The sequence below is a fragment of the Corythoichthys intestinalis genome, chromosome 11 (assembly GCF_030265065.1).
Source record: "Corythoichthys intestinalis isolate RoL2023-P3 chromosome 11, ASM3026506v1, whole genome shotgun sequence".
In the NCBI taxonomy this organism is placed as follows: Eukaryota; Metazoa; Chordata; class Actinopteri; order Syngnathiformes; family Syngnathidae; genus Corythoichthys; species Corythoichthys intestinalis.
In genome coordinates this window covers 26,950,346-27,094,524 of record NC_080405.1, presented here as the reverse complement: position 1 = coordinate 27,094,524, position 144,179 = coordinate 26,950,346, and the positions used below count along the sequence as shown (strand labels likewise).

At 38.9% G+C, this 144,179-nt stretch overlaps 4 protein-coding genes across 8 annotated transcripts; all 4 read right to left on the bottom strand.

Moving 5' to 3' along the window:
* Window positions 1-61,745: 61,745 nt before the first annotated feature.
* On the bottom strand, window positions 61,746-79,878 carry irf2b (interferon regulatory factor 2b). The gene is made up of 9 exons (XM_057850174.1): window positions 79,668-79,878; window positions 71,379-71,473; window positions 71,118-71,217; window positions 68,846-69,022; window positions 68,703-68,749; window positions 68,186-68,294; window positions 67,120-67,269; window positions 65,530-65,567; window positions 61,746-62,284 (listed from the first exon to the last, which is right to left on the bottom strand). Exons 2-9 carry the CDS (start codon window positions 71,463-71,465, stop codon window positions 62,015-62,017), a joined length of 978 nt encoding a protein of 325 aa, XP_057706157.1. The 5' UTR covers window positions 71,466-71,473; window positions 79,668-79,878; the 3' UTR covers window positions 61,746-62,014.
* A 4,287-nt stretch (window positions 79,879-84,165) lies between these two features.
* LOC130923967 (caspase-3-like) lies at window positions 84,166-98,611 on the bottom strand. Of its 4 annotated transcripts, XM_057850170.1 has the most exons (8): window positions 98,533-98,547; window positions 98,316-98,448; window positions 93,830-93,918; window positions 93,235-93,392; window positions 86,905-87,033; window positions 86,589-86,764; window positions 85,345-85,459; window positions 84,166-85,210 (listed from the first exon to the last, which is right to left on the bottom strand). In XM_057850170.1, coding segments are annotated over exons 1-8 (1,032 nt in total). In that variant the 5' UTR covers window positions 98,535-98,547; the 3' UTR covers window positions 84,166-84,980. The 4 variants fall into 4 exon arrangements, with proteins under 4 accessions (XP_057706153.1, XP_057706155.1, XP_057706154.1 ...); XM_057850172.1 differs by lacking the exon at window positions 98,316-98,448 and having other exon boundaries at window positions 98,533-98,611; XM_057850171.1 differs by lacking the exon at window positions 98,533-98,547 and having other exon boundaries at window positions 98,316-98,508.
* Window positions 98,612-98,814: 203 nt separating this feature from the next.
* On the bottom strand, window positions 98,815-105,971 carry cenpu (centromere protein U). The gene is made up of 12 exons (XM_057850736.1): window positions 105,704-105,971; window positions 104,907-104,961; window positions 104,518-104,593; window positions 104,344-104,452; window positions 104,036-104,096; window positions 103,826-103,912; window positions 103,682-103,745; window positions 103,499-103,601; window positions 102,985-103,063; window positions 102,823-102,870; window positions 102,499-102,560; window positions 98,815-99,261 (listed from the first exon to the last, which is right to left on the bottom strand). The coding sequence occupies exons 1-12, from the start codon at window positions 105,706-105,708 to the stop codon at window positions 99,099-99,101; spliced, it is 912 nt and encodes a 303-aa protein (XP_057706719.1). The 5' UTR covers window positions 105,709-105,971; the 3' UTR covers window positions 98,815-99,098.
* Window positions 105,972-111,621: 5,650 nt separating this feature from the next.
* On the bottom strand, window positions 111,622-140,336 carry LOC130924067 (long-chain-fatty-acid--CoA ligase 1-like). Of its 2 annotated transcripts, none has more exons than XM_057850402.1 (21): window positions 140,190-140,336; window positions 132,519-132,832; window positions 132,241-132,355; window positions 132,055-132,119; window positions 131,834-131,935; window positions 129,072-129,171; window positions 117,164-117,339; window positions 116,961-116,993; window positions 116,806-116,857; window positions 116,648-116,721; window positions 116,345-116,422; window positions 115,941-116,075; window positions 115,730-115,864; window positions 115,528-115,623; window positions 115,344-115,416; window positions 115,150-115,238; window positions 114,583-114,699; window positions 114,358-114,501; window positions 114,104-114,208; window positions 112,949-113,020; window positions 111,622-112,856 (listed from the first exon to the last, which is right to left on the bottom strand). In XM_057850402.1, the coding sequence occupies exons 2-21, from the start codon at window positions 132,711-132,713 to the stop codon at window positions 112,716-112,718; spliced, it is 2,097 nt and encodes a 698-aa protein (XP_057706385.1). In that variant the 5' UTR covers window positions 132,714-132,832; window positions 140,190-140,336; the 3' UTR covers window positions 111,622-112,715. The 2 variants fall into 2 exon arrangements, with proteins under 2 accessions (XP_057706385.1, XP_057706386.1); XM_057850403.1 differs by lacking the exon at window positions 140,190-140,336 and adding an exon at window positions 136,405-136,454.
* Window positions 140,337-144,179: the final 3,843 nt, after the last annotated feature.

Below are 144,179 nucleotides of genomic sequence, written 5' to 3'. Positions count from 1 at the left end.
ATGTAAATTATATTTTAAAGACCTCTTCAAATCTCATTTGAGAGCGACAGAACACAGCTCAAGTTGCGGTGAAGAATGTGAGCAAACATGAAAACGAGAATAGATTGAAAATGAATTCCAGAAATAAACACGGAATGGAATGCTGATGAAAATGGTCAGATGAAATTATAGAAAATAAGAGGTCACAAAGAACCTAACTGGCACAAAAACCACGGGGCAGTGCTCTGACAAATGGCTTCTATTGCAGCCTACCAGCACCGTTGTGTGATACAGGCCATTTATCAACATGGGTGCTGGAATGGTCATAGCGGGGGCTTCCGACTAAGCTCATTAGATAACAGACATTAGCGATATGATCATTCATATAACTGGGATGGGTCTTTTTTTTTTTTTTTTTTTTTTTTTTTTTTACCAAATTTTGTGCTTTGCTGGTTCCTCTCTGTAAGGACCAAGACAATGATAGGATTTTCTTCGTGGTTTAGCAGATTACTATGCTATGTACTGAATGTGAATATTTATGCATATACAGTGCGGAAAATAAGTATTTGAACACCCTGTTATTTTGCAAGTTCTCCCACTTGCAAATGATGGGCGGGTTTTATAATTTTCATGGTAGCTGCTTGTCCACCGTGAGAGACAATCCAAAATAAATAATAATCCAGAAATCACAGTGTAGGATTTTTTTTAACAATTTATTTGTATCATGCTGCTGCAAATAAGTATTTTAACACCTGAGAAAATCAATGTTTAATATTTGGTGCAGTAGCCTTTGTTTACAAATACATAGGTCAAATGTCTTCTGTAACTTTTCACCAGGTTTGCACACACTGCAGCAGGGATTTTGCACCACTGCTCCACACAGATCTTCTCTAGATCAATCAGGTTTCTGGACTGTCACGGAGAAACACAGATTTGGAGGTTCCTCCAAAGTTGTTCTATTGGGCTTAGGACAAGAGATTGGCTAGGCCCTTCCAGAATCTTCATATGCTTTTTATAAGGCCAGTCCTTGGTTATTCTGGCTGTCTGCTTCGGGCCATTGTCATGTTAGAAGACCCAGTCATGACCCATTTTCAATGCTCTAACTGAGGGAAGGAGGTTATTATCCAAAATCTCACAATACATGGCCCTGGTCATCCTCTCCTTAATACAGTGCAGTCGTGCAGTCCGATGTGCAGAAAAACACCACAGAGCATGATGCTACCACCCCCATGCTTCACAGTAGGGATAGTGTTCTTGGGATGGCACTCATTTTTCTTCTTCCTCCAAACACTATGAGAGGAATTAAGACAAAAAAGGTAATTGGCCAGCTCCTCCTGTGCAGTTCTTAGCTGATTCCTCACCATTCTTGGGATCATTGAGACCCTACGAGGTAGATCTAGCATGAGCCCCAGTCCGAGGGAGATTGACAGTCATATTTAGCTTTTACCATTTTCTAATAATTGCTCCAACGGTGGATCTTACACCACCAAGCTACTTGGCAATTGCCCCGTAAATTTGTCAAGCCTTACAGAGGTCTACAATTCTGTCTCTGGTGTCCTTGGACAGCTCTTTGGGGTGTATGGTATGAACAGGTATTTATATGTCGCTAACCGCCTCAAACAGGTCAAAAAGTCCACCTCCACTCCACTTATTTAGGAGAATAAGGGGGTAGAGGTGGACTTTTTAAAGGCAACTAGCAGGTCTTTGGGGCTTACAGTTCTAGGCAATAGACAAATGTTTACATACTTATTTCCAGCAGTATTCATTCATTCATTCATTCATTTTCCATGCCGCTTTTCCTCACGAGGGTCGCGGAGGTGCTGGAGCCTATCCCAGCTAACTACGGGCAGTAGGCAGGGGACACCCTGAACTGGTTGCCAGCCAATCGCAGGGCACAAGGAGACATACAACCATTCACGCACACACTCACACCTACGGACAATTTAGAGTGTTCAATCAGCCTACCATGCATGTTTTTGGGATGTGGGAGGAAACCGGAGTTCCCGGAGGAAACCCACGCAGGCACGGGGAGAACATGCAAACTCCACACAGGAAGGCCGAAGCCCTGGATTGAACCCTTGATCTCAGAACTGTGAGGCAGACGTGCTAACCACTCAGCCACCGTGCCTCCAGCAGTATTATGCAAATAAATTGTTTTTAAAAAATCATACACTGTGATTTCTGGGTTTTTTTAGATTTTTTTTCTCACAGTAGACAAGCACCTGCCATGAAAATTTGAAACACGCCCATCATTTCTAAGTTGGAGAACTTACTTATTTTCCTCACTGTACATATTAGACGTTGGAAGTTTTCAGTTCATTTTTGTTTTTTTCGACCTACAGTATCTGTCCCTCGCTGTCAATGTCATCTTTACAAAACAACAATTTGCCACAAATGTAAAAGTAGCTGGACAAAAACTCAACAAATTCAACAAACCGCTTGACATCATTTGTTTGTTAATGACATGGAAGAACACCCTTGCTATTTTTTTTTTCCCAATTCAGTCGATTCTCATTTCCTACATCTCTAAGTCTTTTTATGTCTTCTCCATCTCTTACTAGCCTCCTTAGCGGAATCCAGGCTCTCATCCACACAACTGGCAAAAAACAGTATTGATTTAGGATGCCATTATATGCTGCTGTTTGATCAAATAACTGTGAGGAACGAGGGGAGGTGAGGTGAATTATTTTCAGGAGCCTCTTAGTTGATTGTAAAATCACCTTTCTCTCTAACAAGTACTCCAACATGGGTGAGAGTGGGTGGCTTTGAGAGCCGATAATGAGGCTCAGCATGGTGGGAAAAATGAATAGTATATGTGTAACCGGAGTAGAATGCTTTTTAGATTTTTTTTTTTTTTTTTTGTGGGCTTTTTCTCTGATAACCATTCCATTCCATTTGGTGGTATCCATATTGTTTCTCTTGTCAGAAATTTTGAACGGATAAAGTGGGGAAAATAAGTATTTAGTCAACCACTAATTGTGCAAGTTCTCCCACTTGAAAATATTAAAGAGGCCTGTAATTGTCAACATGGGTAAACCTCAACCATGAGAGACAGAATGTGGAAAAAAAAAACAGTAAATACCATTGTTTGATTTTTAAAGAATTTATTTGCAAATCTTGGTGGAAAATAAGTATTTGGTCAATACCAATAGTTCATCTCAATACTTTGTTATGTACCCTTTGTTGGCAATAACGGAGGCCAAACGTTTTTTGTAGCTCTTCACAAGCTTTTCAAACACTGTTGCTGGTATTTTGGCCCATTCCTCCATGCAGATCTCCTCTAGAGCAGTGATGTTTTGGGGCTGTCGCTGGGCAACACGGACTTTCAACTCCCTCCACAGATTTTCTATGGGGTGAGATCTGTAGACTGGCTAGGCCACTCCAGGACCTTGAAATGCTTCTTACGAAGCCACTCCTTTTTTGCCCTGGCTGTATGTTTGGGATCATTGTCATGCTGAGAGACCCAGACACGTCTCATCTTCAATGCCCTTGCTGATGGAAGGAGATTTTCACTCAAAATCTCTCGATACATGGTCCTATTCATTCTATCCCTTACACGGATCAGTCGTCCTGGTCCCTGTGCAGAAAAACAGCCCCAAAGCATGATGTTTCCACCCCCATGCTTCACAGTGGGTATGATGTTCTTCGGATGCAATTCAGTATTCTTTCTCCTCCAAACACAAGAACCTGTGTTTCTACCAAAAAGTTCTATTTTGGTTTCATCTGACCATAACACATTATCCCAGTCCTCTTCTAGATCATCCAAATGCTCTCTAGCGAACCGCAGACGGGCCTGGACGTGTACTTTCTTCAGCAGGGGGACACGTCTGGCAGTGCAGGATTTGAGTCCCTGGCAGCGCATTGTGTTACTGATTGTAGCCTTTGTTACTGTGGTCCCAGCTTTCTGCAGGTCATTCACTAGGTCCCCCCGTTTGGTTCTGGGATTTTTGCTCACTGTTCTTGTTATCATTTTGACGCCACGGGGTGAGATCTTGCATGGCGCCCCGGATCGAGGGAGATTATCAGTGGTCTTGTATGTCTTCCATTTTCTAATAATTGCTCCCACAGTTGATTTCTTTACACTAAACGTTTTACCTATTGTAGATTCAGCCTTCAGAGCCTGGTGCAGGTCTACAATTTTGTCACTGGTGTCCTTCGACAGCTCTTTGGTCTGGGCCATAGTGGAGTTTGGAGTGTGACTGACTGAGGTTGTGGACAGGTGTCTTTTATACCGATAATGAGTTAAAACAGGTGCCATTAATACAGGTAACGAGTGGAGCCTCGTTAGACCTCGTTAGAAGAAGTTAGATCTCTTTAACAGCCAGAAATCTTGCTTGTTTGTAGGTGACCAAATACTTATTTCCCAGTCTAATTTGGAAATAAATTCTTTGAAAATCAAACAATGTGGTTTTCTATGTTGTGGGTTTTTTTCCACATTCTGTCTCTCATGGTTGAGGTTTACCCATGTTGACAATTAAAGGCCTCTCTAATCTTTTCAAGTAGGAGAACTTGCACAATTGGTGGTTGACTAAATACTTATTTGCCCCACTGTATATATAATTTTGCCCCACTACACCTGCGGTCTGGGGGCCAATTACGGCCTCAGGGACAGTATTTTGTGGCCCTCGACTTGACATACAAGTTAAAAGTTAATATAGCCTGTTAGATATTGCCATGGATCTTTTTGTTTTTAAATCATTTACAGTACAAGTTTTGTAAACAGGTGGTACATATTTGGTGTCGGTTCCAGCTAAACATAAACCGCTCGATCGGGGCCAACGCTCAGTCAATCACTAAAAATATAACCGACCCTGCCGCGCTCAGAGGCAGTTTGCCACATTAGACCGCAAGCATTTGTTCAGACATTCTTGACCACTGAAATAAGACTATAAGCAATTGTTGGGTATTTTCATGCTTTCGCAACCACAACATAATATTTATGATTGCTAGGTCTGCCAGTCTTTGCCACTTTCATGGGCAAGGGGAGAAATTTGTATTGACGTTCCATATAGTTACAAGCTAACATTTGTTTTGCGGCTACTAAATAGCCTTACTCCTCTGTCTTTCTTTTGTAAGTGATTCAGTCAGATAATATCTGTTTAGTGTATGCTCTCATTTGGCTCACATTCAAACTGTTCCAGCATTAATTGGTATCAATAAATAAATGAATAAATGATAAAGTACAGAACTGGTATAATTTAGTAGTTTAGTAGTTCACCTGAAAATTTTTCACTTTCCTTAAACCTTGTGATTTTCTTTTTGTAAATACTTAACTCATTTGCTCCCAAAAACGTATAAATACGTTCTATTTTTAATTGTTTCAGTGTCCCAAAAACATATTTATACGTCTTTTACTTTTTTTTTTTCACAAGAGACATCTCTAGGTTTTGATGCGACTTCGCTCCAGAGCACAACGCTCAAAATCCATTTTAAAGCAATAAAACTGGCCACTGGAGGGCAGTAGCACATTTGGTAAGAACTCATATCGGACCATGCAAGGAAATGAATGAAGAGAAATAGTCAGTAAACGGAAGTTGGAAGAAGTAAGAAGCGTGAGAAAAATGTGGAGAACGATGTAAAATACAAGGCACGTGCCCCACACAAGTTCCCTTGGTGGATTCTGTTATGAGGTAGTGGTCACTATAAAAGAAAGATTTTTAAAAAATCTATCTTGATGAGACAGGCGGCGATGAAGGGAAAAAATTACCCCGTCTGCCGATACAGCTGCAGCCACAACAGTGTCATCTCTCAGTTCAGTAGTTTAGTTATGTGTAAATAAATTATTACTTCGCTATCAAAAGTGCTATTTGTCTTGTTGTTTCTGTTATTTTGTAGAAAGGAAACATTATTCAGATGTTTGGGATCTCACAAATGCAAAAAATAGCTGTGTTAAAGTCAAAATTATGTTTGAAATGTATGCTTTTACAAAAAGCTCAATTTCTCTGTTTTTTCATCAGAAATTGGAAAATTGCTCAAACTAAGCTATTTTCTAATGCTGATTTATAAAGAATGCAAAAAGATATGAACTAACTTTTTTCCTGCTGAAATAAGAGAGTCTAATCTTTCTTTTGGTGGGTTCCATGTTTATATAGCAATAGAACTGAATTTTCTGTGGGCCTTGCAAAATCAGTCAAAATCCAGTAAAACAGCCAGGAGCGAAGGAGGTTGCTCCGGTGAAAATGGCTGGGCGTGAATGAGTTTTTTAAAAAGTATTTGGAATATTACAGGGGCATACTGTTGATGAAAAGAATCAGGATCAGTGAAAAAAAAATCGAGATTGGCAGGTCAGGCTTTTCAAAAATCGTTGATTGACCAGAAAAATGTCATCAGTGCACCCCTTGTTCTGGCGACAGTTGTCATCAGGATTTGTTTACATCCTACACTGGCCATCAACCTAAAAACACGAGAGCGTTCCAGATTTTTTTGTGTGCTGCTTCATGAACACAGACTGAAATCATGGCACCTGTCATTGCGTCGCGCCATCAAAGGCAGTGAGAAGTGGAGGGCAAATGGTACCTCGTTAATGTGTGATGCCCCCAAAAGTGTGATCACATTTGTGTGTGAAATTTATGGGTTTGTAATGCAGAAAAGATATGTGTCCAATTTATGATGTTTGGAGTGGTCAGTGGGTGGCGCCGTTGGACTGCTGCTCAGAGGGAGGTGGCGGTGCTGTAGTCCTAATGACGCATGCGCGCAGCCATGTTCCCATTCCTGATGAGCAACGGCAAGCTGGCGTCATCGTGCGCATCTTTGATGCATTTAACCTGTATTTTTCAGGTGAGTAAATTACACCAAACATCTCAGAGTAGTTAATGAGTCTACAATTTACGTTTTGGGCCAAAAATGATTTTGTTTACGCGCATATTGACTTTATATTGAGCCATTGTCTAAGTAGAATGACGAGCTCAAAATGGCGCTCTCTTTTTCTTTGTGTAACGGTCGGTTGAACTGTGGGCATCGCATCTCCTCTGTATTTTTGTTAATAATTACACTGTTTTCGTTATGTATAATATATTTTTGTTCAAATTTGTAACAAAAATACAAATGTAAATATGTTCATACCGGTTACTGCATTAGTCTCTCATGTTTGATTGACATGTACCATAAATGCACTTTGATAGTGTTGAATGAGCCAAAACGGATTTTTGGAAAATAGTAGCAGAAGTTAGGATAATATACTTTCTTGTGTGTAAAGACTGATTGTGTTTAAAAGCATTTAAAAGAACCAACAATTGTGTTGGAAAGTATGGACTGTTTAAATTGACAGTAATAATACAGTAATGGATGTACTGAATAATATAAATGAGACAAAGCAGACAGTATTTATGTTGAATTGTGTAAATAAAGATTCCTGATGAGCAACGGCAAGCTGGCGTCATCGTGCGCATCTTTGATGCATTTAACCTGTATTTTTCAGGATTCATATAATTGTGAATGGTGCCATAATCTGGTGCCTGCAACAATTTATTGGGGGCTCGTCCGGGATCAGCGCCACCGGCTGGTTTGGAGCTGATCCATTGATCCTGAGACTTCTACCGGAAGTGACCTGAGAGGCAGGGAGCAGCAACGTTCCCTGGGATGAAGACAGCGTTTTCCAACAACATCAAGGGATGCAAGCCGCTTCACCTACTGAGAAGTGAGGTCCGCTGTGCCAGTCAGCACAACGATTGAAAAGCAAGGACTGTACGGTGTAGGACAAACCACCTAACACAGATTGAGACTGGAAGAACCTGGACTGTGAGACCAAGGGCAAGACATCGGGAGGCAGCTATGGCGGACAGTGAGAGGAAGAGTTTGGTGTGGACCATCAAAAAGAGCCTGCTCACTTTACCGGCTAATGAACTGTTCCAGATTGTACAGGCTTTGGATCAAGTGCCAGGGATGGACCAAGATCGTCTGTCTCACCTCACCGCAGAGGATGAAGAGGGCTGTTTTGACTACATCACAGACTTCATGCACAGTAAGGCGTTACTTGATTTGGAAGATGATGGAATGGCACATTTACTACAGTTGCAAGAACTGATTGAAAATTTAATTGCGGGTCAAGATCTTGCATTACAGAGGTCAGTTAGCAACAGTAAAGATGATATCAATGTTGATGCTAATGCTAATGATGATGTTGAAGCTGCTGGCAACGTAATGGCTCATGACGTTAAGCTACAAAAGTTGCTTACTAGTTATGAAGAATTGAGTAAACAAATAATGCAACATATGCCCAAACACAACACGCAAAATATCACACAACCACCATCGAAACACCAGTCTGCGCCTGTTAATGCAAATGTATCTGGCACAAGAATCAAGAGTATGAATACCACACCTTTGACTCAAGATAGCATGGTCTCATTAAGAGAACTATCGTACCTTCACCGAAGAGAATTCAAGATACAGGGAGGTCAAATTGGTGATCAGGGGTCGGATATTAGTTATAACAGTGTTTGTCGTCAGATTGAAGAGGGCTTAAGGGAACAATTTAGTGATGCTGAGGTTGTTCGAGCAGTCTTAAGAATTATCAAACCTGGGGATTTTAAAGACATGTTGATGATTAAAGAGGATTTAACTATTGATGAGCTAAAAGGTTTCCTTCACTCACATCTCGGTGAACAGAGCAATACAGAATTGTTTCAAGAATTAATGTGCACTAAACAAAAAGATAGTGAGACACCACAACAATTCTTATATCGAGTCATTGGGCTGAAACAAAAGATTTTACTTGCCTCAAAATATGCTAACACTGATGTTAGACACAATGCAAGTACAGTTCAGGATGTATTTCTCCATACTGTCTATCAAGGTCTAGGACACAAACATGATGATATCCGCAGAGAACTTAAACCGTTATTGCTAGACCACAGTGTACCTGATGAGGTTATTCTCAGACAGATGAAGAAAGTAATGAGCGATGAGAGTGAAAGACAGCGAAGGTTAGGCCCATCCACCCGACAGAGGCAAGCAAATGTACACAAGGTGGAAGTTGAAGTAGACCAATGCCCTCTTCCCGCCAAAGAAGATAACTCCCGAAAGAAACCAGATCTGATCCAACAGTTAACAGAGAAGGTCGAAAATCTCACAAGACTTGTTCAGTCCATGCAACAGTCAATGCATTCCCAAAAACCAGGACAGCAGACCCTGGTCACAGCAAACAAAACAGACAGACAAAGACCCTTGGTCTGTGCGAAGTGTGTGGAGCAAAACGTCCCTAGGTGTTCCCATTGTTTCTACTGTTGTAAAGATGGCCACCGAGCGGTGGGATGCTTGAAAAGACTGACACAACAGGGAAACGGGACCCGGTCCCTGCAGAGGGACAAACAGTGACCGGTCCCCAAACACTGTCCCAAACTGACACCAACCACAAGGGTGAGACGACAAAAGAAGAAAAGTCTGGTCCCAGAGCAGAAGACAAGGTAGTAAATCAGGTGCAAATGCACTTAGCCGTAGCATCAGACACCACCCCTGATTTACCCTACAGCAAAAGTGAATGTCTTGCCAAACTTGTGGGGAGAAGAGCTCTGACACAATGTTGTATAAATGGTTTAGCAGTTAGTGTCTTACTCGATACAGGAGCTCAAGTAAGCATGATTGACAGAGACTGGAGAAGAAAATTCCTACCGGACCTGGTTGTTAGGCCCCTCAGTGAGATAACTGAAACTGAAGAGGAATTGAAAGTGTATGCTGTAAACGGGGATGCTCTCCCATTTGACGGTTGGGTCCCGCTGGCAGTGAATCTGAAGGGGAATGAAAACCCTAACCTGTCAATTACTGTGCCTTTTCTGGTGAGTAGTGTTGTGCTTGAGAGACCATTGCTGGGTTTCAATGTGTTGGAAGCGATGATAAAAGAACAACCTGGAAGCCTAATCCAAACACTCACCGGCCTAATCTGCAACGCCATGCAGATCCCAACAGAAAAAGCAGAACTCCTGGTGAACTTCTTGCAGACTGACAAAACCCCTTCGCCATGTGGGCGCCTACGAACAGGTAGACAAGACACAGTCATTCCTGCAGGTCAGGTGGCCTGGGTCAATTGCCAAGTTCCGGTCCACATGGAACTGTCCGATCCAATGGTCCTGTTCGAACCAGACGATAACAGCATTCCACTGGCTGAACTGGACATTGGAGTAGGTCTGCTCAAGGCACAGAACCAGCGAAGACCGTTTGTAACAGTAGCTGTGGGTAACAATACAAAACACTCAATAACAATTCCAAAAAGAACGGCTCTAGGCAGTTTGCACTGTGTGGAAAAAGTGATCAGTACAGACCTGTCAGGGGTTACACACACCACAGCGACAGTCAACAGTGCTGTAATAACACCTGCTGTCACCAGTCAACATCCAAACCAACCCATTATTCCAGCACAACGTCATGAAAAATCCACCCATGATGATGCTCCAATATTGACTGGTGACGAAACAACCACACTCCAACCAGTCGTCGATCTCAGTCACCTCAGTGAGCAGCAAAAGCAAATTGTAAACAAGATGCTCTGTGAAGAGGCTGGTGCTTTCACACAAAACAGCAATGACATCGGTTGCATTCCAGGGCTTCAGATGACAATCACCCTCCAAGACAAAGTTCCAGTTCAGAAGACATATTCAGCAGTTCCAAAACCTCTCTTCAAGGAAGTGAAAGAGTACATACAGGAGCTGTTGATGAAAGGTTGGATAGTCAAGTCCAAGTCCCCGTATGCTGCGCCAGTAGTCTGTGTTAGAAAGAAGGACGGCAGCCTGCGTTTGTGCATCGACTACCGCCTCCTGAATAAAAAGACTGTCCCAGATCGTCATCCGTTGCCCAGAATCAAAGACTTGCTAGACACGCTTGGAGGTTACACTTGGTTTAGCATTTTAGACCAAGGTAAAGCTTACCATCAAGGCTTTGTTGCAGAGGAATCACGTCCTTTTACTGCCTTCACTACTCCGTGGGGTCTCTATGAGTGGGTGCGTATTCCGTTTGGACTCTCAAATGCCCCTGCTGCGTTTCAGAGGGCCATGGAGGAGATATTAGAACCTCTCAGGGACGAGTGCTGCATCCCATATCTCGACGATGTGCTCTGCTATGCAAAAACTTTTGAAGACCATGTTGAGGTCATTCGTAAAGTTCTGCAAGCCCTTCAACGTCATGGGGTGAAGTTGAGACCTGAGAAATGTGAACTATTCAAACAGGAAGTCAGATATGTAGGTCGCCTAGTGTCAGCAGAAGGAGTCAAAGTGGACCCACGAGACATTGAAGCTGTGCAAACCCTGACAAGTAAGACACCCAAAACAGTTGGTGAAGTGAGGAGAGTAACTGGATTTCTGGGTTATTTCCGGTCATACATACAAGATTTTTCCCGGATTGCCAGACCAATTTATGAGCTGCTCCAAATTCCACCAGGGCAAGCCACACTCCAGTCACATGGTAAAAAGTCCAAACGCCCGCAGTTGCCATCTAAAGAGCCCATCGTTTGGACGAGTGAACACCAACGAGCACTTGAACAACTGGTTGAACTCCTCACGAACCCACCAGTTCTAGCGTACCCTGATTTCAACCAACCTTTTATCCTACATACAGACGCTTCAGACCAGGGCCTAGGAGCTGTTCTGTATCAGCGACAAAATGGAAAACTTAGAGTCATTGGCTATGGTTCAAGAACACTATCACCAGCCGAACGCAACTACCACCTGCACAGTGGAAAACTTGAATTCCTCGCATTGAAGTGGGCTGTATGTGAGAAATTCCGCGACTACCTGTACTATGCGCCCCACTTCACGATCTATACTGACAACAACCCCTTGACCTATGTCATGAGTACAGCAAAGCTCAATGCTGTTGGTCATCGATGGGTTGGAGAGCTCGCAGACTTTCGGTTTGATGTCAAGTACAGGCCTGGGAAGTCAAATATAGACGCAGACACCTTATCTCGTCTTCCCTTGGATATGGAAAAGTATGAAAGAACTTGCACCGAGGAACTCTCAAGTGAGGTAGTGTGTACGACATGGGATGGAAGTCAGGCAGCGAAAAGAGAAGATGTGGCTTGGGTGGCGATGCTAAATACGGCTTCCTCCGATTCGAATCAACAGTTTTGGCCGCACTTGCAAACGATCAGTCATGAAGAATTAGTGCGGGCGCAAAGAAATGACCAAGCCATAAACAAGATTATTGAGTTGAAAGAGTCCAACCAAAAATTAACAAATGAAGCATGTAAAACTGTGACTGCAGCAGCCAGAAAACTACTTCACGAGTGGAGCAAGCTAGTAGTTGAAAATAACCTGCTGTATAGGAAGACTAACCATCGTCGACAACTAGTTCTCCCTGAAAAATATAGAGCACTCGCACTGAAACATCTGCACAATGAAATGGGTCATGTTGGGACAGAGAGAGTACTTCACCTTGCACGAGAGAGATTCTATTGGCCCTTCATGTCCAAAGAAATCGAAGAATATGTCACCCGAAAATGCCCATGTATAAAGTCAAAGAAACCAGTCACTCATGTCCGAGCTCCAATGGGCAGCGTCACCTCAAATTTTCCCTTAGAGCTGGTCTGCATTGACTACTTGCATCTGGAAGCAAGTAGTGGAGGTTATGAATATATTCTAGTTGTGATTGACCACTTCACTAGGTTTGCTCAAGCATACCCCACAAGGAACAAAAGTGGAAAGACCGCTGCAGAACACATGTTTAATGACTTCATTCCAAAATTTGGGTACCCGTCGAAATTACATCATGACCAAGGCCGGGAATTTGAAAATAAACTATTTCAAAGATTGCAACAATTGTCAGGAGTTGGCCACTCAAGAACATCGCCCTATCATCCTCAGAGCAACCCAGTGGAGCGTCTCAATAGAACTGTCCTCCAGATGTTGAGAACATTAACAGAAAGAGAGAAACTGCGATGGAAGGATCACCTCCCACATGTGATCCACGCGTACAATTGCACACGACATGAATCTACAGGCTACTCACCCTTTTTCCTCCTTTATGGTCGCCATCCACACCTCCCCGTTGATTTACTGTTTGGTTTACCAGAAAGAAAAGAAGCATACTCACCAAAAGGATATGCCGAGAAATGGGCTGAGAAGATGACAGAAGCCTACCGAATTGCTGCTGAAAACAGTAAAAAAAGCAAGCGCAAGGGGGAAGGTGATCTATGACAAGAAGGCAAGAGGAGTAATGCTGAAGCCAGGGGACAGGGTCCTTGTAAGAAACCTCAGTCAGCGTGGAGGCCCAGGAAAGTTAAGGTCTTACTGGGAGGATACTGTTCACGTGGTCAGGAGTCAGGTCGCTGAGAGTCCTGTGTATGTTGTGTGTCCTGAGCTGGGAGGGCAGCAAAAGACCCGAACGCTACATCGAAATCTCCTTTTGTTGGTGAATGATCTACCTCTTGAAACAATGCCATCTAAATCCAACACAGTCCCAGACAAGAACAGAAAGAACCAAAGAATAGTTCCAGACACCCGAAATCAACCAAGCATTGAACATGACACCAGCAGTGAATCTGATGATGAAGATGATAATAGTCACGTAGGATACTGGCTAAGAAGACCTGCTGAAAGAACTGTTGCCACAGAAATCCAGAACTCTGTCAGTCCAACACTGATTTCCAGTGAAAGTCAGCCTATCCCTGAGTATTTTCCAGAACCTGTCTTGTTGCCAGAAGAAAGAAGGGAGGAACCCAGGATAGATAGAGGAACGTCACTGTCTGACTCAGAGGAGGAACAACATTCTAGGGCCTCATCTAGAACCAAAGCACAACGCTCAGATCCTTCGCGAGATCCAGTTAGGTTAGAGGTCAGAAAGTCAACTCGTGATAAAAAGCCTAGAAAGTTCCTGACTTATAACTCACTGGGTGAACCGTCATGGCAAGAACGCATTGCAGTTAATTCTGTCTTAGGGAACTCGATACCATATTCACCCGTCGTTCAGACATCTCTGCACGCGTCCCCATCGCCTACGTTGATGCAATACTTCCCAACCATGCCACATTCACATTCCATTTGTCACACGCACACACCATACGTACCATACATCGTTCAACCACCCATGCCAACCTCATGTTACAATACCATCTCATGATGAGGGGAAGTAAGAAAAGTAGTTAAAAAGAAAAAAAAGTTTAAGAGTTAATACCAAGTTTGAGACGTGTGTTTTAAAAACGTCAGGAGCCATTTTTTTTATTTGTCAGGGAGTGTGTGATGCCCCCAAAAGTGTGATCACATTTGTGTGTGAAATTTATGGGTTTGTAATGCAGAAAAGATATGTGTCCAATTTATGATGTTTGGAGTGGTCAGTGGGTGGCGCCGTTGGACTGCTGCTCAGAGGGAGGTGGCGGTGCTGTAGTCCTAATGACGCATGCGCGCAGCCATGTTCCCATTCCTGATGAGCAACGGCAAGCTGGCGTCATCGTGCGCATCTTTGATGCATTTAACCTGTATTTTTCAGGTGAGTAAATTACACCAAACATCTCAGAGTAGTTAATGAGTCTACAATTTACGTTTTGGGCCAAAAATGATTTTGTTTACGCGCATATTGACTTTATATTGAGCCATTGTCTAAGTAGAATGACGAGCTCAAAATGGCGCTCTCTTTTTCTTTGTGTAACGGTCGGTTGAACTGTGGGCATCGCATCTCCTCTGTATTTTTGTTAATAATTACACTGTTTTCGTTATGTATAATATATTTGTCACACGCACACACCATACGTACCATACATCGTTCAACCACCCATGCCAACCTCATGTTACAATACCATCTCATGATGAGGGGAAGTAAGAAAAGTAGTTAAAAGGAAAAAAAAGTTTAAGAGTTAATACCAAGTTTGAGACGTGTGTTTTAAAAACGTCAGGAGCCATTTTTTTTATTTGTCAGGGAGTGTGTGATGCCCCCAAAAGTGTGATCACATTTGTGTGTGAAATTTATGGGTTTGTAATGCAGAAAAGATATGTGTCCAATTTATGATGTTTGGAGTGGTCAGTGGGTGGCGCCGTTGGACTGCTGCTCAGAGGGAGGTGGCGGTGCTGTAGTCCTAATGACGCATGCGCGCAGCCATGTTCCCATTCCTGATGAGCAACGGCAAGCTGGCGTCATCGTGCGCATCTTTGATGCATTTAACCTGTATTTTTCAGGATTCATATAATTGTGAATGGTGCCATAATCTGGTGCCTGCAACAAATGCGTTAGGTGACGTCAACAAGATCCACTGATTACACTTACCTGATTACTAGATTAAGCAACACATACTGTACAACATGTTGTGTTCATGTCAAAGTGCTTCATGATCATATGGATTCACTCTGCTGGCTCTGCAGTGGCTGTTTTTATATGTAACATAAAATAGGGAAGATGATGAACCACCACTATCCTGCACATTCAAAAAGGATCATTTCTGACTGAATAAACTATAACTCACCAAGAGGAAAAGATTATTACCTTCTCTCTTATTGTTGTCGTGTCTCCCCTTGGAAAATGCTCTTGTTGAGACAGTGACGGGATTCATTTGCATGCAAAAGCTTTTGGACACTGACCTATAACATACTTTCAGAGAGGGAAATGGAGGATTAAACGAAAGCTTGCGCAGTGGGATTTTCTTTGTTTCTAATGTTGAATTTGATCTCTGAATTAAATGAAAGCTCGCGTGTGAATTTGACAGCTCGCTGTCTAATTTGGCCAATCAGACGCTCCATGTCTTACTTACGGTCACCAAAAACACTTGTTTTATTCTACAGTTTCCGTTTCCAACAAATGACCCACCTAAAATTTCACGCCTGCAACATTAGTTTGCTCTTAGACAAGAGTTAAAAAGAACGTTTAAAACTACTTACTTTACTTACCCAAACTTCTTTCCGCAAGAACTTGGAGGGGACAAAGCATTGTGACAGTTCAAGTTGGCTTCGGGCTCAAGAAGAGAAGGAAAGTGCTGTGAGCATGCTGTTTGGAGTCCAACGGACATGAAAAACCATTTTGTCTACGACAGCACATACACTATGTATCTGCTCGGTAAATCCAGCCTGTTTTAAACCCTGGCTGTCAGATTATAACACTCTTTAGCATTCGTGACTATAAGATGACAACGTTTTGTTTGTTTAAGCCATAGAAAATTTTGCGAAGCATCTGGATTCGCCAGATTATAGCCACATAATTACACAAATTCCTCTCTGCAAAGCTTCAAAAGGATAGAATTATGGATGTCCACTCCAATCAGTGTCCAAGAGATAAAGACTGCATCTATGGTGTTTTGGTGAAGAAAGGGAACCTTGTGAGTCATGGCATTTGAATGGACACTATAATGACCAGATGAAATCAATCCATCCTTTCCAACCTAGTTGACCAAAAAACAGGACTAAACAGTTTCTAGTCAATATCCAAGGACAGCTCTGTTTACTGCTGAATGGTGCTTTCCTGGTTTTCGGGCTGTTTGCATGTGTGTAGTTCAATATAAAAGCATTTTAAATCTCAGAAACCTATATCAATCATTTTATACAACTTTTCCTCATGTGTGCTACAGTCTATCCCAGTTGACTTCAGCCTAGAGGCTGTTATATTATTACTAGTGCTTGTTATTTTTACAAGCTCTGCCATAAGAGAGCTCCTCAAATGTATGTTGTGTGCACACACAAAGGTCCCAAGGCTTCTGTCACATTCTTTAATGTACAGCAGGATTTTCCCCAGCGCTTCATAAACCTGGTGGACAATCAGGCTTCTCTGGCCCCCTGTCAGGCTAAAACAATGCTACAAAACAAAGCATAAAAAAGATACATATTATATCTATGACTGACTTGAAAGGGCAACGGCGACATCTTATGGCTGATATGCAGTGTTGTCACGGATTACTTCAAAAAGTAATTTAATTACTGATTACACCTCAAAAAAGTAATCTAGTTACTTTACTGATTACTTTATTATCAAAGTAACTAAGTTACTTTAAAAGTAACTTATCAGTTACTTTTTACCATTTTTTTTTCCTTTTGCTGCCTCAACATAAAAATAACAGAAAAATGTCATCGGGTTTAATTGAGTTTTTCACATAAGGCTTAATCTTTGAGTTACCGGGGGTTTAATTAGTTGACCACCTTTGACTCGCCCTTGCTTACCCATTCTGGAGCCCTAAAACTAACAAATAACTGACAAACTGCACAAAATTTGTTGAAATCAACTCCAACGACTAATTAACCCCCCACTGACTCCAAGATAAAGCCTAATGTAAAAAATTCTGAACTTCCCCTTTGAAATAAAGACCTAGCCGTTAAAACGCTGTTTCTAAAAGTTGTAAAGCAATAAAACAAAGAACAAAAATTAATGAAATGAACAAAAATCCTACAACGTAAAGTTTTGATAATGGGTCAAAATCATTTTTCGAACAGATCACGTGACTTGCACCTTGGAGACTATCCTTTGCTTTGCTTAGCTAAAACTACACCAGAGGAGGCAAGATGGATATTTAGAATTTCTTTAAACCTAAGCTTTCAAACGCTGCCAACAACAACTTGAACAGTTGATTGAACTCGAACAGTGTCAAGATATATATATATATATATATATATATATATATATATATATATATATATATATATATATATATATACAGGGGTGCACATAAGTGGTCCGCATGCGCGCATGCGTACTGGACATAGACAAACGCACTGGCCCTCAACGGCTTCCATACGCTTTTGCGTACCGATGGCTGACCACTGTATTTGCGGCGGACACGAGAAAATAACTTCTCAAAATGTCGAAGAGGCAGGCCACACTGAGTAATTACTTCCGTGTTCCCCCACCCCAGTCAAAAGACAGACAGACGACAGAGACGTCACCGGAGCTACCGAAAAAAAGGACTTTTGCTGAAAAGTGGCTACAGGAGGTACCATGGCTAGAAGCAAATGATGCTCGCACGGAAATGCGGTACAAAATGTGCCGTGAGAATCCCAATGTCGCCGATAAGAGCAGCGCATTTTATGAAGGGTCAAAGAATTTCAGCCATCCAAACTTTGAAAAGCACGAAAAAAACAGAGAGCATGTGGCAATTAAGCAAACTATCGATGTCAAACAGGACCCCACTCGCCTTATGGACAAGTGGCGGAATAGAGCGGAATAAAGGTAATGAACAGCGACATGCACTGACAAACGTGTTTTTGCTCGCATTTTACAAAGGTAAACATGCACGTTCAATGAGGTCTTATGAGGAGGACATCCCACTTTTAAAAAGGCTTGGAGTTAATGTGAGAGCTGCATAATGCCCTTTATTTTGAATTGGTGCTTTTTATTTCTTTACATTTCACTTCAAAGTAATGGCAATTTTGTTGTGCCAGTTGATGTTAATCAAGCATTAATTGTTAATATAATCAATTGAAGTTAATTGGCTCTAAGTAAAGCTTGTCATAAATTTATCGCATCAGGCGGGTCGGCTCTCAAGCTCAGTGAGGACCAAGTCACATCTCCAGGTCCTCCTCTGAGAACCTGGGCAAAAAAAATATGTGCACTCCTGTATACATACATATATATATATATATATATATATATATATATATATATATATATATATATATATATATATATATATATATATATATATATATATATATATATTAGGCCTGTCAAAAATAACGCGTTAACGACCATGATTAATCTGGAAATATTAACGCATTTAAAAAAAATAACGCAATTTACCGCTCACACTAAGTTTGGCCACAACTGCCCCCCGTAGTCCCACACGCTGATGTTTACATTCTCTGCGTGGCAATGCAGGACAAAATGCAGCCAGCCAGTATGAGTGAGGATGATGACCCAGGACTGCTTCATGGCAAATTCCGTTTTAAAAAGCTGCCTAATGGAAATCTGGATAAACCAGAGTTGTGTGCACATACTGCTGTGATGAACTGTCCTTCCATTGAAGCACAGAAATTCATCAACTTTTTGAAAATGAGAAGGCAACGAAGGCGGAGCAACTAGCCAGAGCTACGTTTGTTCCAATGACAGGAGACCACTGGACATCGGTAAGCAACCATAATTATCTCGGAGTAACGGCGCACTTGATCAATGATAGCTGGCGGCTGCATTAGCTGGCGTTATGTGTTGTGAAAACAGAAGAAAGACATTTCGCTGAAGCATGTGTTTGTCAGTTTCTGGATGTTGCTAAAGGGGGGGGGGGGGGGGGGATAACAGACAAAGTTACTACTATTGGAACAGATAGCGCTCGAAATATGATGGCAGCAGGCAGGAGTCTGCCATTCGAGCATTTTCCTTGTGCTGCGCACACGATACAGCTAAATTTATTTGTGTGAAATGTTCAATTTAACAGACAAGTTGTTTACACATTTTTTGAAACACTAGCTATTGTTACAGTATTGTGCTTGTCTGCTCTTTAAGTTGGCAGTTCATTTTGGGTAATATGCCAAACGGTAATTGAGTTACTGTGGCAGATGCGATGCTTGATTGAGTCTTGTTGGCCCGATGAGCAGACGAGTTGCTGTGTCCGGTGTTGTGCCGAAAAATAGCCGCCCTGCCCTGCTTATTTATAACGCCTTATTGAGCGTTTATTTTATTTATTTATTTATTTTTATTTATTTGTTTATTTTATTAGTGAGCACCCACACGTCACTCGTACAAACAGCTTTTTCTTACCAATCGATGTAAATGGATACGATTCTCTTGTACCGTGAATATGTATTATTTTACTGTACTTGAACTAATAAATGTCATACCTGTGTGATTGTCATTGGGTCATTGGTATTTTGTGTAATTTATTTATTTAAAACTGATTTTACAGTCGTAGATCCATTACTGTAATGCGTCCATGAAAACATTTGATGTTTTCACCTCAATAAAGCGTTATAAATAAGCGTTCCCATCAGGAGGGACATTTCACGCGGGGCGGCTATTTTTCGGCACAACACCTGTTGGCCGCTTGGGACTCTCTGTGAACTCTGAATTCAGCCGTAACATGCACGGCTCTTAAGTGGCTGTCACGTGACTGTGACGTAGCCGGTAACGCGCTCGGCCAACTATACACACAAGTTCCATGGGTGAATTATGTCATATAATGAAGGGTCACCACACTACATTGTTAGTCTGAGGCATTTCAATCTGTTAAAGCTCTTTGCTGTATAATACAGACAATTTATTTTTATTTTATAGTTGCTGAGTTGTTAAATAAAATTTTAAAACTCTATTTGGTTAAGTATTAATTCATCCACACATCATACATTTAATCTTAAAACAAATTTTAAGTCAATTATAGTATATTCCTAGATTTTTTTTTTCCTGAAGAGCAACTTTGAATCTTGCAACCTTTCGCCACATTTCAGGCTTCAAACATAAAGATATGAAATGTAATTTTTTTGTCAAGAATCAACAACAAGTGGGACACAATCGTGAAGTGGAACATTTATTGGATAATTTAAACTTTTTTAACAAATAAAAAACTGAAAAGTGGGGCGTGCAATATTATTCGGCCCCTTTACTTTCAGTGCAGCAAACTCACTCCAGAAGTTCAGTGAGGATCTCTGAATGATCCAATGTTGTCCTAAATGACCGATGATGATAAATAGAATCCACCTGTGTGTAATCAAGTCTCCGTATAAATGCACCTGCTCTGTGATAGTCTCAGGGTTCTGTTTAAAGTGCAGAGAGCATTATGAAAACCAAGGAACACACCAGGCAGGTCCGAGATATTGTTATGGAGAAGTTTAAAGCCGGATTTGGATACAAAAAGATTTCCCAAGCTTTAAACATCTCAAGGAGCACTGTGCAAGCCATCATATTGAAATGGAAGGAGCATCAGACCACTGCAAATCTACCAAGACCCGGCCGTCCTTCCAAACTTTCTTCTCAAACAAGGAGAAAACTGATCAGAGATGCAGCCAAGAGGCCCATGATCACTCTGGATGAACTGCAGAGATCTACAGCTGAGGTGGGAGAGTCTGTCCATAGGACAACAATCAGTCATACACTGCACAAATCTGGCCTTTATGGAAGAGTGGCAAGAAGAAAGCCGTTTCTCAAAGATATCCATAAAAAGTCTCGTTTAAAGTTTGCCACAAGCCACCTGGGAGACACACCAAACATGTGGAAGAAGGTGCTCTGGTCAAATGAAACCAAAATTTAACTTTTTGGCCACAATGCAAAACGATATGTTTCGTGTAGGGCTGTCAAAATTATCGCGTTAACGCGCGGTAATTAATTTTTTTAATTAATCACGTTAAAATATTTGACGCAATTAACGCACATGTCCCGCTCAGAAAGTATTCTGCCTTTTGGTTTTTTTTTTACAGCAAGACATTTTGTGCTGTCCAACAGCGAACTCTTGTGGTCGCTTTGCGACATGGTTTATTGTTTTCTTTCCAGTTCATTATGGCTGCACGACGTCTCGGGCTGATAATGTTGTGCTTATATGATCCTTGGACAAGATTTGTCCGTAAGTATGGTTATTGTAAAGAATGTACATATTATGTTAGTAAGCGAAATGTTATATTTTTTGTATGAGACGCTTTTTGTTTATGTTTAGTGAACCTGTATAGCGTGCTAAGCTAACGTTGTTGCTAATGCAATGCTTGTGTACTTTTTTTTTGTAGTTTTACGACGGTCTAAAGAGGACAATGGTTTGAGGCCATTTTATTAATAAATCAGATGAAAAAGGAAGAAGTCTAATTATTAAGGCGTCGTTCACTAGCTGTCTAGCTTTGGAAAAAGTAGGCGCTTCGGAGTGAGGACAGCATAGACAGATTTAAATGACAGTAGAGTGAAATGCCCACTACAGTCCTTTTGTACCGTATGTTGAATGAATATATCCATCTTGTGTCTTATCTTTCCATTCCAACAATTTATTTTACAGAATATATATATAATTTACAGAAAAAATATGGCATATTTTATAGATGGTTTGAATTGCGATTAATTGCGATTAATTAATTTTTAAGCTGTAATTAACTCGGTTAAAAATTTTAATCGTTTGACAGCCCTAGTTTCGTGTAAAAGCAACACAGCGAAAAAAAGGACTTTTGCTGAAAAGTGGCCACAGGAGGTACCATGGCTAGAAGCAAATGATGCTCGCACGAAAATGCGTTACAAAATGTTCCGTGAGAATCCCAATGTCGCCGATAAGAGCAGCGCATTTTATGAAGGGTCAGAGAATTTCAGCCATCCAAACTTTGAAAAGCACGAAAAAAAACAGAGAGCATGTGGTAATTAAGCAAACTATCGATGTCAGACAAGTGGAGGAATAGGGCGGAATAAAGGTAATGAACAGCGACATGCACTGACAAACGTGTTTTTGCTCGCATTTTACAAAGCTAAACATGCACGTTCATTGAGGTCTTATGAGGAGGACATCCCACTTTTAAATAGGTTTGGAGTTAATGTGGGAGCCGCATAATGCCCTTTATTTTGAATTGGTGCTTTTATGTTTATTTCTTTACATTTCACTTCAAAGTAATGGCAATTTTGTTGTGCCAGTTGATGTTAATCAAGCATTAATTGTTAATATAATTAATTAAAGTTAATTGGCTCTAAGTAAAGCTTGTCATAAATTTATCGCATCAGGCGGGTCGGCTCTCAAGCTCAATGAGGACCAAGTCACATCTCCAGGTCCTCCTCTGAGAACCTGGGCAAAAAAATTATGTGACACCTCAAAGGTGGATACTTTGAAGAATGTAGAAAACAAAACCTGTTTTCAGTTATTTCACTTTTTTTTGCCATTCCACATGTTTGTTCATAATTTTGATGTCTTCAGTGAGAATATATAATATTAGTGAAAATATATAAAACGCAAAATGTGTGTCCAAACTTTTGACTTTCGTTTCAGTCTTCAACATGCTTCTCCCCCCCAGTGCCACAAATGTAAAACTCCGCCTATGATTACAAACTCTTAACTATAAAATGTACATAATTACACATATTATAAAGGCTGGTTACAAACTGTAGAAGAGCTGGCTGTCTCGTTACCTGTCGGCTTTTTTTTTCACGATGCGTTGTGCTGTAATTCCAAGTGCTTCCTTGTTGAATTGGATGTCGAGTATATAGCGGTCGACAGTCTTTCTGAGCCAGCGCAGAGTTTGCAACGCACCGAGATATTTTTGTCATCTTTACTGAACGGATATGTGAAGTAATGGCAGTATCTCCAGTGAGCAAATGCAGCCGTTTGTTGTATCTCTCCGGCTCCTTTACTGTTAGCATCCTGATAGCTAGCAGGCTATGTTGTTGACCGCCGTGGCAGACGGCACGTGCACAGGCAGCATGGTATTACACGTGACACCCCCCCCCCGATGAGAAAACGTGAGATGTGATGTCGCTCCCAAACTCAAGCGCAGTATTTTCTTTTCAAATGCTCTGTACATGACTACAATATTCTTCATTCTACATACAGTATGAGGCAACAACAAAATAGTAACGCATAGGCACCGAGGAAACTAACTTTAATCAGATTACTGGCCTGGAAAAATGAACGCGTACTGCTGATATGTCAACAAACTGTTCCCTGTTCTTTGCCATTGCACTGAAATGCATTGTGTTTGTTTGTTAAGACTGTGTCTTTTTGTAAGACTGCAAGGTTGTTAAAAATGGCTTAATGACAATAATAATTTCAGAATTCCTGTCAATGTATTTTTTTTTTTTTTTTTTTTTTTTGTGCAGTACAGTGCATCTAAATGAAGGGAATAATAGATTTTGTCGTATTTACCGATTGACTGTTTGTATTACTCTAACACACTTAATATAATCAATCAGGGAATAGTATCTTTTCTCTTATTTACTGTTTGACTGTTTTTATTACTCTAACACACCCAATATAAAATAAATAGCACTTATACAATAGTTTAAGGAAAGCAAGCAGAATATAGGGCATAAGAGATACATGACGCCTTCTTATCACGGAAGCCCAACGCGTGCGTCATGCAACTGACTGAGCAAGACGCTGACGAGGCAAGACATCTACAAGCCCACGTCTGCACCACCAACTCCCACAATCAGTTCTTTCGGACAGTCCAGAACAAACGGCGGGAAATCTTGTCTTGACAAGGAACATCCGATAAGGAGGAACCCGTGACCAAAAAGTGAACTCTCAGCACTCACGTTGCGCTGACGTGGCAAAATCCACAACCCTTGTTGCCCTGACAACAGTAACTCCCAAATCCCCCCTGTCCAATCCACAAACAGACAATAATCCTAAACAACGGCCAAACACACCCTTCTTCTGCCCACAACCCGCTTCGCAAGAGCCTTCAAAAAGACTGAATGTTCAACTAATCTTTGTTATTTTTCTCGGGAACCTTTTGTTGACTTGTGATATGGTGACCCTGAATCCTCGCCTGGGTCTGTCGCTGTTTTCCTTGGTGTTTGATCGCTGTCGACCTGAATAATTTGTCAACTTGTGCTTTGAAGTTTTCTTCCAGCTTTCAAAATGGAGTCAGTACAAGGGGTTAAGACTAAGATAAACACGCATAGTTTGGCTTTTTGACCAGGTTGTTGGTGTTACAACAGCCCGGGTCGCTGGAGCTGTGGGTCCGCAGTTCAGCTGGCGTGGTTCCGGAAATCTGTCTAAAAGGTCAGATTCCTTCAGGACGAATGGACCATGCAGGTGACTGAGCAAGATTGAGGCTGACTAACAGGTGATAGGCAAGACATCTACAAGTCCACATCTCCACGTCAGTTCTTCCAGACAGTCCAGAACCAATGGCAGGACATCCTGTCCCAACACAAGGAAAACCAGAGAACGCCCGATATCCAACTGATAACACGACTGATAAGACTCCAATTGCCCCTTAGGCGCTGAGGCAGGCAAAATCTCCCACTGCGGTTGCCCCACTAACGGTGACTCAGCAACTGTGACGCATGAACTTAACAGTCCAAACTGCAATAGAAGATTATCCCAAACACACTCTTCTTTCTGCCCACGGCTCGCCCAACAAGAGCCTTCAAAAGACTGAATGTTTAACTAAGCATTGTCATTTCTCTCGGGTACCTTTTGTTGAGTTGTGATATGGTGACCTCGGATCCTCGCCTGGCTCCCTCTGTGCTGTATGATTGCGGTCGACTCCGAATAAATTGCCAACTTGTGTTTTGAAGCCTTTTTCCAGCTTTCAAAAAAGAGTTAGTTCAAGGGTTAAGTCTAAGGTGACCGCGTGGAGTTTGGGCTTTTGGCCGGGCTTTTGGAATCTTGCTGACCCAGGTTGCTGGAGCTGCACCAGCGCAGGTCAACTGGCGTGATTCTGGAAATCTGGCTAAAAGGTCAGATTCCTTCATAAATGACTGAATATCATGGAAAACGTAATGGATTTCTGTATGTAGAAGTGAAACTCATGAACAGGTCATATAAAGTCACTATGCAAAGTGCAATTTCTCATGATTATACATTTTATTTTGAAGATTATAAATCAAAATTCACCATTTCAGGAAATTCAAATATACCATAAGAAACAATCGAATATTTTAAACATAAAAAAAGATGGAGAAGAATTGGCCTTCTAAATAGTATTTTTCTTTGTGTTTAATCAGTTTGAATAACAATCTAAATTTCACTTTCACAATGCAACTTGAGTACTAAGATATATAAATATCTTCCATAATTTTCAAAGTTTTCGAGATGCACCTGTTCAGTCTTGTCTGTGACGCAACAAATACTGCTTCTTTGTGATTAAACTGAAATTAATTTGGAGTTGGGTGTGCATTAATACAAATACTGTATGATAAGATTTTGTTTTTTAAATGCACAGTGTTTTACCAAGTGAAATTCCAGCAAAAGTCGCAAAGGCTCGGTAAAGAAAACTGTATTCCCATGTTGGATAATGGCTGTGCAACTGTGTTACATGCCATCTGTGCACCAATTATCAAGTGACTAGATAGAATTCAAGTGGAGCCTCGTCACCCAAGAGGCCAAGTTTTTATGTTATGTCCTCTCAAATGATAAGATACATCATTTACTTTTGCTTAGAGATTTTAGGAGAGTAGTATTTTTAGCATGACTAGAGTAGTTTAATGTATTGAAAATATACCGTCAATTTAGAATGTATTACATCTTTGCTTTAAAAGATGCCAAGTCCAGCAGCTGTTTATTCAAGCAACTCTCTGAAAAATATTTTTTCTCACCTAACAAATAGAATATTGTATTCACTCCTTCAGTTCTTCTCCCTAATCCAAGTCACTTTCCCTTTCATTATCACTACAGCATCCTCTTTGGAACTTAAATGTCATCTTTTTCCATATCAAGGTGAAAGAAGACTCTCTGTTTTTGTTTGATTTGGGTTATTTTGTTTTTTGTTTTACAAAAAAGCCAAGTTGCTCTAGTGGTGACCAGTGTTGGGCACGTTACTTTAAAAAAGTAATTAGTTACATTACTCACTACTTCTTCCAAAAAGTAACTGAGTTAGTAACTGAATTACTCTATAATAAAAGTAACTACTTACCAGGGAAAGTAACTATTTCCGTTACTTTAAAAAGAACTTGTTGTATGTCAAAGAATTTGAAATTTTCTGAGCAGTATTCGGTTCAGTGGAGTAGAGAGGAACAGACAGGTAGTTAACTTGTTAGGTGCTTCAGCAGATTTGAATTGCTTACCACAGATGTCGACAAAAGCTTTGCCCCGGGACATAAATTACACATTACATGCAGGTTCTTTCTTTTAATTTCGACAAACTTGAAATAGTGTCTATATCTCCACCTCTTAAAGAACAATTTTTCTTCTGAATGCTCTGCCATCCCGACCCTGTGCATCTGTTTTGCGTGTGTGTGTGTTTGCCGCAAGCGCTGTTCCGGTTTGCTTGTGAAATCACCGTTTTTGATTGGCTTACCACGACACATGACTCTCGAGGGGCCACATTCAGGTAGGCTCGTTTCCCGACAATTCACGTCGCCTTCAAAGCGTCTGCCGTCCTCAAGATGGAAGCAGAATTATTGCTGGCTGACAGTGGGAGATGGGAACGAGGCTAGCATCAGGTGTAGCAAACACAGAAACGTTACCAAACTTTGGAAAGCATTGTCTAATTGAATGAGCAGGGACAAACAGCTTGGAGTCAGAAGTACGTGCGCTATTCTCGAACCTGAACGCACCCCAGGTCTTGCATGACAAATCAACAGAGCAGAGAGTCGACTCGACACGGCTGGTAATTTCTTCAATTTATTCAGAGTAAGTAACGCACCGCTTTTGACCGTCAGAAACGGTAACGGCGTTGTAACGGCGGAAAAAGTAATTAGTTAGATTACCCCGTTACTGAAAAAAATAACGCCATTACGTAACGGCGTTATTTATAACGGCGTTACGCCCAACACTGGTGGTGACACAACAGCGTGTTTTTCTCAGATTCTCTTGTTGACCAACGTGAGTGCCCTTTTTTCACTAATTGGCTGCTATTGACGGCAATAGACGTTTAATTCATTTTGACTGGGAGAGTTCTTTTTATAACTACTATAAGACATACACTGTGAATACTTGCCTATACCTGGGCTGTTAGTGAATGAGTTAATAGTACTGTTTATGTTCTCTCGTTTATTTATTTATTTTTCAAAAAGTTAAGAGTCATCACGGCTAACTTGGTTCAACACCTCCAGAGTTCAGACAGATTTTGCATACGTAACAAATAATGCAAATTGGAAATGCTGGTCTTGACCCACTACAAAGTAGGGCTGCAGCTATCAATTATTTTAGTAGTCAATTAATCAATGAATTAGTTATTTCGAATAATCGAGTAATCGGATAAGGAACATGAAAAATTAAAATACTTTTAGATGAGCCTCAAACGGTACAAAAAAATAAATAAATGAGGATCAATGTACAACAAAAGAACAATTTGCTAATGTACATAGCAAATGTCCGCTAGCTTAAATGCTATAAAATGCTAAAGTTTTTTTTTTTTTTTTACAATGCTCTTAATAAAGGGTTCAGACTCATATTCCCACAAAAAAAGACTAAATATACCTATAAACTAAATTACAAATGCATTAAAAAACATTAGCTCAAACAAAAACTTAACTTACGTTGGTCTTAACAGGGAGCAGTTGGATCCAGCCATATGAAATGAGGCAGACCAGAGGGCAGTGTATCCACCCTAATCAATAAAACTAAATGTAAACACTTTCAAAATAAACCATTACAACGCCACTTTAATTAAACGAATACACGAAGCAACAAAATTTAATTCGAATATTTTTTTTCTAATCGAATACTCGAGTTAACCGATTAATCGTTGCAGCACTACTACAAAGTAAAACCACGATTGAGAACGTGCAAAAAAAAAAGTGGAGTAAATGTAACTAAAAAAAATAAAATTTTAAAAAACGTCTTTTTTTTTTTTTTTTTTTTAAATCTAAGTACCAGAAAGCCAATGCCGCATGAACATTGGGAACTGTTTACAACAACGATCCAAGTGACAAGAGTGGTCTCTCTCCTGTCCAGGATTGAAAATAAATTTGAGGGCTTACATGACACAAAAATATCCCTTGGCACTTTTGAGGTAGTCGAGTACAAACTGGAGGGGCATCCAGAATAACAAAAGCTGTCAAGGAAGAAGTTATTTCCCTGTTTGATTCTGCCTGCAGCAAAAGGTACTATCTCTAAACTTCAGGCATACTCGAAGCGATACAGTTATCTGTCGACCAATATCTTTAGATGCATTCATCTTTTGTGCTGATTTACCAGTGCGCGTGCATGCCAATTGCTTTGGCTCTACTGAGATAACATGGTTTGGGCAGTGTTTATATTTGGAACCCAATTGTGTAAGGGAAAATAGAACGTTGAAGACCCAGAGAACAATAATTACGGAAGTAATATTTCTTTCAAGGATAATTAGTTATCAACAGTAACATAAGGTCCATGACAAAATTAGCTTTATATGGCTTTTTTTTTTTTTTTTTTTTTTTTTTTGTAAAGCTCATTCCGCACATCCACATTCGTTTTAAAGTACTACGGTAATACAAAACTGTGATTTTAAAAATATGTGTAAGGTAGGAACCTCACTAAGCACCCTGAAGTAGTTTTTCCTCATTAATCCTGCCGCTTCATTTCTCTGTTCTATGCAATCTGTCTTGTGTCAACAAAGACTATGTCTGCAATTTACTTTACTCTCATAATACGACAGATAGTCATTTTAAAATCATAATACAACTATTGTACTTATACAGTGAGGAAAGTAAGTACAGTATTTGAACACCCTGCGATTTTGCAAGTTCTCCCAATGATGGGTGGGTTTGAAATTTTTATGGTAGGTGCTTGTCCACTGCGAGAGACAATCTTAAAAAAAAGATCCACAAATAACAGTAATTTTTTTTTTTAACAATTTATTTGTATTACCGTATTGGCCCGAATATAAGACGGCCCTGATTATAACATGACCCCCTTTTTTAAGACTCAAGTTTGAAAAAAGACTTTTTGAACACCAAATTATTTTTTATACAGAAAATAATTACAGTACATCCGAAACAATTGAGTACAACAATATATTTAAGAGAAAAAGCGTCTTATTTTGCCTCATTCAAATCTTAATATCTGAACATTTAAATATGTAAACTATAGAGCAATCACATTCGTAAATGAATGGCTTCTGGTTTTTGAAATGTAAATAAACCAAATAATGGTGATAAAACAACAAAATTGCAATAACTGCATTAACCATAAAAGTGAAGTCTAACTGTAACTGTAGTCTTGAAACAAATCTGAATAAGGAAAAACATTGCAATGAAATAATGCAAACTGGTTAAATTTGAGAGTAGCTGAGATCTGTCATGATGGAACATATTACTATTACTATTAAAATTTGGGTGCCGCAGCGGTCTGTCCTTGTATCACTCCTTTTTACTTTATACATTAATAATATTTTTCTTCCTAATAAACATTGTAATGTCCACTTTTTTGCTGATGATTGTATTCTATATGCGCCCGGTTCTTCCCCAGCTCTTGCTCTGACTCAATTACAGACTGCTTTTGATTGTTCACAAATATCTCTTCATAATCACAGATTAGTTTTAAATGCTGAAAAAACTAAATACATGGTTTTCTCCACTTCTGCCATTACTGACAATGACTTACCCGGAATCAAATCCCTAAATGGTACTCAAATTACTCTCGCTGATTCATACAAATACTTAGGAATTTGGATTGACAGTAATTTATCATTCAAAACTCATATTCATCATCTAATCCGTAAATTTAAATTTAAACTTAGCTTCCTGTATAGAATCAAAGGCTGTCTGTCAACTTCTAACCATTGTATTATCTTCTTTTGTTTCTGTTCTTGATTATGGGGACATCTTGTACTGTCATGCAGCTCCATCAACTCTTCAACAGTTAAACCCGGTTTACAACAAACTACATTTCATCACCAATGACAATTTCTGCACTCATCATTGTACCTTGTATCAAAACGTTGGTTGGTCCTCACTACAGTCAAGAAGAAATATCCACATCATGTTATTCATCTATAAGGCTTTACTGTGCAAACTTCCTAACTACCTCACATCTCTCCTGTCATTCAAATCCAGTAACTACAAAACACGATCATCCAACTACTTAACCCTAAACATCCCACTCACACGCACTAATGTTGGCAGAACTGGCTTTAGCTACTATGCTCCTCTTAAATGGAACGAATTGCAATCTACTCTTAAACTACAGTCAATCATTCATCTTGGTGATTTTAAATCTCTTTTGTCTGATGTTTTTACTGATTATTGTAACTGTTTCCATTAGTGTATTTTGTGTTGTTTGATATTTGTGAATGTTTTTTGTGCTCAGGCCTCTCTTGTAAAATAGATATTAATCTCAATTAGACTGCCTGATAAAATAAAGATTAAATAAATTATTAAAATAAAAATAAAAAACATCGCTTCAATGATATCTGGCGCCATCTAGCGTCGTGAATGGGTATGACGTCTAGACCTCGAATATAAGACGATCCCCTCTTTTTCATTCTTATTTCAATGCAAAAAATACTGTCTTATACAGTGTTGTTAATTTTACTTTAAAAAAGTAATTAATTACAGTTACAAATTACTTCTCCCAAAAAGTAATTGCGTTAGTAACTCAGTTACCTGAATGTAAGAGTAATTAGTTACTTGGCAAAGTAACTAGTGATTTTTTTTTTTTTTTTCTCAAAAAAAAAAAAAAAACAGGTCACACAATGTGAAGCTTAAAGGGTTTGGAGGACAATTGGCCCTAGCCCAATTCTTTACCCTCAACTTAACTAGACAAAAGGGTATTGCGATAACTAGCTAGTAACCTTTGCTATGTGTGGAAGTCATTTAAAGTTGTGAATCAATCGTTAAAGTTGTTAAAATTTCTCCCGTTATTGCATTAGTTCCCTTCTGTCTACTTTAAACATGCGTAAGTTTTAAAACTGTTTCATCATTTAAAGATAGATTTAAGTTAAGATTTTGCCGATTTAGGAGCATTTTAGATTAAAAAAAAATTACTTAGGTTCGCTAGGAAGGATCTCTACATCAGGGCCTTCCTGAGAGGTCTACTGCTTTAAGATGGCGGCTGTTTACAAACGCATGTAGTCCTTAAAACATGTTGGCAATGCAGCAGTGTCTGTCATTTGCATCTAGTTCTATAATATGATATCTACCGTGTCATGTGGGTGTAGTTTGTCGGCTATGGCTGCAGTCAGGTATTACTGGAGCCACCTAGCATCGCGGTTGCAACGGCGTCTTCCCCACTCCTGCTCTGCTCTCGTCCCCGTGAGTCCGTTTCTCTGACTTTTTTTTATTCAACCAACTTAGTAACGCATAGTAACGCACGCCTTTCCCGCCTCAGTAACGGTAACGGCGTTGCCAAGATGAGAAAAGTAATTAATTAGATTACTCATTACTGAAAAAAATAACGCCGTTAGTAACGCCGTTATATTGTAACGCCGTTATTAACAACACTGGTCTTATATTCAGGCCAATGCAGTATATTGCTTCAAATAACTATTTGAACTCCTGTCTATTAGCTAGAATTGTGAGCCTCAAAAACCTGTTAGTCACATTTAAAAAGTTCAACGAATAAGTGGAATGGAGGTGGACATTTTGAGTCTGACTTTTTGACCTGTTTGAGATGTTTAGCTGCATATAAACACCTGTCAACCCCAGACCAAAGAGCTGTCCAAAGACACCACAGAGAACTGTAGACCTCTACAAGGATGTACAGCAGATATGTCCAAAGTTCGGCCCGGGGGCCAAATGCGGCACGTGGTCAAATTTCATCCAGCCCCCAGCCTCTGTCATTAAATCAATAACGTCTGGCCCGCACACAGACTAAATAAATTGGTCATCAGTACTACTACCAGCATATGATGTATCTTACACACTAAATTTACCCACTAAAAGGCAGCAGTACTCTAAGCAACATTCTGCCGCGGTCCTCCCCGCCAGCTGTTTGCTCGCCATTCACTCTCGTTTGCATTTGATCGCTAGTTTGATACACTCCCGCTTTTTCGGTGAGGTCTTTTGTGTTTATTCGTTATTGGATCGTTTTTGTTCACCACTGTAAATAAGAGCACTGAAGCAAGTAGGGGTAAGTCGCCATTTCCGTTCAACCCGTTTTCTCCTGTTTTGTATAGCGTAGGAAGTTAGGTTAGTGGCGGTCTTTTCTTTGTTCCTTTTACATGATCAGGGTTTAGTTAGCGGGTGGGGTTTAAGTGTAGCTCCTTTTGTTTGTTGTTTTGGCCTGGGCTTACCCTGAAGTCACGCTTCTTCGGCATTCTGTACATATTCATTGCGAGTTTGATTGTTGTGTAAACAAATTTGTGTCCACTTGTAAATTTGTGTGGCTTGTTTTATGCTACATCCTTAGCGAGCCGTCCATGGGACGTAACAGGAATCAAACTTTAACATATAAACATAAAAGGAAAGAAAATTGTTGGCCAAATTGAAAAAAAAAATGTATGTTGTATTCATTTGTATTTAGGGGCTGACAGCACAAATAAGGGGAAGTAAGGAAAACGAGATTTTTTTTTTCTTTTTTCTTTTAATTCAGGTTAGACATTTTGCATTTTAATTTCTGGGTGGAAATAAGGGTTACGTATGTTCAGCAGTTTAAAAAATGCTTTTTCCAAAAGTATATTTACTATTACTAATACTTTACATTTATCTACTTTAAAACGCAGGAGTAAAAAATTGGAAAACAATTGTGAATTTAATTTTTGTGAAAAATATCTGAGACTGTGTTTTAAATTATCGCCCAGCCCATTGAGATAACAGAAAGGTTAGATTTGCCTGTGGTCAGGGCCTCTTATGGCTTGCTTTGACCAAATATCACTCCTCTAGTGGGCCATAAGAAACACTGGATTAAAAACGAAGCTCTTATAGGACCTCTGAGAGTAAAAACAAAATAAGAACATATTGGTTTGCGCAAAGATAAACATGAATGATTGGTTATTAAAAAGTAAAATTGATGTGATATCTCATTTATGGAAAAATCAATTGCAGACAGTATTAATGCACTTGTTGTCAGATAGTTTTCTCTACAAGTCACAAAGAAACAATTATCGCATCCAGGTCAAGCAAGGTAACCACATGTGGGAACATTTAAATATTATTCATTTTAAATAATTGTATTTTAATTACAATAAAGGATCAAAAAGGCCCATACATGAAAGGAAGTTTTCTAAACCCTGTAATAAAAGATGTTATCTGTTATCGCTTCTTATTTGTTGACCTGCAAAGTTGGAGAAAACAAAAAGAAAGCAATGAACGTGGGCCTCAGAGCAATAAATTGGCTGTTGCAATATCCAATGTTTTGGTGTGTCTCACACATTCTGTTCTGTGATTTAGCACTTTCCTGTTTGCTAGTCATGAACAACAGTGGAAACGGGTATCTGATTGTTCTGTAGGTTTAATCCCCCAAAGCCATGTAGCTTAACACAGTTCTGCACCTTGCTTCAGTGCCTCCTCCAAATGTGAATAGAGCATTTTTTCCCCGTCTGATTTGTAAAGGGAAAGAACGCGGTATAATGTTGTTTAACCTATTGTAGGAGACCCACTTCAACTGTCGGGGCAGACCGCGACTATTGGCAATGACTTAAGGGACCTGTGGTCTCACCTACGCCCTGAGGAGTGCGAATTTGACTGAAGACCAACTGTATTTGGGCATATTAAATCATTTATTCAGCTTAATTTGATTATAATTTTCCTTTCCCTTTCCCGAACACCCTTACGCCTTCCCCCACATTCTCCTGGAGAGAGCCACGTAGATGGCCCTATCTCTTGCCCTTGATTCTCTTCCCAAGGTCGGTCGCACGGCCCTGCGACTCTTATTTTGTCTACAGACACGTACAAATACTGATACACTTGTGCATACACACACTAACACACACCCCCCCTCCAGTCCGCCACCGCCTTTTTCTTTCTATCACTCACCCCCACCCCCCTCTTCCAGCCATAACTGGTAGTTCTCCTTTTTTCGTACAAAAAATCTTGCACATGACCTGCGTGTCGTGTCATTTTCATGCTATGTTGTATGATATACAGTGGGGCAAATAAGTATTTAGTCAACCACCAATTGTGCAAGTTCTCCTGCTTGAAAAGATTAGAGAGGCCTATAATTGTCAACATGGGTAAACCTCAACCATGAGAGACAGAATATGGGGGAAAAAATGAAAATCACATTGTTTGATTTTTAAAGAAATTATTTCAAAATTAGAGTGGAAAATAAGTATTTGGTCACCTACAAACAAGCAACATTTCTGGCTGTCAAAGAGGTCTAACTTCTTCTAACGAGGTCTAACGAGGCTCCACTCGTTACCTGTATTAATGGCACCTGTTTTAACTCATTATCGGTATAAAGAACACCTGTCGACAATGTCAGTCAGTCACACTCCAAACTCCACCATGGCCAAGACCAAAGAGCTGTCGAAGGACACCAGAGACAAAATTGTAGACCTGCACCAGGCTGGGAAGACTGAATCTGCAATAGGTAAAACGCTTGGTGTAAAGAAATCAACTGTGGGAGCAATTATTAGAAAATGGAAGACATGCAAGACCACTGATAATCTCCCTCAATCTGGGGCTCCATGCAAGATCCCACCCCGTGGCGTCAAAACGATAACAAGAACGGTGAGCAAAAATCCCAGAACCACAAAGGGGGACCAAGTGAATGACCTACAGAGAGCTGGGACCACAGTAACAAAGGCTACTATCAGTAACACAATGCCCCGCCAGCGACTCAAATCCTGCACTGCCCCCAGTACATGTCCAGGCCGGTCTGCGGTTTGCTAGAGAGCATTTGGATGATCCAGAAGAGGACTGGAAGAATGTGTTAGGGTCAGATGAAACCAAAATAGACCTTTTTGTTTGAAACACAGGTTCTCATGTTTGGAGGAGAAAGAATACTGAATTGCATCCGAAGAACACCATACCCACTGTGAAGCATGGGGGTGGAAACATCATGCTTTGGGGCTGTTTTTCTGCAAAAGGGACCAGGACGACTGATCTGTGTAAGGGAAAGAATGAATGGGGCCATGTATCGAGAGATTTTGAGTGAAAATCTCTTTCCATCAGCAAGGGCAATGAAGATGAAACGTGGCTGGGTTTTTCAGCATGACAATGATCCCAAACACACAGCCAGGGCAACAAAGGAGTGGCTTCGTAAGAAGCATTTCAAGGTCCTGGAGTGGCCTACCCAGTCTCCAGATCTCAACCCCATAGAAAATCTGTGGAAGGAGTTGAAAGTCCGTGTTACCCAACGACAGCCCCAAAACATCCCTGCTCTAGAGGAAACTACATGGAGGAATGGGCCAAAATACCAGCAACAGTGTGTGAAAAGCTTGTGAAGAGTTACAGAAAATGTTTGGCCTCCGTTATTGCCAACAAAGGGTACATAACAAAGTATTGAGATGAACTTTTGGTATTGACCAAATAATTATTTTCCACCATGATTTGCAAATAAATTCTTTAAAAATCAAACAATGTGATTTTCTGTTTTTTTTTTCCACATTATATCTCTCGTGGTTGAGGTTTACCCATGTAGACAATTACAGTCCTCTCTAATATTTTGAAGTGGGAGAATTTGCACAATTAGTGGTTGACTAAATACTAATTTGCCCCACTGAATGTGTGTACTGTAACTTCTGTAATTGCTCTATTTGTAACTTGCTTTTGTAATTTCTGAAGAAGAGAGAAAAGTTGGCGGCGCAGAACGTCTGCAGCAGCCCGACGCTCACTCATCGAACGGAATTTCTTTGTCATCTGTTGTTATCTTGTGAGATCTGGTGTCAGTGACAAATAAATCTCGAATCTGAATCTGAATCATTTATTTCTTTGGCTGCCTCTTGGCGGCAATAGACGTCCAATAATTTTGACGGGGAGGCCTTGCAGCGATCGTTTGCTACCCCTCCCAGTCAAGATGGATTGGACGTCTATTGCCATCAATGGCAGTGAAACATAATCACTCAATGCAGCTACCACCAGTTGAAGTGGTTTGATGTCTATCTCTGTCAATGGCAGTGAATGATTTTTTTATTTTTAAATAAATAAAGAAAAATTGTGTCTATTCATAAACTGGATTAAAAAAAATACCTAGAGTAAAATTACTTAGACTGAAATCATATTTATCTAAAGTAAGATATTTTACAGTACAATTTTAGGCTAATCTACCCATCTTGGTTATAAGTGAATTTGTGGGTCTTAGTTTAAATGTGTCGACCATAGGAATTAATGAATTGATTCAAACAACAGATGTCTACGATAAGGCAGCAGAAGCTTTTGGGCAAGCAGTAAACACTTTTGGCTTACAGTGACTATCATACTCCTTCTTATTATTAAACCACATTCCGATTAAATCATAATTGGAGTCAATGACTCACGTCTGGAGTCTCTAATGACTCTCCTGGGACAGTCCTTTGGCCATGATAACATGAGCATGCTTCACACATGGCCAAAGAAAAGTATGAACATGAAGCCAAGGAATCATCAAGTTCCTTCCTAGACATGCTTTACAGCAAGGGCGTAGGTTTGGTCTCAATAATGGTAGGGACAATATAAAAGCATAAACTGCATGTACACTTTATGCTGGGGACAGGACAGAACGACCAAACAGACTGGGTGAACGGCAGTTCGGGCTACATTTCTCACCAATAAGAACCTAATTAATTGCTAGGCTAAATGATTCATGCAAAATAAATCTGTATTGACATGTACTAACTTTCAAATTGCAAATTTAACTGTATAATGTTACTGTATAATGTCTTAATCTGATCATTTTTCTTAAATCTAGTCGAACAATTTTATAGTTTTAAAGGCTAGTTAACAAATAAATGCATCAGATTCTTCCACTTACTTTTAGTATACTAGTATATAACCATTTGTTCTCATTAGGCCCATTCATCTAAAAGTCGGTCATTTTTCACCTAAATCAAGAAAAAAATGGTGGTCAAATCATCAGCCAATCAAACGTGCGTTTGAGGAAAAATATCGGCTTCCTACCCAAGTTTTGCAGTTTAGCAAGTTCACACAGTTTAATGTTATGCTAACTCTAATGCAGGTCGGCCTTTCAGTAGCAAAACTTCTGGTGCGTTTCCCACTTACACAACATTGGCATCTTTTTGCATTACTTACAGTGGCTGCTGCTGGTCGAAAAAAAAACTAATATCCTTCCTCTTTGAAGGAGGCAGCATGTTGTCGACATGTATTTCTGTCGGGGCTGTGTGAGTGTAAGCGTAGGTGTGTGTCGGGGGTGGGTCATGTCATCAGCCAATCGAACATGTGTTCGGGGGGGGGGTGGACTGGCACATTCAGCAAGTGAAAAGAGGTAAATGTAAGTCTGAACATACTGAAAATAATTCATTTGATAATGGTAGGGTCAATTTGTTACAAAATATGCGAAGAAAATCTAAATGACCTATATAACTCAACACATTATATAATGCAAATAAGGTTGCTTAAAAGTTGGTGGGGACAATTTGAGCATTCTGTAAAGTTAAGGTAGTTAAAGGTAGTGTTTTGTCCCTACCGTCCCTATGCAAACCTAGGCCCTTGCTTTACAGCCAATTTATCATCTCATCAGAGGTGGATGAAGTCACTGGACGTGGGGTGCTGAGGGTGCTAAGGGTGTTGCAGCACCCCCTGGTGTTGGCGGGAAAAAAACGTCATGGTAGATTAGTTTTGTTAAAAATAAATAAATAAAAACACAATGAAACAACAGCGTATTTAACTTTAGGGATTAAATATATATGTTGAAAAAATGTTTGTTAATAACATGGTCACCACCTGACACCTTGCTTGCTACCGGGTGACGTTGAATAAGGCGCTATTGGAACACAAAAGTTAACTGTTGACAGAGGAGGCGTTAAAATGGCGCAAAAACAATTTTTTTCCTTATAAAACTGTGAAATATTCTAAAATTCAATTTGAGGTGGAAAGTTAAGATGATTATGATGATAGTTGTATAAAAGTGCCCAGCGATGAAAAGTAAGCTGCAGATTTAGACCGTGGAGTCCAGAAAAGAAATCTATCTTTAGTTTCTTCAAATAGGTAAGACATGCTTGTATTGTAGCCATATTTGTATTTCTTGCTGCTGTTGAGCTCCCGCTGTGCAGAGAGCTGCTGGTTATTCATGTGCAATTGACCTTTTAGTTTTCAAATGTGTTTGTGTGTCATTGCAGCGTCTAGCTGTGGGGATTTGCATTATAATGCACGGGCACTTTTGTTTACAATACAAAAACTCCAACCCACACTGTAGGTAAAACAGAACATTGTCTTTGTAGTAGCCTAGTAGTAGTATGTAAACTATCCAGCATGCACGTATACTGCCATTGTGTGCGCTTTGTATGGAGAAAATTGCGCAGGCATGACAAATTTGGACCGAAACAGCTGTTTGTGGATGGGGGAACACTAAATAAAGATTCTCAGCACCCCCTGCAATGAGTGACTTATGAAGTATTCACTTTTTTTTTACTTAAGTAAAAGTACAGATACAGGTGAAAAAGAAAATACTTTAGTAAAAGTACAAGTACTGTATCTAAGAAATACCCAAGTAAAAGTACAAAAGCACCTACATTAAAATGGAAAAAACAAGCAGTAAAATTGTCTGCACTGTAAACGGAAGCTTAACAAGATCAAATCTCCAAAATTTAACTTAATGGCGGATTACAATAAATTGTTCACCTGCCGAATCTTGCTTGTACTCATGTTACTGCTTCTAGAGCTCAATTCACGATCGATTGTGCCGGCGGCATGAAACAGAAACTATTAATTCACAATGCGAAAAAAATAAAACAAACAAAAATAATGAGTAACGCAAGCGACACTTTAAAAAGTAGTGGGGTAAAAGTAAACAGTACCACTTCATATTTGTACTCAAGTTAAGTACAGATACATAAAAATGTACTTAAGTACAGTACTTTTACTTCGTTACATTCCACCGTTGCGTCTCATTACAAAAAAAAAATAATGCTAGAGCAGCATAGTTGGCAATGTTAGGTTAAAAAAAATCTCTAAATTGTCCTTACATGTGATTTAGAGTTTTCTATATTATCTGTGTCAAGAACTTTATATGCTAAGTCAACAAGGGTAGACTGAGGATCACCTACAACTCTGGGAAAAATTGCAATAAAAGTTTATATAATATAGAAGTGCATAATGGTCGTATGATGGTTATAATATTTCATTTTTAATTGTCACAGTAAGACATTTATTGTGTTATAATAATGTGTTTTTCATCTTAATTGTCTGGTAGTGTAAAAGCATTTCAAATTTTCCCCATGTCGATGAAATAAGCTATATAATATAGTATAATGCAGTTAAACTCTGCCAATAATTAACAATAATAAATATCCTTCACTGACAGTGACAAATAAAAATTTATATTATACTGTATTTGTAAAAGCAGTTTTTAACCAGTGGCTCTTATTTTAGATCCCATTGGATTTTTTAAGGTGCGTAATATGTGAAGTCTGTTTGTCGACAGAGTGGAAGAATGAGTCATTGCTGTGCCTGTTACATGCTGACTCACTTTTTTTTCCATGTCTCCCTGAACCTTGTGTGAGGTTCAGTTATAATGAAACTCAAAATCTTTTCTGATTCATTTCCTACAGGAATTAAGTACTATCTAACAAATAATGAACTGACCCGTATGATTCATAATCAGTAAACATGACTCATGATAACTGGGGAAAAAATGTATTATTGGAGGAAGTGTACAGTATATTTTGAGCCAATAGGTATGACCAGAGTGTACATTTTTCTCAGCATGCAATCAATGAGGTATTGTGTTTTTATAGGTCTTGTTCTGAGACTATGGTTTTAAACTTGATGCCTTGCAAATTCCTTTATATCAACAGTCAAGACTTCCAACGTCATTAACTTTTTCAGTGCTACGCGTTTTCCGGAAAAAAACAACCTCAGAGTGCCAGCCAATTTAAAGCATTTTTACGACAGAATATTGTCTTAAGACTATGTAAACATGGAGGAAATTATATGAAATATTTTATTTCCCTCGTTCATCAGGGAAAAATGTAAAGTTCTAACTTATTTTGTTCTTTAGTAATGACCGTTTGAAAATAAGTGATTTGATGAAATGAGACCAAAATATAGAGGAAACAAACTTTTAGTGAAAAGATATATTTTCTGCACTACAGTGACTTTGAAGCAGTTTTTTTTTTTTTGGTTTTGTTTTGTTTTGTGACAGCTCTTACATCTTATTAGTTCTTGTCTTCTATGAAACCTAAAAAGAAAAAAGAAAAGAAAGCAGAAAATGTTTTTATGGCAAAATAGCATTTTATTTGTCACAAGTGTTGTCAGTAACGAAGTAACACGTTACTGTAATCTGATTACTTTCTGTCAGTAACGAGTAATCTAACGCATTCATTTTTCCAAACAAGTAATCTGATTAAAGTTAGTTTCCTTTGTGTCTGTGCGTTACTATATTATTATTGCCTCATAATTTATGTAGAATGAAGAATATATTAGTCATGTGCGTGCATTTCAATGGAAAATGCTAGACAGGTTTCCGCTACGTGTTCATTTCCTTGGTAACCGCTGACAGTTACTTCTTGTTTTGGTCTCGAGTCTCACGAGCTAAGTGTTTTGGGACTGAGAAAGGCGTTTGCCAGGCTGCCAGTGCGGGTGCACATTCGAGTCGAGTGCAGCTACTTGTTCACATGTGCGAGGGAATGTTGATCGGTGTACGTTTATGAATGAGCATGAGTATTTTTCCTTAGTTCTGGAGGGTTCCAGCGATAGGTTGGAGCCCCTATATGTGCGGCTGTTTTGTAGATTTGCCGTTGCAACGATGGGTAGTCATCGCTCCAAGTTGGCAAGCATTCTTTACATCATATTCGTGTTGCACATTTATGGCGTGAGGTGACGTGTTCATTTAGTATCTTTGGGATGTGCTTTGCAATTCATTTGTGTTGTTGAATATTGTGCAATCAGTTTGCATTGTTTTACACTGGCACTGATATGTTTATCCTAACCCGAAATTCAGAATTTTTTAAATTAGGCTTAATCTTCGAGTTAACCTTTAATTAGTCGGTGGAGTTGATTTCAACAAATTCCATGCAGTTTGTCAGTTATTTGTTAGTTTCAGGGCTCCGGAGTGGCTAAGCTAGCGCGAGTCAACGGTGGTTGTAATCAACTCCATTGACTAATTTAACCTCCGCTAACTAGAAGATTAAGCCTTATGTGAAAGATTCCGATCTTCCCCTTTAAATTCAATTATCGGAAAGTCAATTACATGCGATGACATTTTTCCGTTGTCAGAGGCCGCAAACTGAAAAAAATTGGTAAAAAGTAACTGATATATTACTCAAAGTAATTTAGTTACTTTGATAATTAAGTCATCAGTAAAGTAACTATTTTATGAGGCGTAAACTGTAATCAGTAATTAAGTTACTTTTTCAAGTAATCTGTGACAAAACTGTCACAAGCAAGTGCAGCAATAGTATAAAATTCACTTATGACAAACTAGAAACTCTTGGCTATTTGTAGTAATGTGCGTAATATACTGTATCTTGTCATCAGACTTGTTACATGACGAAGATTATAGAAATAAGCCGGTAGCACTCTCTGCTGTTATTTCTGGACGGCTATTCTGCCAGCAGAGAGGCTCTTTCAACAAATGTCTGCCATGCCTGTCAAGTCATCACCTCTCTACATTCTTTTTTGGTTCTCCTTTTGTTCCATCATCGATTTTTTCAACATTAGTTGGTTCACTACAACAACTGCTTCTGCTCAAGCCAGAGCAGCTTGTAATTTCCAATTTTCCATAAATGGTTCATTCTCTCGCTTGCTCACTCTCGCATTTGCATTCCAATCTGTTTATGATTGCTGCCATCAAGTGGCAGGAGTTAATAAGTAAAATCCTACCTAGGGTTAAAATCAATGCAAAATGAACGAGACCTATTCACCCATTCATAAATTTAAAAAAAAAACAACAACAACAACAACACACACACACCCTCATTGGCACTCTCCAGGGCTGTTTACAAGGTGACTCACCGAGAATACGAAAAATTTCAAATTTGCATTCATATGGTTCCATCTCCATTCGAACAATGTCGCAATTCCGCATGAAAACGATGTAGTATTCGTGCCAAGCCCTAGGGGGCAGTGCAGATTTACAAGGCGAAAGCCAATGATGCACTTTGACCCCAGCAAGCTCCTCAGCCCGGAAGACAAAATACCCGCCCTCTCTTAGCAATGGCATTTTTCAACTACAGTATTCAAAATATTTAAATTAAAAATATTATAAAAACAGTGATTTAGAAACCAACGATCCACAATTTGTTGTTTTTAATGTTTGATAGCACCGCTGCGCACGCCCAATGTGACATGTGCAAGTGCTTACGTCATCGAAGCAATGGGGATTTCCATTCATATGAATGCGCTGCGACCCCCCCCGAATCGAATCATTCCACTTTGGGGGAACGATTCGGAGGGGCCGTTTACATGGTGACTCTCCGAGAATACGAAAAATTTCAAATTTGCATTTATACCGGCCCATTTCCATTCGAAGAATGTCGAAATTCCGCATGAAAACGATGTAGTATTAATGCCAGGCCCTAGGGGGCAGTGCAGATTTACAAGGCGACAGCGAATGATGCACTTTGACCCCAACAAGCTCCTCAGCCCGGAAAAAAATATGCCCGTCCACTCGAAGCAATGGCATTTTTCTTTTGTTCAAAAAGGCACAAAAATGGAAACATTTAACATATTTAATTTCAAAATATTATTAAAACAGTAAATTAAAGCCGACATTCCACCATATTTGCTGTTTTTAATGTTAAGTAGCACCGCTGCGCACGCCCAATGTGACGTGTACGAGTGCTGACGTTATCGGCGCGGTCTATCGCCGCCGGAGCTTTTGGTATTCATACAGAGCAAGCCCCCCTCAATCCCCCGCATTCGAATTCTTCCACTTTGCAGGCAGGATTCAGAATTTTGCGTCTTTGCCTTCAGTCTTCGCCAACACCATATGAACGCGAGGCCATTCCGCTACTCAGTCATTGCGTCTTCATGTCGCAGAGTCGCCATGTAAACTGCCCATCCGTTTGCATTGTAGTTGACGAGTTGTCTAACCATTGGCACCTGAGTATTTCAAAACCGTGAAGCAGCTCTGAGCGCTGAGCATTCACAGCTCTGCTGTAGAGTGTAGTTACATGATCATGATAGAAAGTGCCCACTCCACATCTTCAGATAGAGGTCTTCTCTGGTCCTAAATACAGTAAAATACTTTGAGTTTCAGTCTCCTGGAATTGAGAAAATTAGTTTATTTCATCAAGTTAAAAACTATCAGGTTACATTTAAGGTAAATGAAAAGATCCATTTTGATTGGTGGCGAATTTAGTGGGTGGTGATCACAACTAGAAAAATACATGGACTGCCCTAATTCAAAGTGCTGGCGTGTGTAGGTTCATGAAAGGTTCAGATTTGTCCCGGACAAGAAAACACAACCCAAAGTATGCAGTATTGATTCAATTTATTTTGACAATCGTGTTTTACTCTTTTCCTACCAAACTTCCTTACAGCTTCAGGATTTTGGCCAGCACAACAACACATGTGCCCGAAAGCCAGGCAAAAGAAAATAAGAAGCTAACAATTCATCCCACATTGTTCTTAAAAAGCCTATAGAAGGGAAGCAAACAAGACCAAAGACATTTCTATTGGCTTCTATACAGATGTATGGTCTTCCCATGTCACTAAAACCTATCTCACATTGACTGCACACTTCATAAACACCGAGTGGGAAATAATAAATCTCGTTCCATTAACGCGACCTGCAGTTGAAGGACAAAGAGTGCACGGACATGGCAAAGGAGTGCATTGCAGTAAATTTCAACCCTCTTGCATGGTGAGAGTTTAATATGTCTGTGTATCCTAATCTAGGCATGTTGGCATGTTGTAACTTAACCATGCTAGGCACCTCAGTGACTAGCAAGTTTTCTCAACAGTTACTCACCTACTTGAGGCAAACATACAGTACAGTGGGGCAAATAAGTATTTAGTCAACCACCAATTGTGCAAGTTCTCCTACTTGAAAAGATTAGAGAGGCCTGTAATTGTCAACATGGGTAAACCTCGACCATGAGAGACAGAATGTGGGAAAAAACAGAAAATCACATTGTTTGTTTTTTAAAGAATTTATTTCCAAATTAGAGTGGAAAATAAGTATTTGGTCGCCTACAAACAAGAAAGATTTCTGGCTGTCAAAGAGGTCTAACTTCTTCTAACGAGGTCTAACGAGGCTCCATTCGTTACCTGTATTGAAGGGAATAGGTACCGTTCTCTCACACACCATATACAGTAATTGTTTGCATTAGTCTAACACATTCATCTAACTATAGTTTATATAGACTTCACTCCGTGCCCTTGAACACAGTAAAGTGAATCACCTTATCAGCGCATATGAGGGGTAAGAGGAAAAATGGTACCGTTTCTCGTAGGCACCGTCTAACTGTTTGCATTACTCGAACACACGTAATATAATTAATCAGGGAATAGTATCATTTCTCATATTTACTGAAGGACTGCACTACTCTAACTAGGGATGGGAATTGATAGGATTTTTACGATTCCGATTCCATTATCGATATTGCTTAACGATTCGATTCTTTATCGATTCTAATTTGGGGGAAAAGAAGAACAAATGTTTTAATTGGCATCGAGCTTGTTTTATCAGAAGTCACAACCTTACAAACTCACAACAAGGTCAAAAGAAGCCCAAAGCCTCAATATTAACTGTGGCAATAAGTGGCAAATGCACAAGAATGTGTAACATTTTACTGAAACATTTTTCTAATAGAAATAAAAAATATTGGTATATATTGGCATATAGGTCGTTGGTCTGCCGTTAGCAATATGTGTTAAACTTGCAGGGGTCCCCAAACTTTTTCCAGTGAGGGCCGCATAACTTTTCCCTTCTCTGATGAGGGGCCGGGGTCGGTTTGTAACAGAAAAAGTGTGACGATTGCAGGAGTGCCTAAATGTAAAAAATTATTGTTTTTTAGAAAGCCACAATCAAATAACCCTTTCTGGATTTTTCACAGAACAAAAGTAAATAAAATAAAAATAATAATATAATATAATAATAATTAAAAATAATAACACTATTAATCAAATAGATAATAACCAAATAACCCTCTCTGAGTTCTTCACAGAAAAAGGCCAGAAAATAAATAACACTATTAGGAAAAAAAAAGAAAAAAAAAAAATGCTCTCTGGTATTGTTCAGGGGGCCGGACCAAATGTCTGCTGTTAAAGTGTATTATTTACCAGTCTATTGAAATGCATGCCTTTTAGTTTTTATCGTGCTTTCACACCCTAGTGGGGGCGCCCTTGCGCTTCCTCACGCGAAGAAGAACGCGCTCATGTGAAGAAGAGCGCGCTTACACGCGAAGAAGAAGAAATGCCGCATCCAAGCGAGTGAGCGAGTTAGTGAGAGAGGGAAGCACTGCGACGACCCTACGTTCTTTGTTAATGTTTGTAAAATATTTACAGAGGCAACGCCTGTATGTATCATCTTTTGTGTTGTTGTTGTGTGTTTCCACTCGCGATTGGACACTTAAATCCAGCTGTGTAGTTGTTTGAACGAAGTGCTAATGCTAGCGAACGCATGCTAACTGTTTTGTTATTACTGAATTAACAGCTAATCATCGCTGATTTACGTTGATGCAAACCTGTTTGTTATTGGGGACGAAATTGATTTGTTTCATTTCTATTTTCAGTTTCACTCTTCAAGTGATGCTTGAATAAAGTCAGCAAATTATACCAACGTCTTCTGTATCGTCATTTCGGAGTTTAGCTAGCTGTATAGCTGTCTCGGTGAGGACAGTGCAGTCTATTCCCTCCCGATGCAGTTATCTCCACCTTGCAATGATTGCAATTCGTTTTGTTGTAATTTTTCCTCGTGAAGTGAAGACAAACTTTCGAGTGTTTGAACCTATGTACTGTCATTTTTATGTTTACGGCTGCAATGCTCGTGCTTCGTTCTAAACCATCGTAAACTTTCATTTTCACCCTCTTTCCTGGTGAAGTGTAGCCAAACTTTGGTGCGGGTGGTTCTTGGCGCCATGCTAGTTTGATGCGTTTGGACAAGACAGTCATGCCGCAATATGCGTCTTCAGGACTCGTTAAAGGGATCGTTAAGGCTTTTTCATTGTGATGTCGAGGCCTCGAAACACTAGGAACCGGTTCCGAATTGGAATCGGATTTCGATTCCCATCCCTAACTCTAACACACCTAATGTAAAATAAATAGCACACCATAGTTTAAAGAAACAGAATAGATACACAACGCCATCTTATCACAGAAGCCCAACGTGTGCGTCACGAGCAAGATTGACGCACCAACTCTGGCAATCAGTTCTCCCGACAACGAACAAGGACAAAGACCAGCGTGCTTTGTCCTAAAACAAGTAGCGCCAGCCTGGATAACAAAGTTGATAGCGGGCGCTTGGGACGTCAAGACCAGCGTCGGTTGCTGTGGCAACCACGTCCCATCCACGCACGAACCTAAACCGGCTACAGAGGGAAGGTCCCAAAAGCAACACCCGGACACACCTTCGGCCCGGCCTCCTGCACCACAGACTTAAAAAAACACTGGACACTGAGATAACACAGATTTGCTGCTCAGAAACATTTTCTATGTAGCCTTGCTTTGTATTCAGCATTGTTCCCTCCGTCGTCTGTTTTTGCCTTGTTTTTGACCATTGCCGACGAATGAATTGTCAACCTGTTTTCGGTTGACTTCTTCAAACTTTTGAAACATGGAGTCAGTACAAAGGGTTAAAATAAGAAGACAACGCGCTGAATTTCCGCCTTCCCGGTTGGCACGCTCCCCAGTGCGGCTTGGCAGGGGGGGGGGGGGGGGGGGTCGAATTCCAACAGTATTAATGCCACCTGTTTTAACTCATTATCGGTATAAAAGTCACCGGTCCACAATGTCAGTCAGTCAGTCAGTCAGTCCCACTCCAAATTCCACTATGGCCAAGACCAAAGAGCTGTCGAAGGACACCAGAGACAAATTTGTAGATCTGCACCAGGCTGGGAAGACTGAAACTGCAATAGGTAAAACGCTTGGTGTAAAGAAATCAAATGTGGGAGTAATTATTAGAAAATGGAAGACATACAAGACCACTGATAATCTCCCTCGATCTGGGGCTCCATGCAAGATCTCACCCCGTGGCGTCAAAATGATAACAAGAACGGTGAGCAAAAATCCCAGAACCACACGGGGGGATCTAGTGAATGACCTACAGAGAGCTGGGACCACAGTAACAAAGGCTACTATCAATAACACAATGCGCCGCCAGGGACTGAAATCCTGCGCTGCCAGACGTGTCCCCCTACTGAAGAAAGTACACGTCCAGGCCCGTCTGCGGTTCGCTAGAGAGCATTTGGATGATCCAGAAGAGGACTGGGAGAATGTGTAATGGTCATGAAACCAAAATAGAACTTTTTGGTAGAAACACAGGTTCTCGTGTATGGAGGAGAAAGAATACTGAATTGCATCCGAAGAACACCATACCCACTGTGAAGCATGGGGGTGAAAACATCATGCTTTTGGGCTGTTTTTCTGCAAAGGGACCAGGACGACTGTTCTGTGTAAAAGAAAGAATGAATGGGGCCATGTATCGAGAGATTTTGAGTGAAAATATCCTTCCATCAGCAAGGGCATTGAAGATGAGACGTGGCTGTGTCTTTCAGCATGACAATGATCCCAAACACACAGCCAGGGCAACAAAGGAGTGGCTGCGTAAGAAGCATTTCAAGGTTCTGGAGTGGCCTAGCCTGTCTCCAGATCGCAACCCCATAGAAAATCTGTGGAGGGAGTTGAAAGTCCGTGTTGCCCAACGACAGCCCCAAAACATCACTGCTCTAGAGGAGATCTGCATGGAAGAATGGGCCAAAATACCAGCAACAGTATGTGAAAAGCTTGTGAAGAATTACAGAAAACATTTGGCCTCCGTTATTGCCAACAAGGGGTAAATAACAAAGTATTGAGTTGAACTTTTGGTATTGACCAAATACTTATTTTCCACCATGATTTGCAAATAAATTCTTTAAAAATCAAACAATGTGATTTTCTGTTTTTTTTTTTTCACATTCTGTTTCTCATGGTTGAGGTTTACCCATGTTGACAATTACAGGCCTCTCTAATATTTTCAAGTGGGAGAACTCGTTGACTAAATACTTATTTGCCCCACTGTATGTGCTTTAACTACTTGTGTTGATCAAATTGATCTAAATATATACAATATTGACACATGGATTGGTTTTGTTACTCAGTGATGTCATTGTCGGTTGAGCTTTTATGCACTGCCGCAATTTTATGAAAGAGGAAACTTAGCGTGTAGGTTGCTTCAAAATAAGTGCTACTGTGGGCGTCACAGTACAGAAAAGACATGTTTTGCTTACAAAGAAAAGGGCAGAGGTAGGTAGAGTAGCCAAAAATTTCACTCAAGTAAGAGTAGCGTTACTTCAAAATAATAATACTCAAGTAAAGGAAGTGGTCCGAAAAATGTATTCAACTACAAGTAAAAAAGTATTTGGTGAAAAGAATACTCAAGTAATGAGTAATATATATATTTTTTTAAACAATGGTATTTTTTTCTGAGCACCATGTTATCTGTAGGGACTGTTGTTACAATTATACTGTACAATAACCCATTACATAACCACATTAAGCCCCCAAAAAATAAATAAATAAATGAATAAAAAACATTGCCCTCTGGTGGATAAAATAGTTCCTAGTTTGAATAGTGAAGCGTTCTTTCATAATTACGATTTTGAAATTGAAAGGATCCTATTTCCAGGTTTCTGTGGTCATTCGGTGCCAAATAAAAACTGGGAGAGAGGTTAAAATCTGCGCTTTCAATTCAATTCAAATTTTTACTATGCTTTAAAGACACCACAGGTTTGAACAGGCTGGCGTGAAGATAGATGGACAAGCTTGCGTCTGATTGGTATAATGGAGTCATGTGATTACTGTTGCGACGTCTCATTGGTTAAATCGGTAGAGCTACCCCAGCATTGCACCAGGCACGTCTCTACTCTTGGCATCGCCGGCAAAAAAATAAATAAATCTAATATGTAGAATAAAGAGGGAAAATGTAATGAGTCTTGTGTAGCTCAAAGAAGCGGAGTAAGAGTGGCGTTTTTTTTTTTTTTTTTCACAAATCTACTGAAGTAAAAGTAAAAAAGTATAGTTTAGTAAAACTATTTTTAGAAGTACATTTTTCTCAAAAAGTTACTCAAATAAATGTAACGGAGTACAAGTAACGCGTTACTACCCACCTCTAGAAAAGTGTTAGTTACATGAATGTATTTTGCTAGAAGATCAACAATTTATACAGCTCAGATTTGATGAATGTACTTTTGAATCAACTGTGAAAAAATATTGTCAACTTGCACTTTTGTGTTAACTGTAGAAACAATACTGACTATGACACTTTTAACTTATTGGCTACCATTGACAGCGATAGACGTCCAATGTATTTGAACTGGGAAAGTGGCACAAATGTTCATTTACTGCCACCCTCCCAGGTCAAATGAATTGGACGTCTACTAGTAATAAACTCATTTAAATTCGCAGCAGAAGGATGATTGGATGCCACATAATTGAACGCCTCTCCTCATCAATGGCAGTGAAAACGTTAAACAAATACATATAGCATTTGATGGCAGGTGATGAATGAATTATGATGTGAAGCATCTATAGTCTCATTTAGCTCACAACAGTTTCCAGTAATGATATCAAATAACAGCCTTTCATTAACGTGACAAATAGTTGTGGGAACAGCAGGCCTGTTTTGCTCATTAAACCTCTACTGAGAAATATTAACGTTAAGGTGAATTATATCAGCCTTGTTAAAATTTGTGCTACGCTTCACCTGAGGAATTTCAATTTTGGGATATAATTATCTTTGTTTTTTTTGACAGCCAGAGGGCTTTATAACTATCAGGAAATCATCTTTTGTAAACTGTTTGGATAAGGAGACGAGTAAGGATGAGTGACCGAGTTTCAGAGAATTTTGGTAGGTTAATGAAAAATATGGCAAAACTGTTTGAGTAAAACTGGAGGCATTCAACTTTCAGTTGTTCACTGAAGGAATTCGCCCCCCCGGTCAAGCCGCATGGAAACGGCGACAGCCGAACGGAAATGGTGCTCCGCTGCTTACCGCTTCCGCAAGTCAACCAGGAGGGCCAAATTTCCGCGCATTCACCTCTTGTGTTAACCCTTTGTACTGACTCCATGTTCCAAAAGTTTGAAGAAGGCTCACTGAAAACAGGTTGACAATTTATTTGTCAACAATGGTCAAAAAAACAAGGCAAACACAGACGACGGAAGAAGAATGCTGGATCTAAAACAAGGCTACATAGAAAAGTTTCAGAGCAGCGAATCATTTGTTATCTCAGTGTCCAGTCTTTTTGAAGGCTGCTGTGGGGTGGGCCGGGCCAAGGTGTGGCTGGGTGTTGTGTCGGGATCATCGTTCTGTGGCCGGTTTTGGGCGGTTAGGTTCGTACTTGGATGGGACGTGATTGCCACAGCGACCGACGCAGGTCTTGACGTCCCAAGCGCCCGCTACCAACTTTGTTATCCTAGCTGGGCGAGACGCTACTTGTTTTAGGACAGAGCGCCCTGCTCTTTGTCTTTGGAGTGGCCGGGAGAACTGATTGCAAGAGTTGGTGCGTCAGTCTTGCTCGTGACGCACACGTTGGGTTTCTGTGATAAGATGGCGTTGTGTATCTATTCTGCTTCTTTTCATTAAACTATGGTGTGCTATTTATTTTATATTAGGTGTGTTAGAGTAGTACAGTCCTACAGTAAATATGAGAATGACACTGATTCCCTGATTAATTATATTACGCGTGTTAGAGTAATGCAAACAGTTATATGGTGTGTGCGAGAGAGGTAACTATTCCCTTCATCACAAATGTAAGTAACATCTTCTTTGTTACCTTCACCAGTAGGTGAAACCTACGGAAGGCAGAGGTTATGTATTTGGTTCAGTTTGTCTGTTTTTTGTCAATGTTTGTGTTCAAGACAACACAATAACAAACAAAGGGATCATTATCAGACTTGCAGGTATAAGCTAATTTTAAGGAGGGGCCAGGCCCCCCCTGGTGGCTGTAAAGTGCCATTGAAAGTAATTGACTTTCCTATACAGTATAAGATTTTAAAATTAGAGTTTTCCGGTAAAATATTGTCTATAAAAGTTGTAAAGCAATAAAACAAACATTAAAAATGAATTAAATGAACAAAAAAAGATATTTTATAATGGGTCAAAATTACCTTTCGAACAGATCATGTGACTAGCACCTTAGGCAGTCATTTACTTTGCTTAGCCAAAACCACCCGAGGACCGAAAAGGCAAGATGGATATATGTCATTTTTTCAAACTTAAGCTTCCAATACCGACAACTACTGAGCAAGAACTAAGGATCGAAAATATGGACCATGAAACGCTAGAGACCACCAACAAAATGGTGAGCGGAGTTTCAATTTGCCCCGCTAAAGACGCTAATTGTACAACAGAGTCACCACCGGTGTCTTGCTAATGTAGTTACCCCTGTCAAAAATTGTGCAAGAGCGCACACACACACATTAGTTATGTCGACTTAAACAATTAATTGAAGCCAGAAAAGAACCACAGTTATATATGTTGGACATAAACGTTTATTAAACTGGAGAAACTCCATACAGGACTTGAATTACAATAATAACAGTTATAGGTCATCCTATGAGTAAGACCGTGAAACATTGCCTTTTTTACGTTCGTATGTTACGTGATACAACAGAAAAAAGTTTTTTCTGTCGTATACAGAGGATACAAGGGGATTCAATTTTTGACTTGGGTAACTACATTGGCACGACACCGGCAGGCGTACCATATTCAATGGATGACGAGCTTGGTTAAACGTATAGCCTAAGCAGCCTTATTTGGAATTCCCCTCAAGAATGATGGGAAACAAAAAAACGCTCATTTTCAACTTATTATTATGAATATTCTTGTACGTTAATTATATTGCTGACACTGCATTTCGGGGTCATCAACATTTTGTGCCCCCCATGCCCCAAAAGTCAAACTGCACCTATCCTTGCAGGGTATGCTTGAATATGAAAAACAAGAGAAAATCAAAGGTCACAGAGGTCAGAAAAGGAATTTTGTGATATGATGAGAGAAGAAAAAGTGATGATATTTTGGGGCATGAGGGCAAAAACGGTGATGCTTTGAATGTGGCTACTTAGCTCCCTCAGAGTGCTCCTCAAATTGTAATTGTATTTAACCCCATATTAAATATTACAGTGGTTGGGTTGTTGTAACAATTCTGACCGTGACATGTGAGTTTCACTTTTCGTTGCCGAGACGAGACTGGAATAAAATGTTCATGGATATTCTGTCAACACACGTCAAGCCCCGGTACCATGGTGCATCACACAGGTGCAGAGACAGCAGCCGACCTTAAAAACATTTTTAACTGCAGGAGGCATTTTATTTTTTTTGTGGTTTCTCTATCTGAAAAATACTGGACAACACCACGTTGAACTTCGTTTCTTTCACTCTCTCTCTCTCTCTCTCTCTCTCTCTCTCTCTCTCTCTCTCTCTCTCTCTCTCTCTCTCTCTCTCTCTCTCTCTCTCTCTCTCTCTCTCTCTCCTACTTTCATCACTTGCTTTATCTCAGTTCCCCACCGGTGGTTGCCAAGGTAACTGACATTAATTAATATGACCATCAATTCAGTGCTTTTCTTATTACCATTTTCTTCTGTGAGCTTTTACAATTCTTTTTGGTCCATCAACCGCTTCCATGTCCAAATGGACTGTAAAACAACAACCAGGATAATGTTATTGACCTTAATGTAACAGGGAATGTTATTGCGAGCAGATGAGGATGAGTAAGGGAATCCCCACCTGTTTTATGAACCTTGATTGGAGGATCGCTGGCCATCACAATCAAAGAATAAAATAAAGCAGAACTCTCTGATTCAGAAGAAGCATAAACACCAATCTGTGTAGTATGTCTACTACAATATATCAGGCCCCTCTTCTACACACATACAAAACTGACTTCATTATCACTACTCTGCTATGTCAGCCACAGCAACCATGGTAACAAAAGAGCGGGAGACTGTTGGGATTCACAGCTACTTCACACCAACGCATCATTAATGTCATTTAAGTCTCCCCTCAGTGACACTCTGTCGTTTTCTTCCTCCCCATACCCATCTGTGCAGAGCCTAGCCAATACTCCATAAACCCAAGTCGTGTCTTACCCACTCTAGATGAGTCAGTGTACGTGGTAACTACCCACTTTTTGCTCCCTCATTAGCACATTGCCACAACATCGCTCTTCGGGAATCTCCGCCTGGGTCAAATGATGACATTTGAACATTTATCGTTCTTTGTACTTGAACCATGCACTGCTATGCAAGATAATTGGAAATAAGCAGTAGCTAATGAGGCATGGTTCTGGTGTACAGTACATGATGATGGAAGGTCATTTCTACATTCATGTGATAGCCTTGATATCCAAATTAAGGCGCATGTATTTGGATGCTAAAGTGGGCCCTACCTGACCACTACGTGCTGCTACTAGACCAGCAAAATGAGTCTAGATCTCCAAGATGTTGAATAAAGGCTTTCCAGAGAATTTACTGAAGAAGCATTAATATGTTTTGCACTGGACACGATTTCTGGATTATGGACTATCCATTGGTTATGGGAATTTCAGCAATGCACTGCCCATCCAAGGAGGCAACATGAGTCATGTACTTGAGTCACAGGAAGGCAAATCCTAACCCGACACTGCTATCTGGTGGATAGTTGAAGTGCTACAAGAAAACATTTTATTAATTATTTTTTAGCTTGGGTTTTGTTTCTAATAAAGTTAGTAGAAACTAAAACTTATAGTTGAACATTTTAATCATACCAGCTTTTTTTTTTTTTTTTTTTTTCCCAAGTACGAGTGTTATCATGTCCAATGCTCCCTGAATAATTATTTGCCCATTTCTCAAATTACTTTTTGGGGTTATACTTACCCCACTTTGACCGTTTTCAGGGCAGTCATCATACACAATTTCTGTCAACTTTTTAATTAATTATTTTTTTTTTTAGGGCTGTCAAAATTATCGCGTTAATGGGCGGTAATTATTTCTTTTGATTAATCACATTAAAATATTTGACGCAATTAACGCACATGCCCATTAAAATGACAGTGTCATGTCCATTTGTTACTTGTTTTTTTGTGTTTTGTCGCCCTCTGCTGGCGCTTGGGTGCGACTGATTTTATGTGTTTCAGCACCCATGAGCATTGTGTAATTATTGACATTAACAATGGCGAACTACTAGTTTATTTTTTTGTTTGAAAATTTTACAAATTTTATTAAAACGAAAACATTAAGAGGGGTTTTAATATAAAATTTCTATAATTTGAACTAACATTTATCTTTTAAGAACTACAAGTCTTTCTATCCATGGATCGCTTTAACAATGTTAATAATGTTAATGCCATCTTGTTGATTTATTGTTATAATAAACAAATACAGTACTTATGTACAGTATGTTGAATGTATATATCCCTCTTGTGTCTTATCTTTCCATTCCAACAATAATTTACAGAAAAATATGGCATATTTTATAGATGGTTTGCATTGCAATTAATTCCGATTAATTAATTTAAGCTGTGATTAACTCGATTAAAAATTTTAATCGTTTGACAGCCCTAATTTTTTTATTCAATCATTTTTTTCCCCCAATCATGATAGGCTGCTGTTAAGCTCCTCTTCCACCAGACTCTGCAAGTTTTCTAGAGTGAACCCTGAACAAGGCAATACTTTTTCATGGCACTGCATATGACAAAAAGTTTTTGTTTCTTATTATTCTCATAACGTTGTGAATAATTGATGGTGCGTTGAAGCATAAAAGGCACTCCTTAAAGTAAAATCCCTTTTCTTATGATCACATCTGGTGTTAGTTCAATCTGACTCAATTTCAACAGATTAGTTGCAGTTTTACATGAAGGTGAACGTTCTCAACATTGAGTCATATCTTCCTCTGAAACATATAATGCATATTACTGTTGGCTTCTCGATTATGATGTTCATCTGTAGAGTGGGGCCGGATGTATGGGGGGACCGGGGGTGGGCACGGCCCTCCCAGACGTGAGTCGTGCCCACCCAATCAAAATGTCGGGAAAATCTATTGTAACGTCGCACTGGATATAGAGAACGCACGAAGAGTTTCACCTACTTTTTTATTGCAGGATTAACGGTTACTGTTGGCCGCAAACACGCCAAACAAGCAATCACCAAAACAAGCTGTATTTCCAACCTTGTTATCCGTGTGCTTTCTCTCTCTCGCCAGACACATTCTCACAGTTGGACATCCGGGGATTAATGACGTCACCAGCCGCAACAAAGCGTCGCCATATTGAAACGGGGGCAAAACACGAGTCACAAGCAGTTGCTCTATCATGCATTGTAGTACAAACGCGTTGAACTTTTGTCTTATTTTCGGTCTTTTTTCCGTCGGAATGACTAAAAGTTGCCGTGTTGCGGGTTGTAACACAAGGAGCCGCATTTGAAGTTCGTCATTCTTCCTTGTGAGAAGAATAGGACAAGCAAATGGCTGAAAGCAATCAGTCGAGGAACAGTCAAAGAAGACTGTTCCGTGGACCATTATCGCCAGTGGGAACCTAAATCCAGGCACATTTACGTTTGCAGCCGACAATTTATTACTGGTGAGTAAACTATAATCGATTTTTTTGTGCCCCAACTAGCTGCTATGATTCAATAGACTAGGCAGTGGTTATTATTACCGTAACCGACAACTCGCAAAGCGTTATTTTTCTTTTGCCGTTACCTGCTCTGATTGGTTAATCGATATATTATTGGCCTGGTGGGAATTGGTTATTTTGCCGTGACGTGTTAATGGCTAAATAACGCTTGAAGGCGAATTACCGGTTACAGCAGAAATAATCACTCCGTATATACTACGTTTTCTTAGTTCCACATAGTACATATTCCACATAATTGATAAAGGTCAACTTACTGGGTGACTTTATGAGGCAGTTGTAGATGTTTCCGAACTCCACTGCAGGCAATTCCTTAGATTGTTTATCCAGCTATCAGCTGTGACTCGTGATAATAATGTCATGTTTAAAACGTTTTTATGGAAAAAAAAGACGCAAAACACAGCTGAAATATATGAATTTCAGACGTTTGTCTACGGATGTTTAACTGTGCGTGCCCCCATCTCAAAATGGCGACACGTTGCTATGCGAGATGATGTCATTGTGACATCACGCAGACTGCGAGAATAAGTAGATAGATGAATGGAAGAAAAAAAATAAAACAAAACATATAAACCCCAAAAAAATTAATGCAGCCTCAACGGGACACAAGCCAGTGTCCTACTTGCGCCGGTCCCAAGCCCAGAGAAATGCAGAGGGTAAAAAAAAAGCCTGCATTGGGGGTGCCCCCTCAAGATTTCTTAGTGCCCACTGTGGTGGGTAAACCTAGATCCGGGCCTGCTGTAGAGCCAGTTGTTAATATCTGAAAATATGCAAAGACTGTCAATTGTGTGTCATTTGGAAGTGGAGGCAATACAGTGTAAGCAAGACTATTTCTCGGCCATTTTACTATGACTGTTTGGGCAACTAGCCAACTAACTGTTGAAAGACCGGAAGGAAGTCGAAACTGAACAGTTAAGTTTCTTGTCACATTCATGCCGACATGCATGTTAATCTGTGAGGAAAATTTCTTGCATTTCATTGCATTTCTTCTTTGGTAACAATACTCTGGCAATCCACCAAACTTCTTTCTGTGCACAAATGCATCGTCAAAGTCTTGCAGAGTCCATACATGTACTAACTTGTGAACCTTGGTACACTACATGTACAGCTTTTCTAACAATGAAACACAATCCTAGCTTTTTTTTTTTTTAAACAGATGCAACAGAGGAAAACGTTATTCCACTTAGAAGCCATATAAAACTGGACTCTGGCCTTTATGAGTGCAGATAAACTCTTAGCATTTTACAACAGTTTGACATTGTAAAAATAAAGGAGCTGGTAAAAATACAAAAGATTTTTTTATTCAGATTTACACAGTGATTTACATTATCACCAAGACGTAGCAGTGTAAAAAAAATTGGCAAACACGGTCTGGTTTTTCTTACTTGTACTCAAGTAAAAATTGTTCTTTATGGCGAGACAAATACATAAATGCACTGGATTTTCATTTGTGTATTCATAAAGTACATTTCTTTGTATTGTAATTATTTTACAGCAGACATCCCAAGTTCATTGTTGTGCGTATTGGCTTACAGGTGGTAAAGAGCACGATTTGTCAAAATAGTCACTAAAAGCAAATGTAATCAAATGCACATTAAGCATAACAACATTGAATAGCACACACCCGTTGATAATGCAATTATCTCACTTAAAAATACTTAAAATAAGTCAATACTTTCAATGCAACAAGGAAAAAACTTAACATGTTAAGGGCTGGTGCGTTATAATGTGTTAATTTAGCCTGGTTGTACTATGTTGGCAAGTGAGCAGCCCTTTCGCAAATGGTAAAATACAAGGTTTGTCTAATTTGGTCCTTTCAATGAAAGGTGAGGTTTACAAATTAGTAAGCAAAGCATAGTAGGAAAAATCAGAAGATTTGCTGAAAATTTGACAAAGGTGTAAACAAACAAATAAAAACATTTACAGTACATAGAAGAATCACGACAATTATTGTCTGTGCTTCCAGTGTAAATTCTTTAAGGGATGGGTTCAAAGAATTTGAGCCTTCCTAACTGCCTAATTGTTGATTAGTTATTATGCGGCACAAATGCTTCAGGGGATTGCATAGCTGTGTTTTGCTTCTCTGTTGCTGTCACTACAGGCAAAGATAAATACTGTGGCTTCATATACGAAAAATGGTTTATTATTATGCATTCTACAAACCCCAATTTTGTTGCGTTTTTCATCTCCTATTATCTACTAATGAATAGCTTCAAAATGCGCCACACATTTTCAATGGGGGTGGTTCGGTCTGCTGGCAGGCACTCTGCTGCCACGTTGTTTTCACATGTGCAAAACGCGGCTTGGCATTGTCAATCATTCTAGAATGTTTTGAATATTAAATATCTTGTTATTTGTGTATTCAATTGAATATAAATGGAAAATGATTTTATTAAATCATTGTTATTTTTGATTATTTAAACTGGTTTTACAAAACATCCAAACTTCACTGAAATTGGGGTTTGTAGATACAAAGTTCTTGTCTAAGTTTAATCATTTGTAATCGGCATTTTATATTTATTTGCTCTACTCTTGTTAAGAATACACAGTTGCTATAACACTCGTGTACATTTTTCACAGCAGGCAGAAATTGACTTTTAGCTGAGCCTGTTTCTTCATCTTTTCCATATCTAGTTGAAGCCACAAGCATTTTGACGCGTGAATGTGTCAAAAATACTTAGTATTCTAACTTCAAGGAGGCATCACTGTCTCAAGATAGTCAAGTTATTTTAATGGTGTACAAAAACCTTCCCTGATTAAGGTGCATGGTTAAACACTTGAAGCCCTGAGGATCCTCTTTTTGAGGATTTGTTACAATGTTTTTGTTTATTCCTGCAATGCCATCTGCTTTCACCTGCATGTTTCATTGAAGTCTAAAGCACAGGTGGCTGACGCTACATACAGTCTCTAAGGCACACATTAAGAATACACACATAGAATATAAAGTGCTGAAGCAGCTTGCAAGCGGGCGTTCGATAAGTACATTTATCAACAACAAGACCCAAATGTGAGTGTGTCAGTTTATCTGTCTGTGCGGTGGGGGTTAATTTGCCCTGAGATAGTCAGTTATGTGATATAGGGGTTTATAAGGTTGCGTTCAGACTGCAGACATATCTGACTCCTCTTAAAATCTGATTTTTAGGGCTGACTGTTCACCTTATTTTTAGCAAGTGTCCAAATCGGATTTGGGCCTGTTCAGACTGGGCCAATTTATTGACACATCTGACAGGTTGCTGTAGCAACAAAGGCATCATCCAGCACAGAGTGATGTCACGGACAGTCAAATCCCATCTGAGCTGTTCAGACTGAGGAGCATCTTGACCATATCTGATATGAAACCAGCTCCCATAGGTGATTTAAACCCATCTCATAAACATCTGATTTCTGTGCTTTGGGACTGTTCAGACTACAAAAGAGCCAACCACTTTCAGTCTGGATGGGCTAAAAGTTTTGGCTGCCAGTCTGGAAAAGGCCTAAGACAGTGGTGAGGCAGAATTGGGAGTTGGTGGAAACTAAGATGTTGTGGATCATTTTAGGAGTGACCAGGTTGGATACGATTAATAATCAGTCCATCTGAAAGACAGCCAAAATGAGGTGTTTCAAAGGCCCGATTAAAACAGTTTGGACACGTCCTGAGGGGAGATTGTAAGCATTCTGCCAGGAGTTAGAAGAGAATGGAACTGCCAGGCAAGATATCTGGAGGCGGACTTAAGTCAAAGCTAAATGCGCTTTGTCATCTGTTATATGGCATGACTCCTTCTTGTGATTTTTTTCAAACTTTTCCATCAAGTAGAAACTTTAAAATTGCTGGGCATTAACTCTGAAAATATTGCCTGAATTTCTTTTTTCTATGGTATTTAGCTGTTTATACAATGGCAACAGGCTTCACTTTTTTCAAGTACTGTATTTTTCAGACTATAAGTCGCAATTTTTTTTTTTCATAGTTTGGCTGGTGGTGCGACTAATACTCTGGAGCGACTTATGTGTAAAACCATTAACACATTATTATATCATTTCACATGTTATTCTGGTGTTTTGGAGTGACACTGATGGTTTAGTAAACTTGCTCGCGTTTTCTTTATGTTATAATTATCTGAATAACTCTTTAATAGCTACTTTACGTTAACATACCGGCCATGTTCGCATTTCGTTGTTCATGCATCATGTAACATTATCATAATATACACTTACTCAGCATGTTGTTCTCTATTGTATTTATCTTTTAAATTGCCTTTTAAGATGACATATCTGTTCTATATGATGGATTTTATCAAGTAAATTTCCCCCAGAAATGCGACTTATACTCCGGTGCGATTTATATATGTTTTGTTCCTCTTTGTTGGGCATTTTATGGCTGGTGCGACTTATACTCAGGTGCAACTTATAGTCCGAAAAATACGGTATATCTTAAAACAGCAGAAAGTGTCACAAAACTGCATGCATTTTCTTCATGCAGTAATGTTTGCTTCTGTTCATAGAGGTCACTGAACAACTTATGTGCTTTCAACTTTAAATATTAGGACAGGCCTGTCGATAATGATTTTCCAAATTGCAGTCACATGTGGAATTAAGTTGTGCATTCTATTTAATAAGAAGAACCTTCTGATAAGTTTGTTTGGTAATTATACAGATTGCTTCTATCATGATTTGCCACGGTAGAAATGCTGCACTGAAAGGAAAACAACTGTTCGGAGTTACATTTTTTTAAATACACATATCCATACACACAATAAGAGTGGGGAAAGAAAACGTATTGCATACTAAAACCATTTCAAAACCAAAAAAAATGTAGCTTTTTAGGACAAATATTACTATGTGATTAATCAAGATGAATTAATTGAAAAGCCTCTAATTAGATTAATATTTTTTCATTGAGTCCCACCCCTAATATAGATTATTATTAATTTTTTTTTCACAAAACACACTGTACCAAATGTGGTACGAAAGTAGACTGTGGCATACCTAATGGGAAGTATGAACTAGAGAAATGAAAACATGCTGGTCAAACTGGTTTTATGCATACACTTCTGCCACGCAACTAGTTTTAAGTCACACCTGTCAATGATACTTCACTATGAAGCAACGTTTATGAAGCAGTAGTTTCAATCAAATTGAATTTAAATTTTGCCCAATAGTGTGCTGTGAGTGCACACGTTAATGTGAATCAGGTACTTTGATAGCCTATCCCAAACTGGGAGCTAAAACAGGTTTTGGCTGACTTTGAATTGTGCCAATGATTGAGTAAACTATTGTTAACTACTGATTTTTTTTTAATCATCAACATGTTAATATCAAATAAGTGCTATAAGGAATAATTTCTTTAAAATGGATCTCGAGCTCAAAGTGTGTGAAATGTTGCTGTAAAGGATGACATTAATGTTTCTACCACCAACAGTAGGTGAAACCTACGGAAGGAGTTGGTCATGTATTCGGTTACGTACAGTACGTCTATGGTTTGTCTGTATGTTTGCCTTCAAGACCACTCAAGAATGGATAAAGGGATTATTATCAAACTAGCAGAATATGTTTGTGATAATAAACAGAAGAGGGGATTAAATTTTGGAGAACTTACGTCAAAGCTCACAGATGTCTGCTCTTTGAGTGCTTTTCTAGTTTTTTTTTTGTTTGTTTGTTTTAATTATTCATTATAGGGAACTAGACTTTAGCTTTCAAACAGCTACATTGTTTGTTTGACAAATGAACAAACTCTTTTTTTGGGGTTTCTTACTGTAAATGTGGGCAGTGCATTTGCAGGCTACAAAAGAAGACAATTCAAACAAAGCATCTTTTACAAATACAAATGCAACAATGAAGCAATATGTTTGCCAAGAAATGGTCAAGTCAATGTCTGACTTAAATGAAACTAGGATCTTGTCTTGAGGTTAGGAGGAGGTGACATCTGAGGTTTTCATAATAACGCTGGCCCGCATTTCATGCGTGTGATTTGGTATTGAAGTGGCAAGAGAGTTCTGGCTGTAAGATGTTGTCCAGCTGTTGCTGTGATAGCTGATGAGAGGGGCAGGGTCTCGTGTGGTGGTTATTCTGCAGTAAGGTTTGCTTCCTCTAACAAAGGTGGCCATGCCAGGGAGGGAATAGGGGGACACCTTAAGCACTGACCTGCCATGATCCCGCCTCCAGGCTGGATTGACAACCTGTAAATCACAGTAAAGAAAGGCACACTCATGAAAACTAAGTCCCTGTAGAATTAAAGTGCTCTTAACCCTGTATCGTGCACTTGTGTATCCCATCAGTTTAAAATCAATTTAAAAGTGTTATTGAGGGCCATAACCAGAGTGTATTTCTGATTGTATTCATTTAAATAGAGAAGCACAATAATGATTGATAGTGAATATATATGGTGGAAAACACACACAAGGATGAAAAAGCAGTTTCTGCTCTTGCAACCCTCTTTGAAATAAACTGCTGTGTCCGTTTTACCCTCGAGACCCCCATTTACAGACAATGAGCAACCGCTTTAGTTTCAACTCAACCATAAAAAGAAGGTAAAAAATTCATATTTATTATTCAAAATGTCTATCATTTTTAGCTGAGAATCATTAATTGACGTCTAATGTTTAGTTTAAAAAATTACTTTAAAAAAATGATTCACTCGAATATTTTAAACTTTTTAACAAATTACGTCACAATGGAAAAAATAATGTCTGTAAATAGGTCGCTGATATCTATTTCTCAACTATCGCTTAATTGTATTTTTTTGTAACTGTCGCATTTTCCCTGATATTTCAGATGATAATCGATCCAAACACAGAAGAAAAAAAATAGGAGAAAAAAAAGCGTTTAAAAGGGTAAATATTTGAAAAAGAAAATCTCGACCACTCCTTGTTGTCTGTGACTTCCACGTCGCGACACTTGTTATATTACCGTGTTTCACCTATCAAGTCCCCACAAAGTTCGGCTGTGGCCATTCACAGCTGTGTCTTGACACTCTGTGATACATGCTACACAGAGTATTTGGATCAAAACAAGGTAAGTACACGATAATATCTCGTTAAAATCAGCGTGTCTTTAATGATGCTCGCTCATGCTCGCACCTAGAGTTATCGGAAAGCCACAAAAAGACATAAATTGCAGTTGAACACTAGCGCTAGAATTATGGACACAGCAGGCTAACTGACTAGCGTGCTATCCATTATCTTTTCGACCATTGTTGCCGTTTGGATTGCTTATTATTGGATGATATTGATGCATTATATATATTAGATGCTTAAATCATAAAGCCTAGGTCCTAGGCCTCGAGGCTAAATACAACAAAATAGATAGTGTTATTTACTCACATTTATATGTTCCCTTTATGCATATGGAGCCTTTTATTCTCAGGCAAGGAAGTCATGCATTCTTTAATCATAATTGAAAAAAATATTTTAAAAGCCCTCTGCAAAAATTAAAATATAATGGTATTGGAATGTATCCCCTAAAAGTCCCCTGGAGATGTTTTTTCCTTGCATGGAGTAAAATAAAGCCAAATAAAAAAAAATGCATGCAGTAAAGTTATCATTAACTATACAGCTAACTCCCCGTTTAGCCATGTTTATTTACAAAATAAAACACGGGGCTAAATTAAATCTAAATGTACTCATACACCAATTTCCTCTATTTTTGTATATCCACCCACGTCTTAGTGCATGCTTATTGATTATCAAAGACGTGAGCAGAGAAAGGGGGATCATCTTGAAGTGTTCGTTATTTATTATGTACCAGGATCGGTGTCCAAAACCTTTTTTAAATGAGAAACTTGAAAGAAAATTTCAAAAGTCTCAAAAACATCTATTTTTCACTCACTTGATTTAACTTACTTTTAAGGTGTCAAAAAAATGTATCCTGTTCAAAATTTTTCTTCCCCCAGAAAATGGCGGAAAACATTCAGGTGACTTGAAGTTCTGCTCTGAGACCCCCAATTTGGCCAAGCTCAAAACTGTCCTATATGCATGTGTGATACATCATTGGAAAGCTTAAAATCTCAATTTTCTGGGGGAATAAAACGTTTGAACAGGAGGGCATTTTAAAAAAAAATTTAAACAGCAAAACCCTATCTGGAGGTGAGAGCACGCGAGAGCAGAATTACCGTAAAGACGCCATGACTTTAACGAGATGTTATCGCGTACTTACCTCATTTCGATCCAAAAACTCCATGTAGCATGGATCACTGAGTGTCAAGACACAGCTGTGAATGGACACAGCTGGATTTTTGGGGGATTTTATGGGTGAAACATGGTAATAAAACAAGGGTCGCGATGCAGAAATCGCAGACATCAAGGAGAGGTCGAGATTTTCTTTTTCATATATTTACCCTTTTAAATGTTTTTTTTTTTTTTTTTAATTTCAATTTTACTTTGTTTGGACCCATTATTTATCATCTAACATATGGGAGAAAAGGCGACAGGAACAAAAAAATACAATTAAGCGATAGTTATGAGGTAGATATCCGTGACCTTTTTACAGAGACCATTTTTTTCATTGTGATGTAATTTGTTTAAAAGTTTCAAATATGTAGGTGAATAATTTTTTTTTTTTTTTTTTTTTTTTTTAACGAAATATTAGACATCAATTAATGATTCTAAGCTAAAAATGACAGACATTTTGAAAAATAAATATAATTAATTAGCTTCGTTTCATGGCTGGGTTGAAACAAAAGCGGTTACGCGACGTCTGTAAACAAGGGTTTTCAGGGTAAAACGGACACATTAAAAATAGTTCGGGTCTTAATGCGTGATGAATCTGCTATGGCAGCATATAGACATATTGTTATATCAATAACAACAGTTCTTTTGTCTTAAAATACAACAGTTTCTTTAAAAGAGAAGTGCACGAGCAGAAACTGCTTTTTCAGTCTTTTCTGTTTTCCGCCATATATAAATATATAATTACAATGAGTTAATGTACACTATAGCTTATCAATAATTGAATGCATCACTTCAAATGATGTTGAGTGATTTTTACCACCACTCTGTCATTGAGGACAATCTGTAAATAATGTCCCCAATAAATGGCTGGCAACTAGTTCAAGTAGTAGCCTGCTGCCTGAGTCAGATGAACCTGTGATCCTAATGAGGATAAGCTTATTGAAAATGGATGGATAGTTAATTATTACTAATTTATACACAAACTGTTTACACATTGATTAGCTGCAGATGAGGTGACAACCCAAACTTGTTTTTGTACATTCAAATTCCAAAATAATTCTTCAATATAAGTATGTTATAAATGTTTGAGTTGTTTCGGAAAATGTATAGGGCAATTTCATGTGTGTCCACATGACTCATTATGTCTTTCATTCAATGCTGGTATATTGAGCTATAAAGACTGTTAATGTTTGATAGCATGAGTTACAGGACAAGGGCATTGTGTGTTTGCATAAGTAGTAGAATAGCAGACTCGCCTGGCTGCTATCCTCAGTATCGCTGTCTGTGTCGCTACCTATAAAAAGAACAAAAAAACTGGATATTAGTGACAGTGACCAGAACAATAGGTGTACATACTGTATGAAATTAATTCAACACCTGTCTGATTATCAACATTAAATATTCAACAAATCAGGAGGGAGTGATAGACTCAACTCTTTCTGGATGACTGCCTAAAGGGGCAAAACGACAGTTGCAACCACAGCTTCAGGTGCCAATGAGATTTAGTAAATTCAGAAATTGAGTCTTGAAATAACATTGCATGTTGAGCTTCAAGAGAGTGCAGAGTCAATGGAGTCCGAGTTATATTTTAATTTCACACTTGGCTTATTACTGAAAACAGAGAACACTAATGTGCTGTTAGCATTTATGGTGTTTTACACAAGTATAAGCACTCTGCTCCCCGCTTCCGATAAGATAAGACAAGTGCCATGCAGAATCTGCTGACACCAAGACAGAATTATGTAACTTTGTGAAATAACGTACAGCAACACATGTAGCCCTGGACAATTTAGTACATTTTTATTTTGCCTCATACAATGACACCTCAACATACGAACGCATCAACATATGATCCTTTCGATACCCGACGTAAAATTTGACTCGTCATATGACGACATGATCCAAATATGACGATTTACAAAAGTGTCGGAATTTTTTTTTTTTTCCTGCAATACGGCAGCACAGCGGAGTTTCTTGTGAGATAAATCAACATGGTTCCCAAGAAGGTTAGTGCAGTTGGTGAAAAAGGAAAAGGATGACACTTACGACTGAAATTAAGATGGAAATTATAGAAAAATATGCGTGTGGTGTGCATGTCAGTGAACTGGCTCGACAATACGGCCGGAATATGTCTTCGATCTAGATGGTCCTCCTCCTCTACCTTCACCCGTCTCCTCTGACCCCCCATTCGCCAGTCTTTATAAGTTAAGGTGACAATTATTATTATTGTAACATTGGCAAGGAAATCGCCGGCTTCGTCAGGTTTTTAATCATTTATTTCAGAACTTGTGCAACACAACACAGCTACCATCCACCATAGCCGACGCCAACAACAACAGAACGTAAAAAAAAAAAGTAAAAACTTTCCACTTCTGCACCTCTTTCACTCTTTCCTCAGTCACAGCTGTTCAGGAACATCATGCAAAACACAACCGCCGCATTAGAACCTAATTTGTAACATTATTATTCCGATTTGTATTTATAATTTATTTGTTTTGCTATGTGCAATTGCTATTTGTAATTGTACCTGCAGTATTTATGAAGGATTTAGTGTAGGTTTTTGGCCTGTGGAATGAATTAATCAAATTATAATGTATTCCTATGGGAAAATCCCGCTCGACATACAACCATTTCATCTTACAAAACAGGTCCTGGAACGAATTAAATTCGTATGAAGAGGTACCACTGTATTACATCAAGAGTTTCTCCCACTGCTTTACAAGTCTTGCAACCTTTCTCTTCTTTTTTCGGTCCATCACTACATGCCTTTACATGAAACCGGTTTGTGACGAACAAAAATTTTGAGGATTGCGATGAAATGTAATGCACTTGTGTGTTGTTTTTACCACTATACGAAGATATAGGAGAGATTTGCAGAGGGTACAAATGGGATGAGCTAACGGTCTCCTCTTCATTCTCTGTTTTCACTTCGATTGTTTGACAGACAAACGGTAGCAGCTCGGTTGCTACCACATGGTCTTCTTCACCAGGAGTAGCTGCACATGGAAATAGAAGATGTCAGTGTTTCGGCTGTTACCTCAGAATTTTCCTGTTTTAATGAACTTGTGTATTTTGTAAAAGAACAAACAGGGTAACAATAGTGACATGGCAGTGGCAATTTAATTTTGTATTTGCTTTGGCGATATTTTAAGCGGAAACTTATGAAAAATTTCTTATTAAAACATTTATAGGGCACTCATTTAACTCATTGTCTGGCATTGACTGTGCCTAGACCTCCAATCCATTTTGACATCGATCATTCGCTGTCAGCCCTCCCAATCAAAATGGATTGAATTTCTAACGCCGTCAATGGGAATGGAAGATAAGCATCCACAACCAGTCCAATAATTGGACTTCTATCATTGTCCATGGCAGGCCATGAGTTAAATACTAGATACAGGTCTTTATGGGGTTAAATTAAGCTAAATTACCAAAAATAATCCCTTGCACTATAAGTGTTTAACTGCTACAGTACACAATGAAAAAAAGCTGCTAAAACCGTTTGCCCAACAAATGTTATGGCAGTTGCATTCATTTTAAATTTATTATTGCATTTTCTGTATAATGGCATGAACTTATTTTGTTAACAAGTTATCGCGAAATTCATTTTCTGAGTTCTGTGACCTTTGATTTCAATACTCTAAAATATACTAATCACTTCTTCAGTTTCATATAACAGACATACCCTAATCCCCTTTATTCGTTCTTGAGGTATTTTGAACAGAAACATATAGACAGATAGAAATCCATGCCTGAAAACATAAGACTCTGTGTTTTGTTGGCCGAGGTAATTAAAAATTTGCAATCATAGCCAACCCTGACAAATACATTGCACACATTTGATGTATTTAAAAAGTGATACGTCTGTACAAAAAGACAACTTAGCACAAGCCTAAAGCACTGTTATGGCACCTTTGGTCGTATGAGGCATCTCTACTTCATCTTGAGATTCCTGTTTGATGTTTTCCAAATGAACAGGACGAATGAGAAGAGGTGTCCTCTCAAAAGACGGACATGCTACCTGAGAGAGAGGAGTTGGAAAGAGGAGAGTGGGTGAAGGTAAAGACAAGGGGGTTATTATTTCGGGAGCTTCTGTCACGCAAAAAAAAAAAAAATATATATATATATATATATATATATATATATATATATATATATATATATATATATATATGGCCAAAAATAGAAAATCTCCAAGGCAAATTATATGAAAATTTGAAACTTTGACTTTGCCTGAACTTCCTCAACAGTGCTGCTATTTTTGGTTTGCAAAAATAGTGAATGGTGATTTTCTGGATGTAACAAAGTGGATTTGTCAAAGAGAGGGCTATTACACTATATCCTCCTTGTGTAAAACAAATGAATAAATAAATAATACACGGCAAACTGTACAATTCTGTGAGTGGCATGTTTGTGCTCATGTACGTACCTCTTCATTTCCTGTGGCTTTACTCTCTTTGTCAATCCTTTTCTTTCCTAAATGAGAAAGACAGATAGATTTTGCTGAATTATGATGCGAGTTGTCCACTTAGGTGTCCTACTGTCTGTTAGCACAGTACCAGCAACACTTACCTTTCTTTAGACCTCTCTCTGACAACGACAGCATTTTGTAGACCCTGAATGCATTTGTTCCTTTTTTGTTGCTTTTATCCTTCACCTCCTCAATATCAGGCAGGCTGTTCATTGCACAGCGGAAATTTGCCTTCCATGTCTTTGGATCTGGGCAGTCTTTACCTGGCTGATACTTCCCTATACATTTGTGAAACATATTGTAACAATTAGTGCTGCAATGATTAATCGATACACTCGAGTAATCGATTAGAAAAAAAGATTCTAATTAAATTTTGCTGCTTCGAGTATTTGATTAATTAAAGTGGCGTTGTAATGGTTTATTTTGACAGTGTTTGCATTTAGTTTTATTCATTTGGGTGGATACACTGCCCTCTTGTCTGCCTCATTTCACATGGGTGAATCCAGCTGCTCCCTGTTAAAGCAACATAAGCTTTTGTTTGAGTTAATTTTTTTTTATACATTCGTAATTTGGTTTATAGGTATATTCAGCTGTTTTTTGTGGGAATATGTGTCTGAACGATTTGTTAAGAGCATTGCACAAAAAATGTGAGCATTTTATAGCATTTAAGCTAGCGGACTTTTGCTATGTAAGTTAGCCAATTGTTCTTTTGTTTGTACATAGATCCTCATTTATATAACTTTTTATACTGTTTGAGGCTGAGCTCAGGTATTTCAAATTTGTATGTTCCTTATCCGATTATTCGAACTAACTAGTTCATCGATTAATCGACTACTAAAATAATTGACAGCTGCAGCCCTAGCAACAATAATAGTCCCCTTTAGGCCTGTCGCGATAACAAATTTTAGTGTGCGATAATTATTTTCATAAATTATTGCGATATGCGATATTATTGCGCCTCCCCCAATTTTTAACCAATTTACAATAACACATTGAGAATACAGTATATTTTAATAGATCAAGTACACCCATTTAAACGTGATATTTACTCTTAAATTCAAAAATACTTTTTAAGAAATCACAACTAAAAACAATAGACCATGCCTCTCAAGTAAAAATCAACAATATTGATACCGCACTGAAACACAAAATAAATAAAATGTGTTTAAAAAAATAATAAAAATTGCACTTAATAACTTAAGCATTTAGGCAAATGAAAACTTATCCCGTCATAGCTTCTGCAATGGTGTGCCATAGGGATGCAACGATACAGTTAAGTCATGGTTCGGTACGATTTTTGATAAGGGGGACATAATTTTCGATCCGATTCAATACATTTAATGCTCCGTAAAAAAAATAACAATTTTTTGTTTCGTTTTTTTTTTTTTTTTTGCTAACGAGCAAAAATTAAATTGCCATCATATAAACATGCATTTTAGTGCATAATATTTATGTGCTTACTTCTTACTGATCTGAAAAAATTTTGTATAAAAGTGCTGGGAACAATCTTTACTGTTTGTAAAGTGAGGCAGGGCACACTGTTGATTGCTACAGCTCTCTTAGCAGCTAGGTTTACTACATGAGCAAGACATCCTATTTGTGGTCCGAATCCATCTGTGTCACGTACTGAATTAACAATATTTGAAACACTTTCTATAGTCACTGGTATGGATTGATTTGGCCTTCTTAACTTCCATTCAGTCATGACAGTTTAGAATTCATCGATGTAGTATATGAACTACGTGTCCCATAATCACTCTGGGCTCATGTAGCAAATGGCATGGGACGTAGCACATCTCGTTTGCCATTTCATGATATCTAGTGTGCGCGCGCATTAAAAAAGTTAGCAAGCGCCGCTGAAGTCACGTCTGCTCATTACTACACAACACCAGCATATGGCAATCGACTTTCATAAACAGGACGAGTTTGAAGCAGCTGTTCGTTTTCAAAGCGAGGTTGTTCGTAGTAGCCAAGTCGGTAACAATGTTTTGGCGGACTTTGTTGTAAATATCCGGCATTGTGCCAAAAAATAGCCGCCCCGCGTGAAATGTCACTCCTGACGGGTGCTCCCACACGTCAATAACACCGGCACGCCATAGATGGTCCACAGTCACTCCGGAGGGCTGACGCGGCCGGTGTACGTTGTACAATAGGATTTAATGGGAACGAATGGCTCCGGCGCTAGTTTTTGTCGGACCTGGAACGAAGATGCATTTTGCGCAGTTGGTAACGAGGAATCCGAACTTTTAACAGCACGCCTGCCGCACGCGCGCACGCACATGCACGCGATGCAATAAATTAATTAATTAAATTAATCAAACTTGTATTTAGTTTGATACCAGATTTACTTTTTAACAAAAATCATGTGTTTACCAGTATGTATAGCCCATCTCATGAAGAGAGGAGCATCTTTCTTTAAATCCCAGCCATGCCGAGCAGCATGCATCCAAGGAATCTGGAAGATTCTTTTTTCCTAGAGAAAAACGTTAAAAAGGGGCCATCAATAATCGTTTGTGCTTTAGGACATTTACCCAAAGTAGGACATACAATAACCATTCGCCAGTTCAATACTTTCAGTCAGCCTTTTTTTCTTCTTCATTCTCATAGACGATTTGTGTCAGTGAAAGTACTTACTTTGTTAACCCATTTGAGGCCTGGTATCTGGCAGGAGTTGATCTGTTCTTCCAACCACGGCCGCATTCTCATTCTGTCTACAGGCATTGTGGTATCTGAACACAGATGTACAAATACAGTTTTGCATCTATTGTAGGTATAGTTGGAACAACTCCTTGCAGAATGCGGTTGACAAAATAAGTGTTCAAATGTTTATTTCAATTTTCATAAAGGAGACAGCTTGAGCTTAATCTGCTTTCTATGGTGCTCTTCAACACTCTGGTTAAGTATTGTATTCACACCTAAGGACAATGTATGACCTTTTCCTTTAACCCAGTCATTCTGAATAGTGGGGCGCGCCCCTCCAGGTAGACGCAAAGCGCAATGCCGGGGAACATACATTTTTTGCCGTGCTAGAATGTGGCTGGGTGGTAGTGGCGCTCTCATTTTCAGAGTGTGCACAGTATTTTTGAACCAAACAAGAGCACACAGCAAAGAGCAGGAGATATGAAATGCAGTGAATGAACAAACACTTCAGCGACGCCATGAAAAAATATTTGACAGGGATGTCGGCAATGTCTCCTAAAAGCTAAGACGAGGAAATATGACAGTGTATGTAGCGTTTGGATTTATTTTTAACACCATGAGAGACAAGGAAAGACTGGTATGTTTACTGTGTTTAAAAATGTTGGCGGTGGACAACATGAAGCCCAATCAATTAAGACAGAAAGACATTAAAAACTGTCCCTCTGTCCAATGGCAGTGTTGTTTTTGTTTCATTAATTTATGTTTTTTTGGTCAAATTATTAGGCATATTGTGCTCAGTTAATGTTGCTAATCAAATCGAATTTAATATTATTTATTGATCTTACTAAATTTTATTTTTCAGTATCAAATGGTCAAAAAAAACTTTTTTTTTTTTACTAAGGAAAATTGATGCGCAATGTCTTTTCTGTTAAAAACAAAAACAATGTTCATGAAGTTATACTTTATTGTAAGCTGATCTCTATTACTTTGTTTCTTTAATGTTAACAATGAAACAATGTTATGCAGAAGTGTACTTATAAATTTTTATAGAGAAATTATACTATTTACAGTAGTGGCAGATACCTTGGGGGGGGGGCCTGAAACGGTTACTTTTCCTGGGGGCGTAACAGAAAATAGCATAGCTTTACCCTAAATTACATTTTTTCGTTTTTTTTTTTTAAGGTTAGATATGATTATATCTGTGTTTGGCTGTCATAAGGGGGAAAAAAATTGAAAATAGAGCAAATGCAAGCGGCACGGTGGCCGAGTGGTTAGCACATCCACCTCACCTCAAAGTTTTGAGATCAAGGGTTCAATCCCGGGCTCTGGCCTCCTTCCTGTGTGGAGTTTGCATGTTCTCCCCGTGCCTGCATGGCTTTTCTCCGGGGACTCCCACATCCCAAAAACATGTGTGGTAGGCTGATTGAATACTCTAAATTGTCCATTCCAATTGGTATGAGTGTGTGCATGAATGGTTGTTTGTCCCATTGTGCCCTGTGATTGGCTGGCAAACCAATTCAGGCTATACCCTGCCTACTGTCTGTAGTAAGCTGGGATAGGCTCCAGCACCTCCGCGACCCTCGTGAGGGTAGGCGGCTTGGAAAACGTATGTATGTATAAAATGTAGTTGCTACTTCTTTTGCGGCGAGTTTGTTTTGTTACCATTTTACTGAATCAAGTCTGAACATGCACAAACAGAGAATGGAATAGTCCACTGACGAAAAGGGAGGGGCAATCAAACTGATGTATTTTAAAGCCTGTTAATGATGACTTAATAATTGCTTTAAATTTAAACTTACTTTGTTATATTTTTTTCTGCCATAGATACAATTGCCTTTATTGACCAAACATTAAGTCTGCCTTTTTTATGCAGACAGAGTACTTTTATCTGTTGTTTTTATGCGATCAGCGAAGCTAAACAGTCATTCATTCATCTTCCATGCTGCTTATCCTTTTACGGGTGGTAGCGCATATCCCAGCTAACTATTGGTAGTAGGCAGTAGAGCCTAGTTCGGGCCTAAAAAAAATCCAGCCCGACCCAGCACAGCCCGCGTGTATTAAAGCCCGAGCCGGCCCAAGCAATTAACTTAACTTGCAGGCCCGTGGCCCGAAAAAACCCGAAATTTTATTTTTTATTTGTATGCTCATGCCCGAAAACCCCCCGAAATTTTAGGTTTTATTTGTAGGCTTGAGCACGAAAACCCCCCGAAAATGTACGTTTCATTTGTAGGGCCGACCCCGTTTTATTTGTGAGGACTCAGGACGAGGAGGAAATGCGGGGATGCAATGCATGGTTGCGTTTTGTGTGATCACATTTGTGACGATGCCTATGTGCATAATGATTACAAATTAAAACCTGTCTTTTGTAACAAATTCTCCCAGTTAAACAAGACTGTAAGATGCATATTCAATAAACATTTATATCGTTTATATTTGTGTGTCTGTTCTATCAGATGGATAGTTAATACGTCATTTCCTTGGCCAAATGCAGCAACAGACTTTTATTTTAATTTCTTCAAGTTGGCAGTTTTCTTAATTTTTAAATAGTCTACATAATTTAATGATCATTATAAATGCACGTACACAACGAAATAACGTTGGAAAGGTTTGTTAAATATATTTCTGTTTGGGATATTGTGCTCACATGGACGCGCCTCTCTGACAAGGAGAGGAACACCAGCATATACAAAAATAAACTAAAAAACTTTTAAATAACATTATTTTAATGACTCGCATCAGAACACACAAAAGAAAAAGGCATTTTAAGGAACACCATGCACGAAGTCCACGATGTCCTGCTTAGCACTAAGAGGTGCAGCCCTTGAAACAAGTGATAATAACGATGTTTGACTAATATCGTCTTTTAGGCCAGTACAGTTTTTAAAATGCCTGCTCAGCGTCAAGCTGCCAGTCTTTTTGCTCTCGTACGAGAGCAAAGCACCACATTTGTGGCATTCGGCAAGGCCGACACAGTTTTCTTTTGCATCTTCCACAATCAATTTAAATCCTTTCCACACACCACTCGTGGATTCTTGCCTTTTCAATCCCCCAGTCTTTAGTTTGCTTTTCGCCTCTTGGTGCTCTATATCGAAATTCGAAAAGGAAATACCAGGATGCAGAGTTGCAGATTCGCGGAGAGCGCTAGAGTGCGAGGGGAAGCTTAAAAGGAGGGCAGGGCCACGGCGTTCATGTGCGCAAACAATGCACTGGCTCTGCTGCGGCTCATGTTTGGGATTACCAAAGTGCCTTCTCTCTGTTTTATTCAATTTATTTATTTTATAACAAGTATTCCTTAGTTTTACATCCATACATCGTTTTAGTAAACAAATATACTGAATATTTATTTTACAAAAGTTAGCAAGAGAGAAGTCCGGCCAGACCCGACCCGACCTGAACGTAAATTATTGACATTTTGGGCCCGAAATTCGGTCGGGTCGGGTTCGGGCTCAAAACCTAAGCTCTAGTAGGCAGGGTACACCCTGAATTGGTTGCCAGTCAATCGCAGGCCAAAACGAGACAAACAACCATTCAAGCACACACTCATACAGTGGGGCAAATAGGTATTTTGTCAACCACCAATTCTGCAAGTTCTCCTACTTAAAAAGATTAGATGGGCCTGTAATTGTCAACAAGGGTAAACCTCAACCATGAGAGACAGAATGTGAAAAAAAAAAACAACTGAAAATCACATTGTTTGATTTCTAAAGAATTTATTTCCAAATTAGAGTGTAATATAAGTATTTGGTCACCTACAAACAAGTGCGATTTCTGGATGTCAAAGAGGTCCAACGAGGTCTAACGAGGCTCCACTCGTTACCTGTATTAATGGCACCTGTTTTAACTCATTATCGGTATAAAAGACACCTGTCCACAACCTCAGTCAGTTACACTCCAAACTCCACTATGGCCAAGACCAAAGAGCTGTCGAAGGACACCTGAGACAAAATTGTAGACCTGCACCAGGCTGAGAAGACTGAATCTGCAATAGGTAAAACGCTTGGTGTAAAGAAATCAACTGTGGGAGCAATTTTTAGAAAATGGAAGACATACAAGACCACTGATAATCTCCCTCGATCTGGGGCTCCATGCAGGATCTCACCCCGTGGCGTCAAAATGAGAACAAGAACGGTGTGCAAAAATCCCAGAACCACACGGGGGGGCCTAGTGAATGACCTACAGAGAGCTGGAACCACAGTAACAAAGGCTACTATCAGTGACACAATGCACCGCCAGGGACTCAACTCCTGCGCTGCCAGACGTGTCCCGCTGCTGAAGAAAGTACACATCCAGGCCCGTCTGCAGTTCGCTAGAGAGCATTTGGATGATCCAGAAGCGGACTGGGAGAATGTGTTATGGTCAGATGAAACCAAAATAGAACTTTTTGGTAGAAACACAGGTTCTCGTGTTTGGAGGAGAAAGAATACTGAATTGCATCCGAAGAACAACATACCCACTGTGAAGCATGGGGGTGGAAAGAATGGAAAGGATGAATGGGGCCATGTATCGAGCGATTTTGAGTGAAAATCTCCTTCCAGCAGCAAGGGCATTGACGATGAGACATGGCTGGGTCTTTCAGCATGACAATGATTACAAACACACAGCCAGGGCAACAAAGGAGTGGCTTCGTAAGAAGCATTTCAAGGTCCTGGAGTGGCCTAGCCAGTCTCCAGATCTCAACCCCATAGAAAATCTGTGGAGGGAGTTGAAAGTCCGTGTTGCCCAACGACAGCCCCAAAACATCACTGCTCTAGAGGAGATCTGCATGGAGGCATGGGCCAAAATACCAGCAACAGTGTGTGAAAAGCTTGTGAAGAGTTACAGAAAACGTTTGGCCTCCGTTATTGCCAAAAAAGGGTACATAACAAAGTATTGAGATGAACTATTGCTATTGACCAAATAATTATTTTCCACCATGATTTGCAAATAAATTCTTTAAAAATCAAACAATGTCAATTTTTTTCCACATTCTGTCTCTCATGGTTGAGGTTTACCCATGTTGACAATTACAGGCCTCTCTAATATTTTCAACTGGCAGAACTTGCACAATTAGTGGGTGACTAAATATTTATTTGCCCCACTGTACCTACGGACAATTTGGAGCATTCAATCAGCTTGGGATGCAAGTGGAAACAGCGTACCCAGAAAAACACACGCAGGCACGGGGTAAACACGCAAACTCCATACAGAAAGGCCGGAGCTCCAAACTGAACGCTTGATCCCAGAACTGTAAGGGGGACGTGCTAACCATTCATCCAGGGTGCCGCTCAAAACTAAACTTGTAATACGCAAATATTCAATACATATATGCAAGTACATAAATATGTATTTATGTATTTTAAAAGTGTCTGAGAAAACATTGTATGCTACTAAAGAACTCCACCAAATTCACCTCTGTATCCACTAATGTTGTGCTCTAATGCCACTGTGGGACCAATAATGCTTGTCTCATCTTATATTGGCAACAGAAATAGTGCCTCCACTTATTTAGGTGGGGTGAGGCTGTTCAATGCCAAACGTTAGTCACACCCATGTATTGAAACATGAAATGTGTCAATCTAGCAATTTTAAGTAGGATTTTTTTTTTCTTTTATAAAATATGAACATGAATATAAAGCACAGAACAATGGGGTGAAAGATACAACAGGAAATGGTTCAATTGTTGATCCTATAACTGACCCTCTTTGACCCAGGCCTTCTGTTAAAATAAAAAATAAATCGGGTGAAAGATACAACAGGAAATGGTTCAATTGTTGATCCTATAACTGACCCTCTTTGACCCAGGCCTTCTGTTAGAATAAAAAATAAATCTAAAGAAAGAATGGAGTTTAACCTGATATAAACTACATTCAATTTAAACAGAGCGCTATCAATGTGCAAGTGATCTGATCACAGTCCGCCAGGCAGGCCAGATAAGCCAGTGGCACACCCCATGCACAGCACAGCATGCCAGCAAGACAAGAAAGACATAAACAGGTCAAACAGGGTGAAATCCCGTCATACCGTACATGTATTAACTTTTTAGCTGCCATTGACGGCGACAAACGTCCAATCATTCGCTCCGAGCCTCTCCTAGTTCAAATGGATTGGATGTCTATTGCCGTCAATAGCACTCATTTAAATGTCTTTTAGAAGCCATTAAAATACAAGACTAACATTTCAATCATAGTTTAACCATTAACGCAGGCTCACACTTATTTCAACCATTGCGAGTTGACAGATTGCGCAATATGTGACATTTACAGTTCAAATAACTGCACCATGCACTAACACAGAAGTTTCAGAACGTTAGCGTGACAAATGCTAATTTCACTTCACTTTCTCAGGAAATGGTGTTACAGTACGTAATACGTGTAAATGATCTGTGCATTTTTATTTTTGTGCCTCATAAAAGAATGTAGTACAACAATGTATTGGGCTGAGGAATTTTCAAATAGAGACAGAAAATCAAAAAACATTTTTAGATCAGCCCTGTAATGTTTAATCGCTCATATGCATATGGCGGAAAACACCCCGGTGACTTAAAGTTCCGCTCTGAGACCCCCAATTTGGCCAAATTTCAAACACGTCCAATAGGAAAAGTGGCATGAAAATGAATGAATGAATGCTTGTGTGATACATCATTGGAAAGCTTAAAATCTTAATTTTCTGTGGGATGAAAGTTTTTGAACAGGACGGCATTTAAAAAAAAAAAAAACAACGAAACCCTAACTAACGGTGAGAGCATGAGAGAGCAGAATTAAAGACGCCATGATTTCAACAAGATATTATCGCGTCCTTACCTCGTTTCGATCCAAAAACTCCATATAGCATGCACATATTACCGAGTGTCAAGACACAGCTGTGAATGGCCACAGCCGAATTTTTTGGGGATTTTATGGGTGAAACACGGTAATATAACAAGGGGCGCAATGCAGAAATCGCAGACTTCAAAAAGTGGTTGAGATTTTCTTTTTCATATAGTTACCCTTTAAAACTTTTTGTTTCTTTCTTTTTTTTCTTCGTTTGAATCGATTATTATCTAAAATATTGGGGAAAATGCAACAGTAACAAAAAAATACAATTAGGCGATACTTATGAGGTAGTTATCCATGACTTATTTACAGACACTAATTTTTTTCATTGTGAAGCAATTTGTTTAAAAGTTTAAAATCAGCAAGTGAATAATTTTTTAAAGTTGTTTTTTTTTCTTTAAATGAAATATTAAACATTCATTAATGATTCTAAGCTAAAAATGACAGATATTTCGAATAATGAATATATTTACTTATTTATTTAATACCTTCTTTTTATGGCTGGGTTGAAACGAGCCGTTGCGCGACGTCTGTAAACGGGGGTTTCCAGGGTAAAACAGACAAATTATAAATAGTTCGGGGGCTTATTGCTCCATGAATCTGCTATGGCAGCATATAGACATAATGTTCTATCAAACACAACAGTTCTTTTGGCTTAAAATACAGCAGTTTAATTTAAAGTGGGATGCAAGAGCAGAAACTGCTTTTTCAGCCTTGTCTGTGTTTTCCGCCATATGCAGATGTAAACCGACTAGTTTGGCAGTTTTTTTCTATATAGTCCCTGTTTTCCCAGAAGCTTATTACACTCTGGGTTAGGTAAAATTCAAAGCTTTTCACAGTAAATTACGCATACTGTACACTAAAATTAATAATTTCAAGCACCCACATGGTTTTATACGTTGGTAAATGCATTGAATAAAAAACAAAACAAAACCCTACCATAAAAAAAAAATACAGTCCCTTAAAAAGAGTCTAATGTTAATGTTTTCCCAGAAGCTTATTACACTACAGGTTAGGTAAAATTCAAAACCATTCACAATAAAGAAAATTACGTATACTGTACACTAAAATTAATGTTTCAATCACCCGCTTGGTTTATACATTGGTAGTTGCATCGAGTAAAAAAAAAAAAAAAAACTACCATAAAAACATACATAAAATAGAAGTCGTTTTATTTTTATATCGTAAAAAGAATCGGAGGATGTTTCTGGCGGAGGCCAAATTGCCCAGGCTTATAATGTAGTTTATGACAAGAACTGCATGACCACTCAAACGCTAGCACTTTTCTGCTCATCGCTAAACTGAGCATAATAAAAACACATGCAGAGCCAAAAGTGAAAATAAAAGGCATTCCATGTAAACAACAGCGAGGCATAAAGGAGTAAGTACTTTCGCTTACCAGGCGAGCAGCGAGCGATACGTCAAAGTCACTCCGCTACAAGTTTGACAGTAAATGCAAGGCAGCACGACAATATGCGGAAATTGGTTTTACCTTTTTACTTTGGGCAGCTTATAACAGCAGACAGAATAACTCACGCCGCTTGCTGTGGGTAATTTGAAAACTGTTTGAGGGCTTTATCCGAAAAAGGAAAGTGAGAGCGTTGTTCGGTTGTTTCTGGTCCAGAGCGAAAGCAAAACAAGGTTGACTCGGGTCATGCGGCCTCAAGTTGGAAATCCCCCTCCTATTTCGCTTCTCGTCTGTTTCCAGCCTCAGCGCGGAAGTATGTGCGCCCCCCAAAACCATTATAAAGAAGATGACTCACTCTGCTCCTTTTTGCTTTGTCACGCGAAGCGATTTTCTAGTGATAACTCGTTTTCAAAGCAAAGCGATAGGGAATTTTCCATCACATCGCACAAAAACAAGCACACGCAAACGAGACTCTATTTACAAATATGGGACAATTACGTCCGCTCAAGTATAATGTCAAAAGCGGTAAATGAGTTTGGAAATAAAAAAAACTGCCAAATGCAGCATCTTATATGCATAGACGATCTTTGCGTTCGATTTCATTTTCACTTCCTCTGCTGTAGTGTGCAGCCCCCCTCTACTTTCAGAGCAAATATGTTGCAGGAAACGAAAGCAAAGTGCATTACTGACATACGGGTCACATCTGTTATAATAGATATAAATGGAATTGAAATTGTATACCATTTCCATTTCATTGCACAAATTCTCAGGAACTGCAAATCCATCTCATTGCACCAATTCTTAGGAAGTGAATATTCATATCAAAGTTGCATCTGTAATTTAAATTAGACCCCGTGTTTAACTATGGCAGCAAAGGAAATCACCCTCAATATGCTATAAATGTCAAAATAAAAGGAGGTATTGTATAGAGGAGACATGTTCAAAGTCCGGCCCGGGGGCCAAATGAGGCCCTAGGTCAAATTTCATCCGGCCCCCAGCTCTCTGAAGGTCATTCACTAGGTGTGGTTCTGGGATTTTTGCTCCCTGTTCTTGTTATCATTTTGGCGCCACGGGGTGAGGAGGGAGTTGAAAGTCCGTGTTGCCCAATGACAGTCCCAAAACATCACTGCTCTAGAGAAGATCTGCATGAAGGAATGGGCCAAAATACCAGCAACAGTGTGTGAAAAGCTTGTGAAGAGTTACAGAGGCGTTTGGCCTCAATTATTGCCAACAAAGGGTACATAACAAAGTATTGAAATGAACTTTTGGAATTGACCAAATACTTATTTTCCACCATGATTTGCAAATAAATTCTTTAAACATCAAACAATGTGATTTTCTTTTTTTTTTTTCCCCACATTGTCTCTCATGGTTGATGTTTACCCATGTTGACAATTACAGGCCTCTTTAATATTTTAAAGTGGGAGAACTTGCACAATTAGTGGTTGACTAAATACTTATTTGCCCCACTGTATATAGGCAGTTATGGATATGCTGTGCTAAACAAAAGCATTTTTAGTCTTGATTTAAAGGAGCTAACAGTTTGAACATACTTCGGACCTTCAGGTAACTTGTTCCAGAGGTAAGGAGCACAATAACTAAATGCTGCCTCACCCTGCTTGATTCTTCTTCTTGGAACATACAGAAGACCGGTTCCAGACGACCTTAGGCATCTAAATGTTTCATAGGAATCTAACAAATGAAGCATGTATTTTGGTCCAAGGCCATTAAGTGTTTTGTAGACGAGCAGTAGTATTTTATAGTCTATCCTTTGACTTACTTACCGGCGCTGAAATCCAATAGTAGCAGAACAGATGATTTGCCTGCATCGGTATTCCGACGAATATCATTTAGGAATTTGATAAGCATGGTCTCGGTGCTGTGTTGTGGCCGAAATCCAAACTAAAATGAGTTAAAAAATTGTTTTGCATCATAAAAACCTGGATATGTTCGAACACAACCCTCTCGATAATTTTCCCCAGGAATGTTAGATTTTTGTTAGATTTTTTTTATTGTCTTATAATTACTAATGGTTGAGGCATCCAGATTAGGTGTTTTTTTAGAAGAGGTTTTATTATTGCAGTTTTAAAGTCTGTGGGAACTCTCCTGTTTGGAGAGAATGTCTGAAGTTTGTCTGATGCTATGCAATGAAAAACAGTTTTGAAAAAGTTTGAAGGAAGGATATTAAGGCAGCATGTTGTGGGCTTTAATTTTGACACAATTTCTGTTAAAGTGGCATAGTCCAAGAGGCTAAACTGTCTAAGAATGACGTGGGGAACATTTTGGGAGGCATTTAGTGTAACAATTGTTAATCTGGAATTGCACACAGTCTGTCTCATCTTTAGTACTTTGTGTGTGAAGAATGCTGAGAAATCATTACAGGACACCTCAGATGCCAATTCCTGAGGTACTGATACTTGTGGGTTTGTCAGTTTGTCAACAACAGAAAATAGTGTGCAGGTATTGTTAATGTTTCTACTAATGAGCTCTGGAAAATATAACTGTCTAGCATTTTTCAGTTCATAATTATGTCACTGTACATCACTAGCATAGACACATATATTTATAAATAGCAAATAATCATTGAATAGTCACATTAAGTGAAAATGGACAATTTCTCACAGTATTTGAGGGTGCCAAATCACTGGCAAATGCAGCTTCAAGGTCTCTGAACTCCCAATTTTCATACACTGAATAATCAACAGTGGCTAAAATTGACAAATTTCCAACTTAAGTACAGTGCTGCTCGAAAGTTTGTGAACCCCCTCAACATTTTGGAATTTTCTATTATTTCAACCTGATTTCCTAATCAATCAATTCAGTAGTTTTTTTTTGTTTTTTTAACAGTTGTGTTGTCGAGACTAAATTAAAAAGAGTTTTCATCAACTGATGTAGGTGCAAAATTGAACTGTTTGGTCACAACCAAAACCGCCATGTCTGGCGAAAAGTCAACACTGCATACCACCAAAAGAACCTTCTCCCAACAGTGAAGCATGGATGTGGGAATGTCAAGATCTGGGCTTGCTTTTCATCCTCAGGACCTGGACAACTCCACATAGTCCAGGGAATCATGAATTCTGAGGAATATTGTCAAATCCTAGAACATAACCTGACGCCATCTGTTTTGAAGTTAAAGCTTGGCAGAAGGTGGATCATGCAACATGATAATGATCCAAAGCATTCCAGCAATACAACCAAGGAATGGCTGAAAAAGAAGAAGATTCGTGTTCTGGACTGGCCCAGTCAAAGTCCTGACCTAAATCCCATTGAAATGCTGTGGCGGGACCTGAAGCGAGCAGTTCATGCCAGACGCCCATCAAACCTCTCTCAACTGACTGCGTTCTGCAAGGAAGAATGGGCAAAAATCCCCCAAAGTAGATGTGAGAGGCTGATTAGTCACTACAGAAACCGTTTGGTTGAGGTAATCTCTGCAAAAGGAGGCGCAATATCCTATTAACTGAAGGGGTTCACATACTTTTGCACACATGATATCTGAGTTTTTCTTAAATCAACCACTTTTGTTAAATAAAGAATGACAATATAACTATTTCTTTTGTTTCAGTCCATTATTTGGAATGTCAGTATTGTGGATTTGGGTATAACTTAACATTTAATAAGGTTATTTTAGTTTTTTTTACAAAAAATCTGACCATCGCTGTGGGGTTCACAAACTTTCGAGCAGCACTGTATGTCGATCTGCCATCACACAGACATTTTGTTGTTGAGGGGAAAGAAAAGTTAACCAAAATATCCCAAAACAATGATGAGAACAATAATTGAAACTTAACCAACATCACGTTATTTCATCCATTATATGTACTGCTTATCCTCACTAGGTTCACAGAGATGCTGGAATCCATTTCGGTGACAGTAAGAATGGGCAGAGGACAGGGTACGCCCCGAAATAGTTACCAGCCAAACGCCGCAACTTCTCGTCCAAATGCCCAATAGTATTAGTATAATAATAGTATAATATTAGTATGATATAATAGTATATAAGAGTATCATTCTGAACTCTTGAGAAGTCTCATGTTTAATTAAGCCACTTGATTTTAATTGGCTTCATCCAGCTAGAATAACCAACAAATGTGAATTAACTTTCTTACATTGGCTAGCACATTTCAGTTCACATTACATTAATAGTCTTTAGATATCATCACATATACTGCTGCACAGGATGAAGCCATCCAGCTGTGTCAGATTCCATAAAATAGTCCCATGACATGAGTCTCTGCAGTCGTTTTAAAGAAAGTACAATGATCTATTCTTTAGACACTTGACACAGGCAACATTGTTGATCCCGTTGTTGAGTGGCACAAAATCCACAATGAAATAACAAAGCTCACGAGACTGAAATTTGCAGAAATGCATGTTGCTACCCATGAAACATCCAGGACAATGCTTTTATTATTTTTTATTTTTTTAACATATGGGTGTGTCGTACCAACATCTGTTTTCAGTGTTCTTGCACTGCTAATTGTTTTTTATTGTTTTGGCTGTTTAAAACTGGAAGTATCTAGCTGTGTCTATCTTGTGTATTAACCTCCTGTGAGAAATAAATGAACCACATTGAGTTTCATTTCAGGTCTTTATTTTTGTAATAATGAGGATATAATTTGTCTAAATCATAGGAAACACATTTCTAACATTTTATTTGACAAGTCACATTTCCCAATCTAAATTCCTGAGGAAAGTTTCAGTGCCTGTACGTAGGTCAGGAGTATGAAACTCTGGTCCTCAAGAGCCCCTATCTAGCTTGTTTTCCTTGTCTCCTTCCTTTAACACACCTGAATCAAAATTTTAGCTCATCAGCAAGCGCTGCAGGAGCCTGATAAGGATCCTGATTATTTGAGTTAGGTGTGTTGGAGGAGGGAGACATGGAAAACAAGCCGGATAGGGGCTCTCGAGGACCGGAGTGGGATACCCCTGCTGTAGGTAATGCCATACTTTTCTGTGTAAAAACATCACATCATCATCAAGTAATGTACAGTTTTAAAAATATATATCCTGTCTGTTTAAAGACATAAACAAAGACTTAAGCATACTGCATGTAAAACACTTCTTGTGCTCTATCCCTTAACATAAAAACCCATGACATATCCCCAAATGCAGAATAAAGGCGACTTAACTTACTGTATTAACATATTAAAAGAAACTCTTTAAATTGTTGTGAAATGTTTAAACCGAATTGAAGAGAACAGATGACAATGCATCCACGTATCCTGTTGATATCCCTTTAAATCCCAAACTGTTTACCATTACTACACGAAGAGTCGATTAAAAGGAAATATAACAAAAAACCTAATAAAATGCCTAAAAATAAAATGTAGAAGAACAATGATTGTGTTGAAGCTTAGCACATTTGCTACTTTTGTGTAGTTCCAAAGCCAAATCAGTTTATTTTGGAAAGTAAAAATCTTTGGTCAACATTGAGACAATGCATGGAATCTGCTTCTTGCCAGTAAACCCAGGGAGGTTGGAGTTGGATTCGAAGTGTGTTGCCACCTTGTGGTTGACTCGAGTCATGATCTGCATTAGTTCCAATTCCCCTTTGAAACGCTGCAACATCTCACACAATGCCTGCATGAACCAGGAGCCATTTTGCGTGTTCCTCCAAGAGTAATAGCCTGTTGGATCATTTTCATCATTAGCACTTTGGCATATAAAATTGAAATGTTACTTTTATCAAAACATTTTCATTGGCTATCCAGCAAATTTCTAGCCATTGTTTAGATGCCATTTGTACCAAAATGCAGGTTACCTGGAGCTGTAGAATAGGCATACAAGAAGTCAGCCTCAACAGGTATTTTATCCGATGTTTGTTCCCCTACACTGTCGGTTTGGATCCCTCCATCCAGTTCTGCGCCACGGCAAGCCTTAAACAGACACGTTGGAGCTATTTAATGAATGAATTCAAATCAAATCATTGTTTTACTAAAATGTCACTGACATTCTGTTATCAAAATATAAAACATATAAGCACGGTTAACATTCATTTTGTCTAATTCGGTTTGGTTCTGTCTCATTTTTGGTGACCAAACTACCCTTTTTCCCCCAAGTAAAATCCAGTAACATTTTGGGGGATTTGTGAAGACTTTTACTTTATACTTGATGGGTTAGCAGAGACTTTGGATACCCAACCCCCTCCCCACTGCAAAACCATCTGTGTATCTGCCACCAACAGGGAGAAGATAGTCTACGCTATCAATTCTTGCAATGTAACATGTTCAGAATATTCCTAAGCGTATGCTGAAGGACTGTGCAAAAGAGCTTAAATATGACCATGCATTATTATTTTTTTAATACCATGTATAATAACCGTTGACATCATTCATCAGGTTTGCAAGACAATTTATGTAGAAAATAGCCCAATCTCTTTGTATTTATTCATTATTTTATATTTTATTAATTAATTTTATTTGGCCATTTTGCTGGCCACTGCAAACATCCATTACTTAATTTTTTTCCCCTTTAAATTCCAGTTTGTTTGCAAAATACACAGGATAGAAAACTACCTCAAAAGTTAATGTTTTATTTGGTTCCATGGTTCTTTTTAACAATGTTTTCCTGTACAAAATGGCTCACAGACCATTTTCATCTCTATTCAATAATGAAACTGTTAGTACGCTAGCTAACAGGTTTTATGGCCCTGTGTCAAATCCCTCTGACCTGAACCCTATAAAGAATTTAGGGGCTGATGTTAAGCGACACCAAACCCAATTATGTAAATGACCTGAATGCAGCTATTTAAATTAACCTGGGCTTTCACTAGACCAATCCAATGATACGCATTGATTGTCATGTTACAGAACATTAAAAATATAATTTAAGCTAAAAGAAAATTATTAAAGTTTGTTCCAAAATATAGTTTTAGGACAAAAAAAATATATTTTTTTTAGAAACTCAATTTTTATTGTTCAGGGCTAATCATCAAAGTTAAAGAAATATAAGATTGAAATATTAATATAATATATAATATAATATATAACAAGGCTGCTGACTAACCTGTATGAAGAACAGCTTTGGTTTTCCCACTAGACTCTTGCAATAATGTCCTTTGAAAGGCCTTGTCAGGTTTTCAAGCTTTTCACATCCATCGATTCCATAAATCACACCCTCATCACCATGACTTAACAACACACACACAAATGATGCACTGTTGCTGTGGTCCTCTTTGGATACTACAACCAAAACGAGACAAATTAGAAATATTAACCAATCTTTATCAAGTTATTTAAAAGAAAATATTATTTTTATGACAATGTGTTATACTCATCCCTTAATAATAACTAAACAACTAAAATAACAAAAAAACAATTACCACGATGCAATAGATCCATCATTTTGTCCACAGTCAGATCATTGGCCACTCTTATCTTATAACCAAGTTCAGAAAATGTCTTCCCAGCAATACCAGCATCGACGTCTGTCCCATTACGAGTGGACATATCTGCGGACACAAAAAATAAAAATGTGTATCTATGTGAAAAGATATGCAGAATTTACCACAGCGCTTTATAAGCCTGGCCGGCCGCCATTCTTCTTTTTACCTCCTACAACAGTGCTAAAAATTGAACCATAGAAAGTAGGGCTGGGACGATCCGATCCATATCCCGATACCTGTGTGGTGATCCGATACATATTGCGATACTTCAACAATATCAACATTGTAGCTTTTAAAATTTATAAAAATATAGAGACATGTTTAAACTAGATGCCATTTGACATTTACAAAAAGTATTTAAAACACTTCACATTTTATACGATATGATACGATAATCATGTTACTGTCCCACTGAATTTTTTTTTTAAACAATAATAAAGTAAAAAAATATGTCTTTTTTAAATGCTTCATTGAGTCAGTCCACTCAAATCCACTCACGCTTCTGAGAACACTTAAGGCTGATTTATGCTTCTGTGTTGCTGCTATAGTGAATAGGGGTGTGACAAAATATTGAAATGGTGATATATCGTGATACTTTGTATCTCAAAAGGTTATCGATATGCTCCTGTCAAGAATCGAGAAATATTTTCAAAAAGGCGTCAATTTAAAAAAAAAAAAAAAAAGGCTGCCATTGACGGTGCTCGACGCCCAATCCATTTAGACCGGGAACGTTCGTTCATTCAAAACCAGAGCATTCACAGTCATTCGGTCCCGATTTTCGTGGCATTTACAGGTCACTTGCTTTTCATTTTAGGGCATTTACAGGTCATTTCCTGTTGGGTTTGAGTCACTGCCTATTCATTTGGGTAATTCCCATGTCACTTCCTGTTCTGTAACACAAAATAAACAGCAAGTGACCCATTAAATACCCCCCAATCAACAGGAAGTAACTGAAAATCAACAGGTAAATGACCTTAAATGGCCCAAAATTACTCATTGCCTGGCATTGGCTGCCACTGACAGCCATAGACGTTCAATCCGTTTGAAGTGGGAGCGAAATGTTCATTTGCTGCCACTCTCCCAGATCAAACGGATTGGACGTCTACTAGTGATAAACTCATTCCAATTCACAACGGAAGCTTGTTTTTCTGTTTATTAGTTTTTTGTAGAATATCCTAGGATGATTTCCTGACCAATATATCGAAAATCATTGTATCACTATATCGTCAGATCATCATTATCTTGAGCTTTGTATCGCAAATCGTATCATATCGTGAGGTACCAAGAGGTTCCCACTCCTAATAGTGAACCTACGCCGTTAATGCAGACCCGCTTTACAACCCTACACCATAGCCTGACGGGCTCTTCCCAAAACTCCTGAATACGCATCACGTCAACATGTCGTGACGTGAGTGTCAAAGGACTTGCAATTGGTCCGCTCAGAACGTTGTTTCCAGTTCAGCAACACAGCACAGCTATTTTCAAACATGCGCAAACGTCTTCTGTGTCGCCTACGCCTCAACATTTGTATTAAGAACATTCACTATTCAATATTGTTTAGCTGCAGTTCCAAGTACATGCGCTCCTATCCTGTCCTACGTACGGTCTACGCCGTTGCTCTGCCGTCAACGGAACGCAGAAGCATAAATTAGGCCTTACACACACACACACACACACACACACACACACACACACACACACACAATGATTTGCCACTAACACTGACGCAAGTGTTTAAACAAGCTCAACGATGGGGCATCTGTCAAGTACAGCGCTCTCATGCTTCTCTGGCGACATCAAACCCTCAACAGCTGTCACTCACTGTTAACTTTAACAAGCAATCTCCAAGAAAAGCAGCAGGACGGAGAGTGATCTGATCGGGACATCTCTAGTTTGGTTGCCTGCAACTGGCGCAGCACATTAAAAGTATCTAAAGTATCAATACTCATAAAAAGTATCGATCACATCGTGACATAAATTATCTCGATATATCGCCAGATGATATTTTTTCCCAGCTCTAACACAAAGTATACATTTTAACCCTCTAAGGTCGGTTGACGCACTGGCGCATCCTGTAAGCACACCATCTTACAAACCTCATAAAATGATTACGTCACCCACACGCTTGTGGTACCCTTGCCTGGTACACCAGACTCACCGCTGTTCCAGCTATTGAGTCTGGCCACCATTCACGCGGATACAATTTCCAGGGCGGAGCAAGCCACAGCAAACAGACAGCGGAGTGGACCAATCAACGACGGGCAGACGTGACGTTAGTAAAATGACGAGGTAAGGACGAGGGACTTGCGCGCGGAAGTAAACATACGAAGAGAGCAGAGTTTATTCAACATGGCTAGCGCGAGACAGACTATTGTCAATGACTCATGTCGATGTGTTTTTGGTAATTTAAAACTGATTTTACCGTGGATTGGAACCTATTTTCGGCTCTCCCGTTCACCATCTGTGTTGTTGTGGAGACGACTTTCGACGCGCAAGAGTGACGTTGCTCGTTAATAACACGTCACGCAAATAAGCGAATCTGATTTGTCGATTGATTTTGTACCTGCTCGAGAGGCCGTTAATGGGCTGGTTCCCAGACTATACGCTCAGTGTTTGAAAAATACAGGGAGAATAGTCAGGCAGAGCCAGGCAAGTGGTACCCCTCATTCGAAAGTGGAGCTTCACCCTGCATAGACCATGTGTTTATACCATATTTTTGTCATTTCTTGTCGTTTTTTCCCCAATCAGAAAGCGCCGATGAGAACTACACATCTCATGATTCTGACATCACACCGTAAAAGATGATTGTTACACGTGAGGTCAGGAGCGTGTGTTGAGAGAAAGAAGAGGAGAAGGTAGGAGTAGTATTAGTATTAGGAGTGCGTGTCTGTGCGGGTGGCTTTGGAGGGTATAGACCCCACTCACATGACGTCACAACCACGCCTCCGCGCCATATTGTCCGTCAGTTCGTCGTGTTTGCGCATTACCACTACGTAAATTCCTCCTATTATGGCGTGTTTTTCTGCTGGTTAACATTAATAATCAAAATGGTGAAGGTGTGTGGGGCGCTTGGTTGCAGTAACAGAGAAGATAGACGGAGAGACTTGAAGTTCTACCGTATTCTGAGAGACCCGGAGAGGACGACGAGATGGACTGCTGCAATTGGACGAGAAACTGGGCACCAAACGATCACCACAGACTATGTAGTAGTCATTTTATACTTGGTAAGATGCATTTAATAAATATTTAGAGGGTTTTGGGCTGACAACCACAATTAAGTTCATTGCGAGGCTAATTGCCGACAACATAGTTTCAAATTCAAGATGTTTATTTCTTCCGCCATCATTACTTTTTGAATAATATTTAGCTGGTACCAAGTGAAAGAAGCTGGCCTCGTCTACGGATCGTCAGTTAAACACGGGTGTCCAAACTTTTTGCAAAGGGGGCCAGATTTGGTGTGGTAAAAATGTGGGGGGCTACCTTGGCTGATTTACGTAGAACAATATAGCAAGCCCTTCTGTGTGTCAAATTTGCTTTATTATTATTTTTTTTTAATTCATAATTTCAACAATCTCGCTTTTGTGGCGTTCTCTTTCGACACTCAGGCTCTTGCGAAATACTGCTGCTGTGAAATTAAACTAGCTTCAAGTTGCTATAATTTCTCGCTGCGTATCTTCCTTGTAATGTTGTCGTACATGGCAGCGGGTCTTGTTTGGTAATATTGCGTCACATCGAACTCTTTGAAAACAGCGACTGTCTCTTTGCAAATGAGGCAGACACAGTTGTTGCGTATTGTATTGAAGAAATAGTCCAATATCCACCTATCCTTGAAGCATCGGCCATCGCAGTCAACTTTTTTCTTTATTGATTGTCGCCATTTTAGAAAATTGAAAGTAAAGGGTCACACGGGGTAATGTTGCTTAGAGTGCTGCTCTTAAAGTTTTTCAAAGTTTCGTGAGAATAGGCTGAGTTTCTGTGGACAAGATATTTGTAGATATCAGGGTAGCAGATGTCAGGCAGAGACGGCAAAGACAGCGGGTCGAAAAACATCGATTTAGGCATCAAATATGGATCTGGCGAATGGATAGACTGAAGCTTTTCCACATAACGCCTTTTATGCAACGCATCCAATGAGTTTACAGCGTCTGAAAGCACCGGGGCTTCCATGAATTGCACTATAAATTGCACGACAAATTGAAACCATTGAGAATACGAATAAACAATGACGGACAATATGGTGGCCGGATACAGCGACACGTCATTGTGTGACGTTGGTGAGTGGGGTCTATATTTGGAGATGAAGGTTGCTTCATTTCAACAACTTCATGAAGATGACTCATATGTGTTATCTTCTTTGGTGATGTGTAGGAGAGTGATAATGTTTGAATAAATATGTGTGTGTTCGAGATGCTTCATTGTATGTATACAATTTTGAGGCCCAGAATAGAAAAGATAAGGTGATGGATGCAAAAACAAACCACACCACAAGCCATCTTCCAAACACTTTTTGTGTTAGATGGTATGTTATTGTATTATATTTTTTACTACTTTGCAATATTTTTGCAGAGTTGCTCTACTGTATTTAACCTGTTTTGCCCATAATATGGATCAAGGCCAAAAACGCCTATGACCATACCTTCTTCCAAATACCAATTACCAAATATAAAACTATGTGATCTCAATTTTGTCTGTTGAATATTCATCCTAAAAAGTTGAATAACTATTATCAAGCTTCAAAACACTTTATCGAGGGTGTTTGGTTGTCAATAGTACACCAATATTACACATTTTTACAAATTAAATTTTGACAAACGTAGGATTTTTTTTGTCTTTGTAAGCCCAAAATGTTGATAAAATTGGTCAGTGAAGAAATCAACAGTTTGCAAAGGAAGGTTATACCGCCCTGCAAAAAAGGAACCCAAACAGGCCATTGTAAACATTTTTTTCTTTGAAATATAAAGGCAAAATCAAAGGCATGCAAAAACCTTAAGGGCTAACTACGTCTGGTGATACAGTTGAAAGCGCAATGAGAACATCTTATGGTCGATATGTGAACAAACTAGGGCTGTCAAAATTATCGCGTTAACGGGCGCTAATTTTTTTTTTTTTTAATTAATCACGTTACAATATTTGACGCAATTAACGCACATGCCCCGCTCAAACAGATTAAAATGACAGCAGTGTCATGTCCACTTGTTACTTGTGTTTTTTGTCTCCCTCTGCTGGTGCTTTGGTGCGACTGATTTTATGGACCATGAGCATTGTGTAATTATTGACATCAACAATGGCGGGCAACTGGTTTATTTTTTGATTGAAAGTTTTATTAAAACGAAAATATTAAGAGGGGTTTTAATATCAAATTTCTATAACTTGTACTAACAGTTATCTTTTAAGAACTACAAGTCTTTCTATCCATGGATCGCTTTAACAGAATGTTAATGTTAATGCCATCCTGTTGATTTATTATTATAATAAACAAATGGAGTACTTATGTACAGTATGTTGAATGTATATCTCCGTCTTGTGTCTTAGTTTTCCATTCCAACAATAATTTACAGAAAGATATGGCATGTTTTATAGATGGTTTGAATTGCGATTAATTACGATTAATTAATTTTTAAGCTGTGATTAACTCGATTAAAAATTTTAATCGTTTGACAGCCCGAGAACAAGCCTGTCCCAGCTGTTCGAGAACAAGCCTGTCCCAGCTATTCCATTGCACTAATATTTGCATTGTTTTTTGTTTGTAAAATCTATATTTCAAGGCATTGCATTTTTATCACACTATTTTTAAGTATTTAATAAATTGCTTATGGTAGCACAAAATAGTCAATTTCAACTAACAATTAAACCTTTTTTAAATTATTTTTTTTCCCAAAAAACATACATGGTCCCTGGTGTACTTCTCTACCAAAAGGCTTTTCATGTTTTTTTTGGAAACTCTGGACTTTCAGTCTTGTTCAATCAGAGATAATCACAGCAAGTCACTAATAAAATTTGTTTGACAAAGTTTTTACACTATTTGCCTTCCTGCCCAGCCGTGTCTGTGATTTGGCCCTGGCTGCAGCTTTTCACAATTTTGACACCTGAGACACTTGTTTGGGAAAACAGGCAAACTGACAGTTTGGGGCAGTGATTTCAAATTGGTTGCCTAATAAAACCATGTTGGACCACAATTTAAAGGAGCATTTGTCAAAGTGGCGGTTGACTGAATTAGACAGCGGTGTACACATTACTCCACTAAACAGGCTGAACAGGTGCATTTACTTGTGCTTTTCTTGAAATTCTTATTGTTGATAATCACGCAGGTTCCCATGCTTAGATAGTCCATCTTGTACTGATATGGGTTGGAGGGTGATGCTTTGCTGATGGGTACCGAGTCAGTGTCATCAGCTCTCTTATTGTCGGCATCTGATGTATTTTTCCTGAAAAGGTTCCAGATGCAGAGTCATGAACAACGTTGGAGATAAAGACAAGATGAGGAACCTGCTTTGCAGCTTTAAACTCAAATATTCTCTTTAATATGATCTGTCAGCTCAATGACCCACCTTAGTGGCTTTGTCAAAACTAATTATTAGGGTTGACTAACTTGACTCAGTATAGCAGCTGTTTTCCCATGAGTAGAATAGAAGGTAAAAAGTGGAAACGTGTACTTTGCCCATTTTATTACACTCAGCATGGCATCCTGGCAGTATCATGCTGGCAAGACACTCACAAGCAGGTCCAAGTTCCTAATTTTATTTTAATGCTATTTATTTTTCTTTATTTAAAATTTTTATGTGAAAAATACCATTTAAAAAAAAAATTGTTCTCAAAGCACATAAAACAGTGAGCAACAATAAAAAATTAGTATTGTATGTACCTCTTTGAAAATAGTTTCAGAGCGTCCACAGTGTCTCCACCTTCCTCCATCGAAGGAACATCTGTGGTTTCAGCCATATTTTCTTCAGACTTTAATACAGAAGAGACAGGTGAAATGTGAGAATAATCTTTTTCTATGCCGAATGAAATAATCTTAAACCTAGTGCACTGGTTCAAAAGAGCTTTCAAGACATCTGAGCTAAGACAAGCTGTTATGCTATGTTTTAGACAACAGCAGACACACAAGATTAACAATAGGGAAACTGTGACATGCTGTCGGGTGATTTGTCGCGCGGGTTATAATTGGGGAAAACTGAGAAGGGTCTTGCTGCAGCCTTCAGTACTCGCCAACCACGCCCCCTGCTTTAACGAGTAATAAGATCAAGCTTTGTCATCTGCCAACCCTTGCTTTCATCAAGCGTTCATCATCCACCAACCACTACCCATGCTTTAAACGACCCTAACCCTTACCTTAAACCCATTTCTGCGTCATGGGACGCAGAAGGCACCAAAAAGGGGTGTGGTTGAATGGCCGGGTGCTGCGGACCGCAGCTGGACCTACTTGGGTAAGCTTGACAGAACTTGCGAACAATGGTGAAAAGGTGAATAAGGGACTACTTTCTTTCTAACAAACCCGTCGGCACCGTTTCAAAGGAAGCCGATGGGGAAAAAGTCTGGCTCAGGGGCTCGACACACAGGAGGCGATAACGAAATACGAAAGTCATCGTCGTTGAGCTGAAAGCCAACACATGGGGCGCGATGCAACTGCAGCGGCAACCGACAGTGACACGCACCGCCCTTTGCCTATGCGTCATCGCTAGTCTCCGATTAGCTATGAATTCGGAGGCCATTTTAAAATTTCCGGTCTTTTCTAAGCACCAACAACTTCCCATACTGCTGAATTTTCACTTATGTCCCGGACATCATGCCAAGAGGTATCATAAAGTATGTGCTGGTCACATACAGCTAAAATGATACGCTCCTTCTTGTGACAAAGTGTGGTGTGCGGATGTCAGTTTCCAGGTTGGCCAGTGTCCACGCAGATGATTTGTCAATCAATAAACCCATTGCTGATTGGTTGTAGTGCCAGCAACACAAACAGAACAAAATTCCCATGTTAACCTCATTCCTAAGCAGTATACTGGTTGATGTCAAAACTGATAGAGAATAAAATATAGATTCATAAGTTTAGAATTTTAACTCCTAGTAGGTGAAAATATATGAAAAATCAGTATAAAATACAACTAATATAAGAATAGCAAAAATGCCGACTGAGTGAAAATTGAAGCATACAAGTAAAAAATTGATTGTAGATTTAAAATCAGCAACCAACATTTGTAGAGAATCAGTAAAAAAAATATATAATTAGAGAATGGAAAAAATGTTCGCCACTTTAATCATTTGGTCACGGTTCGGTTCATTTTCGGTACAGTAAGAAAACAAAACGCAAAATATAAATGTGCTAGTTGTTTATTACACACTTCTGTGCTTTCAACAATAGGAACATTAGCCTATACAAAGCTAAAATTCTGCTCAAAAGTAGCGGGTATTCAACCCATTTAATTTAATCCAACAACAATTTCTTTCAGACCCCACGTATTGGTCAGCTTTCTTTCAGAAAGGAAGGAAGGAAGTAAGGAAGGAAGGAAGGAAGGAAAGAAGGAAGGAAGGAAGGAAGTCCTGTGCTAAAGAGAAAAGCAATCCCAATGACAAAGATTTTAACATGCATTTTTACAAATGAAATGCCTCAGTGAAACATTTTTTTTCTTATGAACGGTTTTCAAAAGCTTTATTGGTGGATTTTCTCAAGTTAAAGCACCACACAGAAATTAATAAATTTAATTGTGTAAGCAGGATGTGTGTATTATTCTTATTATTAAATTACTGGTGTTTTATCTCATTTCAATTTATCTTATTCAAAAGGGCTATTATTTATTTTATTATTTTATGTTTTACAAATGTGATGTAGTATTCATTTATATTGTATATTTTATGTTGTTTAACTTTAGTTCCTATGTGAATATTAGTTCCTACTTGTTTTGTTGTGGTAGGAGGGTTTTGTATTGAACACGGGGCCTTGTTGGTTATTATTACAGCAGAGAAGACTGCAGTAAATCAACAAAGACAAGTCAACTGTGCCCCGATATACCACTCAAGAGATCTGATGGACTCAAAAAGTAGGTTACGATTGCATATTAGTTTGAAAATCAACCGGATCCACCGTATTTTTACACGAGTGACTTCCGGTCTGCTAGCTAGTAGTATTGACGCAGGAGGGCCGCGTCTCGCGTTAAATAATAAACTCTGCCGTTCTTTTCGCGTGCATCGCGCTGAGCCGCTTCTGGGACGCGTCTAACACGCGGCCGCACTGCGACTGGTGTGCATTGGCTGATTGACTTTAACGGCCACGTTTCACTGCGTTCTCGCGGCGGACACGTTGTCGCGCCGTTGACGTTTCTTTTATTGTCCTACTGTGTTGGTCCTCATTATAGTAGAGAAGACGAAGTAAGTATAATCTACACAAAGAAACTGTAACCCGATCGACTCACAGCCTCGAAAAGTAAGGGTTACTTTACAATCAGAAACTCGTTCGGTACGCCTCCGTTCCGAACCGAGCACCATGTACCGAAACGGTTCAATACGAATACATGTACTGTTACACCCTTTATAATATATACACACACACATATATATATATATATATATACATACATACATATAGATAAAGCAGCAAATAATTCAATTCAAAACACATTAAAATTCTGGTTATTCAAATATTTTATTTTTTAAAGTTTGACATAATAGTAAACTAAACACAATTCTAGTATTAACATATTCACTACCGGCCCAGGTGAAGTACAGTATGTGTAGATAAAGTGTTAAGAGTACACGCTGTGGTAGTTAGTAAAGGAAGAAAATGTGTTAGTTTTACAAAAAACCCAAATTGATGGTGATAGCGTTAATTTTAAATTTAACATTCGTTTTTTTCCTTCAATAGTTGTTTTATTTTTACCCCTCATGCAATAAAATATTTTAACCCTACTATATACGTAGTTTTACACATAAAATTCATTATTTGTACTAATATTGCAGGATTCCTCCTCTTTTTTCTATTCATTAAATATTTTTAGTCCTGTTATTGATGTTGCTTTTATAAATCTGTTTTTGTTATTATTGTATTTTTGAACATTTTCCCATTATATATTATAATCAGGGGTGCACTCATTTTTTTTGCCCAGGTTCTCAGAGGAGGACCTGGAGATGTGACTTGGTCCTCATTGAGCTTGAGAGCCGACCCGCCTGATGCGATAAAATTACGACAAGCTTTAGTTAGAGCCAAATACCTTTAATTAATTATATTAACAATGAATGCCTGATTAACATTAACTGGCACAACAAAATTGCCATTACTTTGAAGTGAAATGTAAAGAAATAAACATAAAAGCAGTACTAATTCAAAATAAAGGGCATTATGCGGCTCCCACATTAACTCCAAGCCTTTGTAAAAGTGGGATGTCCTCCTCCTCATAAGAGCTCATTGAACGTGCATGTTTAGCTTTGTCAAATGCGAGCAAAAACACGTTTGTCAGTGCATAGCGCTGCTCTTCATTAACTTTTTTCCGCCACTTGTCCATAGGGCGAGTGGGGTGCTGCCTGACATCGATAGTTTGCTTAATTGCCACATGCTGTTTTTTTCGTGCTTTTCAAAGTTTGGATGGCTGAAATTCTTTGACCCTACATAAAATGCGCTGCTCTTATCAGCGACATTGGGATTCTCACGGCAAATTTTGTACCACATATCCGTGCGAGCATCATTTGCTTCTAGCCATGGTGCCTCCTGCAGCCACTTTTCAGCAAAGGTCCTTTTTTCGGTAGCTCCGGTGACGTCTCTATCGTCTGTCTGTCCTTTGACGGGGGTGGGGGAACACGGAAATAATTACTCAGTGGGGCCTGCCTCCGACATTTTGAGAAGTGATTATCTCGTGTCCGCCGCAAATAGTGGTCAGCCATTGGTACGCAAAAGCGTATGGAAGCCGTTGAGGGCCAGCGCGTTTGTATACGTCCAGTACGCATGCGCGCATGCGGACCACTTATGTGCACCCCTGATTATAATATTGATGTAATTATATTTGATTTAGCCAAAACTGTTATTTTTTTATTTTCCTATTTTTTGGTTTTCATTGTTTTTTTTTTTCGTTTTGTTTTTAATCCGAATTTTGAAGTAGTGTTTACAAATCTAAAATTCATGTTTTTCCTGATATTGTTCTGGCTGAGATGGCCTTCATAGAATGATCGTCTTCGATCGCTGCGAACTCTCCCCAGTCCAAATTGACTAGACATCTATAGACGTCAACACCAGCCAATGATTTAGTATCCACTTCATTCGACTGTCTTGCTGGGAAGAAAATGACTCATTAGTGTGACAAATAAATGTTGATTATAGGTGCGAAACACACAAATGTATAAGGGAATAAATAATGACTGACAGCAGGATTTTTTTCTTTTACCACCGTTGACATGTGTGGAGAACAGGATACAGCATTTCCTGAAGTCTTGACAAACGATAATAGCGTCGAACTTTTGTTAGTGAACAAGTGTTTGCCAATAAAATACGTTTTCCTAGCGAAGAAAGCGGGGCGAAAGAAGTTAATTTAAAGACGAAGGCGAAACAAAACTACACCCAAATATTACAAATGTACTTACATTCATGAGACGACTCAAGCACTACCTACAGGTCGAATACAACCTGAAACTTTTGGCCAATTAGCCGCCAGCACAAGCCATGACAAGTGAAAAAAGAACCAAGTGATTGGGCAACAGTCTGACTGAAGGTACACCCGATTGGTCAAAAGGAAATCAATCAATTCTCGCGGTAGTATAAGATTAAGCGTTATATAACAGCACTCCAACTTTATTTGTATATTCAAAAAATAAATACATTAAAAAAATTTTTTTTTTTTTAAAATAGGTACATGAAGGCAATGTTTTCTTCCAGTGAAAAGGGGAAAAACACTAAACACTCGGTTGAAATGACACTTTATTTTTATCAGGAATACTGTATTAGGACTTTGAATGTTGATAGAAGTCAGTATATGTCTGCATTACTGTAGTTTATTACATATGCATCTCAGCTTCGCTTTCTGTTCCTTGAACATGCGTGGCCTGCAATAGCAGGACTGGTAAAGTAGATGCATCATACTACAAGTGAAAGAAAAAGAATATGTGTCATCGTGGGCCTGTTTCTTGACTTTTATCCCAAAAATGTGTGTTCAAACAGTCTCTTTCTCTTTAGGATGTGCACTCCTGTAGTCAAGATAAACTTTGTTGAGTTCTACAATGTCTCGAAGAAAAGTCTGGCTTCTTTGTAGATCTTGTAGTCTGAGTTCCAAGTCAGCTTTCTCTTTTTGCAGCAAGCTGACCTGCCTCTCTGCCCTATTAAAAAATAGACAGGGATACTAAGATGATATACAAATAAATCAATGCTTGAAAGGTAATACATATTGGCCCTCACGCAAATGCAGCACAGTTTCACTTCAGTCAGTTCGCCAGTAGCAATAGCAACTGAACATGATTTTTTGGGAAAAGGGGTGTTTGTTTGATGTTGGTGCATACAGCGTACCTTAACAATGTAAGGTAATAACCAATTTTATCAAAGTTGTTTTTGGTAACAAATTTCTTGCTGTTTCTCATTAATATAGAGCGGACTGGAAATTGTTTGCAGTGATTGGTAATAGGTGGAGAAGGTCAGAAGCTCGGCTATGCTTGCGGTGATGTGGACTACAAGCTTCCGATACACTGCTGGCCAAAAGTATTGGTACCCCTGCAGTTCTGTCAGATAATGCTCAATTTCTCCAATAAAAGGATTGCAATTACAAATGCTTTGGTAGTAAGATCTTCATTTATTATTGTGCTTGCAAGAAGAAGAAAAAAAAAACACAAAAGAGAATTTGTGTGTGTGTGTGGGGGGGGGGGGGGGGGGGGCATCATTTTACAAATCATTATCATTTTACACAAAACTCCAAAAAGGGGCCGGACAAAAATATTGGCACCCTTTGAAAAATCATGTGATGCTTCTCTAATTTGTGTAATTAAGAGCACCTGTTACTTACTTGACTCAACCTCTGGCCCGTGTCCTTGTGTGTATCACATTGAGCATGGAGAAAAGAGAGAAGACCAAAGAACTGTCTGAGGACTTCAGAAGCAACATTTTGAGGAAGCATGGACAATCTCAAGGCTACAAGTCCATCTCCAAAGACCTGAATGTTCCTTTTTCCACCGTGCGCAGTGTCATCAATAAGTGTAAAGCCAGTGGCACTGTGGCTAACCTCCCTAGATGTGGACGAAAAAGAAAAATTGACGAGAGAGTTCAACGAAAGATTGCGGATGGTGGATATAGAACCTTGACTAACATCCAAACAAGTTCGAGCTGTCCTGCAGTCCGAGGGTACAACAGTGTCAACTCGTATTATCCGTCAGTGTCTGAATGAAAAGGGAATCTATGGTAGGATACCCAGGATGACCTCACTTCTGACCCAGAGACATTAAAAAGCCAGCATGGAGTTTGCCAAAACTTACTTGAGGAAGCCAGAAACGTTTTGGAAAAATGTTCTGGTCAGATGAGACAAAAGTAGAGCTTTTTGGGAAAAGGCATCAACAGAGTTTACAGGGGGGGAAAACGAGGCCTTCAAAGAAAAGAACACTGTCCCCACAGTCAAACATGGCGGAGGTTTCCTGATGTTTTGGGGTTGCTTTGCTGCCTCTGGCACTGGACTGCTTGACCGTGGGCATGGTATTTTGAAGTCTGAAGACTACCAACAAATTTTGCAGCATAACGTAGGCCCCAGTGTGAGAAAGCTGGGTCTCCCTCAAAGGTCATGGGTCTTCCAGCAGGACAATGACCCAAAAAACACTTCAAAAAGCACTAGAAAATGGTTTGAGAGAACGCACTGGAGACTTCTAAAGTGGCCAGCAATGAGTCCAGACCTGAATCCGATAGAACACCTGAAGAGAGATCTGAAAATGGCAGTTTGAAGAAGGCACCCTTCAAATCTCAGAGACCTGGAGCAGTTGCCAAAAGAAGAATGGTCTAAAATGCCAGCAGAGCATTGAAAGAAACTCATTGATGGAAACTGGAAGCAGTTCTTGGCAGTTATTTTGTCTAAAGGTTGTGCTACCAAGTATTAGGCTGAGGTTGCCAATAGTTTTGTCCGGCCTATTTTTGGAGTTTTGTGTAGAATGACAATGATTTAATTTAATTTTTTTTTCTCTTTGGTGTTTTTTCATCGCAAGCAAAATAAATGAAGATATCACTACCTAAGCATTTATAATTTGCAATCATTTTCTGGGAGAAATTGAGCATTATCTGACAGAATCACAGGGGTGCCAATACTTTTAGCCAGCAGCATACATGACACCAAGCTTCACTATTATACAATTATACAAAAAAAAAATCACTACATTTACACTCCTGACTTCAACGGGGTTCTGTGTGTGCAAGGTGGTGTATTTCAGTCAGGAGGCGAGCTTTTGCTATGAATTCCTGGTTACAAATTCATTATTTTTTACTTAAATAATGTCTTCCCTCACGTAACGCCAAAACTCACACGGTGCATGGAATTCATCATCGTCTAGCAAATGTAAGGGAGGGGGGGGGTGACGACAAATGTATTGCACTAAACCACAGCAATTGCACATTTATAGATTTAAATAATATATTATTTATTTAAATAATATATTATTCATATACACCGTATGCAGGAAGTGGGAACCTGCAGACGACTAAGTGTTCAGCGCTCCTCATAATAGTGGGCGTAAAAGATGAACGAAGAGGGCAGGTGCTTGCATATTCGTGCACAGTGTCACATCACACTGTGTACAATTTCAAATCCTAGCGTGTGCAAGAGGATATAACAAATGTGATTGCAAGCAAATAAAAACACTTGGATAAAACACTTCAACCAAGCCCACAGTTCCATCTTATGCATAAAACAGTTCAAAATATTGGAAACTGAGTAAAGTTACTCTTAAAGGATGCTTAGCCTTGCAATTTTGCCAAATTCTTTTCATCGCTTGATAATGTACCACCATCTCCTAGAGCAGGGGTCCCCAACCTATTCCACTAAGGCACACTGTGGGTGCAGGATTTCATTCTTACCAAACAAGATGACAACACTTTTTCCCCAATCTGGTGTTTTACAAGTGCAATCAGTTGATTGCAGTCAGGTGTGGCTTGTTTTAGCAGAAGCCTCATTGGTTCAACTGTCTCTGCTGGATCGGCTGGAACAAAAACCAGGACCCACAGTGTGCCTTGAGGACTGGGTTGAAAACCCCTGTCCTAGAGCACAGGTGTCAAACCAATTCCAGAAAGGGCCTAGTGGGTGCAGGTTTGCTTTCCAACCAATGAAGAGGACACCTTTTCACCAATTAGATCTTTTACATGTGTAATCAGTTAAACTTTGTCAGGTGCTGCTTGTTTCAGCAGGAAGTTCATTGGTTAAACTCTCTGCGCGTTATCGGTTGGAACAAAATCCAGCACCCACTAGGCCCTTTCTGGAATCGGTTTGACACCTGTGTCCTAGAGTAAGAAAGCCTTAGTTCTTTGAAAAAAAATACCATCATTTTGTACTTGATTATTTGAATATTGAAAATGTGGAAATGCAGTTTCCTCACCTAATCAGCTCCTCCTTGGCATCCAATAATTTCTGTGTAGCTGTACGGATTTTAGCGCACACCTGACACACACGTAAGGGTTAAAACAACTGAATATCGTACATGTACATTATAAACACAAGGTGATTATTAAAAAATATATATATTTCATATAAGATATTCATGGGACTTAAGACAACGGTCTTATGAATGCATAGAACTAGAAAAATCCCCTCCAAGTGTTTAAAAACATGCTAACTACTTTTGTGATTCATGCTAAATGAATTACTTCCTAAACAGATTAGTGCAAAAACAGCAAATGACAGTCAAATGTTTCCTGGTCACCTTTGCATTTTCCCGCTTCAGAACCTTGAGCTCCTTAAATGAGGCAATCTGAAAGAAAATTCAACACTAGTAAATAAACAAAAATTTCATTTTTGTTTTAAACTGTGTTTCTGAGACCACATCCTTTTTTAAAATCACATTTGAAATACACAGTGCACTGACCTTTTCCAAGAGTTGCTCCTTGACCTTGTTGGAGAAACAATCAATGGTCTGCTTGACGGCATTAGACTCAATAGAATGCCTAAAAAAGATAATTGATAAAGTTTTTAAAAATTATTTTTGAAGTATTTAAAATAGTTCATTTGGATGTTCATTCATTCATTCATTTTACAAACCGCTTCTCACGATGGTTGTGGGGGTGCTGGAGCCTATCCCAGCTAACTATGAGCAGTAGGCAGGCTAAACCCTGAATCAGTTGCCAGCCAATTTCAGAGCACAAGGAAACAAACAACCATTCACACACTCATACTAAGGGACAATTTAGTGTTAAATCAGCATGGTTTAATGATGTGGGAGGAAACCGGGAAAACCCACAGAGGCCTGGAAGAACTTACAATCTCCACACAGGAAGGCCGGAGCCCGGCTTTGAACCCTTGAACTCAGAATTATCTGGCGGATGTGCCAAGTGCTAACCACTCCACCACAATGACCATATTTTACAATTAATTACAGGTACCTGTACTCATCACAGAAATCCAGGAAAGAGTCCAACACCATGTCTAACTCTGTTTCACCCTTAGGTTTCTCCTTTTTCTTCTGATCCCTTACAACCTTGTGAGCTTTGTTAAAGAAACGATTTTCACATTTAACAGACAATTCCTACAAGAATTGTGAGTTTTAAATATAAATTAATGTTTACCTTTGGACAATTTTGTTGAGATTCTCTCCAGACTGCTTTTTTTAACTTTCTTTGGACTTGGTCTCTGAACAAATCAAAAGTGAGCATGACGTTAAACAAGACAAGTAACCCCTTCCAAACAAAAAAGCAAAGGGAAGTGCATACATAACTTGTATCCTCATCCGTGTCATCATCAGAGGAGAGCACTTTATTTGGCCTCCTTTTGAATTTAGAGTCAGAGTCTGATTCAACCTAAGGACATACGTTCGGCATGAACAGTGTCACTATCAAGGCAAATAACTTGATGCAAATATTTATTTGTTTTAAGAGTGTGGTACAAGTAGACAGTATTCTTTTTGAAGATTTCTGCGGTACCTGTGAAACATTTGCCCTTCTACTAGCTGAACTGCTCTTCTTTTTCATCTTTGCTTGCTCACTATGTCAAAGGAGAGGTACATAGTCCTGTTAATACAGTGCTTCATTGTAATTGTTGTACCTAAATTAAAATTGAGAACAATTTCATTAAAAAACTAAATAAAAATCCGGAGTCCACAAAAGTGAATTTGTTCTTATTTACAGGATTAAGTGATTTTACATCTTTAGTATGTACAGTACAACTACATATTAGAATGACAGTTAAGTTACTTGTGCAAAAAGTAAAAGTATTTCACGGTAAAACCGACCTGGTTTTATTCAATCCTTTCACTGTCTCTGTGATGTTCTTACCCACTCTTCTTTTTACTATCTGGTTGTTTTCATCTTCTTCAATGGCAGTACTATGCATACAGTCACCTGGCCAACACAAGGTAGCATAAGCTTATTGGATTAGCATTCATTGTGATGTACTTAAGACTCACCATTTTGTTGCTGTAGCCCTTTTATAAAACTGGCCCCATCAATGGAAGATTGGTTACCAGAATCCAAAGAGATTTTCTGTATACCGAATAGAAGAAATACACGTTCAGTCCTCATAACAGACTGAGAAACCCATTTTTTATGTCAAAGTGTGTTCATAGTTCATTAAGGACATCTATAGAGCTGTGAAGAAGTTTTTACCCCCTTTTCAAATTATCACGTTCTTGCAGAGTTTCCCCACTAATTAAGATTACAGAGTTAAGATAATCATATATATACTGTGTATGTACACGCACATATATACATCATGCAGAAATATCCCAAGTGAAACATAAAATGCAGTCTTTCAATCTTAATTCTGTCTCTGAAAGAAGTTTCTCAAACAGATCACCTGGTTTCCAACTGGTGCAGCGGGCACCTTCCTGGTTCTTCTGCCTTTTCTGGTACTGTGAAAACAAGACAAAGGTGCTCAATATTATTCAATTACATCACGTAATTTCAAATTCAAAATTAAGTTTTGAAAAATTAATGGTTCTCATTATAGGAATAAAAATGATACATATAGGAGATTTTTGTATTAATTAATTTATTTATTTATTGAAATAACATCTAAATCTGTTACAAGACAGATCCGGACCCAGTATTTCAAAAATATTCAACTCATTGTCTACTATTGACGGCGACAGACGTCCAAACCATTTTGACTGACAGGAGCTGGCAGCGATTTGATTTGTGGATGGTTGTTTATATACGTGTTTTGTTCAACCATATCGTTTGGCGTTTTTAAATTATTTATTTTTTCTAAACTAACAAACTCCACTTTGGGCTATTTCAAATGTTCTATTCAAAATTGTTTGTTATTCTAGAATTTGCCAGTAGAAGGAATACTCGCTCTTCAAGTGTGCGAAGAGGCGTTGAGTCAAACCAAAGGTGTTTTATTTTTCCTCGACCACAATGCAAAAAAAAATAATTACATGTTAGTAGTGAAGATAAAACTGTGAACCATGACAAAGAAGCTTTCTAAAAGCAAACACTACAACGGACTATCGGAACGTAAAACAACAATGGCGCACAACAACAACAAACGTTTGGAACAGAGGAATTAGTGAGTCAAAACCACCACGTATTTCGTTTACCACATAGCAATATCAGCTCAAATCTTCATGTAATTCATAAAATTTGCCTCACCTCATCTTATGGTTCAAACTTCAAAGCAGAGTTTGAACACAGGCAAACAAAACTTCCCGCAAAATGATTCAAGTTTAACACCGGAAGCGAATTGGTTACGTCACTATTAGTAAATAAATATCAACAAAATTAATAGCACGATTGATTACTCTTATTGATTTAGCTTGCGTTGGAGAGGTGCCATCTTAAAAATAAAAAGTCCAAATAGGAACAAGAATTATGTTGCTAGACGTAATACAAGTTGGGAGTCGACGGCGCGAGTTACCGGCGGCCATCTTAAGGCAGTACATGTCTCTAGGGCAGTACTTCTCAAATAGTGGGGGCGCAGAGCGATGCCGGGGGGGCGCATGTGACCTCGGGGAGCATGTTTTATTTTATTTTTTTTATTTTTTTATTTTTTTTTTTTTTGCCGTACTAGAATAAAGTGTACTTGCACATCCACTCAGTAGGTGGCAGTGGCGCTCTCATTTTCAGAGTGCGCGCAGTATTTTTGAACTAAGGAAGAGCACTCAGCACACACAGACAACAGATAATGAAGAGCAGTCACAGTGTGCTACCGCCGTTTTCGAAAGCCGTTTTCCGACCGGACTTGTCATTGTCATTATCCGATCGTGACGGGCGCATCGATTGTGACGGTTGCTACTGCGCACGCCCAGATCGACGCCATTTTCTCCCGAGCGATGATGGGAGATATAGACATATGTGATAGAATCAATGATCGAAATACTTTTCAAATGTATTTTTTTTAATCGGTAGAGCATTTGAGGTACACCCTGATCCAAGCAATGCATGTGTACACAAAAAGAAAACCTTAAGACTTTATTTAATCATGAATAAATCTTAGGCAGACCTCGATTGGTTCTGCGCATGCGCAAAGTGCACCACCCCCACTTGAGCCACGATGCCTCAAGAGTGATTTATGTGGTAGATTCTGACATATAAAAAATTATTAATCAACCTAAAGACAAATCGAAGAATATTGAATTTTTATGTCTGAATCTCTTGCGTTTATAAGCGTAAAGCCTTTGAAGGAAGTGACGTAGTGCAGTCACGTGAGAGACGGTCGCGATCGGGTAGCTATCTGCGCATGCGCGTTAAAGTTCTTCGTTTGTTTTTATTAATCGCGAATTTTAGTGCATACTGCCATCTACTGTAAAAAAATGTACATCATCTACAGTTTGCCTCCACCCTTATCTGTGCATCAATATAGTAATAATAATTCTTTAAAAGAATTGAAAAAGTGCTTTCCTTACATACTTAAATGTCTTCCCCTCCCCTCACCCCAGTAACCCCTTCAGAGACCATTCACGCTGGTTAAATTTAAAAGAAAAACTTTAAACTTTACGGACTTTGTTATAACATACGTTTCTCAATGGTATTACAAATAGAAATTGTTATTGTAATAATGTACGAAGGCTTCAGAGTCCTAGATTTGTATGGTGAGTATAGTTTAGTCCTTACCAGTAACAATTAAGAAGAGCCTCAATTTTGACTTTTTTATATTTAGTATATATACAAAATTTTGTTAAAGCCCATGTTATGATTTAATTCTGCAGCTAAATCCAACAATAAAAGGTTTTTGTTTTGTATATATTTTGGTATATTCGTAGTTTCATGTAATTTGCTGTGATTATAAAAAAAACATTATCACTGTCAAATTTATTGTTGTAATATTTTAACCATTTTATAAGGATTCAAGGATTTTTATTGTCTCATCAGTTCACATTTACATGTTAATGGTGAGAAATTAGAACTCAGGTCCTGTTTTAAAAGCCAATATAAATGCAGAGTGAGTATAAAAGAGCAAAATTGTAAGGTGCATACAAAAATAACAAGCAAGAAAGACAAAAACGCTGGATAGAAGTATAAAAATATGTAACTACTAAAACAATTTAGCAGTTGGCTGACTTGGGCTTGTTAGGGGCTAAGATGTGTGTGAGGTATATAGACATGATCATAGAAGTCCAGTAATATTGGGGGTCTACGGAGCATGGCAAGAGTTCAACAGTCTGACAGCTTTAGGGAAGAACAACAGAAAATTTATGATAACACTGAAAACTATGTGGCAGTCATTCTATAGTCCAAAATACATAATACAAACCTACAAATGCATAAATATAATTAGAAATATTCTTGAGGATAAACAGTAGAGAAGGTGAATAAACAAATAAAAGCTGTAAGGTGACATTTATTGCTGTATTAAATTTGGGAAAAAAATAAAGTTTCATAGGAAAGCATCCAATGATTATGCCATAGATTGAAGAAAACAAAATGCCTTAAGCTGAAACAGTTTTAATGTGCATGTGTAGAACAAACTCAAACAAAAACATTAAAGTTTAATGCATTGGACAGCAGGAACAACTGCAGTATCCTGTAGGTGTTTCCTCCTCGCAGTAAAACGCCGTTACTTTACCCCTTTTCTCCTCTCCAACAAATCCTATAAAAGAACATAAAAACACTGAGAAATACCGTTTCCAAGCACTGTGGCTTTTCCAACATGTCTATGCTATGTTGAGATATTAAGTGTCTCTAATGACACCAAGATAAGCTTACACAGTGCAACTCACCTCGTGGGGATTGTTTGAACTGCTCCCCATACCCATGGCAGATCTCAGTGGTGTACATGTTGTAATACTCTCTCCTGAATTATGCACAGAACCTGCTCCATGTCCAGTCACCTGTGGGATTAAAAAAAAAAAAATAAAATACATATATAGCTTGGAGACAAATGTGACAACAGCACAAAAAAAGTACATGTCATTGCATTTTACTGAACTACTTACTGTTAAGCCATTTAAAATGTGCCCGTCTTCTGAAGGAGTCTGGAGAACCAAGGTCTCTGATTCTGGAGCACACAAGAGCCAATGTGCATATAGCACGGTCACCTTCCCGAAGGACAACTTTTTCATGCATGTTGGCAGTCAATACTTCTGGCAACTGTAAAATATAGGTGAGCCGACAATGAAAAATTATCAAATTTATTAAAAAACAAACGTTTAAAATGTAATTGGCTTCTCATGACAATTACTAAACTCCCTGTGCAATACTGCCTCATTGGGCCCTGCCTCTGATTATAATTACTAGTATAGCAGTTATGTCCTCAATTTAGATCAAAGGAAATTATGTCCAGGATTAGGCAGCTGTCAGTGTCATCCTCAACCTTTCAAAGAAAACATAATTTACATATGACATGCAGGTGAACGTTATTACCAGGTAAGCCATCAATTGCAGTGATGACCATTCCCCTTATCAACATTGATTGATTATCTTTATCTAGTTTTCTTTTACCTGTCTGATTGAAGTTTAGTAAGACATAGAGGGGGTTGCCTTTGGAACCCTGAAGACAGGCTGTAGAGTTCCCTGAAGAAGAGGGGACGCTTTCTCTGTCCAGAAGGCAAATCTGTGCCCATGCCTTTAAAAAGAAATGCAAATAAATCCATGCCCAATACCTCCCAATGTTCTTTGACATAAGTGTCACAAAATGAAAAACAGACAACCAAAAAGGCTTTAAAAATGTGACAATATTTGATAATTTTTCAGAAAGAAAAAAAATATATATATATATATTTACAATATTTCTACAATTCTGAAAAGCAGGATGGTCTAATATTGTAATGTCTGTTGAGAAGTGAAAACAATCCATTTGTGCTTCAATATAAATCATTACTTTAGATGAAATAAATTTCATGTAACGCTTCTGATTTAACTTCGTTGCTCAATTAAGGCATTTACCCATTCATTGATGTCCTGAATCATTGTTGGCCAATAGAAGCTAGAAATGGCTTTGTTGTGGGTGCCCTCGACACCGCTCTAGTTCCCAGTACCAGAGTTATTTTGACACTCCATGAGGATAGTCTGCTTCCCCTTTGACTTGATGACCAGGCGCGTATATTTTATTGGGGGGTCTTTTATCTGTTGGACGAAAATTTAAAAAAGCAAAGATGATTCTTAAAATTCCGTAGATTAAAATGACCACCACCTGACAGAGATCAATAATAATAAATAAATAAATAAATAAAACTCAGCTCTGGACCTTCTCCCACCTGACATTCACAAGTTTCACTTATTTTTATTTTAACATCTCATATCTTTCTCATTTTCTACTTAAAAAACAAAAATAGAAAAAGTGCCTCTTTTTTTCAATTATTTAAATATCTTTATAAATAGCTTATGGAGCTGGGTTTTTTAAATGGCATAAAAAATAGTCACTTGGCCTATAAAGGATTAAAAAAAACGTAGAGGCTCATTTATTCATGACCCTCTTTTCATACTTATAACACAAATTGCCAGTATAACATCAGTTTTACTTACCTTTAACAATGAAATCACGCACCATTCGTCGAATCTTACGGCGCCCCACTTGAGTAGTTGGAAGCGTTCCGTCGACCAGGTACCTTAGGCTTAGATGCTAGGTATCCACATTCATCTTTTCGGATCAGTCGAAGCGTTCCGTCGACCAGGTACCTTAGATGCTAGGTATCCACATTCATCTTTTCGGATCAGTCGAAGTATCTATTAAGACATATTCAAGCATTTCATTCCACTCGAAGATAGCGGCGTACACACACGCAGAAAAAGCCCTCAATGTCCGAGCCTAACGCATAAATCTACATCTCCCGTCATCCCTCGGGAGAAAATGGCGTTGATCTGCGCGTGCGCAGTAGCAAACCGTCACAATCGATGCCCCCGTCACGATCGGGTAATGACAGAACTCACTCACGCAGCGACCCACTGTCTTGTCCGGTTCTCACGTCGCCGCCCGAGAAGTGCCATTTTCGGCTTGGGATCGTCACGACGACCGCCCTCACCTACGGTTCTACCTCGGCCGCCGTGAATGCGCTTTTTTCGTGCCGTTTGCCTTTTAGCGTTGACTTTTAATACAGTGGGTGATGATGAAAGACTACTGTTTACTGTGTCTAAAAATAATTATAGCAGACAGCCAGAAGCCAAATCAATTAAGACGCCACTTAAAGACATTAGACCCCAATCTCATTGTTAAGCCGCTTGGTTTTTTTCAGTGAAAACGTGCCGAATATTGCCAACAATCGTCCTGCTTTATCAGTGTTACATCAGTAAACCAGTGAGCATTGTTAGCATGCTCATTGCAAAATAACTCCACACCATTGCAAAGGAGGTAAATACTGTGAGCAGCAAAAATAAAAACTGTCCTGTCCAAGGACACTTTTTTTTTCTTCTTTTATTCAGTTTTGTTTTTTCGGTCAAATTTTTGGGCATATTGTCCTCATGAGTGAATGTTTCTAATCAATTTTAATTTGTTATTATTTACTGATTTTATTACATTTTATTTTTCTGTATCAAATGGTCAAAAATGTACCTTGAGTGTATTTTTTAGTTTGGATGTGAATTTAAAAAAAAAAAATTCAGGCAAATTGATGCACATCAAGTCTTCTCTGTTACAAACAAAACAATGTTAATTAAGTTATACTTTATTATAAGTTGATCTATGTTACTTTTTTTCTTTATTAGAAAAAAAGGACAATGTTAGGCAGATGCGTATTTATAACAGTAATTTTATAGACAAATGATACTATTTACAGTGGCGGCAGAGAGTTTGGGGGGGCGCGAAACATTTACGTCTTCTTTGGGGGGGCGTGACAGAAAATAATTGAGAAGCACTGCTCTAGAGGGCTCCTCTGCAGCGAATTTCAGGTGAGTGGTTTTCTCCTCTAAAATACTCTTAATTCGGAAAATTCTTGACTTATATCAAACTGTTTGGTTTATAGCAACCGTTATTAAAGTGGCTATGAGTCAGGCTGGTTGTTAAGTATACTGTATAATTATTTTTAAGTATCCAGTTAATTTATTGTACACTTTGTACAATGACTATGGTGCTGTTTATTGAATGGCACTGACACACAAAAAACTTATTGTACATACAACAAATTTGTTTTTAATTTGAAATTCACAATGTCAATACATGTAAATACAGTAAAAACAATCATATAAAAAACAACAAATGTTGATTAACACACACTTCAATAGTTTTATTATTCAATTTGAAAACAATCAAATGCCATTTATTTCACATTACTTATACCCAAAAATATATTAAGATATTTTACCCTTGTACTGTGATTTCCTTTCTTGATGTTCCTGAGAATTGTTATCATTCATTGCTTATTTTTTCTGTTAGATTGTGTTTGTTAGTATCCTGAATCAAGCTTAGTCATAAACAAAATAATGGTCACAAAAACATTATCTCCTGGAATGGAATGTGCTTTTTCATTCAACTTGTTTAGTAGTGCAAATGAATAAAATTTTAAAGTAAAACATGTGCATGTGTTAAATCCACAAAATAAACACTCCTTCATTGGCATTTAAAGGGGACATATTGCAAAGAATGTGCAGTATTTTTTGATAAGTTGTACGCAAATACAGTACTGTATTTTGCTGTTTGGAGTGCCTGGCTATACATTAGGTCTAAAATTAAGCATGGAAATAAATATTTTGAGAGTTACCAATTTTTTCTAAAATTTGTAAGGTGGACAATATCGCAAGTTTACTCAGTAACTTGCGATAACCCACCAAGAGATTTCCCACCCACGTCAGCGTAGTTTTCTTCTTCTTCTCAAATCACTACGTATCATCATATGATTCCAGTCCATTGTTGGATGCATTGTTTGGCACTCTGGTGCATCTACCACACTAATTAGCAGATATACAGTACTTCAGCAGCATGGTGACAATCCCCAGTTCAGTATTTTGCTATCTGGCAGCTTACATGAATGTTGAAATTTCATCCAGGATGTTAAAAGTGGATGTCATAGTCTACTACATTTCATTATACTTTGGTCATTTGACAAAAGCATGTCACAGACATAAGATTAAGATATAGTTTATATTGTGTAAAAAAGGCACGTCTTTCATTAATAACTACATTAATGCCCACATTATGAGGTATGAAGTGAAAAATTTCTTTGGAGTGAAATGGCACTTTCCATTATTTGGCGTGTCTTCCATTCCCTGCTTTTTAACCACACCGTTTCTTCCATTACATCTTGATGCTGGTGTATAGCTCATCTACCTGGGATTTAAAGTATTGTCTCAGTTCATTCCTTTTGGCTTTCAGTGTTGGTGTGAGCAGCCCATTGTCGATTGAAAATAACTCAGTGTGGACATATATGGCCTTCACCTGAAAGACAAAAACAAACATTTTGAGGATAATGACCATATCAATCAAATGCAAACATCGACTTTTATGATCATTTACAATACGTTTTGTACCTGTTCAAAGGACTTGAGGCCTGCTTCCTTTCCGAGTCGTACCATGTCCTCCAATATGGCTGCCTTAACATCCTGCACGGAAAGAATGCAATGTCTCAAGAACACAATACAAACCCTAGCAAAAAGTATGGAATCACCAGTCTCGGATGAGCACTCACTCTGACATTTTATCATGTAGAACAAACTCAGATAAAAACTTTGAAAAAATAATGAATTATTTTAAAAAATGCAACTCTTTAGCATTCTGAAACACAAAGAAATTAATAGAAAACATTGTGGTGGTCAGTAAATGTTACTTTTATAGAGCAAAAGCAGGGAACTATACATGGAATCACTCCATTCTGAGGAAAAAAATGAAATCATGAGAAACAAACAAGAAATAACAATCAAAACACATATCTAGTATTTAGTAGAACCACATCTGGCTTTTATGACAGCTTGTAGTCTCTGAGGCATGGACTTGACGAATATTCTTTATCAATTTGGTGCCAACTCTCTTTGATTGCAGTTGCTAGATCATCCTTGCAGATCTGAGCCTTGCTGTGGACCATTTTTTTTCAATTTCCACCACAGGTTGTCAATAGGGTTGAGATCTGGGCTATTTGCAGGCCATGACATTGACTGGATAAGTCTTTTTCCAAGGAATGCTTTAACAGTTTTAGCTCTGTGACATGATGCATTGTCATTTTGGAAAATGACAAACATATTTTCAATTGAAGCAATAAAAAAAGCTGTCTAAAATTTAAATGAAAAATTGTGCATTTATTGAAGATTTAACCACAGCCATCTCCCCAGTGCCTTTGCCTGACATGCAGCCCCATATCATCAAGGACTGAGCGAATTTTGATGTTTTCTTCAGGCAGTCATCTTTGTAAATCTCACTGGAACAGCACCAAACCAAAGTTCCAGCATCATCACCTTGTCCAATGCAGATTCTTGACTCTTGACACCTTGTCCAATGCAGATTCTTGACTCTTGACAATTCATTATTTTTTCCAAGCTTTTTATCTGAGTTTGTTCTTTATGATAAAATGTCTGAGTGAGTGGTTGTCGGGGCTGGTGATTCCATACTTTTTGCTAGGGGTTGTATGTTGACCAAGCTATCATGCTAAGGTAGTATTTCATCATAGTATAGTTGGAAGGTATTATTGTTACCACTCTACTGCAAAGTTCGTTGTAGCTGCCCTCCACTCCCATGGTCCTCTTTGTCCAACCGCACAGGAAGTCCTGGTCTGGAACCACCACTGCTACCAGAAAAGCCTATGGAGAACACAAATGCATTTTTGCCGGTTGAGGTGCTTAAATGGTTTTATAGTGATTATATAACACATGATTGAGTGAATTTTGTTACTATAACACCATTCAATTATATTGTATATACATCTTCAAAAAAGGAAAAAAGCACCAACCTGTAGACTGTCTCCATGCACAAAAACCTGTGCCACTGCATCACTCCGCACATAGATATTCTCTATCTTCTCAGGGGCTATGTATTCTCCCTGTGCCAGTTTGAAGATATGCTTCTTCCTATCCACAATCTTTAGAGTGCCATTCTGCAAACAAACGTGAATGATTTAAGGGTACACATTACATTACTTCTCCAAACTGCAAGCAGAGTATTTCCCCATCCTTACAGGAAGCCATTTGCCAATGTCTCCAGTGTGAACCCATCCATCCGCATCAATAGTTTCTGCAGTCTTCTCCGGATCTTTCAGGTAACCGTGGAACACGTTGGGACCTTTCACACACACCTAAAACACACACACAAACTTTTTTGAATGAAGAGGGATTCCCCGATACGATCAAGTGATCAGAAATCGGGCCCTATTACATTTTTTCAGAGGATAGATTTCGGTTGAAAAAGATGTCTTTAAAACCTAATTTCTTTTTTTAATTTCGAGGGCTACAAAGCAACAAAATATTCCAGATGTACAAGAAAATCGCTAAAAGAAACAAAAATTTACAGAATATGTTTTTTAACATCGCAACATAGGCTGAAACAGCGGGAGCAGAAGTAAACACCGTCGGAGGATGAACGTCTGGTAGCTGCCACGCAAAGTTAATAGTAAGACTGCATCTTGCAAGAGTAATAATTTCTTTAGTATGGAAATATTTCCAACTTGGATGTACTTTTTTCCTGAATACATTGTAGGATCAGGTAATCTTTAATGATGAATGAAAAACTAGTTTTGACTTGTCACCTCTCCTTCGCCGTTTACTGCCAGGTAGTTCATTTCAGCCACATCAACCAACTTGATAGAGTTACAAGGCAGGGGAGCACCAACATGACCTAAAACGATGACATGGATCTTAATTTTACTAAACCTTAGCAAAAGCTCACTTTTCTGCCAGAATATAAGATTATTTTATCGTTAAATAAGTATGAGTTTCATACCTGCACTCCAGTCGCCTGGCATGGTCATGGTGCAGCCAGCTGTACACTCTGTCTGTCCATAGCCTTCATAGAACTGAGATTGAACAAAACTAGGGTACCGTCATCTTAATTTTGTATTGCGCTTAAAGATTGAATGCCAAAAGTTTGCAGTGCAAGAGAATCTTATGAGAAATCTAGTTGTTACCTGGCATCCTAAAGCAGCTCGGAGGAAAGTTAGAACAGTAGGTGAAATGGGAGCAGCCCCAGTTATCATGAGACGTACGTGACCTCCAAGACTAGCCTATATAGGGTACAACACTTTGTTACATACTAATCAACAATGCTAGCTGCATCCCTTAACACTCATAGTCTAATAATCAGTTCCTCAATGATTCAACTCAACTAACCTGAACCTTTCTGAAGATAAATCTATCCCATATGCTATCTCTCCTCACAATGCCTTTTAACATCTCTGCCTCCTTCCGTCTGAATGCAAACTCCAGCAGCCACCGCTTCACAGAAGAATTGGCCTGCCCAAAGATCTGTAAAAGTACAGTGGTTTATATTTTAAGGCATAGGTTAAAAAAATAAATAGAAAGAAAAGGTAAGCTCACTTACCTTATCATACATTCTGTTAAGAAGTCGAGGGACCACTGGAAACACAGTAGGTTTTAGTGTACAGAGGTCATCCATCAGAAGACGAATATCTCCCTGGAAATATCCAATCTTGGCTCCTTGAACCATCATCACTCCCTATGCATGTAAGATCCAGAATGAAAATTGATGACAAATAAAATGTTGAAATAGTGTTTCAAGATATTACATACATCTGCAATGAAAATTAAAATAGCCTTTTTTGGTCACTGTACAAAACAAAACAAAAAACAGGCATTCATGTCTCTGCTCCATTTTGTTTATTTAAACTTATGTACGGTCACTGTCAATGGCAGCCAACGAGTTAAGAATTATAGCAGTGGCTTTTATTAAGGTTGTTTGAATAGGAAAATAAAACATAAAAACACCTGCACAACTCTCTCAAACATGTGAGCCAAAGGAAGAAATGAAATATGGACATCCCTGGGACCCAATGGACAGTTGGCCTAAAACACACAAAGTGCATTTCGAATCACTCAAAAATACACACTAAACCACACACAGACAGCATGACCAATTGACCATGCTAAATTAAATTCTTAAGGAATATACTGATATTTTTCTTGTCGCTTATTGTTCCTTGATGTTTTCACTTGTTTTACCCCCTGTCAATACCACCATTTTTACAGCTGTAAAACGACAAATGAGAAATCTCTCTGAACAATGATCACCTGTGTTAGTTTAACAAAGGCTGAGCAGTTGGAAACAATATTCCGATGTGACAACATCGCTCCCTTAGGGCTTCCTGGAAGCACACATACAGTACATTCATTAGCTGCACATGAGTAGGTAAGTGGGGATGCGTGTGAATTGACAGTAGGCACATCACCTGTTGTTCCACTCGTAAAGCAGATGACGGCCATATCTTCAGGTGTGGGAGGCTGTAGACATTTGGGGGGGGGGGGGGGGGGTGATTCTTTATATCCACACATCCTAGTAATTAATGGCAAGTAAAAATGTGTTAACAGGCTAACAGCCACCTACCATGGGTTGGTGATAGTTAGCCTTTCCAATGGCCTGCCCAACAAGAAGATTGCCATCAGTCAAAGTAAAAACAAACAGAAATAGTTAGACATTAGGCCTAAACATAAAGGACCAAGCAAAGTAAGAAATTCTAAGAGACACACGTCTAAGAAGTTAATATTTGAAAAGCACAAGCTAAGAGTGAAGAGAAGCATTTTGCTGACCTCCATCTCGTGTAGGCTGAGGATGTCAATTCCTGCCTGCTTGCCTCTTTCCACCAGCCCATCGCTGGGTCTTTCTATTACAACAACGGTTTTCACAGTGTGTTCCTTGTCCTGTACACAGTCAAGTACCAGGCTGACTTTTTCTGCCACATCACATACAATGGTTGAGATGGAGGCTAGAGAGAGAAAAAAAATTAAATTGCGAGCACAACCTGCAGTCTATAGCATGTAGCGTAATTTTCTGACTTTTAGGCGCACCTGACTACAAGCCTCAACCCACCAAATTTGACACGAAAATGGCATTTGTTCATAGATAATCCGCACTGGACTATAAACTGCAGCTGTCCTCACTGTACTATAGGATATTTACACCAAAATATATTCACCAGTAAAACTTTATTTGACAGTGGCATCATAAGACCAAATGAACCACCATGAAGCTTTGAACCAAATTGCTGCAGAGCTTCATTGCTTCAAGAAGCTTCATTTGGCCATCACTGCTCCCTTGTGGGGGACAGTCAACCCCTGCTGCCACCTGATGTGAACACTATTGTCATCCAACATGCCTCCTACCATGCATTCCAGCGCAACAGATGTAAATAACAATCAAAATTCATGTTCTGTGCTAATTATTTCTTCAGTTACTCTCCCAGTTGTTTCATTAATCGCTAGCTCTGGAATTCTGTAACACTTTATTTGACAGTGGCGCCATAAAACTCATAGGACCATCAAAATTATGATATGACACTGCCATGAGAATAAATGAATGCTTATGACAGATGTCATTTTGTGTCATCCGGCAAATTATCTCACTTTTGAATAGATGTAAAAGATCCTAGCTGGACAAAAATGGAGTTTGTGACATTATTTGCCGGATGATACTAAATGACATCTGTCATAAGCATTCATTACTGCTCATGATAGTCTCATTTCACAATGGCGTACCGCAAGCAACACGTCACTTCCGCTCATTAATATTCATGACATTAGCTACTGTTGCTAAGTAGGGACAAGGCGCCGTTTGTCCCTAATAGGAAATGAATGGAAATCGTGTACGAAGGAGATGTTTACAGAGCTAAACCTACCAATTCTCTCCGAAAATGATGTGCCTGGTGCCAAATTGACTGGCAAAGATGTGGAAGAACATAAAAATGTTCAGTTAAAGAGATGGCTTTAGTGTCGAAGGCTGAAAAAGACGAAAAAAACGAGCCGACCTAAGCATAGCTTTAGCTTTTTTTATCGACGCGACTGACAATGACATTCTCCTGTTTCAACAAGCTATCCTTTACCATCAGCCCTGTCTTTCTTATATATCGTCTGGTTGTCCTACGTCTCTTACCGTTCTTGGGGGTAATTTAGTTAGCTTTGTGTAGCGATCGCAAATGCTACTCAGTGACAGCCAACGAACACTTTTAATTTTTTCATTGATAACACATCTTAATCCTATAATTTATTTACACTTCCCCCTTACTAAAGTTGTTTTATATATATATATATATATATATATATATATATATAAATATATATAAATATATATATATGTGTGTGTGTGTATATATATGTGTATATATGTGTATATATACACATATATATATACAGTGCTGCTCAAAAGTTTGTGAACCCCCTCAACATTTTGGAATTTTCTATTATTTCAACCTGATTTCCTAATCAATCAATTCAGTAGTTTTTTTTTGTTTTTTTAACAGTTGTGTTGTCGAGACTAAATTAAAAAGAGTTTTCATCAACTGATGTAGGTGCAAAATTGAACTGTTTGGTCACAACCAAAACCGCCATGTCTGGCGAAAAGTCAACACTGCATACCACCAAAAGAACCTTCTCCCAACAGTGAAGCATGGAGGTGGGAATGTCAAGATCTGGGCTTGCTTTTCATCCTCAGGACCTGGACAACTCCACATAGTCCAGGGAATCATGAATTCTGAGGAATATTGTCAAATCCTAGAACATAACCTGACGCCATCTGTTTTGAAGTTAAAGCTTGGCAGAAGGTGGATCATGCAACATGATAATGATCCAAAGCATTCCAGCAATACAACCAAGGAATGGCTGAAAAAGAAGAAGATTCGTGTTCTGGACTGGCCCAGTCAAAGTCCTGACCTAAATCCCATTGAAATGCTGTGGCGGGACCTGAAGCGAGCAGTTCATGCCAGACGCCCATCAAACCTCTCTCAACTGACTGCGTTCTGCAAGGAAGAATGGGCAAAAATCCCCCAAAGTAGATGTGAGAGGCTGATTAGTCACTACAGAAACCGTTTGGTTGAGGTAATCTCTGCAAAAGGAGGCGCAATATCCTATTAACTGAAGGGGTTCACATACTTTTGCACACATGATATCTGAGTTTTTCTTAAATCAACCACTTTTGTTAAATAAAGAATGACAATATAACTATTTCTTTTGTTTCAGTCCATTATTTGGAATGTCAGTATTGTGGATTTGGGTATAACTTAACATTTAATAAGGTTATTTTAGTTTTTTTTACAAAAAATCTGACCATCGCTGTGGGGTTCACAAACTTTCGAGCAGCACTGTATATACAGTGCCTTGCAAAAGTATTTGGCCCCCTTGAATCTTGCAACCTTTCGCCACATTTCAGGCTTCAAACATAAAGATGTGAAATTTAATTTTTTTGTCAAGAATCAACAACAAGTGGGACACAATCGTGAAGTGGAACAACATTTATTGGATAATTTAAACTTTTTTAACAAATAAAAAACTGAAAAGTGGGGCGTGCAATATTATTCGGCCCCTTTACTTTCAGTGCAGCAAACTCACTCCAGAAGTTCAGTGAGGATCTCTGAATGATCCAATGTTGTCCTAAATGACCGATGATAATAAATAGAATCCACATGTGTGTAATCAAGTCTCCGTATAAATGCACCTGCTCTGTGATAGTCTCAGGGTTCTGTTTAAAGTGCAGAGAGCATTATGAAAACCAAGGAACACACCAGGCAGGTCCGAGATACTGTTGTGGAGAAGTTTAAAGCCGGATTTGGATACAAAAAGATTTCCCAAGCTTTAAACATCTCAAGGAGCACTGTGCAAGCCATCATATTGAAATGGAAGGAGCATCAGACCACTGCAAATCTACCAAGACCCGGCCGTCCTTCCAAACTTTCTTCTCAAACAAGGAGAAAACTGATCAGAGATGCAGCCAAGAGGCCCATGATCACTCTGGATGAACTGCAGAGATCTACAGCTGAGGTGGGAGAGTCTGTCCATAGGACAACAATCAGTCGTACACTGCAAAAATCTGGCCTTTATGGAAGAGTGGCAAGAAGAAAGCCATTTCTCAAAGATATCCATAAAAAGACTCGTTTAAAGTTTGCCACAAGCCACCTGGGAGACACACCAAACATGTGGAAGAAGGTGCTCTGGTCAGATGAAACCAAAATTGAACTTTTTGGAGGAAGCCATGTTTGCGACACCAATATGATGTGCACCGGGTCCAGGCTGTGACAACATTACAAAGACTGTTCTGTCCCAGCAAAAGCCGGGGCCCTATGGAGTACAGTCTGTATGCTCAACAATCCCAGTGGTGATAAACAACAAAAAAAGGGCTAGACTGGTGAGAAATAAAAAACGTTCAATCAACTCTGCCAACCTGTTAAGCATAGTATGTCATTCCCAAAACTCACCAGTGAATCCAGTCTGGCATCTCCAATTGGCTCTGCTAAATATTAGATCTTTAGCTGGCAAATCTTTCTTAATTAATGATTTTATCAGCAAACATAACCTTGACATGTTGTTCCTAACAGAAACTTGGTTAGATCAAGATAAGAGTTCGACAGTTCTGATTGAGGCAACCCCCACAAACTTCAATTTCTTTAGTGCACCAAGAACCCATAAGAAAGGAGGTGGGGTTGCCAGTCTGATCAGGGACAGTTTTCAATGCACGAATATTTCATGTGGTCAGTTTGATTCCTTTGAGTATATTGTCATTCAGCTAAAAAGCCCTTGCAGAGCTGCCTTGGTAACAATTTACAGACCACAGAAGTATAACACAATGTTTTTTGATGAGTTTACGAAAATACTGTCTTCCGTCTGCATGGACTTTGATTGTGTTGTTTTAGTGGGTGACTTTAACATTCATGTTGATAATCCTGAAGAAGGATGTGCTAGAGAGCTTTTAAATATTTTGGATACATTTGGTTTATCTCAGCATGTCACAGTTCCAACACATAACAGAGGGCACATACTGGACTTAATAATATCCAAAGGTCTTAACATCTCTGAGGTCACAGTGAATGATGTTGCTCTGTCTGATCACTACTGCATTATGTTTAAAATGACCACCCCTGTCCATCCTCTGAAAAGGGAAACAGAGGTGATTAGGAAGCGTTACATAAGTGATAACACATGTGCGTTATTCACACAGGCCTATGCCTCATCATTAACCCCTACAATAGCTCCAGTGGAAGAACTTGTAAATAATTTCAGTTCCAGTGTGATGACTGTAATGGACACTATTGCCCCGATTAAGACAAAAACTTTGTCAAGAAAGAAGAGGTCACCCTGGAGAAATGCCATACTAGCTATAAAACAAAAGCAAGTTTGTAGACGAGCAGAACGCAGATGGCGAAAATACAAACTCCTAGTTTTTTATGATATCTACAAAGAGAGTCTTCGCAAATACAATCAGGAACTGAAAAATGCTAGACAATCATATTTTTCAGAGATCCTTGGTAGAAACACCAACAATACTCGCACACTATTTTCTGTTGTTGACAAACTGACAAACCCACAAGCATCAATACCTCGGGAATTGGCATCTGAGGTGTCCTGTAATAATTTCGCAGCATTCTTTACACACAAAGTACTAAAGATTAGACAGACTGTGTGCAACTCCGGATTAACAAATGTTACACTAAATGCCTCCCAAAATGTCCCCCACGTCAATCTTAGACAGTTTAGCCTCTTGGACTATGCCACTTTAACAGAAATTGTGTCGAAATTAAAGCCCACAACATGCTGCCTTGACATCCTTCCTTCAAACTTTTTCAAAACTGTTTTTCATTGCATAGCCCCAGACATACCTCAGATTATAAATACTTCCCTCCAAACAGGAGAGTTTCCTCAGACTTTAAAAACTGCAGTAATAAAACCTCTCCTAAAAAAACCTAATCTGGATGCCTCAACCATTAGTAATTACAGGCCAATGTCAAATCTGACATTCCTGGGGAAAATTATCGAAAGGGTTGTGTTTGAACAGATCCAGACTTTTATGATCCAAAACAATCTTTTTAACTCATTTCAGTCTTGATTTCGGCCACAACACAGCACCGAGACCGTGCTTATCAAAGTCCTAAATGATATTCGTCGGAATACCGATGCAGGCAAATCATCTGTTCTGCTACTATTGGATCTCAGCGCCGCATTTGACACGGTTGATCACAACATACTACTCAGCAGATTGGAACAGTGGGTAGGGCTTACTGACACTATTCTTCAGTGGTTCACATCCTATTTACATGATAGGGATTTCTTTGTGTCAATTGGAAACTATCAGTCAGAACGAACCAAATTCACGTGTGGAGTCCCTCAAGGGTCAATTCTTGGACCACTCTTATTTAACATCTATATGCTTCCGTTAGCTCAGATAATGGAACAGTATGACATCTCCTATCACGCCTATGCAGATGACACACAACTGTACATTTCTGTGTCCCCACATGATTATAGTCCCTTAGTCTCCCTGAGTAAATGCATTCATCAAATCAATGAATGGATGTGCCAGAATTTTCTCCAGTTAAATGTGGAGAAGACAGAGGTGATCATTTTTGGGCCAAAAAAGGAAAGGTCAAAGATAAGCAGCCAACTTAGCACAATGTCACTTACAGCTACAAATCAAGTCAGAAACCTTGGCGTAATTATTGACTCAGACCTAAAATTTGATAGCCATCTAAAGTCCGTCACTAAATCCGCTTATTACCACCTAAAAAATATAACCAGAATTAAGGGGCTTCTGACTCAACAAGACATGGAAAAACTTATGCATGCATTCATTTTCAGCAGATTGGACTACTGCAACGGTATATTTACAGGTCTTGATAAAAAATCAGTCAGGAAAATGCAGCTAGTACAGAATGCTGCAGCCAGAGTCCTCACAAATACAGGGAAGCTGGACCACATTACACCGGTTTTGAAGTCCCTACACTGGCTTCCAGTGAGTCAAAGGATAGACTATAAAATACTACTGCTCGTCTACAAAACACTTAATGGCTTTGGACCAAAATACATGCTTGACTTGTTAGATTCCTATGAGACATCTAGACCCCTAAGGTCGTCTGGAACGGGTCTTCTGCATGTTCCAAGAACAAGAACCAAGCAGGGTGAGGCAGCATTTAGTTATTATGCTCCTCACCTCTGGAACAAGTTACCCGAACGTCTGAAGTATGCTCAAACTGTTAGCTCCTTTAAATCAGGGCTAAAAACGCTTTTGTTTAGCACTGCATATCCATAACTGTCTATATATTTCAATCTACCTGCCTTCTATTCCTCTTGTGCTTATCTCTATTGCTGATTTCAATGATTATTAGTAGTAGTAGTTTTAGCTTTATTTTTAATTTTGTTTTATTTTTATTTATTTATTTTTAATCTGTGATTAAATGCAATCTTTTGTCTTGGTTTTTACGTTGTGTTGATTTAAATGTGATTTTTATGGTCTTCATGTGATGTAAAGCACTTTGAATTGCCTTGTGTTGAATTGTGCTATATAAATAAATTTGCCTTGCCTTGCCTTTTTGGCCACAATGCAAAACGATATGTTTGGCGTAAAAGCAACACAGCTCATCACCCTGAACACACCATCCCCACTGTCAAACATGGTGGTGACAGCATCATGGTTTGGGCCTGCTTTTCTTCAGCAGGGACAGGGAAGATGGCTAAAATTGACGGGAAGATGGATGCAGCCAAATACAGGAACATTCTGGAAGAAAACCTGTTGGTATCTGCACAAGACCTGAGACTGGGATGGAGATTTATCTTCCAACAGGACAATGATCCAAAACATAAAGCCAAATCTACAATGGAATGGTTCAAAAATAAACGTATCCAGGTGTTAGAATGGCCAAGTCAAAGTCCAGACCTGAATCCAATCGAGAATCTGTGGAAAGAGCTGAAGACTGCTGTTCACAAACACTCTCCATCCAACCTCACTGAGCTCGAGCTGTTTTGCAAGGAAGAATGGGCAAGAATGTCAGTCTCTCGATGTGCGAAACTGATAGAAACATACCCCAAACGACTTGCAGCTGTAATTGGAGCAAAAGGTGGCGCTACAAAGTATTAACGCAAGGGGGCCAAATAATATTGCACGCCCCACTTTTCAGTTTTTTATTTGTTAAAAAAGTTTAAATTATCCAATAAATTTTGTTCCACTTCATGATTGTGTCCCACTTGTTGTTGATTCTTGACAAAAAAATTAAAATTTTATATCTTTATGTTTGAAGCCTGAAATGTGGCGAAAGGTTGCAAGGTTCAAGGGGGCCGGATACTTTTGCAAGGCACTGTGTATATATATATATATATATATATATATATATATACATATATATATATATATATATATATAACAGAAACGGTAACAGTGGCAGTCAGATACCATTGTAATTCTTTTCAGGTCATTCATTGCCAGACAGAAGCAGTACGGCACAATGTTACGCAAAAAAAATACCGTAAGTTAAAAATATAAAAATGGCTTACCTCTTTGTCCTCTGAAAGACCATGCCAACCCAACATAATGTTTACTGCATATGAAACGTGAATGGATTCGCCGAGCTGGTGTTAAAGTCCGCGCAAGTTGATTCGGTCTCCACATTTTTTCCTCCCGAGTTTTTGGTTTCCGGAAACGTATGAAGAAAACATCCTTCATGTGTCGTAATGTCTAGAGTCGTTTCTACATGTTCCAAAAAAGCAATGCGTTATCGGCATGTTCGTTTTTGAAAGATTACCGGAGAAAAGTAGCACTAATTACTAGAGCTGGGAATCTTTGGGCACCTAACGATTCGATTACGATTACGATTCAGAGGCTCCGATTCGATTATAAAACGATTATTGATGCACCCCCCGCCCCCTTTTTTTTTTTTTTATTATTATTATTTTTTTAAGTTTTGTTCAAAAATACTCTCAGGCTAAACCAAACTACTATTTCAGTATCAAGTTAACATATAGCAGTAAACAAATACACAAAAATAACAGTAAATAAAAAACTCCAGTCCCCATTCTGTATCAGAAGCTTTAAACTACATTCAATTAATTTAATGTTGTGAATCAACCGTTAAAGTTGTTAAAATTGCTCCCGTTATTCCATAATTTCCCTTTTGTCTACTTTTGACATGTGAAAGTTTTAAAACTATTTTAAAGATAGATTCAAGTCAATATTTTACCGATTTAGGAGTATTTTAGATAAAAAGTTAATTAGGTTTGCTTGGAAGGTTCGCTACAACAGCATTGCAGGGAAGTGTACTGCTTTAAAGAGCATATGACACGAGAAAAAGTCTAAAATGTCATTATTATGTGAATTAGAATCATATTTTGAGACGATTCGACTATATACAACAATTTAGCAAAGCACAGATGACGAGAAATTAGTCTTTTAATCTGCTGGTTAGCCACGCCTACCATTATAGGGCTTTAGCGTCCCCAACAGTTGGATGACGTCAGCGGTAGACTTGGCTCATCGATTTTACTATTCAGCCCATTGAGGGGAAATTATTCAGAACGAGGAAAACGCGACGAAGAAAGCCGCAAAATGTCATTGTTTCAGTCTCTCTACTCCAATATTTTTACAGGATATTCTTTTTACCCAAGTATTTTTCCCCAATAGCTATATAAATCGCTTGAGAAGGACCAGTCAGCCCGTTGAGGGGGAACTATTCACAACGAGGAAAACGCGACGAAGAGAGCGGTAAAATGTCATTGTTTTTGTCTCTTTACTTCAATATTTTTACAGGATACTCTTTTTATCCAAGTATTTTCCCCAATTGCTAAATAAATGGCATGGTCATGACAAATAACAGTCTTGTGCTGAATGGAATATGAAATAATAAAAATGCATTTATTCAGGACGACATGGCAAAATTACTCCATAATGGTCAAAACTGTCGACTTCACCTTTACTGTCGCACCTCCCGAACGATATTTTATGACACCTAAATCGGACATATGTCATTTCCCTTCCCCGGCTTCGGAGAATGTAAACAAACCAGAAAGCGTGACAGCTAGCCGACATGCTAACCCGAACCGAGTGATGTTTCAAAGTCTTCAAAGCGGAAAATCACACATAGCTATCCTGGATTATTTGACATGACGACCCGGTTGTCGAATGTCTTAGCGGATCGGCAAACCGCCCGGCGGAGAGCAATTTACAGTTCGTTCCCCGGAGGAGGGTGGCTGGAGCTAACGCAGCTAACGTGCTGCTGCTAATGCATTAGGAGAGCTTTTTACATGCCTATCAATGATCAAACGCAAGTAGTCCTTCATTTAAAGGAAGTTTGTAGTGTTTACTTTGTAATCGCTGTATTCGTATTTGACATAATACAAAACAAGATGTTTATTCACTTCATCGTAAGTCCAATGGTCCCACAGTAAATATCCACGGTGGATGGGAACCTTTTGAAACTCCAAAAAGGCGCATACGCCTCTCCCTCATACAGAATGATTTTTCCGCAGCCGTTTGGCTGGCGTGATGCGAAAAATAAACGTATTAACCCGCAAAATCAGCTGAATCCTTCGTCTTCATACACAACAGTACACTGTAGCGTGAAGAGGACGTCTTCTACCGTACACGTCACAGCGCCCTCCTCCTTAATGCAAGACCGAAGCCGGAAGTCACTCATTTTCCTGGCGCGGGATTCAAAAAACTAAATAAATATAGCGATCGCTTCCACACACATCCAAGCGGTCCATATACTTCAGGAGCATAAAATACCGCGTGTATTATGAAATAAACATGCTTTTTTGTGTCACAGGCACTTTAAGATGGCGGCCGTTTACTAACGCCCGCATCTAGCTTTTTGCAGATGTGCTGCTACCGCTACCGAGTCTATATTGCATCTAGTCCTATATAAATGATATTTACTGTAACATTATGTAGCTTAGCTGTACTTGTAGCAGCTTTTCAGCAGCAGTCAGGTATGTTGTTGTGTTTTTTTATCTCGTGGCATAAGTTGAGCTAGAGCCCTGAGTTGAGCGTTGGCATTACCCGAGGGGCCGGTTAATGAGAAGCATGATGTTTAGCTACTCCCGCTCCGTTCTGTCCCGAAGACCGCGCGGCGCGCTGAGTGTGTTGTACTTCCGCTTTACTTGGCATATTTAAATAATCGGAATTTGGATGTTTGTGAATCGTTCTCGAATCTTCCACGGCCGAATCGCGAATAATCTAAGAATCGGAAATTTGGCACACCTCTACTAATTACGTTGGGTCTATGCGAGGGCGGGTCTATAATGTCCCACTTCGGCTTTACTTCCGCTTTACGATGCGACGTCACGGTCTAAAAATAGCCTGCGTGCGGTACGCCATTATGACGGTCTTATGACCAGAGGTGGGAATCTTTTGGCACCTAACGATTCGATTACGATTACGATTCAGAGGCTCCGATTCGAATATAAATCGATTATTGATATTACCACTCCCCCCCCCACTTTTAATGTTTTGTACATTAGTTTCAAAATTGTTCAAAAATGCTCTCAGGCTAAACTAAACTACTCTTTCAGTATCATGTTAACACTTTAAAACAGTAAATAAAATACTCAGTTTTAAACTACATTCAATTAATTTAATGATGTAAATCAAGCGTTAAGGTTGTTAAAATTCTCCCGTTATTCCATAATTTCCCTTCTGTCTACTTTCGACATGTCAAAGTTTTAATACTGTTTCATCATTTAAAGATGGATTCAAGTTAAGATTTTGCCGATTTAGGAGTATTATAGATAAAAAGTTAATTAGGTCCGCTACAACAGAGCCTTCTAGAGAAGTCTACTGATTTAAGATGGCGGCTGTTAACAACGCGGCAACTACTAAACGGCAAGTCTGTCATTTTGCATCTAGTTCTTTTTACATGTTCTACCGGCGCCGTCGTCTGTCATTTTGCATCTAGTTCTACATATATGTGATATCTACTATAGCCGTATGTGGCCGTATGTTTGTAGCAACTAGCAACTGGGCGTTGTTTGAAGCAGCTGTCGGCCGCAGTCAGGTATTATTGTTTTTTTTTTTATCTACCATCACGAGTTGAACATTATATTTACTCTCGGTCCGTTCCTTATTGCATCCCGAAGACTGCGCTGACTGTGTTTTAGGTCTGCTTTACCTGGTATAATTCAATAATCGAAATTTGGATTTTTGTGAATCGTTCTCGAATCGTCCACGGCCGAATCACGAATAATCTCAGAATCGGAAATTTCGCACGCCTCTACTTATGACAGTCTTATGACGCCGCTGTCAAATAAAGTGTTACCCATTAACCCAAACAAAATCCTCAAATAAGCCGCACTGGACTATAAGCCGCGGGTTTCAAAATGATGGGAAAACGTAGCGGCTTATAGTCCAAAAATTATGGTATTATGAAAAGCATTGTGGGCCAGAGGATTTTTACCTCCGCTAGTAGGTGAACGAAGGTTATGTATTCGGTTGTTTGTCTGTTTGTTTGTCATGTTTATGTTAAAGATTACTCAATAACAAATAACGCGATTATTATCAAACTTCTGCTCTCAATTAGAGTGTTCTTGTAGTTTATTCTATCGCCTATATTTTAAATAATGGTTGATGAAGTGCAGCATTTTGTAAATAATAAAAACATGCATATAAGTGATTTCGAATTATGATTATGCAAGTCCAAACTGTCAAATAAAAAAATTTAAAAATTCTGTAGATTTTTCTTAACTTGTCTTTTACCTTTGTCTATAATGTAGTTGATGGCCTCTGCACCAAGGGTGTCATACAGTGGGACACTCACAAGGGAATAGGTGTAGCACGCCAGCTCTGTGATAGTCCACTAAATTCCCACAGAGCACAAAAAGATTTTTAAAAGCAAAAAGCGTAGCACCAATATAACAGGACAACAGACTTAACCCTTTAGATGGCAAGTGACTAATTTTGGCAATTAAAAAAAACAGCTTCATATAACCCTGGCATCCTTACAGTACAGTATTTAAACTAGGGCTGTCAAAATTATCGCGTTAACAGGCGGTAATTAATTTTTTAAATTAATCACGTTAAAATATTTGACGCAATTAACGCACAAATGCCCCGCTCAAACAGATTAAAATGACAGCACAGTCAAATGTGTACTTGTTGTGTTTTTCGGAGTTTTGGCGCCCTCTGCTGGCGCTTTGGTGCGACTGATTTTATAGCTTCAGCACCCATGAGCATTGTGTAAGTAATTACTGACATCAACAATGGCGGGCTACTAGTTTATTTTTTGATTGAAAATTTTACAAATTTTATTAAAACGAAAAGATGAAGAGGGGTTTTAATTTAAAATTTCTATAACTTGTACTAACATTTATCTTTTAAGAACTACAAGTCTTTCTATCCATGGACCGCTTTAACAGAATGTTAAAAATGGTAATGGCATCTTGTTGATTTATTGTTATAATAAAGAAATACAGTACTTATATACCGTATGTTGAATGTATATATCCATCTTGCGTCTTACCTCTCCATTCCAACAATAATTTACAGAAAAATATGGCATATTTTTCAGATGGTTTGAATTGCGATTAAATGCGATTAATTACGATTAATTCATTTTTAAGCTGTAATTAACTCGATTAAAAATTTTAATCGTTTGACACCCCTAATTTAAACATAAATATAAATTTAAATAAATAGGAGACGACAACATCCAACTCATTGAAACTGGAAGGACTGTTTGTCAAGGCTCATTTTTCAGTGCCGTTGATGGCGCTAGACGGCCAATCCATTTGCTGCCAGCCTCTCCCAGTCAAAATAAATTGCCTGTCTAGCGCCATCAATGAGTTAAACGAGTGCTCTATATAGTAGGGGTGTAACGGTACACAAAAATCTCGGTTCGGTACGTACCTCGGTTTTGAGGTCACGGTTCGGTACATTTTTGGTACAGTAAGAAAACAAAATGCAAAATATAAATGTGCTAGTTGTTTATTACACACTTTTGTGCTTTCAACAATAGGAACATTAGCCTATACAAAGCTAGAATTCTGCTCAAAAATAGAAAATACAATGTTCTGGAATGTAGATATTTTGAAAAACAAAATAAAAATAACATTGGCTTAGACTTTTTCTTTAAAAAAATATCTGATGTGCAAAATTGAACAGTTGCAACACTGAACAGTTTCAAATTTCTCATATTAACATTATGACCACAGCCTCAAAAAGTAAGGGTTAGGTAAGGGCTGTCAAACGATTAAAATTTTTAATCGAGTTAATCACATCTTTAATTTAAATTCCCCACCCAGGTGGCCAACCGTTTTTCTTTTCTTCCATGTTACATTTAACCGTTACCCATGCTGCTCACTGCATTTCTGAGTGGTGTGACGGCCTGGCCGTTTAATTGTCATCTTTTTTGAGACTATCAGTCAGCTGATCGTCGCGTCCGCCAGCTGGCTGCCTCCCCTCCCAACGTGACATACTCTGATTAACACCGGACGGGCAGACGACGTCGCCGCCGCTGATGGGCCACCCGAGGAAGGGTGCCAACTTCAGAAACTAGCCGCTGTCTGTCATGTATCCATTGTGCAGCCCTTTGTTTACATTTGCGGCAATAACGACACTTGCTTTACGGCAGCTAAGCCGATACAAGGTAGTACTATTAGGCCGTTGTTTGAGCTCGCATCCCCGTGTGTGTGTTGTATTGTGCCTGAGTCTTGTTAACCAAATAAAGGCAGCATTAACAATAGTCATATGACCGCTCGTCATTTTACAGTCAACACTGAGAGTTCGCATTTGACAGCATACGTGCCGCGTACCTCCTCGCCATTCATTCACCTGCGCATTTGATCGCTATTTTTGTTACACTCCCGCTTTTTCAGTGAGGTATTTTGTGTTCATTCGTTATTGGATCGTTTTTGTTCACCACTGTAAATAAGAGCACCGCAGCAATAGAGGTAAACTGCCGTTTTCGTTCAACCCGTTTTGTTTAGTGTAGAAGCCAGGGTAGTGGCTGTCTTTTTTTTATTTCCTTTTTACGATCAGGGTTTACTTAGCGGGTAGGGTTTAAGTGTAGTTTCATTTTGTTTGTTATTTTGGCCTGGGCTTACGCTGAAGCCAGCTCCTTCCGCATGTTGTATATTTTGTTCATTGCGAGTTCGACTTACGTAAATAAATTTGTGTCCACTTGCAACTTGTGTGTGTGGCTCGTTTTATGTTACGCCCTTAACGAGCCGTCCATGGGGCGTAATTAACGGTGGGCTTATGGGATGCATGAGCGGGCATTCCGCGCTTGCGTTAAATGCGTCAAATATTTTAATGTGATTAATTCCAAAAATTAATCACCGCCCGTTAACGCACTAAATTTGACAGCATTTTACATTACGTCTGAAATTCATTCGGTACGCCTCCGTTCCGAACCGAGCACCCCGAACCGAAACGGTTCAATACAAATACATGTACCGTTACACCCTTACTATATAGGGTTAAGTAACAGTTGAATAGTCATCAAGTGTACATATTTTCACCTCAGGTCTATTTTGAGAGAAGATGCCAATGTTCGGATCAGTGGTCTTGGAGTGTCCTTTATGAAGAAAAGCAGACCCTAGATTTTCTGTTCTTTCTATTACCTAAAACATATACACAATATGTCAGTGCTGTGTACACTGGAGATAGACATACTGCACTGCAGCGCTAATCATATTTTTGTGGTGCCTTTCAAATCCACTGATGGGAAGTATGGGCTTACCTCTTGGTAGGTCATCCAGTCATAAGGACCCTTGGGTTTCCTGGAGCCCAAAAATGGACCATTATCTGAAGAGAAAAAAAGAATGAATAGAAAAAAATAAGATGTCTAATTTTAAATAAGCAGGGAAGTTTAAAACCGAATCAATGTTTATTACTATATCAAGGCAATAGTTAGGTGTGCACTTACTCGATACTTGAGCGCCTCTCAAGAAAAATTCATACATTGTTTTTGCATCATCATAAATATGTGAGAGGAGATCATCACCATTTATCAGAGGTGATTGATGTATATACTCTTCACCCTGTGATGGAGCAAAAGTATTAAAAAAAGATTTAATCCTTTCCAACTTTTTCTTACAAACAGAATGTGTCAAGGTTTAATATATACGCAGCGTCACCCACTGGGGATTCAGGTCACAGATTTGAATTGAACTTGAATAAGAACAACTATGGCACTGAACTCACCGGAATTTCTACAGACTGCATATTAAGGTCACAGATAGGTGGCAGGGCCTTTGGTCGTGTTGCCATGTAGAAGGTGGTTGCAGCTGTGATCGCCCCCATGCTGATTAATGTAGATGTGGAGAGACCTCTAATGTACTGACTGATATAATCCATATCCGGTAGTACCAGCTTCTGCAAGAACTCCTGGCTCAGCATGATTCCAATTACGAGGTATCAAATGGAGGTGTTTAGGATTTGCGCTTGGTGGAGGTGGAGTGGTTTTGGGACACCCTGAGGTAAAGGAGTGTATTAAGCGTTTTCTGCCAGGAGTGTACCTGTAAAAACGAGGAAATTAGTCAATGCTGGTGAGCAAATATGATGAAATTGCAATACAAACGACAATCAACTCACAGTATCATTGCTGGCTAATGTAACTCACATTCAAAGCCAATGTGAGGCATCAGCAAAGGAAAATTTGACAACCTTGTGATATTGTAGCAAAACATAACATTGTAACAGAACCTTGCGTCAAACACCTACAAAATTTAAAACTCACAGAATTGCTCAGCCGGTCTCAATGCAATTTTTCTAATGTTCTCAATTTTCACCTCCGACACTAGGTGAAACCTAAGTATGTATTAGGTTTGATATGTCTGTTTGTCTGTCTGTATGTTTGTGTTCAAAGTAATTCAAGAATGAATAAAAGGATTATTCTCAAACTTGTAAGATATGTTTGTAATATGAAACGCAAGAGGTGTTTTTGGGGTAATGAGGTCAAAGGTCACAGAACTAACAAAGGAATTTTATTAATAATGGATTTGCCTATTGGCCTCAAATTGGCAGGGTATGTGATATGATGAGAAGAGAAAGGAACAAGGGTCAGAGAGGTCACAAATATGGTGATTCTTTAAATTTGGCTACTAACTAGGTGGAGATCTGCTCTCTCACAGAGTGCTCCTTTACTTTTTACTTTGCTACTCTGGTGAACCAAATATATAACAAATCTTAGTACAGTACTATCTCGCAAGCTTATCCCCAAATGCCTTTTAAGGGTGCCTAAATGGTTATCTCAAAAACTTGACAAGCAAGTCCTTGCTCGCTCTTACCTTTGCGCACACGCACGCATAAACAAAAGGTTACAAACTAGAAGAATGGGGGTGATTTGTTTGACAGTAAGCAGATTAGTGACATGCTTGCTTCCAAACCTGAGGACAGAAATAAATCACTTTAAATCTAGATTCAAATGAAACAATATAACAAGAAAGAAAGGGACATTAAAACCAAATTTCACTCAATCTGACACCCAGAAAACCTTTTGAGAAGAAACAAAGGAAGAATCAAAATCAGATTCGTGTACATCACTCGAATTTCCTAGATCTTAAGGATAATATTAGTGCTGCAACTACAGTGCCTTGCAAAAGTATTCGGCCCCCTTGAATCTTGCAACCTTTCGCCACATTTCAGGCTTCAAACATAAAGATATGAAATTTAATTTTTTTGTCAAGAATCAACAACAAGGGGGACACAATCGTGAAGTGGAACAACATTTATTGGATAATTTAAACTTTTTTAACAAATAAAAAAATGAAAAGTGGGGCGTGCAATATTATTCGGCCCCTTTACTTTCAGTGGAGCAAACTCACTCCAGAAGTTCAGTGAGGATCTCTGAATGATCCAATGTTGTCCTAAATGACCGATGATGATAAATAGAATCCACCTGTGTGTAATCAAGTCTCCGTATAAATGCACCTGCTCTGTGATAGTCTCAGGGTTCTGTTTAAAGTGCAGAGAGCATTATGAAAACCAAGGAACACACCAGGCAGGTCCGAGATACTGTTGTGGAGGAGTTTAAAGCCGGATTTGGATACAAAAAGATTTCCCAAGCTTTAAACATCTCAAGGAGCACTGTGCAAGCCATCATATTGAAATGGAAGGAGCATCAGACCACTGCTAATCTACCAAGACCCGGCCGTCCTTCCAAACTTTCTTCTCAAACAAGGAGAAAACTGATCAGAGATGCAGCCAAGAGGCCCATGATCACTCTGGATGAACTGCAGAGATCTACAGCTGAGGTGGGAGAGTCTGTCCATAGGACAACAATCAGTCGTACACTGCACAAATCTGGCCTTTATGGAAGAGTGGCAAGAAGAAAGCCATTTCTCAAAGATATCCATAAAAAGTCTTGTTTAAAGTTTGCCACAAGCCACCTGGGAGACACACCAAACATGTGGAAGAAGGTGCTCTGGTCAAATGAAACCAAAATTGAACTTTTTGGCCACAATGCAAAACGATATGTTTGGCGTAAAAGCAACACAGCTCATCACCCTGAACACACCATCCCCAATGTCAAACATGGTGGTGGCAGCATCATGGTTTGGGCCTGCTTTTCTTCAGCAGGGACAGGGAAGATGGTTAAAATTGACGGGAAGATGGATGCAGCCAAATACAGGAACATTCTGGAAGAAAACCTGTTGGTATCACAAGTAGCACAAGACCTGAGACTGGGATGAAGATTTATTTTCCAACAGGACAATGATCCAAAACATAAAGCCAAATCTACAATGGAATGGTTAAAAAATAAACGTATCCAGGTGTTAGAATGGCCAAGTCAAAGTCCAGACCTGAATCCAATCTGTGGAAAGAGCTGAAGACTGCTGTTCACAAACACTCTCCATCCAACCTCACTGAGCTCGAGCTGTTTTGCAAGGAAGAATGGGCAAGAATGTCGTCTCTCGATGTGCAAAACTGATAGAAACATACCCCAAGCGACTTGCAGCTGTAATTGGAGCAAAAGGTGGCGCTACAAAGTATTAACGCAAGGGGGCCGAATAATATTGCACGCCCCACTTTTCAGTTTTTTATTTGTTAAAAAAGTTTAAATTATCCAATAAATTTTGTTCCCCTTCACGATTGTGTCCCACTTGTTGTTGATTCTTGACAAAAAATTAAAATTTTATATCTTTATGTTTGAAGCCTGAAATGTGGCGAAAGGTTGCAAGGTTCAAGGGGGCCGAATACTTTTGCAAGGCACTGTATCAATTATTTTCATAATCGATTGATCAGACGATTATTTAAACTATTATTTGATTAATCTGATAAATGTCACTTTTTTCAATTACCTTCACAATTTACCTTGAGGCTGTTTTAGGCATGTTCTAAGTAAAAATGAATACAAAATGGATGACTAATTCCTTAAAAATCATATTTTATTACAGCTTCCTGACTGTAGTCTACAACTGTATCGATTATCAAATTCGTTGGCAACTAATTTATTAATCGATTTAACCGATTAGTAGTTGCTGCCTTTTTGGGAAGCTAGTTTAGACATCAAGATGTCCGAAAATTGGCAAAAATGTGAATTGTTGTTTTCCAAAATAAAAGCTGATTTTTGTTCATGTCCTACTTTGACTAAACACAAATATAATGAAATCTGATCATATTTACAACTGAGAAGTTATGTGTCTTATAATTTCAAGAATTTAGACAAGCTTAAGGTGATGAATGACCTAAACGATTAATTGGTTACCAAAATAGTCGTCAATTAATTTGCTAATCGATTAGTTGATTAATTAATTGTTGCACCTCTAGATAATATGTAACTAAATAGGTTATTTCAGAAATATGTCTCAAACTGGTAAGGCATTAATATGTCTCAAGAAGTACCTCTCAGTTTCAGAAAGGTTGGCGACTCATCGCTTAATGTGTCTAATATTTTGTGACTGGAAAAACCTAAGTCAGCATCCACAGTCCACACTGTATTCTTAATTTATGAAAGTTACTTTGTCTGAGCAATACACTTAAAAATCTTTGTATTCCGTATATAAATATAATTTATGCATATATACATTTATTATTATTATTATTATATAAAGTATTTATATGATCTAAGAAATGGTTCCCCACTTACCTGCAACAGACAGATATGACCGCTGCCTCTCGTTCATGAGTGCTTCTACAGCACACAGCACATTACCCTGCCTGTAGATGTAATCATTTTTTCCTTACATAACAACAATTCCATTTTGCTTTTTCTCTTATTGGTTGTCTTGCCATGTCATTGATTAAATCTATTCTTCAAATGTCAGTCTGGTTCCAGTGAGGCTTCTTATTAACTACTTGTCGCCAGACAGTATGTCTGATTGATTCAAAGATGTGATACGAAGAAGTAATGAACTTGCTATTGACATAATTGAGATTATAGTATCACAAGTATTTTATCAAGTATCTTATCTCTGTTGACATGTATCTACATATTATTTAGTCTCTTCAAATGTATTTCTACAAGATTAGTACAGTGTACCTCCACATATTTGCAGTTAGGGAAATGCTAATTCAACTATCGTTTTAATACGTAATTAAGATTAAATAATAAAACAAATATAATAATAATGATAATTATTATATTTGGAGGGACGCAACCCTAGGAAAAATAAACACTGCACTTATTCAATAATCCTTTGGGTTTAGGATTGATTGATTGATTGATTTGGATTTCCCCTTGCCAATGTAATTTCAATGGGTGTCAATTACTTGTGAATTTTGGCTATTCACAGTTGGGCCTTGTTCCCTATCCCCCTCAAATAGCGGGGGTCCACTGTACTTTGCACAAGCCTAAACAAGTTGCTCTGCCCACTCAACTTTACCCCAGTGACCTGTGACCTCTGTGGTCAGCTGAGATGATTAGAAAGAATGAGGTAAACACTGATTACAGGAAGAATTACAATAAGTGATAAAGCTAATTCAGTGTAGAATGTTTTACCACACATTTGCCAACTGCTTTACATATCAGTCTAAACTACTGAGCCATTAGGTACATTTTATTTTTTACAGTCTTAATATTTATGTAAAATCATAGTATAAACACGGATAATAGAAAGGCTAGACAAGGTCTTTAGACTGAAGAAATCTTGTTAATTGATGACTATGCAGAATAGTTGCTCACTCAACACTTAGGTATTCCAAATCAAAGTCCAACACACCAAAGTAGTGTTTCACAATCACTACATAATGATTTCTGGAGGAAGTCAATTTTCTCTTCAGTACACCACAACTCACTAAATTTCAATAAATTAATATTACTCAGAGTTTCAGCATGATAGGCTCTCAATATTCCAGCAATTATATGAAACGAGTTTTACAAGGACAGCATATTCAAAGTAACTATGAAAGGATTTTCGGGGGGCAAACGGGAGAAACAACAGAGCTCCACCAAGGTTTGAAGAGTGTCTTTCCAACTTAATTGTAATTTTCAGCCACTTTTCTAATACCCCAAGCTAGAGGCGCGCGATAATTATCGGTCCGATAATTATTGGTCCGATAATAGGAATCATGACTTCATCCCAATAAATCCGATAACATAATATATTATCGGCCCTACTAATATTTTTGGCACGGTGTCAGATTGCGATTTGTGCGTTTGTTTCCACTCCTGTTTTTCCGGGATGCAAAGTTTTGTTACCGTCTTTGTTTTTTTCATTATAATAATGTTCATGTCATCATGAAAATTCTGGTTCAGTCAAAGGCAAATCTAAGCTGAATCAACCACTAGTATTTTTTACCTACAGGTGTTCAAAAACTCAGGTGAATATACACTGAAAATTTATATGTATATTATCGGTTATCGTATCGGTATCGGCCTTGAGGAGCAGGAAGTTATCTATATCGGTATCGGTTTCAAAAAATGGATATCGTGCACCCCTATCCCTAGCTACAATTTTTATAAAGCATCTAGTTGCAAAATACGTACGAAACATTCAGCTTCAAGGAAAGCCATTACAGCATTTCTTCGATATCCTTCACGTCCATTTTAACTTTCAATATAAGCGGTGCTCTGCTTTGTTGTGCTAATACATACTTCTATGACCAATGTTGAGGAACGGACAACAGGTGTCCCTACATCAGCAACCCCAGCAACCCAGACCAGCTAAGTCACATTAAAATTAGTAAGACAAAAAAATAAAAGAATTAAAATAGGAAACAACTCAAGACATATATTGCAGATTTTAACAGTAAGGACAGTTAAGGATATGCTGTTGTAAACAATATTGTTTTTTAGCCCTGATTTAAGGAACTAACTTTTTGAGCACATCTCAGATCTTCAGGTAATTTGCCATTTGTTCTTCAGTTAAAGAGCAGAATAACCATGCCACCTCAGCCTGCTTGGCTCTTGCTCTTAGAAGACACAAACCGATTCCAGATGCCTTAAAGTGTCTGGATGCCTTATAGGGATCAAGCAAATCCAGCATGTATTTTGGTCCAAGGCCATTATGTGTTTTGTAAACCAGCATTAAGATTTTATAGGCTATCCTTTGATTCACTGGAAGCCAGTGTAGTGATTCCGTGACCATTGTAAAATGTTCCATTTTTCTTGTACTGTAGACGACTCTGGTAGAACCATTCTTTATCAGCTGCAGCATCTTTTTAATAAGAGCTGTGAATATGGCACTGCAATAATCCAATCTGCTAAAAATAATTGCATAAATGATTTTTTTCAATGTCTTTTTGAAACATAACTCCTTTAATTGTGGCTATGTTTTTTAAGTGGTAAAAGGCAGATTTAGTTATTTGTAGTTGTCAGTGGCATTGAGCCAAAGTGAGCGCTGTGACCTTTGACTTGTCCTTTTTTGGGGCCAAAAATTATCTCCTCTGTCTGTCCTGCATTTAGCTGGAGAAAATTCTGGCACATCCATGTGCCAGAGTTGATGAATGCATTTATTCAGTGAGCGCATAAGGGACTTTAGTCATGTGGGGACGCTGAAATGTAGAGTTGTGTTTCATCTGCATAAGCTTAATGAGACGTTGATGATAAAGAGACGTTGTTCTGTTCCATAATCTAAACTACAGAAGCATATCGATGTTGAATAAAAGCAGTCCGAGAATGGAACCTTGAGGAACCTCGCATGATTTGGGTTTGTTCAGATTTATGGCTTACAATTGACACAAATAAATCCCTATCTTGTAAATAATGTCTGATCCACTGAACTTCAGTGTCAGTGAGCCCTACTCACTGTTCCGGGCTGCTGAGTAGAATGAATTAGACATGGTAAATGCAGGACTACTGTAATACCAAACCTGATTATTTGCTTCATTGTTCCTACGAATATCGTTTAAGACTTTGATGAGCAAACTTTTAGTGCTGTGGTGTGGCCGAAATCCAGACTGAAATGAGTTAAAAAGATTACCAAAAAACAGGGACCTTAGCTGGACACCACAACTCTTGACTTACTTCACTGTGTGTATTTATGATGCCCACGTGTCTTGTCTGGAAACAATGCTCTTGTGTAACCGGTGTCATACCACAAACCAAATAAAAGCAATTTCCTCCCCTCCTTTGATGTGACTTTGAGCGACTTAACTGTACTTGTAGCAACACTCAAAACTAAATAACAATAGAAACTATACAGCGAACAATCGCAGAAATTCAAAGGTGTGGAACGCGTTATAACACATGACAAAACACGAAGAGTGAGCATTTGGTTAAAAAAAAAAAAAAAGTGTCCATCATTTTACATATGACGGCGCGGGTGCAGTGTAACAATGTGCTTCGCTTACTACACGTGTGTTCGAGATTCACCGGTACAAAATATTGTATAACTAAGCTATTAAAAGTTACGCTGCAAGAGATAGCCAACAATTCATACTATGTCACAACATTCTCGGTGGTAAAAAGAACACGTTTAATTGACTTCTCACCTGTTAGTAGTAGTTCTTCTCTTCCCAGCGTGTTCTTCTTGCTGACCACGCTTGCTAACAGTGCTGTAAGCGAGTGGGCGTATGACAAAGTGCAACTTCCGGCTAACGCTTACAAAGCAAAGGGCATTTTACTTTCCAGTAAGGAAAACGAACTACAAAATGTTACAAATATGAGTCAACTATTCACATTTTGTACTTTACCCTTTCAGGGACAGTGGTCTGGTCACTACAGTGGATAGCTAAAAGTTAACCCTTATAGGCAAAGTGACTATTTTTGGTTAATTATTAATCATTATTGTATTTATGATATTGAACAATTTTAAATGTTATAAATACATTTATAAATTAAAACAACGTTCATAAAATCTACATTAAAACGAATAACTGCTTACAGCCCAAAGTAACACTCTAATGTTGACCACCCCCCACCCCCATAATATTTATTAACTCATTAAATGACATTGATGGTGATTCAAGGGCGTAGGTTTGCGTAGGGACTGCAGGGACATAACACTGACAACTTTTCAGGATGCTCAAATTGTCGCTATCAAATTTTAAGCAACCTTACAGTGCCTTGCAAAAGTATTCGGCCCCCTTGAATCTTGCAACCTTTCGCCACATTTCAGGCATCAAACATAAAGATATGAAATTTAATTTTTTTTGTCAAGAATCAACAACAAGTGGGACACAATCGTGAAGTGGAACAACATTTATTGGATAATTTAAACTTTTTTAACAAATCAAAAACTGAAAAGTGGGGCGTGCAATATTATTCGGCCCCTTTACCTTCAGTGCAGCAAATTCACTCCAGAAGTTCAGTGAGGATCTCTGAATGATCCAATGTTGTCCTAAATGACCGATGATGATAAATAGAATCCACCTCTGTGTAATCAAGTCTCCGTATAAATGCATCTGCTCTGTGATAGTCTCAGGGTTCTGTTTAAAGTGCAGAGAGCATTATGAAAACCAAGGAACACACCAGGCAGGTCCGAGATACTGTTGTGGAGAAGTTTAAAGCCGGATTTGGATACAAAAAGATTTCCCAAGCTTTAAACATCTCAAGGAGCACTGTGCAAGCCATCATATTGAAATGGAAGGAGCATCAGACCACTGCAAATCTACCAAGACCCGGCCGTCCTTCCAAACTTTCTTCTCAAACAAGGAGAAAACTGATCACAGATGCAGCCAAGAGGCCCATGATCACTCTGGATGAACTGCAGAGATCTACAGCTGAGGTGGGAGAGTCTGTCCATAGGACAACAATCAGTCGTACACTGCACAAATCTGGCCTTTATGGAAGAGTGGCAAGAAGAAAGCCATTTCTCAAAGATATCCATAAAAAGTCTCGTTTAAAGTTTGCCACAAGCCACCTGGGAGACTCACCAAACATGTGGAAGAAGGTGCTCTGGTCAGATGAAACCAAAATTGAACTTTTTGGCCACAATGCAAAACGATATGTTTGGCGTAAAAGCAACACAGCTCATCACCCTGAACACACCATCCCCACTGTCAAACATGGTGGTGGCAGCATCATGGTTTGGGCCTGCTTTTCTTCAGCAGGGACAGGGAAGATGGTTAAAATTGACGGGAAGATGGATGCAGCCAAATACAGGAACATTCTGGAAGAAAACCTGTTGGTATCTGCACAAGACCTGAGACTGGGACGGAGATTTATCTTCCAACAGGACAATGATCCAAAACATAAAGCCAAATCTACAATGGAATGGTTCAAAAATAAACGTATCCAGGTGTTAGAATGGCCAAGTCAAAGTCCAGACCTGAATCCAATCGAGAATCTGTGGAAAGAGCTGAAGACTGCTGTTCACAAACACTCTCCATCCAACCTCACTGAGCTGGAGCTGTTTTGCAAGGAAGAATGGGCAAGAATGTCAGTCTCTCGATGTGCAAAACTGATAGAAACATACCCCAAGCGACTTGCAGCTGTAATTGGAGCAAAAGATCGCGCTACAAAGTATTAACGCAAGGGGGCCGAATAATATTGCACGCCCCACTTTTCAGTTTTTTATTTGTTAAAAAAGTTTAAATTATCCAATAAATTTTGTTCCACTTCACGATTGTGTCCCACTTGTTGTTGATTCTTGACAAAAAATTAAAATTTTATATCTTTATGTTTGAAGCCAGAAATGTGGCGAAAGGTTGCAAGGTTCAAGGGGGCCGAATACTTTTGCAAGGCACTGTATATGCATGATATAATGAGTTCAGTTATATAGGTCATTTAGATTGTCTTCCCTTATGTTGAAAGGATAGAATTGACCCTACCATTATTAAGTGAACTATTTCAAACTTACATTTACCAAATTTCACTTGCTGAATGTGCCAGTAAATTTTTACCCCCTCAAACGCACGTTTCATTGGCTGATGACTTGGCCCACCCCCGACACACACATGCACATTCACACAGCCCCAACAGAAATACATGTCAAAAAACATGCCGCCTCCTCTACTCCCTTCGAAGAGAGACGCTAATGTTGTGGAGGTGGGAAACACACCACTAATTTTGCTACTGAAAGTCCGACCTGCATCAGAGTTAGCATAACATTAAACTGTGTGAACTTTCTAACCTGCAAAACTCGAGTAGGAAGCTGCTTAGAGAGAGGTGTCCTTCTGTTTGTTTTTTCTACAGTTAACGTTAAACTGTGAGAAATGTAGTGAACGCTGCTGGAAATTATAGAACTAGAAAAACTTAAGCAAGAAGCTGCTTAGAGAGAGGGGTGCTGCATAACCTCACATGTTAATCACACTACACAACATACAACATAATCATAATTAACGATGTACATAAAAAAAAAAAAAAATTTTTAATGGGGGGGGGTGCCACGAGCTGCCCACACTAGCGTTGCGATCGACTGGTCGATCATGATCGACGTAATGAGCACCCCTGATTTAGCATATGAATTAATAAGGTTCATATTCGTGAGAAATGTAGCCCTGACACCGGTTCACCCAATCTGGTCTTATAAATGTCAAATCCCGAGCAAAAAGTGTACATGCAGGTTCTGCTGTTATATCGTCTCTACCAATGTTGAGACCAAACCTACGCCCTTGATGGTGAAGCGTATCCACTTTATTTAAACCAGGGAGACTGACTGAATGCTCATTTCAGTGCAGCTGATGGCATGAGATGTCCAATCCATTTTTGACTGGGAGGGGCGATTAAGTAGTCTCTGAGTTAAATGTGTGCCCCTGTGGGAAAAAAAAAATCCTAATATGTGCATGAAAGGGTTAAATTGAAATCCAGTCAGACGGGTTGACACTGTTTTACCCTTGGACTGCAGGACAGCTTGAACTTGTTTGGATGTTAGCCGAGGTTCTTTATCCACCATCCGCACAATCTTTCGTTGAAATCTCTCAATTTTTCTTTTCCGTCCACATCTAGGGAGGTTAGCCACAGTGCCATTAGCTTTACACTTATTGATGACACTGCGCACGATGGAAACAGGAACATTCAGGTCTTTGGAGATGGACTTGTAGCCTTCAGATTGTCCATGCTTCCTCACAATTTTGCTTTTCAAGTCCTCAGACAGTTCTTTGGTCTTCTTTCTTTTCTCTATGCTCAATGTGGTACACACAAGGACACAGGACAGAGGTTGAGTCAACTTTAATCCATTTTAACTGGCTGCACATGTGATTTCTGTTATGTGCCACATGTAAGTAACAGGTGCTATTAATTACACAAATTAGAGAAGCATCACATGATTTTTCAACGGGTGCCAATACTTTAGTCCGGCCCAATTTTCGAGTTTTGTGTAAAATAATGATTTCATTTTTTTCCCATTGTCTTTTGTATTTTTCCATTGCAAGCACAATAAATGAAGATATTACTACCAAAGCATTTGTGATTGCAATGATTTTCTGGGAGAAATTGAGCATTATCTGACAGAATTGCAGGGGTGCCAATACTTTTGGCCAGCTGTGTATGTCATGTTTGTGATGAGAATCTTGCGGTGGCTAGTAACTCAATATTATGCA

Excerpts from the sequence above, each read along its gene's own strand:
- irf2b (XM_057850174.1), bottom strand. The coding sequence starts at position 71,465 with ATGCCTGTAGACAGAATGAGAATGCGGCCGTGGTTGGAAGAACAGATC. Across the intron at positions 68,750-68,845 it reads AGAGAGAGGTCTAAAGAAAG|GAAAGAAAAGGATTGACAAA; the intron begins GTAAGTGTTGCT and ends TTTCTCATTTAG. Across the intron at positions 62,285-65,529 it reads ATACTGAGGATAGCAGCCAG|GTTGTCAATCCAGCCTGGAG; the intron begins GCGAGTCTGCTA and ends TGTGATTTACAG.
- LOC130923967 (XM_057850170.1), bottom strand. Across the intron at positions 93,919-98,315 it reads TAAAAGAAAAAAATCCTGCT|TCTGAAGAAAATATGGCTGA; the intron begins GTCAGTCATTAT and ends TCTGTATTAAAG. Across the intron at positions 87,034-93,234 it reads GAATTTCAAGAAAAGCACAA|ATATGTCCACTCGTAATGGG; the intron begins GTAAATGCACCT and ends TTGTGTCCGCAG.
- cenpu (XM_057850736.1), bottom strand. Across the intron at positions 103,602-103,681 it reads CTCAACAAAATTGTCCAAAG|CTCACAAGGTTGTAAGGGAT; the intron begins GTAAACATTAAT and ends TCTTTAACAAAG. Across the intron at positions 102,871-102,984 it reads AGGAGCAACTCTTGGAAAAG|ATTGCCTCATTTAAGGAGCT; the intron begins GTCAGTGCACTG and ends ATTTTCTTTCAG.
- LOC130924067 (XM_057850402.1), bottom strand. The coding sequence starts at position 132,713 with ATGCTGAGCCAGGAGTTCTTGCAGAAGCTGGTACTACCGGATATGGAT. Across the intron at positions 114,700-115,149 it reads CAGTAAACGGCGAAGGAGAG|GTGTGTGTGAAAGGTCCCAA; the intron begins GTGACAAGTCAA and ends TGTGTGTTTTAG. Across the intron at positions 114,502-114,582 it reads ACATTGGCAAATGGCTTCCT|AATGGCACTCTAAAGATTGT; the intron begins GTAAGGATGGGG and ends GTTTGTTTGCAG.